The following is a 113022-nucleotide window of genomic DNA, read 5'->3' as shown; positions in this document are numbered from 1 at the left end:
GGTTCGTTGATTTTTTTAATAATTTATTTATATTTTCATTTTCTTTGGAGCTTTATATATAACGAGACTCTAACTTAAGTACTCAATGAAAAAATAAATTAGTCTTTATTAACTATATGGAGACCTAATTAATAACTGACAACAATTAAGTTTTTTTAAAGAAATTAGTCTTTCCATTAAGTTGGATAGGTTCAACGTCTAAAGTCCTACATTATCTTTAATGTTATGATGCTTATTTTTTTTTGCTTAACCTAGCTCTCAGTATCTTTTATAGGTTATTGAAACTTTTGGACAATTTAAGAAAGTGCAGAAATTTCAGGGGCTTAGTCCTGAATTTGCCCATTTTCTATTATTAATGAAAAATAAACCCAATTTTCTCAATTTGGTTAGAAAAAAAATCCCCAAAATGTATCCAAACCCTAAAATATTTTTCTCCACCCAATCGAAGCTTCGTCGGCCCCAAGCCACGTCGTCCGACCACCATTTGGCCTTCTCTTTACCCGTTCGAACCGTCGGCGACCGGTGAGTTTAGCCCTAGCACCCCGCAGCGTAAATCGGCGTCAACCGGCGCCAATCAAGGCCGTAAAGCTCGTCGAATATCCCTGGTCGCCGCCGCTTCTTTTCCCGATTCTGGCCAATCTATCCATCAACTCGCCTCACCGCCTACGCCATTCAACTCAGCACCTCCGCGCGCTCTAAACCCGATCAGTGGGTCGAAGCATTGCCTCCATTTTCTCCGACCACCGACGTGGGTAAGCATTTCGAATATTTTCTTCTATTTCTGATATATATTTGGTTGATTTTTGGATGTTGCTGGATTGAGTTTGAAAAGTGCTTGAGCAAGGCGAAATCAACCGCCCGAAACTGGCTCCGTCGCTGCCGCGCGTGCCCTCACGCACCGCCGAGTGCGCGTGGTAGGGGTGTGCAAATCTGGGTACCCGGAACATCCAGGTCAGTGATTTCTCAGCCCGTGCTCAGATGTTTCGGGTACCCGGATTTTGCGGGTACTCGTATATCGAGTACCCAAATACCCGTTTTTTTAAAAGTTCTAAAAAATAATTATTTACTTTAATTTAATATATAATATTATTTTATATAAAAAAATCTCATATATTGAAATGTTCTAAAATAATAGTTGTTTACTTTAATTTAATATATAATAGTTGTTTACTTAATTTTAGGGACTCTTTTTTATATATAAAAAATATTATATTATTATATATACCTGAATACCCAATGTTACTTTAAAATATTCTAAAAAATAGTTGTTTATTTTAATTTAATATATAATATTATTAATAATTAAATATATAATAATAATAAATAGTAAATTCAAGTTTCAAATTCGAAGTTTTGAAAATGCAAATTATATAATATTTCAACATCTTACTTTTCTAATGTTAAGAGCCTTTTGGACTTCATCATTGGTATCCACAAATGTAGTATGCATAAGTCTGCAGACATGAATATTTAGTGCAGAAAAAACTGGAAAAAAAATAAGCTAACCGGCTACTCGTAAAAATCAATTTTTGTGACTCAGGTTCGACCCAAAAAGTGTCGGGTCGGGTAAATTTTTAAAGAAAATTACCCGGTTTTTTTATTCGGGCCGACGGGTCGGGTAAACCGGGTCGGGTAATTTTGTAAACCCCTAGCACGTGGGCTTGTTTTGGGTGCAAGGGAAACCTCCAGAACCGGGTCAATCTGACCCACCTGCCGACCCGTCTTTTCTGACCCAACCGCCTAGTCCAATCACCGAGTCAACTCGGTCTGAGTCAACCCGTCTGAGTCAACTCATCCGCGTTAACATGTTGACTTTGACCTGTTGAATTTAACCGTTGACCAAAAAGTATGGTTGTTCCGAAAAAAGTGTTATTTTATGTTTTTCGACGTCCTAAGTCCGAATCTGAAATCTGATTTGCCAAATTTACACCCGGTAAGTCATTTTCGATATTTTATCTTCAGAATTCAATATGATTTCTAAATTGAGTTCAGTTTCTAATGTAAATTCGATTGTTTTGTATCCGAGGAAATATTTGACATTAAATTCAAGTTCGAGGGCAATCTAATGGAGTTTAAATGGTCGCTTAGTATGACACAAAAATCGAGGTAATACTCTACTACCTTTTGTATGTTTTCCGAAGTTCATGGATTTATGGTAAATGCTTGATTGAAAATGATTGGTCCATTATATGTATATAATTATCATCGGACTCAAGCATAAATTGAAATAAAGACATAACACGGTATAAGACTCAGATGACTCGATAAAAAGAAATTTGAAAACCAATCGAAAATAATTATAAGTTTAGTGATCCAACAATAAATGAATCGATTTCAAGATCCGTAAATTTTGATAAATATCTTTAAAGGTTAAAGATCAAGATTATTTAGATAAGAAATTAACCTCTAGTGAGCAAATAAGCAAAGTACTCTGAACTTTAATGGAATTGGAATACTTCCAAGCCTAAGTTACCTGAAGTAATGTCACTTACGGAATTGAAAGAAAATGACTAAAATACCCTTAAAGAGTAAAAAACTATATGTACGACTATGATAATGAGGATGACCTGAGAGCTCATGTATTGATTCACTTGAACCTTATAATCATTGATATATAAATTCCTAATCTATATTTGATTTATAAAAATGCTCTAAAGTGTAAAATGACCAAAATGCCCCTAAAGTGTAAAATTACTTAAAGTATTTTCAATACCTAGAATGTCTAATGCCCTCAAGCTCCGAAAAGAATAAATCAACCTCGAATATTAAATGATCTAAAAGTAACCTCAATGACTTAAGATTAAGTGGGTGACTTGGATAAGTATGGAAACATTGATGAGCTTACATTGACTTCATTACCCCTCTTTTCACCATTTCTCCCACTGAACTCTTCCACTATCTTCTTTTCCTTTGTTTTTGCTGTGATGGGTTCGGTATGCCAATTTGATTGTTTTGGAACGTGTTCCTTAACGATTTGGCACGCAAACGAATTTCGAATTAGAACGAATAAATCCAAACGAGGTTTGTGAGTGGGAGACGAATTAGATAACATTGGTTTGAACCCAAAATCTTTTAAAGAAATAATTCTCTCTTTCGTTATTAAGAATTCCCAATATCCATTATTTGCCCCTTAAGTTCGCTTCTTAAAGTATACGTTTGCCCTATTTTTTAGGTAAGCTAAAATAGTGTTGTTAGCAAGAAAAATAGGAGTGCTTAAAATATCATAATATATTCACTATCGGTATCCAAAAACACGACACGAAATAACACATATCAGTCTAAGGTAGCAAACAACATATAAAATATGGAAATTAGAGCTTTTGTAATTTAAAACCAATGGTTTGCTTGAGAGCGTGCGTAATGATCCGAGTTTGGAATAATAATAATGATATTCGTGAAACCGACGTCCACGGCCTGAATCTAAAGTTCAACATTTCACATAAAAGATTCCCCTACACTTTGTCAATTCCAGGATAACAATGTTTTTCTTTTATTCGGCGTTTTCGTTTAAAAATAATAACAATGTTTCTTGTTTGCTTAAGAATGCACATATTAATCCGGGTCGTACATCTGGTTGTGGTAGGTGAATTTTTTTGCGGAAATTTTCTGCGTACACAAATACTGAAACTCGAAACTTATTTAAACGATATCAAGTTACTTACCACTTAGATCAACCTGTGGGCGTGAAATGAAATTTTGGTATTGTTGAAACCCCATCCGGGTAAAATGCTTCATTACGAATGCACGCTCGAAAATTGTGGACACGTCGTTTTCTTTTTACTTTTGCATTTCATTAGCAAAGCATATGAATTATTGGTCGCGAACTTCGGTATATTTCTTTATTACTTTCAAGTCCATTCATAAAAGAATGGCCGCCAAAATTTGGTATTCAACATTAGCCAACAAAAATGGTTTTATATTAGAAATCCACCAGACCACTGAAGCTAGATTAGTGTTTTTTTATCGAATATAATATATATAAGATAAAAGCTGTTACTTTGACACGTTGTCATTAAAAATGATTTTATAAATAATATTAGATGATATCAGTAGAAAAATAATTTTATAAAAAATTAATCATTAAAAAATAAAATATGATAAATTTATTAGAAGTAGATTGGCTAGTTTATAAAATAAATATGTAAAATAGTGTAATATGCTAGCCAACTAATTGGAAACAATTTTTTTAAAAGATTTCAATTTCATGTGATGAATATTCGTATCATGTTTATGCATTTTATTCTATTATAATTATTTTTAAAATAAGATAATTATTATACAAGAAAGTTACAAAAAAATAATATAACATTTTTATAAGAAAAATAAGAAATTTAGGAGAATAATAAAGACTACAACTATGATTATTTAAGTCACATCAATATTTCATCTTATATTTAATGATTGATAAATTTTTTATAATAATATTTTAATTAAGCGATAGATTTATGATTTTTTTAAAAAATAATTGAATAATTATTATACTTTGAATAATTGGAGTAAACTAAGAAAACTAAAGTAGTAAAAGATACCCACTGCCTTGGTAAAATTTGCCTACGTACGGCGACTCGGCTATAAGATAACCCTGAGTAAGCCTAAAACCCTTTTAAGTTCACTTTGTAATAACTTTCATTTAAAAAATAAAATATGTCATTTCTTATTGAATTATTATCTCTCATATTTTACTTATCGTATTTTTTATTTTTTTAATTTATTAACTAAACTTTCAAATAATTAATATTTGTATCATTTTGAATTATTTTATTATTATTTATGTATGACATGGCTTTTTCTTAATTTAATATAATATAATTGAAAATATAAAATAAAAACAAAAGGTAGTTGGACGTCACCGTCGACCGTTGTAGATGGTGGTCGTTCGGTCTCAAATTTCATAGGTTAGTTTGTCTCGACTCATTGAGTCCAAATTTGGTGGTTGTTTCACAAAAAAAAAATATCCCAAAACCCATGAATCTCGATTGAAACGTTTCTACTTCCTCACTTTCGATCTCTAATTCGTGGACTTCATAACAAGTTTCGAAAAATTTGAGGGAGAATTCAAACTTATGGTGTCAAGACCAGTAACCCATGAAATTTAGGACAAAACGACCACCATCTACGACGATCGACGGTGGTGGTGTCCGACCACTTTCTGTTTTTATTTTATATATTTTTAATTATTTTATATTAAATAATAAAAAAATATCACATCATATAGAAATAATAATAAAATAATTCAGAATGATAAAAACATGAACAATTTGAAAGTTTAGTGAATAAATTTAAAAAATCAAAAGTATGATGAGTAAAATAGGAGAGATAGTATAATTTAGTGATGAATAGTGTAATTTACCCTATCAAATTATACTTGAATTAGGTTGAGTAACCATAGTTAAAATAATAGTTTTGAACCATAATATTTGGACGAGTTATGATTTACAAATTTAAAAATTAGAATCACTTAAAATATATTAAATTTTAATTATTTTATAGTATAAAAATATTTTTTATACAGAAAAGTAGTTCAATAACTTAAAAAAATACTATATACAAATTATTAATTAATTTTTATTTAATTGAAAATTTTGTTTTTAAATAAATTTATAAAAATGATTTAAAAATGTTTCAAATAATATTTAAAATTCATAAAATAAATTTAATATAAAGCAAAAATGCAGAATTTAATATAAAAAGTTAAAAATTAAAATTATTCAAATTAAAAATCAATAAATTAAATAATAAAATCAAATCAAATCAAATCGTATATATTTCTAAATTGAATATCATAGTGGGTCTCCAAGTACCAACATTCATCCAACAAATCCATCCCATAAAATCACTAAGAACAATATTATATAATAGTTAAAGGAATCAAAATCCACTCAACATTATTTTATTGATTTGATTGTTTCATCTTTATTCTATTATATTCTTTTAAATCACGAATTTTAGATTGATTAAAAATACTCTATTTTTTCCCCAAAATTTTATTTTCTTTTTTCCTCTACATGGTTAAGATTATATTTATTTTTTTTAAAAGAAAAACATTCTCTTGGTTTGTACTTTCCTTCTTTTGAATTCCGTAGAGAAACAAAACAGTGACATTGAGCCTCGTTGTCTTCCACTAAGGAAAGTCAGCACCACTAAATTTAATCGCACGCTAATTTGTGGATAAAGATGTGATTTCACTTGAAAAATAATTAAAAAAATTATGGTAGAATAAAAAATAAATTTATTCAACATCAACAAGTGTAATTATCGACAAAATTCTTACAACTCGAAAGCAAAAAGAAAAACAAAAGTTTTGTTTGTTACATAAATTTTAGAGCATTAAGCCATCCCCACCCTATTGTGTCTACCATTACCAAACTTTGCCTAATTGTATTTGTATGTTTGAGTTCAATTAATGAAATAAATATGCACAAAGTAGGGTCACATTGAAACTAGTTCCCATCAAATCATGTCCCATATGAAATAAATTAATGTCGACACAAAGTTAAACCCATCTAATACAAAATTAACTAAATTTGGCAAGAAAAGACTCAGGCACGATATAGATAAAAAAAACTATTTATAAATTAGATTAGTTAGGGTTAAGTTTAGATAAAATAATTTGTTTGTACAGAGTTTTCTTTACTCTTATTCTTCATTAATTTTTAGTTATATAATATAAATCATTAATATTTTTACTTTAAAATTAATATATATTTATTGATATTAAAATTGATTCTTAAAATATTTATTATAATCATAATTATTTTTATAGTTAATTTTATAAATTATAATTCATTTTAATATAAATTATTATTTTTATAAATAATTTTAAAATATTCTATAATTAATATATTATTATTATTTAAATTCATATTATAATTGATGTTATAAATGTATTTTATTAGATTTAAAATTAATGTTATAATTAATATATTTTTAAATAACAAATTAACTTAAATATTGTTTATGTGAAAAATATATCGAGATTTTAGTTCACTCAATTACTGAATAAGTGATGTTTAAATTTTGAATATTATAAGATCTATTATTCGATCGAGTGGCCAATGATACTCATATTGTTTCACTTTGTATGGATTTGAACCTCGGTATTTATCTTAAAAAAAATAATACTTCTCTATTTAATAAAAAGAATAAACATTATACATTACCCTTCATATTTTAAATATTTTTCATTAATAAGATGATGATCACTGGAGACAAAAATTTAAATTATGGCGTCATATTTTAAATATTTTTCATTAATAAGATGATGATTACTGTTTTTTCATTAATAAGATGATGATCACTGGAAACAAAAATTTAAATTATGGCATCATATTTTAAATACTTTTCATTAATAAGATGATGATTACTGAATAATTATGGCGACATAAATTACGGAGACAAAAATAAATATATTTTTACTCTAAAATAAAACATCGATTATCAAAATACTTCAAAAAAGAGAATAAAAATCAAAATAATAATTTTAATAAATATTAAAGCTAATTTTTATATTATACCTATTTTAAAGTGGTGATAAGATGATGATCAGATCATCTTATTGAAAGATATTATTTCATTAAAAAATAATTTTTTATTAATATGGAATAAAAACAATGTAGTATTTGTTTAAAAATAACTCATATCCATTTGATATTGCACGCTTAAACGTTTAAACATTTGTAGTGCACAAACTCGAAACCTCAATAAATAATAACAATTTTTTACAGATTGGTTTATGTAATAATTTTAAAAATAATTTTATAATTTTTTTTTACTTCGACGATGAAAAAAAATAATCCGAACTTACGATGTCGTAATAATAAAACTATAAATCATCGGGATTTCAGTATTCAGTTTCAGACTTGCAGCAATGATCATTTTTGCTGTCAAAAGAATATAAGAAATTCTTCTACATTTTCAGGCAAAGAAAGCAAGAGGTAATTTTGCGCAATGGGGTTTCTAAATCTTTTCATCGTCGCACTAATGCCCGTTCTCAAAGTAATATTGATCACCGGAGTTGGCTTGTTCATTGCTTTGGATCGCATAAAGCTGCTGGGCCCCGACCCAAACCGCCATTTGAACGATGTAGATTCATATTAATCAATCATTTTTGTTTCTTTATTTCTCAAATTTCTTCACTAATTAACCATTAACGTTTCTTTTAATCGTTTATAGCTTGTGTTCTATGTCTTAAGCCCTGCACTTGCAGCCACCAGCTTAGCTGAAACCGTCACTTTCCGAAGTTTCATCACACTGTTAGTTCCTCTCCATTCCATCACCTTGTTTTAATATTCCATTGGCTTAAGGAATTCATATTTTGTGGATGATTTGGCTTCGCCAGGTGGTTCATGCCATTGAATCTTCTGCTGGCATTCGTTTTCGGTTCATTACTTGCTTGGTTTCTCATCAAAATTACTAAAACTCCTAAACACCTTCAAGGCATTGTAATTGGCTGCTGTTCTGCAGGTATTTTTGTTAAACATCACAGTATGTGTGAATTCAGATATTTGCTGATATTCAATTCGTTTTATTTGGATATTTAAGTTTACCATTAGTTTTCAACAGGAAATGTTGGGAATTTGCCTCTGATTATGATTCCAGCAGTCTGTGAGGAGTCAAATAGTCCTTTTGGAGATCCAGCTGTTTGTTCTATGCATGCTAGGCCATATGCTTCACTATCTTTGGCTGTATATATCGTTCTTATTATTTTCCAATATTACCTTCTTCTTTGTTTTAGGGTAAATTACATCAGATACCACTAAATTTTACCTGTTAACATGTTTATACCACTAAACTTTTAATTTTATCAATTATAATACTAGACCTTAATTTTACATTCAATTATGTCACTAACATGGCTAACGGTTGTTGATGTGGCATGTCACAACAAAACAACGTCGTTTTTACTGTAACTGTTTCAATGCCTAAAATGATATTATTTTAGGCACTAAACTTTAGGGTGCATATCAGTGGCGTGACGTAATTGAATTTACAACTAGAATTTAATGCTATAATTGATAAAATTAAAAGTTTAGTAGTCTAAATGAGTCAGTAGTATCGGGTGTAGTTTACATTATTTGTATCATACGAGGGTTCCATTGTAATTGTGGTTTGAATGATCTTTACATAGATTGGCGCAATTTATATATGGTCGTATGTGTACGGTGTCATGCGATTGTATATAAATTCAAATATCGAAAATGGCTCCAATTCTGAAACACTTCCGAAGAGTTCCACTGAATTAGTTGTTGTTCCTTCAAGCAATGGTCACAATAATCCCACTAGTTTCGATGGAACAATTGCAAAGGTTTATTTCTTTCTTTTCTCATTTCCGTCGAAATTTCAAGCTTTAGTTGTGATTTCAGTCCTAATGTAGATGTCAGCTTCGAAGGGAATAATGCAACGGATGAAGATCATATCGGGAAAAGTTGACCTGAAGAAAGTGTTTGCACCAACAGCAATTGCAGCGGTATGATGAGACGAAACCTCTCCATTCGTATATTCGTATCATGTTCATATATTTCTTTTACGTACCGTAATCGTCTGAACAGATTGTCGGGTTTATAATCGGGATAGCGTCTCCGATCCGAAAACTATTGATCGGAAATAAAGCTCCACTTCGTGTAATTGACAGCTCTGCATATATATTGGGGTATGAATGCTTCGTTATGCATCATATACATATTGATTTCATTAAAAAAAAAACAAATAAATATGATGTTAAATGCAGGGAGGCAACAGTTCCATGCATGACCTTGATAATGGGGGCAAACCTTTTGAAAGGTTGGTGTCTTGTCTTTAGTTTTTAAACAAGAGAACATTCAATCTCTGTATATAGGGATCGATCCGGGCTGACAGGACGGTCTCTCTCCTGAAAATTTCAAATTCTCATATAATTCAGATATTTTCGTCTCCCTAATATAAAACCTTGTGTCTGTCCCTGTTTGTATATCGTTGTTTCTGTAGGTCTCAAGGGATCTGATGTGAGTCGGACTGTGATCATAGGGATAATAGGGGTGAGGAACATATTGTTGCCATTGATGGGGATCGGTGTTGTTAAAGCAGCTCTCCAGTTGGGGTTGGTGGCATCAGATAATAAGTTATATCAGTTCGTTCTTATGCTTCAGTTTGCTGTTCCACCTGCGATGGCCATAGGTAATATCTGTAACACCCAGGGATGGACTGAGAGGCTGGTAGGGGTGATCCGTCCCTGAAAATTTTAAGTTCTCGTATAATTTAATTTTTTTCTTGTATTTCCTATTTATAATCTGTTATTGTTTCTTAAAATTTTATAAGTTCACTCATGAGATAAATTTCTGTGTATTTCGCTACCGTAATACCAACAAATGAATATATGGTTGTTAATTGTTTGTACTAATTTGATACTGTTGGCAGGTACCATGACCCAATTTTTCCAGCTTGGCCAATGTGAAACTTCAGTGATAATGATGTGGACTTATGTTGTAGCAGCATTCACCCTCACACTTTGGTCTACCTTGTTCATGTGGATTCTGGCTTAATTATTTGATGCCCAAATACCCAAAAAGAAAAAGTTAACTTCCCTGAACGGGGTAGAATATTTCTAGTTGTGTTTGCCAAGGTTTTCATAGATAGGATACTGGAAATTGAATTTTAACCAAGTTTACTGTGGTTAATTTGAGAGTTTATTATCAATGACTAGTTATGCTTATTAGGAAGTGATCATATAACACTATCTGTTAATGTGGATATACTCAAATTTTATAAATTTCTTTGTAGAGTCAAAAGGGTCAAAGTATAAATGGCTATAAAAAGACAAGGGACAAAGTCTAAATAAATTAAAATCGGAGGTTCAAATAAGTAAATATCTCCATGTATTTTTCAAAACAAACAAAATTTTGGGGCAACCACCCCTAAGCCATAACATAGCTCCATTGCAAAATTACATTGTTGAATTCATTAAAACTGCTTCACTGCTTATATTAGGACACACTGCCTATGTAAAGCAGCAATTTCCAAAGCAAAATCAAACTAGAAGCCACATGAAAACCGTTGACCAAATGGTGATGGAGAATGCAGCTACCGCATAAGTCCATAGCATAATCACGGAACTTTCACTTTGGCCAACCTGAAATAGTTGTGTCATCGTGCCTGCCAATGCCATTACATTAAACCCAGATTTTGCAGAGTTTTATCAAGGTTTTTGAGTAAGTGATTAACGTTGCATACCTACTGCCATGGCAGGAGGAAGGGCGTATTGAAGCATAAGAACAAACTGGAACAAGGGGTCCGATCCAACGACGCCGAAATGCTGTGCAGCTCTAACAACACCGACGCCGAACAGAGGCATCAATATGTTCCTCACTGCTATTATTCCCACAATGATTGAAGGACTCATATCTGATCCTTTTAAGCCTGCAATTCAAGGTTTCTAATATTGAATCAGAATTTGTTTAATTCTGATATTTATAATCAAAGCTGGGATTCACCTTTTAGAAGATTTGCTCCCACTAGCAAGGTCATGCATGCAACTGTTGGTTCCCTGCAAGCACAAGGATTAGTAAAGTTCAAAATATGAGAAGTAGGAAAAGAATGTCTAAGAGGACACACATACCCAATCAAATTTATAGAACACTCGATAACACGAAGAGGAGCATCGGCACCGATTAGTAGTTGTCGGATCGGAGAGACTGTCCCAACAATAAATCCAACAATCTGAGCGCCAAAAAAGGTGCAAATGAGGGGCGATTCTCAGAGATCAGTAAAGACTAATGAGCAATATTTACAGATTCTATATATAGAATGCAAGAATTTTGGCATACCCCTGCAATTGCTGATGGTGCAAGCACTTCCTTCAGGTTAATCTTCTTCATGATCCTATTTATGCATTGAAATCCCTTCTTTAAAACTGAAATCTGATAAGAAAACAATAATACTAGTATCACATTGCAGTCGTTATTTTAATAGTCGAATGATTCACAAGATGAAATCAAAGAAATAAATGAGATCATGAAACCTCTTTTTGTGTTCCAAAGTTGTGGAGAGGGAGTTCTTGTATCGAATATTCATCTGAAGCAAGACGATCCTTTGAAATTAGTAAAGCTTCTCGACAACTTTCCAAAACTGCTTCCGACGTCTCCTCGGAAGTCTGGATGGTGATGGTCAAGCTATCTTCTTTGCAGATATTAGCGTATGAACGCATGATGCCATACGCATAGGACCATATGAAAATGGCTCCTACAGCCAAAGACAGTGAAGCATAAGCACCAGCATTTGCAGAGCAAGTGGATGAATCTCCAAATGGATTATTTGGTTCCTCACAAACCGCTGGAACTAAAATGAGAGGCAAGTTCCCCAAATTTCCTGCCAAAAAAAAATCAAGAAACCGTAAAATAATAATCCTAACATCATATTGCCAGCAAATACAAGAAAATGAAGGAGAATTTACCAGCAGAACAACAGCCGATGACCATGCCTTGAAGGTGTCTAGGAGTTTTAGTGATTTTGATGAGAATCCAAGCAAGTGCTGAGCCAATAATGAATGTTATCAAAATATTCACCGGCATGAACCACCTACCAAAGGATTGAATCATGAAATAGAGTGAATCATTCAAGCAGTTGCTCAAATCCAACTTTCTTAGACAATTTGTAAATAATGAACCAAATTATATAACTCCGGGTTTAAATTACGTAGGGGAAACTTACAGTGTTAGAAAGCTGTCAAAAGTGATGGTTCCAGCCAAGTTGATAGCCACAAGTGAAGGGCCAAACACATAGAATACAAGCTGTTTAGATTAAAGAAAAAGAGAGATTAAGCAGTAAATAACAATCTGGAAAATTGTCGATCTATGCAGGAAGATGGATTGTTTATCGATTTTTTAATTTTTTTTTACCTACAATATGCTTGTATCCTATACTCACAAATCGAAGAAAGATAACATTCACTTACTTTATTCAAATGATTTTTGGCGTCTGGCCCTAAGAGATTAACATGATCCAAGGCAAGAAACAAGCCAACCCCTGTAACCAAAAGTACTTTGGTAACTGGAATCAGTGCAACAATGAGCAGATCAATCAGTCCCATTGCCAAAACTTCTGCGCTCCGAGTTCTTTAACTTGATATATAATACTTTTCAATAAAAAACGTAAATTTCCTGCAGAAAATCTATGAAATACTTCGAAAATAAAAGAAAAGAATCTCAGGACTGTGATGAACACAAGGAAAGATGAAGATTTGATGAGTGATTTAAATATACAGCAAGAACGTGACGATGGGAATTAATGTTTGATTGTTTATTAATTGATGTTTATCATAATAGTATTAGATAGAGTATTTGTTTAATCTTATACGACGGATCGAATATTAGAGGTTTAAAAAAAATAATAACACGTAATTTAAATTTATTTAAGAGAAATTACACCCAATTAGACTTATAGAACTGCAGATCTCACCTAACTGGATTTAGATGTAATTAATTAATAATAACTTTTATTGGCTCAGCACTAATAAATTATTTTAAATACAACATTGAAGAGCACCCATGTGTGAGCACGCTTCTAAAATACATAAATTTTTTAAATTATTTAAAAAATAAATTTTTATGTAATATATATACATATATATACTAAAAATTACTAAAAAATCCAAAAATATAAACATAAATGATTGGGAAGTTGTCGGACAAAGTTACCATCTGTCCATCGTTGTTTTGGGAGCGAAAACTGTTTATAACTCCTGTGGTGAAAATTATTCACTTTTCAACTAATCTATTTTTAGATTAAATCTACTAAATTTTAAATTAACACATATGATTAATTTATAAACTTATATACCAATAAAATACCTAAAACAACTTCTAAAAGACAAAATATGAATGAATCCAACAATGAAAAAGAAGGCTGCAAACAAAGACTATCGTTTTGATGGACATGAAGGTGCATGATGGAGAGACATAATGGAGAAACTGGGCTCTCACATAAATGGGTTGATTTGGTGATGAATTTTATTGGGCTTAGTGGTTAACAGCCTAATAGTTGTTGGGTTAAAAGAGAATTATCCCACTTTCAGAGCAATTCAAAATTCTCTAGACCCTCGGCCTTTTGCCTAGTATCTTCAAGAAGCTTTAAACCTTTGGCAAAACTCCAACTTTTACCGCTATATGTAGGTGACGTTTCAGCTCCAATAAGCCTTGTTCTCTGTGTTTCAAGCGGAAAACAAAAATGGCCAAAAACCTTGAGATCCAGATCGAAGAAAAGAAGCCAAAATTCCCTAAGAACTTGTTGCTATTCCTACCCAAACTTCCCTTCAACAGAAAACGTAGCGTTGAAGTTGTGATCCAAAACAAACACAATGAAAAACAGTTGAGTGATGACGACAACACAATTAGCAAAACTAATAAGGCAGCCGATGTTGTGAAGTTCTCGGAGCCTCGTCCGGCTGTTCCACCGCCTTTGACGCTTCAGGCCGACGACTCTGGAACCACTTCCAACAAAATAATTCTCTGGCAGGTCAGACTACGCCTTATTCTGCATTTCCCCCTTTTTTTTATATAATTTAGAGTGTGAATGAGTTGGAATTTAAATTACGAGCGTATGCATGCCTGATGCCTTCGTATTTATTAGGATACTATAAGTTATTCTTATTGATATGTAACCCGCAAACTTTTAGAAATTTCATAATTCTAACTCATTGAGTAACTTTAGTGATAAAAGATACCTCATTGATAAAATGAGTGTTATTTTCTTTAGAGATTTCGAGTTAGAACAATTAAGTATATATATGTTGTTAATGTTTAATAAAATTATAAACTTATACTATTTTGTAACCAGTTAAACTATTTAAAAAAGTTTTATTAGTCGTGAAATATTAGATGATTAATTAATTTTTTAAGTTAAAATTATTAATTAATTTTTATGATTCTATTGAGTTTAATTCAAATAATATTTTTTTAACATATAGGATTGAATAGGTTATTAAGTTAAATGTGCAATATCGTCTCAAGATTAGCACTTAATTTTGAATTATAATATAAGTTTTATGTCTAAAATTTATAAAATTTAATATTCAAAATTTTACCACTTAATCAATACCGAAACAACACTTCAATAAGCATGTTTGATAGAACCGAAAAAACTTAAGGATGAAAATCTATCTAAATAGGGGAATTAAAAAAGAGCACGTGACCTCTCTCATCTCTCCGCCGATACAGTAATAAATGGAGACCTGGGTGTATGGACCCGGAGGCGGAAACAAGTCCAAGGTAAGCAATGGCGGAAGCAAATAACAAAGAAATCCAGAGCAAAGCTGAAAATCCTTTAGGACCCAGAAATTTTTTCTCAATGTTTCCCAAAGTGGACCTAAAATTCCCTCTCTTTTACCAACCATCGAAAAAACCTGAAGTTTCGGTTAAAAAAGAGGAGGAAATTGAAATCCTGAAACCATCGTCTTTATTTCTTGGAAACCGCCGGAAAATTCCTGGGCCGTTGGAATTCGAGGCGGAGGAGTGCCTTGGGAGAACTTCTAATCCTATAGTTCTCTGGCAGGTATACTTTTTTTTTTCTTGTTTTTGGGTGTTTTAGGTAACTAAATATGTAGTTAAAAAAAGCAAATTTTGGCCGGTTTAGTAAAATTCCACCTTTTTGTTCAGAATAAATCGAATTCGATTAGCATATTTTATTTTTTATTACGAGTTTATGTTTGATGCCCTGTTGCATAATTCTTCTATGAATAGCCAGTAAGCCAGACTTTTCCTTTTCATTATAATTTTAGTTATATTTGGAAAGGGTTGTTTCAAAGAGTGTGGTAGAGATTATTTTCCAATCTCTGTGGGAAGTAGAAAGAGCATGTATCTGTGCTTGTCTTTTATTCAGGGTTGTGAAGAGCACAAAACGCACTAGTAAAATTCTGCTGTTAGTTCCCATTAAATTGTTTGAACAAAATATTCAAAGCTATGGCTTAAATTGTTAGAACAAGGCTTATTTAAAGACAAAATTCTTCTGGGTTTGTTTTGATAGAACCATTGATTTGTGTAGGGTATAACAACAGTAAATCAATAGAAGTGGGCTGAAAAAACAAGAATAAAGAATTTTGAACTCTGGAGAACGTAGGGTTATAAAAACCTCTAGTTCTCTCTACTAATTCAAAGAAAAACAGTAAACTTATGTTTTCTAGTGTTCCAACTTCTTTCTTACTCATTTGTTCTGCCCTGATTCGATTGCTGTTGTTTTCCCCTAAACCACATGAACCATTGGTAGCCTAGCTTTTCTGTTGAAATTATCATTAGGCTAAGATATGATTAATGTTATTGGTAAGCTAGATTTTTTTCCTCACATGCCTCTTAGATTGATCTACAGCTGTGTAAAGTCAGTAGTTGCAGTATTCCGGTTATAGCTGACAAATTATTTTATATTTTCATTTTTTATAATATATGAAGTCAATGGAAGATGTTTCAACATTTCATGACTATTAAATACCTGGAAGAATAGCTAATGATATAATGAAGGCAAACTTGTTGAAATTAATATGTTTGTAAAAGGCAAAGTAAATATATATGGGAGATTACTAAGCTACCAACTTATCTTTTATATTCTCTTCCAAAGAAATGGATTATTCTACCAGCGAACATTGTTGTTAATACATGCAACTAGGAACTTATATGCAAACAAGTTCTCTTTAACTTCATTAGTATTTTTACTTTTTTTTTTCTCAATATACTGTAAAATAAAAATCTCAATTTCTCTACACATTGTATAGACTGAGAGCATAAGGAAAACATGCATGTTAGCCAACAAAATCATTTTTACTGGTTTTGTAGTGTAAAATGGACTGCTGTTCTTCCGTTCAGTTTTTATTATCGTAATTATATGTTTTAAGCTTATATATATATATATATTGACATGCATGAAAAAGATACACATATACACCTTACTTAGGTTAGTGCTTTTTCTACACCTTGTGCTTTAGATCCTATAAGGGTTCTAGCATCTAGAGTGTGCCTCATTCCCTTGACTGCATGACTTATGAGAAGTTTCGATGATGATTTGGGTGCCTAGGTATTTTATTTTCCTTAGCATGAAGATGTGACATCTAAGAAGCTGTATATGATATTCAACATTTAGGTGGTGTTTGTTTTTGAAGAGGTAAAATGTCTGCAGTCTGCGGACCACATCTGCAGGCATCTGCAGCAGAAGAGGTGGACCAAAAGTCTGCAGTCTGCAAGAAAAAGACTGTTTGTTTTTTAACGTCTGCAAACTGCTAAAATAAACTGAAATATAAATAAACTGATTTTTTAAACTTAAAAGAGTTTTGTAATACTGATATTTAAATAATTTTAGTTTTACAATACTAAAATTTAAATAATTTATACAACTACAATAATAATTTTTTTAAAAAAACAAACACTACCTTATTAATTCTATTATAAGTCTCACATAATCACATGTATTATTAGTTTTATAAGTTTTATAGAATAAAATTTATAAATGATCATTAAATTATATGATTTTTTTAAATATGTAATTTTGTAATACTTTTAATTTTTTTAAATATATTCATAATTTTTTTATAATTATATGATATTTTTAGAAAATATTTTTTAATTTATCAAATTATTTTATGATTATTTTTTATTTAATTGTGATTATATTTTAAAATTTTAAAAACATAATTTATAATTTTTTATATTTTAAAATCTTAATTATCAAACAATGAAATCATTTTTTATTAAGCAATGTGGTTTAAATACTTACATTTTGTATAAAAAGTTTAAATATAATTTAAAAATAACAAATCTAAAAAATATTATATTTAAACTTAAATCAAAATAATTAAAATAAATATAAAATTTTAATAATATATAAAATAATTTATATGATATAAAATTAAATATCTATAATATAATATTAAAAAATTAATATTTAATTTATTTAAAAAATTAATATTAAAATTAATATCTATAATATAATATTAAAATATTAATATTTAATTTATTTAAAAAATTAATATTAAAATTAAAATCAAATATAATATAAAATTAAATAAAACCTCTTTGAAGAGGTTAGAAGACGTCTGAAGACATAAGACCACGTCTGCGCCGCGCAGACCACGCGCAGACGTTAGAAGGGCTTCTGTCTTCTAAAAAACAAACGGTCTGCGAAGCCCAATGTCTGCGCGTGGTCTGCGCGACGCAGACATAAGAGCTTTGCAGACCTTACACAGTAAAAACAAACACCACCTTAGTTTTTTTATATTGGGAGCTAGGATCCAATTCCTAGGGATTCTAACGATTTCTTCGCTATTATAACACTTGCCTCGTTCATTTTCATTGTCAATTTGGGATGAGTGAATGAAAATTATTTTACCTACCTCCAAAATTCCTGTGCCATGGATGATTCTCTATATTCATTTTTTCTATATTGTTGGTTTCTATGTTACTCGTATTTAGGTGGTTTTGGAATAAGGAATGCAGTAAATATGGGTATATTTAATTTTTTAATGTTTTCCATGTATTTAAAGGATTCTCGGAGTGTCATATACCCATACAAATGTCCTGAAATTCGTCTAATATAGTGTGTGATAGGAGTGGCAAACAATAGTTTTTTGAGAAAAATGAAGAGTTGGAATAGGTTAGTTTTACTACTTAGGTTGCAGTTTTTCCCTTTTACCATAATTTTATAGGTTTGCATATCGATATTTGATCTTCCTTTTCCATTTAGCAATCTTGGTTTTATCTTGAGGTACAGATTTTACTTTTGAAATTGATTTTTAATCCTATATATACATATATAAAAGGAAGATCAAAAAGATCAAAAATGAAGAGACTGCAAGTTACTTAGATTTTGTCCATTCGGGTTTAGGCAAAACCCCTATGGATCCCAGGGACCATAGCCCTCCATGCCTTCTGACATTGGATTCAGTGATGCCGTGGATGGTGTATATTGAGCTTGAATAAATTGCTTCGTCTTTCATTCCCAGCACCATTTTACTTCATTGTGTGTAAATCAGTTGATTTTGTCAGGTATATGCCATTGGTGGTATCTTCTTGGTGAAATGGATATGGGCAAGATGGAAAGAACGGAAGGAGATGGGATCCAAGAAGGAATCACCCAATGAAGACGAACAGCCTCCTGCCGTCGATGACTCTCAGTATGTATGATTCTCGAATTTTGTTTTATGGTGCAGTTTACATTCCCAACTTTAGGAGGTATAGTAAAACCAAGACCGTATCGTAGATTGTGTAGCTAATGCTTGTTTGCTGCTTTGTTGAACTTCTTTATCATCACAAATACAATTTCATGTTTTTCTATCTTTGGTAGGGAAAAAAAATAGAAGATTTGAGTGTTGAGTTGCAAAATAATATTTGTTCGACTTCAAATGAATGCAACCATTTTTGCATGGAAGCCGTGTGAGATTGTTTTATCCATTTTCGTCGGATGTTGGATTTATACACGTTTTATTGCTTTCTTGTTTTTTTTAATCCACTCTATGGATTCAATATTATAAAAGTTTTAGAAGGTATAATGACAAATTTACTCTTCGATATGCTGTTATTGTAGTAAAAAGTTGGACATGGAAAAAGGGATAAAAGCTTGTTATCATATCGTCTTAAAATTATGAATAAATTATATCAATAATCACTAAAGTTTCAATAAGTTCATTTTAATCATTAAATCACTGAAGTTTGAATCATTAAATTTCCAGACATGAATCACAAAATGTTAAATTAACACTGTGACATGTTAATAAAATTGTGTAATATTACATTTAACTTTTGAATTATAAGTGAAACTTCAATTTAGTACTTTAATACCTCTCTCCTGTTCTTCGTGATTCCCATAGTTTGTTTAGTTCGCGTAATGGAACCAGCCAGCAAAAATGGATTGGAACAGGTTAGAGCTGTGCTTCATCGAGGATTACGTTTATGAACAAGTCAACGCTCCCAAATGGGTTGATTACTTGGGCTTTGGAATGATAAATTTATAAAATCCTTTAACTTTATATTATTAAATGACATTTTATATTTAATTATAAAACCATTTAATAAATTATAATTTTATACATTGTAAATAGACGAGATTACAACTCATTTTACAAAACTTTAAGATTAAACTTATATGTTATTATCAACGTTTAGAATCTAAACTATAAATTTTTCATTCTTTTTAAAATTTTATTTAACGATTAGTTTATGTTTTATTTTAGTATTTTGCGGTTAAAAAGTTAACAAATATTTATACTTGATATTTTCTATGGGTAATTTATATCATTAACCACTCAACTATCTTCTCACTTCTATTTTGGTTATTGAAATTTATATTTTTAAACTCCAATCACTTAACGTTCAAATTACTCCCATTTTAATCATTCTAACTTATTTTATTAATACATGAGGGGTTTGTGATTTAGAGTTTATGATATAATTTTAAATTTATTTTATTATTTTAATTATATATTAATAAAATAATAATAATAAATGTCACATCACAAAAAATATTAATAAGATAAATTAGAGTGATTAGAACATGAACAATTTGAAAGTTGAGTAATTAAATTAAATTTTTTTAACTTTTATTGACCAAAAATAAGAGAGAATATAATTACATGATGAATGATTAATTTACTTATAAAAATATTACATACAGGTTTTTATGTTTTCAACGATAATGTACCAAAATAAATAAAATTGTATTTAGTATTTTTATATTTCTGGGTCCAGAGGAGACCAAATGACTTGAATTTTTTGAAATAGGGTCATAAGTCGTTCTCGATCCATGAACTGGGTTTTTCGCTTTTCAGAAAATCTATTCGACTTTTGAGACCCACATCCTGTGAATCTGTCAAGCAACGTGTATTTGATCAGACCATGAAATTCCGATACGCCATGGTTTGTTCATCGAACCAGAACCGTAGCATGGAGGCCCACTGTCTCCTCAAGAAGCAGGGTTTCGACGTCTCCTCCTACGGGACAGGGGCTCACGTTAAGCTCCCTGGACCCTCTCTCAGAGAACCCAACGTCTACGAGTTCGGCACCCCTTACAAACACATGTTCGAAGACCTCCGCCGCAAAGATCCTGACCTGTAACTAACTCTTCTCTTCTTCTTCTCACTTTCACTCTCGCGATTTCAGTGAAAATTGAAAATCCAGAGTGTTTTTTCCCTTCCCTTTCCAGGTATAAGCGGAATGGGATATTGCCGATGCTTAAAAGAAACTTGAGTGTGAAACTAGCGCCCCAACGTTGGCAAGACAATGCAGCTGATGGTTATTTTGACATCGTTTTTACTTTCGAAGAGAAGGTTTTCGACATGGTTCTTGAAGGTTCTGCTGCTCCTTTTCAATTATAAATATGTATATATGGTTATACTAATTGCTCTAGGAATTTTATGGGATTAAGTGAACTTTATGCTTTTTCTAACTCATAGTAGTTTTTTGTTGCTGAGATTATCGATTATGTGAGGATATTTATGTAAGGATGAAATACTAATATGTTTTCTATGTAATATAGTAATTAGTTAGAATCATGATCTTAATTGATGGAAAAGAACGATAATTTTAATCTGAAATCCTAACTCTTTTACAATGCTAATTGTATTTTCCAATTATTTTTCGCTTTTGGTCCATTTGCTCTCTTTGCTGTCATACTTGTTTTGTTTTGTTTTGTGTCTTTCTACTTCTCTATTCAGTTCTTATTCTCATCACCGATGCTCTTTGATGTTGATTGTAGTCACATCAAGTATGAACCATACATATCAATTATAATACCGGATTGAAAGGTTTTGCTTGCTACCATAACCATGCCTCAGAAAATTTTCAATCTATGTTTTGTAGGATTTCTCTCTCTTTAGGTGTCTGTGGCTGTTTTACAATTCTAAGAGTTGCCTCAAGAATCACATAATGAATTGGAAGTCATGATATCATTTCTTCATCTAATTTTCAATGTCATTGGTTATAGAAATTCATGATTTTGTCTGACCGGCCCAATTGTCATTCAAGAACCAAGGTGCACGGTATGTTGCATGATTAAAATGATTTTAGGAAAGTTACATGGTGAAACAGATTAGGACATAGAAAGTCTACTCTCCTTAGGAAATTAACCAGTGTCAACTTAGGTCGTGCTTTCAGTGCTGCCATTCTAGAGAGGATTTGCCAAGTGGTCAAGGTGTGTGTCTGGAGACTTAATATTGCCGGAGACTTTTTTTTTTCTGTTTTTTACAAGTTTTGGAGGAGAATACATTCTGGAGGTTCGGGATAAGTTGTTGGCTGTTGGAGTGAAACTATTTCCAATGGACCTTTCCTCAAAACATTTCTCCCCCTTTTATTTTATACCTTAGTATGGCCATTATTTTCATAAGCTTATTGAGCTTGTTCATTTTTTCTGACCTTTAGGGCATTTGAATCTTCTCCGATGTTTAGTAAATATAAATTTAATTTTACCTGTCGACTGAAAGTCATCAAAGATAATGTTGGAAGCCATGAATTGGAGATGATTCTGCTTTCCTCCAATAAGTTCTTGACTTTTGATTTCTTGTCAAACTAATCTGCATTTGATAATGCATCTGTATTTACATGTAGTTCAAATAGTTACTTAAGTTACAATCAGCCCTAGAATCTTTCTATCCAATGAGAATTTTCTTTTCCTTTCCTTTTGCCCCTTAATACTTTTATTTATTATCATCTTGATGTGTTGATAATGGCAGATCTGCACAACCGGGATCAAGTTCTCTTGAAAAGTGTGTTGGTGATCAATTTAGAGGTTAAAGATAATCATGAGGAAGCTGCTGTTGGAGCCCGTCTTGCTTTAGATCTTTGTGAACAGGTGCATGTCAACAATTGTTATGTTTTTTATATTCTGTTACGTTTGGTATTTCATCAATAGGCTGTTACATTTGATACTACCCTTTTTCATGTGATTTCCATCCTTAGATCGAAGCTGTTGAGTCGTGGGAGGACTCGGTTGATGATATTATGATTTCTTTCGAGAACAAACACCATAGGAAGCTGATGTATAGCATCTCTTTCTACTGAAGGTATCCCTTACACTTGAATAATAAGTACCTTCTTTCCCGACTGTTAATTTGACACTTACTAAGATTTTGTTGCCGTTAACCAGTTCCTCATTGTGCATCCCACCATTTTATTTTGATCTTTTTGTGTAGGATTAGTTTGAGAGCATGATCATGAAAGAATCGGGATCACAATCTATATATATGGTGCTCATACCGAATCCTATAGAGAACGAGCCTTGTAACCTCATCGGCAAGCCGTCTTCAAGCAAGCAGGATGAATCATTATTACTTTGTAACTTCCCTCTTCATGAATGGTACTTGATCGTTTCTTTTAATGGATATTGGCCATGTTTGCTGTCTCCATTACAATCCAATATTTGGCTCAATTTTATATGGCAATCCCTCCAACGCAACTATACCATATCTATGTATTAATCTGGCTGTCTCTACCTATAGGAAACTTGAACTTTTAGAGACAGATCATTCCTTGAAGAAAGGCCATCTAAAATCAATTCAAAGATGTACATGTACATTTGCTAACCAGTCAAGAGAACCACTCCAGTGCTCGTCATGGTCCCACTGTATCTTCATATTTGCATATCAATCTGGTTCACGAGGGGGGGGGGGGGAGGAACCCCAAAGGTTATGTCCAAGTTTTACCACTGATAGCTTTGAAATATTACAAGAAGCTCATAGCTCAAATCAACCCTGAAGATGGGAATCCAATTCAACATGCATATACCCAAAGTGTTTATGATCCAAATTGTTAAATGACAACAATAGAGTTATTCTCCTATAGCATTTACCACGATATTCAGTTAATATTCTCGATTAATAACAAAATATTGAAATAAAGTAGTTATTTTGATATTTTTTAAAAAATATCTTTTGGCAAACAAAGACATGACGTAATCAACATTTTGAAACAAATATGAAAGAGTAATCAATAATGAAAGTCTATCTCAAAAGAGAATAGTAAATTTTGTCAAGTTCTAATTATGCGCTGAGAGATGGTGCCTATGCTTATATATTATTTGGATTTGATTTGAAAAAAAATTAGTTTATATTTAAATATCATAATTAAAATTAGAATGAATGAAAAGAAAATTGTGTATAATTTAAAAACTGAGGTCGTGATTTGAGAAGTGAATAAAACCAGGGGCATTGAATCTTGAGAAAACATTGCCTGGATTTATACAAACAGTAACTCAACTGGATTACGTTGCTTTGGTGATTAGTTTAGGGTTAAAAACCAGGGACATTAAATCTTGAGAATGAGATGGTTTAGACAAATTTGACCAGAATTGTGATGTGATGGGAGTCGTGTTTGGTTGGTTTAGAGATTTTAAAATGATGCTTTATCAGCTTGGAAAACCTGTCTTTTACTTCATGTAATGCTGTTTCAATGACTTTTTGTTTCTCCCTCGTTAATATATTGTTTACACATTATAACTCAGGTTTCATCAACACACTTTGCAAAGGTTAAAATTTTGGTAGTAATCTTTTCAAGTTTCCCATACATGACATGATAATTCTCAATTCAAATCTTATCTTAATTAAATATATTTATATTCTAATAAATATCTATTATTTAAGGAAGAACATCACCCTCCGTATTGGGAAAGATTGTAAACAAAAGTATTGAACAAGCGAGGTGTTTACTTCATTGAATTACACACACTTATATACATTGATGCATCTCACATTCCTCATAACTGCAGCTTAATAGACTCTAACAATCTAGCTTAGCTGCTTAACAAATTAACTGACTCTAACACCACAGCCACTAGTATACACCCACGTGTCTCTAATTATAACAGTCTAACATTCCCCCTACTTGTTCCAGTTTTTTTGTTTGTTCTTACAAACAAGTACAACACATATTCTGTTGCGAAACTCTTCAAAGGCGGTTCTGGTCAGAGGTTTGGTGAAACCATCAGCAATCTGATGTGCAGTTGGAACATAGTTAACCTGAATCTGCTTGGCAGCTACCTTCTCCTGAACAAAGTGCACGTCCAAGTCTATGTGTTTTGACTGAGCGTGATAAACCGAATTGGCACTCATTGCCATTGCACCAGTGTTATCACACCAAACTACTGGTTCTTGTAGTTGCTGTAACCCTATATCAGCAAGTTCACCCACGTTATTCAGCAGCAATGTCAACTACACATTTTTACTCAGCTTCCATCGTTGATCTGGAGACTGATTTCTGCTTCTTGGAGCTCCATGCAACAAGACATCGACCAACAAATACTCCATAGCCAGAGATAGATCTCCTATCATCAACACTAGCTCCCTTAACAAACGTTGAAATTGTCAACCCTGCATCAATCGACTGAAACAACAGTCCATAGTCCACAGTTCCAGCCAAATACCTTAATATTCTCTTAACTGCAAGCATATGCGTTTCTCGTGGAGCATGCATATACTGTGCCACCTTCCCAACACTGTAAGCTAAGTCTGGTCGCGTGTGACACACATATAACAGAGAACCAACGATACTTCTATATTTACTAGGGTTCATAAATAATTCACCCTCGTCCCCCGAAAGCTTAGAAGACATTACCATTGGTGTCGTGCACGCAACAACTCCTTTCATTCCAGACTTCTCAAGCAATTCCAGTACAAACTTCCTCTGACTTAATATAACTGAGCCATGTGCCCTATACACTTCAATTCCAAAAAAGAAACTAAGTAAGCCAATATCCTGTAACGAGAACCTGTTTCTGAGTTGCTGAACCATCTCTTGAATTGCCCTTGATGACCGCCCAGTGATGACAATGTCATCAACATATACCAACAGAAATAACTCTCCATCATCCCTTTTGCTAATGAACAATGAGGGATCAGCTCGTGAGGCTGCAAAGCCAATCTGAACTAGACTATCTCGAAGTTTTGTGTGCCAATTTCGTGGGGCTTGCCTAAGACCATAGAGAGCCTTTTTAAGTTTGCAGACAAAAGGAGTTCCATCCATATCATTTTGCTCGAATCCTGGTGGTTGCTACATGAAGACATCTTCATCAAGATCCCCATTAAGGAACGCATTATTGATGTCTACATGTCTCAATTCTCAACCGTTAGCCACAGCTAAAGCCAACACAACATTAAAGGAAGAAAACCTTACAACTGGGCTAAAAGTGTCAGTAAAATCATGCCCAAAACTTGTGAGAAACCTTTTGCGACCAATCGTGCCTTATATCGTTGTATAGAACCGTCAGGATTGCATTTGATTTTAAACAACCACTTGCAGCCAACTGGAGCACGACCTGCTGTCAACTTAACCAACACCCATGTGTTGTTCTTCTAAAGAGCATCATACTCAGCTTGAAATGTTCTCTCCAACTAGCAGTCTGTAATGCTTCATGAATCGTAGAGGGCACTTCATTCTCAAAATAATTGGTGTAGGATTTAGGTTTAAACACTCCACACTTGCTACGTGTTAGCATGGGATGATGATTTTGTAGCAATGTGTTACTCTGCATCCGACTACGTGCTGCTGTGTCTGCCCCTCCACCTGATTCAACACGATCATCTACACTAGCCATGCTCAGAGGCATAGTTGAGTTTACATCATCATTCACAGTGGTATCTTTGGTTTCTTGTGTTGTGACTTCCTCAGCCATATGCGGTGCATCTTCATGCTGAAAAGGAACATCCAACTGAGTTTCACCCGTAGCTTCATTATCATGAACACAATCAACTACCTCGTCTGGAGTAACACTGCAAGGCCAACTTCTCACATCAGCAACAATAGGGATGTCCCAAAACTGTACTCCTGAACAATGATGTTTTGAACGTACCACTACTTTATCTACAAAGGGAAAACCCATTTTGTTAAATACGACATGGCGTGATATATACACCCTACCATCACTCGCAAGGCACTGATATCCTTTGTGCTGAGGACTGAAGCCAAGGTAAGTGCATGGTTGTAATCGAAAATCTAACTTGTGATTTTGAAAGGGCCTCAGATGTGGAAATCATTGACACCTGAAAACTTTCAACGAATCATACTCTGGTTTCTTTTGAAACAACTTTTCAAATGGTGTCATTCCATTAAGAATTATTGTAGGCAGTCGATTAATAAGGTGAACTGCAGTTACTACTGCATATGACCAGTATCGAATAGGCAGGGATCCTTGAGCCAGAAGAACGAGCCCAAGTTCAGCTATATGCCGATGTTTACGTTCCACAACACCATTCTGTTCAGATGTGTGTGGACAGGATAACCGATGAGTGATCCCTGATTTTGCTAGAATCATCGAGAGCGAGCGAAACTCACCACCCCAGTCTGATTGGATTACCTTGATTGTTAGCCCAAACTGATTTTCTACAAGCTTATGAAACAGCTGGAAAGTTGTACAAGCTTGTGCTTTACTTTTGAGGAGATAAACCCATGTGTAACGTGTGCGTGCATCAACAAATGAGATGTAATAATGGAAGCCATTAGATGCAACATGGGGAGGTCCCCACAGATCAGAGAACACAAGTTCAAATGGAGTAGTATACTGCCACTTCGAGGAAGAAAATGGCATTTTATGGCTTTTTCCCATAAAGTAAGCCAACACGTTTTATTAACATTCAAATCAAGTTTTGCATTAATTTCTTTAGCTATTTTATTCATATCATAGCTGGATGGATGCCCTAATCGATGATGCCACAGTTCAGATTATGACATGCTAGCAGACACGAGATGAGCTACAACATTATGTCTCTCTACACGCTTACAGCCAAACGAAAAGATGTACATCACTTCCTTCTCTTCACCTTGCAGGAGAGTTTCCTTAGTAGCCTCATCACGAACATAACACTTTTCAACATGAAATTCAAGGAAGACATCATTGTCCCTAGTAGGGGTGTAAACGAGCCGAGTCGAGCTTGAGTATTGCTGAGCTCGACTCGACTCGAAAACTCTGAAATGGAGCTCGACTCGACTCGACTCGAAAACTCACGGGCTTAAAATTTTCAAGCTCGACTCGAAATCCTGAACTGAAGCTCATGAGCAGCTCGAAAAGGCTCGAAATGAAAAAAAAATTCTTAAACTTAACTCGATTGAAGCCTCAAACTCGAACATAAACCTTAAATACATAAAATCTTACTGTATTTTTTTTAAAAAGAAATCAAACATAAATATTAATATTATTGTTGAAAACATTTTGATGTTTCAATATAACAAATTAAGTTAAATGAATTTTAAGATTTTACAAATGATTTTCTAACTATATTCGATTCAATTAATCGAATATCAAGCTATTACTTCAAGTCTTTCAAGATCAATTTTAAACCTTACTAAATGTGTAAATTTGTGTTTTATACTTAAACTATTTTTAAACAAATTTTCACAAAGTATTTTGAACCAAAATCAAGCCTAAAATCAAATTTTCAAAGTGATGCACCGATGCACCAATCCATGCATCGATGCACCATGAATTAAATTTAACATCGAATGCATTTCATGAATCGATGCACTAGCCATGCATCGATGCACTCTGGCTATTTTGAAACATCGAATGCACTTGATGCATCGATGCACTCTTAGTGCACCGATGCACTAAGGATCTAACGGTTAAAATATTTGAATTTTACACTGATGCACCATGGGTATGCATCGATGCACTGACGCTCCCAACTGCTTTAATTAATTGTTTTCACACTTAAACGACTCTATTGACTCCACTAAGCATCCCCAACGTTCAGAATCATTTGAAGGTGTATTTAAACAAGCTTAGAAGCCTTTGATCAATAACAAGAAACATCAAGCAACTAGAATCAAGAGAGAATTAAAGAGAAAGCATCAAACCTCAAGTTTGAGCATTTCAAGCCTATTTTTCATTCAATATTCATTTTTCTTTCAAGAACACTTATTGTGCTCAATTTTATTTATTCTTGAGTGTTCTTTCTTTGTTCTAGAATTGTGCAAACATATTTGCCTTATGAGGTTTTTCTTGTAAGTTTGCAAATTTGTAATATTCTCTTTGAGAAAATAGTGTTATCAAGAATTGGGATATATTCTTGAGGGAGTTGTAAGGTTATCTCTTTGGCCTCAAAAGAAAGAACAAATTAGTGAATTTGTTGGAAAATCCTTAGTGTGGATAGCTAAGGTAGTGGACGTAGACTTTGGTTGATAAAGTCGAACCATTGTAAATCGCTGTGCAATTACTTTCAAATTTCTGCAAAAGCTTCCACCAAAATTTTTATTACTAATTCACCCCCCTCTTGGTCGATTCCATCGATCGATTAACTCAACAATTGGTATCAAAGCCTCACTCATTTGAAGGTTTAATCGTATCTTGAGTCGATTCGGGAAGAGTTACATCGATTATCAAGTCATCAATGGCCCCCGCTTCAAATTTCAACTCCAGTCTCGATTCGATGCCCGTCAACAAGCCTCCTTTCTTCAATGGAACAAACTATGCCTATTGGAAAAATAGGATGATGTATTTCATTCAAGCAAGTGACATGGGAGCATGGAATACCGTAGAAGAAGGATACATCAAGCCTCTTACTCATCCGAGATTGTGGAGTGAAGGAGAGACAAGAATGTTCCAACTCAACTCCAAAGCTATCCATATCATATTTTGTACTCTTGGACCAGATGAATATGGAAGAGTTTCATCTTGTACAGCCGCCAAAGAAATATGGGACAAACTTCAAGTCACTCATGAAGGTACCGATGATATAAAGAAATCCAAAATTAGTATTCTAACGCATAGCTATGAAAATTTCAGGATGAAACCAAATGAAGATATCAAAGCTATGACGGATAAATTTTCAACGATTGTCAATGGTCTCAAATCATATGGAGAGATCATTTCAAATGAAAAACTTGTAAGGAAGTTAGTCTACTCTCTTCCAAAATTCGTGGCAATCAAAGAAAACGATAATCATCGAGTCACCAAATGATGCTTGAAGATGAAGTGGACCTCGATAAAATTGACGAGACACCAAATGAGAAGGAGAAGAAGAAAAACATTGGAGTTGCTCTCAAATCCACAAAAGATGAGAGTGATTCGAATGACGATGACGATGACGAGGAAATGACATTATTTTCCAAACGATTCAGAAAGTTGATGATGCCCAACCGAGGTAGAAAATTCAAACGCAATGAAGGCTTCAAAACTGAATCGAAGGAGAAATACCCGATCATTTGCTATGAATGCAAAAAGCCGAGGTATGTCAAATATGATTGCCCACAATTGAAGAAAAATGGTCAATCCAAAAAGAAGCACAAGGCTCATGTAGCTACATGGAGCGATGAAGAAGGTTATGATGAAGAGGAACAAGAAATTACAAACTTGTGCTTAATGGTTATCGGGGAAGATTTTAAGGTAACCTCTAACTCATTTGATTCCGATGAATTATCTTATGATGAGTTATTAGAGGATTATAATGATTTGGCTTCGGATTATAAGACTCTATTTTCAAAATACAAAAATGATATTTCAAAATTGAAAAACGAAAATAGTCTTTTATCCAAGACCAACAATGAGCTTGAAAGTAAGATAAAAGAATTACAAATCAAAATTATTGATTTTGAAAAGAAAAATATTGATTTGCATAATTTACTTTCAAAAGTTCATGATGATCATCAAAAGAAGATTGATGATCTTAAAACTTCTTTTAATAAGGTTGGTACAAAATTTTTTGAAAAAAAGTGAGAATTCAAAATCCAACTTTGTTAAGAAAAGTTTTAGAAACTACAATCATAGAAGTCCTCAAAGAACTTCAAATGGTAAAATCCTTATAAGTATATGGGTTCCTAAAGAACTCATTAATACTAAAGATAAAAATGTCCTTCATAAATGGATACCTAAGGGGACAAGGATTTTAGAAACTAATGAATATGGACCCAAAAGAATTTGGGTACCAAAAATTAGAAATTAATCTATGTTTGTAGGAAAAAGAGCATTGCTACAAGGCACGGGAAACAAATCCAAATTCATGGTACCTTGATAGTGGATGCTCGAGACATATGACCAGAGACAAAAGCCAGTTCATAGAGCTTAACGCCAAAAATGGAGGAGAAGTGACTTTTGGTGATAATTCAAAAGGTCACATTGAAGGTATTGGTATTATAGGTAATACCTCTTCCATACAAATTGAAAATGTGTTATATGTGAATGGATTAAAGCATAATCTATTGAGTATTAGTTAATTATGCGATAAGGGATTCAATGTCATGCTTGAAATTAATGGTTGTAAAGTCATTGACATTGCATCTAATCGGGTTATGCTTATTGGTCATAGAATAGGAAACATATACATGGTGCACTTAGATTCTATTAATATGACTAATTTGTGCCTAGTTCCTAAGGATGAGCATGATAGTTGGTTATGGCATAGGTGACTAGGACATGCTAGCATGAGTGTTTTGCAATGGCTAATTCAAGGAGACTTAGTAAGAGCGTTTCCTAAGCTTAAATTTGATAATAATAAAATCTGTGATGCTTGTGCTAAAGGAAAACAAAAGTGAATTTCTTTTAAATCCATTAATGATGTGTCAACTAGTAGAGTATTACAATTGATCCATATAGATCTTTTTGAGCAAACTAGGACTACTAGCTTGGGTGGAAAACAATATGCATTTGTCTTGGTAGATGATCATTCTAGATATACTTGGGTTCTATTCTTAAGTACTAAAGATGAAGTATTGGAAAATTTCATCACATTTTCAAAAGTGATCCAAAACGAAAAAGGTTACTCTATCACTAGTGTTAGAAGTGATCATGACACTGAATTTGAAAATCTTGGATTTAATGAGTTCTGTAATTCTAATGGTATTAGCCATAATTTTTCAGCACCTAGAACCCCTCAACAAAATGGAGTTGTTGAGAGGAAAAATCGAACTTTAGAAGAAATGGCTAGAACCATGCTTTGTGAAAATAATTTTCCAAAATATTTTTGGGCGGAAGCCACAAACACCGCTTGTTATGTTGTAAATCGAGTAATAATTAGGCCAATTTTAAAGAAAACTCCATATGAAATTTTCAAAAATAAAAAGCCTAATATTAGCTATTTTCATCCTTTTGGATGTAAATGTTTTGTTTTAAACAACGATAAAGAAAACCTTGGCAAATTTGATGCTAAAAGTGATGAAGGAATTTTTCTAGGTTATTCCTTAAATTCTAAAGCTTATCGAGTATTTAATAAAAGAACTTTAGTTGTAGAAGAGTCTATACATGTTGTTTTCGATGATAATCTCCTTCCGAGGAAGGATTCCTGTGTTAATGATGATGTAGGTATTATAAATACAAATGACGTTAGACATGATGTTGGAGAATCATCATCAAAGGAAGAAACGAAAGATGAGGAAACTCATGATCCTCTCGAGAATCCAACCATTGAAGAAAGGGAAGTATCTTATCCAAGAGAGTACAACTATGTCAAGGATGGTGAGATTATAGGTGATCCATCCAAAGGGGTAACAACTCGATCTTCTCTTAGAAATATTTGTAATTATGTTGCATTTATTTCATGTATAGAGCCTAAGAATATTAAAGAAGCGTTAAATGATGAACATTGGATTATGGCTATGCAAGAAGAATTAAATCAATTTAAGAGAAGTAAAGTATGGACATTAGTTGAAAGGCCTAGTAATAAATCTACTATAGGTACTAGATGGGTATTTAGGAATAAGCTTGATGAAAGTGGTAATATAGTGAGAAACAAGGCTAGACTTGTTGCTCAAGGGTATACTCAAGAAGAGGGCATAGACTATGATGAAACATACGCTCCCGTAGCTAGGATGGAAGCAATTAGAATGCTATTAGCATTTTCATGTTTTCATGAATTTAAATTATATCAAATGGATGTTAAAGTACATTTTTAAATGGTTTTATAAAAGAAGAAGTGTATGTGGAACAACCTCCAGGAAGAATCGAAATTTCCGGATCATGTTCTTAAATTGACAAAAGCACTTTATGGTTTAAAACAAGCTCCTAGAGCTTGTTATGAAAGATTGTAAAATTTTTTAATTGAAAAAGGTTTTTCAAAAGGAATGGTTGACACTATATTTTTTTAAAGCATAAAGGTAAAGATTTATTAGTAGTTCAAATTTATGTTGATGATATAATATTTGGTTCTACTAATGATGTTTTTTTTGCCAAGAATTTTCTAAGCTAATGCAAAGTGAATTTGAGATGAGCATGATGAGGGAGCTCTCATTTTTCTTGGGACTCCAAATCAAGCAAAGAAAAGATGGCATCTTCATCAATCAAGGTAAATACGTCAAAGATATGCTCAAGAAGTTTGGGCTGGAAAATGGGAAACCTTATGACACTCCAATGAGCTCATCAACAAAGCTTGACTTAGATGAAGAAGGTAAATGTATTGATGTTAAATTATATAGGTCAATGATTGGTTCTTTACTCTATCTTACTGCAAGTAGACTGGACATTATGTTTAGTGTTTGCTTATGTGCTAGATTTCAATCATGTCCTAAAGAATCATATTTACTAGCTGTTAAGAGGATCTTTAGATACCTTAAGGACACTCCTAGTATAGGACTTTGGTATCCTAGAGACTCTAGCTTTAGCTTGCATGCCTTCTCAGATGCGGATTATGGAGGATGCAAATTAGATAGGAAAATCACCTCTGGTACTTGCCAATTCCTTAGAAATATGCTAATTTCATGGTTTTCAAAGAAACAAAATTGTGTTGTATTATCTACCACTGAAGCGAAATACATTTCAACCGGTAGTTGTTGTGCACAAGTTTTATGGATGAAACAACAATTGTTTGATTATGGAATTGAAGTAGGTACTATTCCTATCAAGTGTGACAATACTAGTGCTATTTGTCTCACTAAAAATCTCATCCAACACTCTAGAACTAAACATATTGAAATTAGACATCACTTCATTAGAGACCATATCGCTAAGAAAGATGTAGTTCTAGAATTTGTTGATACTTTGCACCAATTAGCGGATATTTTTACAAAGCCTTTAGACAAGGAAAGATTTTGGACACTTAGGAGAGAATTAGGTTTAACCAACCTATTTTCACTTAGTGTTTAAAATAATTTTAGCACTTTTAAAAATAAATGAAAAATGCTTATAATAATAATTTTTGATTGCATTCTATGCTATTAGTTAGGGGGAGTTTATGTTATTTGGTGAAAATTAATTTTATGTTCAAATATTGTTTAAAGATTAATTTGATTGATTGAACATGATTAATTTTCAATATATGAGTTGCCAATACCACTAGAGCTAATTAATTTAGCATTTTGAGTGTTTAAAATGGATTTATGACAATTTTGTGCTTAATGCATCGATACACTTAACAGTGCACCAATGCATCCCTTTGAATGTACATCGATACATCAGCTGATGCACCGATGCACGCCCTTGAATGTGCATCGATGCACAAGAGCCATGCATCGATGCATCCGTTGGGTTTTGGGGTTTCAAAGGCTTATTTTTCTTATTTATCTCAAACCCTAAAAAACTATTCTCTCTAGTCGTTCGTCTCTCTCACTCTAAAAATCTCCATTCTTGCTCAAAATCAACGATTTTTCGTCGGAATCTTCAAGATTTTCAACTTTCGAACCTGCTTATATCATTAAATCGTGCAAAACAACTCCTCACCCCTCTCAATTGGATTTTTGAACTTTTATTTCATATATATTTTGGTTTGTTTCAATATATGCATCATTTACTTTTTTAGTTGAAATATGACCAATTTACCATTTCACATTTGATTTGAATATTGATTATGAACACTGCTGGCTAACCTCTCTTTTGATCTTTGATCTTAGTAGCTTAAGCTATATTCAATTAAAATGTTTAATCAATTGGCTATGTTTTTCAAAGCCTTCAGTTTTTGAGACTTTTTGATTTAACAAAAAGGGGAGAAGTGTTAAGTGTTAAAAATGTTTTTAAAAAGGGGAGAAGTGTTATAGTAAGGGGGAGTAATTTCAAAATTGATTTCAAAACTTATTTTCAAAGAAAATATTAAAATTACTCAAGAGTTTTGTTATATCAAAAAGGGGGAGATTGTTGAAAATATTTTGATGTTTCGATATAACAAATTAAGTTAAATGAATTTTACAAATGATTTTCTAAGTATATTCGATTCAATTAATCGAATATCAAGCTATTACTCCAAGTCTTTCAAGATTAATTTTAAACCTTACGAAATGTGTAAATTTGTGTTTTATACTTAAATTATTTTTAAACAAATTTTCACAAAGTATTTTGAACAAAAATCAAGCCTAAAATAAAATTTTCAAAGTGATGCACCGATGCACCAATCCATGCATCGATGCACCATGAATTAAATTGAACATCGAATGCATTTCATGCATCGATGCACATACCATGCACCGATGCACTGAGGATTTTATGAAAACATCGAATGCATTTGATGCATAGATGCACCAGCCATGCATCGATGCACTCTGGCTATTTTGAAACATCGAATGCACTTGATGCATCGATGCACTCTTAGTGCACCGATGCACTAAGGATCCAACGGTCAAAATATTTGAATTTTACACTGATGCACCGATGCACCATGGGTATTGTAGACACTCATTTTTGTCCATCTTTTTTATTATATATATATATATATATATATTATATAGTTTGAAATCATTTTGAAAACTATATAATATATGATTTTCTAAAAAAGAAAACATCTTAAAAATATATAATATATGGTTTTTGAAAATATTTTTTGAAAACATATATATTATATAATTTTTGAATTGTTTTTTGAAACCATATATATTATATAGTTTTTAAAACCATTTTGAAAACTTATATAATATATAATTTTAAAATCGTTTTAAAATTTATATAATATATAGTTAAAAAAACATTTTTGAAACATATAAATATAGTTTTAAAACGTTTTTGAAAACTATAACATATAGTTTGAAAACGTTTTTTAAATTTATATAATATATGATTTTGAAAATATCTTTGAAATATATATTATATAAAGTTTAAAAACATTTTTTTATCATATAGTATTTTTTTTATTATTTGTTTTTGTTTTTATTATTTATTTTATCGTTTTTTTGGGTGGTTGTACAGGTCCAAGAATCCAGTCCAGTGCATAGGTCAAGTAGTTGGGCCTGAACCAGCCCAAGACCCTTAGGGTTTCCCACATGTCTCACAGCACTGCGCCGCATGGGAAACCAACACGGCCAGTCATGCCAAACGGCCAGAAGTGTCCGGCCGAGATCCCCGGGACTGAACCATCCCGGGGTACTCGGCAACAACCCACCACGATCCCGCTCATCTCGGAACCTGAACGGCCAACACTAGGGCTATAAGAAGCCCCCGGTTAGGCCATGCAAAGGAGAGGAGGATCAACAGAAAATCGAGCGAAACCAGGCAACACAGCTAAACACAACCAAATCTAGACAAAACGATCACAAACTCATACCATCAACCATCATCACAAAACCATAGTACATCGAGGCACAACGGTACACGAACAAATAAAGATCAACCATAGTACCAACAAAACAACATCAACACAGCCAGAAAAACACACGGCCACACCAAAACAATACACCGAGAGAGTAAATCGAGAGACAGCGAAACACCAAAACACCCTCAACCGAGAACAAAGATCACCACAAAACCACAGCAGAACACATAAAAAAGAGAGAGGATTTTTGGGTTGAAAAAAACGAGAGAAAGGAAGACTGAACCATTATCATCGATGTTGAACGCTATATCATCTCACCGATCACGGAATCACGAAAGCTAAAGAGGTAGTCAGTTTTTACTTTCGTATTTTATTTGGGGTGGATATTGGTGAGCTTTTGAAGAGAAATGGAGAGAAGAGAGGAGGAAAACGACACAAGGCATAGGGGTCTGAATAAAATTAGATTTTATGTTATTGAACCTTTAGTTGGGCGGAGAGGACAAATCAAATGGTTCAGTTTACTATTTCGAGGACATAAATGTTGGAATTAGTAGGGTAGCCCAATTGATTCTATGATTTTATCATTTAAAGTTGAACTGTGTACCCAAAATATCTTGTCCATTGATGGTTCCAAATATTTTGAATAAAATAATATGGTTCCCATAGACAAAATATAGTTGTTTCACGTGATGGCCTCTCTGGAATCTTGTAGCATTTGCTTTCATGTTTTTTTCTTTTCTTAATCATATATTTTTCTATTATGTTTCTTTTGTTTGTTTATTTTATTTTCATTTTTTAATCTAATTAGCTTTTTATTCTTTTCTATTATTTTTTTTGTGGTTTGTTTTCATTTATTTTTTCATATTTTTACTAATCATTTTTATATTTTCTTTATTATTTATTTATGTCTTAATACTAGTAATTTTTTCGTTTTGACTTCGGTTATGTTTAATCTTGCCATTGGCGTTTCTTTTTAATCTAATACACCTTTCTTGTTTATGTTTTTAATTATTTTGTGTTACCAGTAGGTGTGATTTGTTCTTATTTTATTTACTTTTATTTCATACTCTGTTAATTTCTATTTTCGGCATGTACCCATTTTTTTCTGTTCTATTTAAAACATTATAATTTAGCCTTTTGTTTTTTTTTATTCAATTAAGTTTGTTTACCTAACATTTTTTAAAGAAGTCACAACTGATCAAAAGGTAAGCAATTTGAGTCGAATTTTTAAATTTTAATTTAAAATTTAAAATTTCGCAATTAAAGACAATCGATAAATTAATTGGTACCGAAAGGGCGGTTCAAGGGTGCTAATCCTTCCTTGACCGTAATCGACTCCCAAACCCGACATGTTTTTGGTACAACGCAGATCAGGTAAAATGGTGTCCGACCCACCTAAATTCATTTTAAAATGGTCGGTGGCGACTCTAACCCAATTCATTCAAGTCGAAGCCCAATTTCGGGGCCCAACCGAAAGACGGTTGCGACAGCTTGGCGACTCCACTGGGGATCGGTAAGTGAGTCAGGTCAGAATTAATTTCCGGTTGTCTTTTTATGCGAAAATTGTAAATTTAAATTTTAATTTATTTATTCGATTCCAATTATTTACCTTTGATTATTTTTCAAATAAATAGTTGTACTAACATTTTTTCAATGATTTCAGATTTTTGAAAAGTTTCTATCTCAGGCTCTGTACCCGAGCTCCGAACCCTTTTAAGTAGAGGCGAAAGCGACGCCTTCGTGTGAATTTATTCACCGTATGGGCCTAGCAAGTAACCTTCGGGATTCATATACCTTATGCCTTCGTGTGAATTCATTCTCCGTATGGGCATAAGGGAATGTTTCCTCTCGAGTTTAACTTAGTCCACACAAGCTTATAATGGGCTTAGGACTAAGGGTCTGGCAAGCCCAAGGGGGCACCGACAAGGGGAACTCGAGTACCTTTTTAGAACCTAAACTGGGAGAGTATAGGGAATTAGAGCCCACCCCAAAACCTCATTTCAGACCCTAGGCTGCTTTGATTTTATTTCCTGCTTTACTTTCTGTTCAAAGCATGCGAATTAGACAAATATGCGGTTAAGATTTGTTTGAAATTAGCATGCGGGATAGATATCATGTCCGGGTAGGAAGTAAAGCATGTGGGGTAGATATCATGTGGGGTAGATATCATGTGGGGTAGGATTTTTTGTTTTTTTTTATTATTTTGATTTACCTCACTAACTCTTTTTATTTTTGTTCTCTTTTATTTTGTTTTCATCATTTGCATCATTTAAACGAGGCATTGATTCACCAAAAAAGTGCTTGTTAAATATGAATAATCTGCATTAATGGACAAAGGGGTTGTAATACAATAGATGAAAATGCAGAGGACAGTCTAAGAGGCGACTATGTGTCACCTTCAATCCAGAGGACGTGGTGCCCGCAATTGAAGAGTATATCATCATACTGCATTATAAAGGACTCAATGAACCGGGTCTAAATTAAGCACAATGAAAGTCCATCTTTGAAGAACTGACTGGCAGAAGTTGCAGGGGCAAGATGAAGACCACTGATCTTAGGATTCACTTCAAAGACGACAATGGCAAAACGATAGTTGGAATTGGAGACCATTGCTGACGAATTCAAACAAATGACTTCACGTAGTTTCTATCAATTGGGGGCTCCAATAACGTATTCGTTGGGAACATTTCAAATTCCAGAGATGCAGTCATTCGAGACTTCTTAGGCCAGTACAAAAAAGCAACTCGACATTTGTACAGTTCACCCGAAGAAGCTAGAGCGGTTCGACAGGTTATTCAATCGGTGACAGACGAAAGACTAGTCGACATATCAGAAGCTGTCAATTTTTTTTTGTCTCTTAAAAGATAAAACATTTTTGTCCCAATAAGGATTATTTTTAATAACAGATACATTTTTGGATTAATGCCTCGATCATTTCATGCATCATGCATTCTTGCATATTTCGCATAGTTTTCCTTTTTTCACTGCATTCACATGAACTAATAAGATATTTTCATAACGGAAGGGTACAAACACTGGACATACCTCCACAAGCTTCGAGCACGTGTCATCCTCATTCAAACCGAAAAGAAGATGGAAGCCAGAATTACTCAGATCGAAGAGAACATGTTGAAGCTCCAGAGAGAGTTAGAAGAAAAGATAAATCAGAATAGCCAGAGTACCCTAGATGCAATCACAAAAGGCCAAGAGTCCTTGATCGATCAGATCGTTGCCAAGTTAGTTGGCTTATGTCAGACAAGTGTGCCTGGGGCAGACTCATCGGAAGGGGTAACCATGCCACCTACCCCGCAAGTGGTTGTCTCACCCAGAACCTTACCAGGACTTCAAGATAATTCGGATGGTTATCGCATTTCGAAAATTAAAGAAGAGGTCAAAACAACGAGGGTAGAAATTACCATTAACCCAGGAGGTAGAACGGGTGGAAAGCCTCCCCTGAAGAAGAAAGAAAGAGAGATCATCAACATTTCAAAGTTGTTTCCAGTCGTACCCTTTTGTAGGCAAAAACCAAGGAAGGAAAAAGAGCATTTTGATCCTATTCCCATGACATACAAGGAGCTCTACCAACAACTGTTTGACGCACATGTGGTGTCACCCTATCCCGAGACACCTCTAAAGCCCCCATACCCCAGGTGGTATGACAAAAATGTGCATTGTGAATATCATGGCAGTGTTCCGGGGCATGCTATTGAAAATTGCCTCCCCTTTAAGAGGGTTATCCAAAGGATGCGCAACAGGGGTTGGATTCATTTTAATAATTCAGAATCACTCCACGTTGCACAGAACCCCCAACCAAATCATGAAGAGAATAAGGAAAGTGCAGTTACCGAGAAAAAAGGTAAAAAGGCCAAAACCAGAGTTTCCGAAGTGAAGATACCTCTTGCTTGGGTATGGAGGCAAATGATAAATGAGGGGTTTCTTGCACCACATCTTGGCACATCAGATTCCAAAAGTGACAGTTATTGTTGTTATCACAATGAAGATGGACATGATGTACAAGAATGTACAGAATTTAGAGCCTTGGTCCAACTAATGATGGACAAGAAAGAGCTGGAATTTTACGATGAAAGCAATGACACTCCTAAAGCAGAAAGAGTCATGGCAAGTGGGGCATCCTGATGAGGCCTTATTCAATTTTGAGACATGTTGTTTGAATTTGTTTTTGATTTTTTTCCCTCATGTTTAGGACTTGTTTTTGAACTTTCTTTGGATATTTGAATAAATTTATGCTACTTTAAAGATTGTAAGCAATGAATCACATTTGCAAACTCGCGATTCTTTGAATATCATCTGAATTAAGAAACTCTGTAAATGGTTCAAAGTTACAGATCTTTGACGAAGTAACATGATTTAAAAACAAGGACTTTGACCTTACCCAGAATATACTCTCAAACACCATACCCTACTCTTGCAATTAACCAATATAACCTTTTCCTTTCATAAGGTGCGGACAACATGGGGCATCGTTTGCATATGACGATTACTATACTTTTTATTTAAGACGTTCAAGTGATGATAATGATCTTCACAGATGGAATAGTCGAGTAAGTGAATCTAGTTTAGGTCAGTTGCTTGAAAATTGAACTCTAAAGATGAAATTTTTGACTTTCAACAAATACCTAGGCTATAACAGGTTCTTCTTGACAATCTTAAGAAATTAAATCTGTAAAGCTGAGCTATTCCACTAAGGCAATTGGTTCTAGAGGAAACTCGAAAGCCCTGGCTTTATGAATAGATTGCATTCAAACCATGACATTGCTCGGACACTTGGCAATTCGGTGTCTGCTCTACTGCTTTTGTCCGGTCCAAGACTTCGTGATGAGATGAACCCTTCAGTTAACTTGATAAAACTGATTATAATGTTAACTTGTCCCTCTAAAGCAATTGGTTAAACGCCCTGGCTTTATGGATTCAGCTAGCCAGACAATGGTAAACTAAACCAAATTTATCTAAGCAAGAACTTTTCGGTAATGATGGACTAAGGGAGTTAAGGAACACCTGTTATAGTCAACTACACACGAGCACTCAAGAATTTCATTTTTAGACCGATATTTTTTGCACTGCCTTCGTTAGAGGAGCTTGCAAAGCTTGAACAAATGGAAGATTTCAGAGGACCGAAATAAAAGGTCTAGTAATTGATTATGTTAATTGCATCATTTTGTCCGCGCCTAATTGAAATGCCAAAGCATGGTTCGATATTTAAAAAAATGACATCTTTGGTTACCAAAACCTTATAAATGAGGCCAACCTAAAGCCAACCCATCCATTTGAACATTTGTCAAAGAGCTGTAACTCTGAAAGCGTTAAAAGAGCTATTGATTCCTTTGATATTCTTTGAACTCACATTTATAATATTGATTCAATTGCGAATAATATTTTAAAACATTTTTATCATTTTCCCTCCTAAAACAAGAAAAAGGAGAAAAACATTTTCAAACAGAACAATCTCAGATGTGAAATGTCTGTAAAGCCCAAGCTCGAGAAGCAAATGGGGCACGATCGATTCCAAGAACCAGATTAGCAGACAAAGCACGAAATTCCATCCAAGAAATTGCACATAATTTATTCATGTTGCATGCATCTTAGACATACTTAGGTGCATCATATTCATCATTTTAGCATACATAATTTTGCAGCTTTCAGAGTCAAGCTTCGACTTCAGGATGAAGGCTACTCGACTTGCAAGCACCTTTAAAGAACGATGGTGTAACTCAGCAGCAAGAAGCTACACCTCAACTGACTTTACATATCTACAGATCTCAGAACCAATTTCAGATGGGTTCGAGAACCAATTCAGATCAAATTCAGTTCAACTCAACTCAACAATGAGTAACATGTTTCCAGTTTATGTCTTCAAGCCAGATTTCAATTCCACAACGGAAGATATTTGGTTGTCAGAATTCATCAACGGGCTTTCCCATAAAATGGGAGTCATCCAAAGATGGTCTTACTTGGTTCTCGCTCAGAGGAACCACCTGAAGAATCATGACCGGCTTCAACCCGTTAAGGGAAGCCATTTTTTTAAACAAATCATTTGCAGCATAACTTAAGTCGAGAAGGGTTATATGCCAACCAAATACCTTCGAGTTCGACTACACTCAGCTCCAAGGCATATCATTTTCAGCACAACTTAAGTCTAGAAGGGTTGTCTGCCAACAAAAGACCTTCGAGTTCGACTACGCTCAGCTCCAAGGCACATCATTTGCAGCATAGCTTAAGTCGAGAAGGGCTATCTACCAAAGACCCCCGAGTTCGATTACACTCAGCTTCGAGGGCACATCATTTACAGTATAACTCAAGGCTAGAAGAGTTATCTGTGACCAAAAGACCTTTGAGTTCGGCTACGCTCAGCTCAACGGCACATCATTTGCAGCACAACTTAAGTCTACAAGGGTTGTCTGCCAACAAAAGACCTTTGAGTTCGACTACGCTCAGCTCAACGGCACATCATTTGCAGTATAGCTTAAGTCGAGAAGGGCTATCTGCCAAAGACCCCCGAGTTCGATTACACTCAGCTTCGAGGGCACATCATTTACAGCATAACTCAAGGCTAGAAGGGTTATCTGTGACCAAAAGATCTTCGAGTTCGACTACGCTCAGCTCAAAGGCATATCATTTGCAGCACAACTTGAATCTAGAAGGGTTGTCTGCCAACCAAAGACCTTTGAGTTCGACTACGCTCAGTTCAACGGCACATCATTTGCAGTATAGCTTAAGTCGAGAAGGGCTATCTGCCAAAGACCCCCGAGTTCAATTACACTCAGCTTCGAGGGCATATCATTTACAACATAACTCAAGGCTAGAAGGGTTATCTGTGACCAAAAGACCTTCGAGTTCGACTACGCTCAGCTCTGAGGCACATCATTTGCAGTATAGCTTAAGTCGAGAAGGGTTATCTGCCAAAGACCCTCGAGTTCAATTACTCTCAGCTTGGAGGGCACATCATTCACAATATAACTCAAGGCTAGAAGGGCTATTTGTCAATAAAATTACCGAGTTCGATTCCGTTCAGCTCGATGACACATCATTCACTACTGTCCGGTTGTATTCGAGGCTTTCAAGTCGAGAATAAGACTCGGGTTAGCCGTGCCTTAGTGACAAGAAACCGCTTTCCGACAGTATAGCTTAAGTCGATAAAAGCTATCTGTCAACGAATACCTTTCGAGTTCGATTTCATTCAGCTCGAAATCAACCACTGGGTAGAGTCCAGGTACTATTTTCCATTCGAGTTTTAACCAAGGTCTTTAAACTAGGAAGAAGACCGAGGTTGACTGCAATTTGGCAACGAGAAGCTACATTCTGATTCCGAACTACGACTTCAATTCTATATCATTTCAAGATAGATTGGACTTCACAACGGAGGAGCCATCTGCAACCTAATTCGACAGGGAGTTATTCTTCAACTCCACCGAACGAAAATTTGTGTCTTTTTATCTTTGTCCTATTTTTCGTTCCACGAAAAAGGACAAAGAGGGGCAGTTGTAGACACTCATTTTTGTCCATCTTTTTTATTATATATATATATATATATATATATTATATAGTTTGAAATCATTTTGAAAACTATATAATATATGATTTTCTAAAAAAGAAAACATCTTAAAAATATATAATATATGGTTTTTGAAAATATTTTTTGAAAACATATATATTATATAATTTTTGAATTGTTTTTTGAAACCATATATATTATATAGTTTTTAAAACCATTTTGAAAACTTATATAATATATAATTTTAAAATCGTTTTAAAATTTATATAATATATAGTTAAAAAAACATTTTTGAAACATATAATATAGTTTTAAAACGTTTTTGAAAACTATAACATATAGTTTGAAAACGTTTTTTAAATTTATATAATATATGATTTTGAAAATATCTTTGAAATATATATTATATAAAGTTTAAAAACATTTTTTTATCATATAGTATTTTTTTATTATTTGTTTTTGTTTTTATTATTTATTTTATCGTTTTTTGGGTGTTTGTACAGGTCCAAGAATCCAGTCCAGTGCACAGGTCAAGTAGTTGGGCCTGAACCAGCCCAAGACCCTTAGGGTTTCCCACATGTCTCACAGCACTGCGTCGCATGGGAAACCAACACGGCCAGTCATGCCAAACGGCCAGAAGTGTCCGGCCGAGATCCCCGGGACTGAACCATCCCGGGGTACTCGGCAACAACCCACCACGATCCCGCTCATCTCGGAACCTGAACGGCCAACACTAGGGCTATAAGAAGCCCCCGGTTAGGCCATGCAAAGGAGAGGAGGATCAACAAAAAACCGAGCGAAACCAGGCAACACAGCTAAACACAACCAAATCTAGACAAAACGATCACAAACTCATACCATCAACCATCATCACAAAACCATAGTACATCGAGGCACAACGGTACACGAACAAATAAAGATCAACCATAGTACCAACAAAACAACATCAACACAGCCAGAAAAACACACGGCCACACCAAAACAATACATCGAGAGAGTAAATCGAGAGACAGCGAAACACCAAAACACCCTCAACCGAGAACAAAGATCACCACAAAACCACAGCAGAACACATAAAAAAGAGAGAGGATTTTTGGGTTGAAAAAAACGAGAGAAAGGAAGACCGAACCATTATCATCGATGTTGAACGCTATATCATCTCACCGATCACGGAATCACGAAAGCTAAAGAGGTAGTCAGTTTTTACTTTCGTATTTTATTTGGGGTGGATATTGGTGAGCTTTTGAAGAGAAATGGAGAGAAGAGAGGAGGAAAACGACACAAGGCATAGGGGTCTGAATAAAATTAGATTTTATGTTATTGAACCTTTAGTTGGGCGGAGAGGACAAATCAAATGGTTCAGTTTACTATTTCGAGGACATAAATGTTGGAATTAGTAGGGTAGCCCAATTGATTCTCTGATTTTATCATTTAAAGTTGAACTGTGTACCCAAAATATCTTGTCCATTGATGGTTCCAAATATTTTGAATAAAATAATATGGTTCCCATAGACAAAATATAGTTGTTTCACGTGATGGCCTCTCTGGAATCTTGTAGCATTTGCTTTCATGTTTTTTTTCTTTTCTTAATCATATATTTTTCTATTATGTTTCTTTTGTTTGTTTATTTATTTTCATTTTTTAATCTAATTATCTTTTTATTCTTTTCTATTATTTTTTTTTGTGGTTTGTTTTCATTTATTTTTCATATTTTTACTAATCATTTTTATATTTTCTTTATTATTTATTTATGTCTTAATACTAGTAATTTTTTCGTTTTGACTTCGGTTATGTTTAATCTTGCCATTGGCGTTTCTTTTTAATCTAATACACCTTTCTTGTTTATGTTTTTAATTATTTTGTGTTACCAGTAGGTGTGATTTGTTCTTATTTTATTTACTTTTATTTCATACTCTGTTAATTTCTATTTTCGGCAAGTACCCATTTTTTTCTGTTCTATTTAAAACATTATAATTTAGCCTTTTGTTTTTTTTATTCAATTAAGTTTGTTTACCTAACATTTTTTAAAGAAGTCACAACTGATCAAAAGGTAAGCAATTTGAGTTGAATTTTTAAATTTTAATTTAAAATTTAAAATTTCTCAATTAAAGACAATCGATAAATTAATTGGTACCGAAAGGGCGGTTCAAGGGTGCTAATCCTTCCTTGACCGTAATCGACTCCCGAACCCGACATGTTTTTCGTACAACGCAGATAAGGTAAAATGGTGTCCGACCCACCTAAATTCATTTTAAAATGGTCGGTGGCGACTCTAACCCAATTCATTCAAGTCGAAGCCCAATTTCGGGGCCCAACCGAAAGACGGTTGCGACAGGTATGCATTGATGCACTGACGCTCCCAACTGCTTTAATTGATTGTTTTCACACTTAAACGACTCTATTGACTCCACTAAGCATCTCCAATGTTCAGAATCATTTGAAGGTGTATTTAAACAAGCTTAGAAGCCTTTGATCAATAACAAAAAAATCAAGCAACTAGAATCAAGAGAGAATCAAAGAGAAAGCATCAAACCTCAAGTTTGAGCATTTCAAGCCTATTTTTCATTCAATATTCATTTTTCTTTCAAGAATACTTATTGTGCTCAATTGTATTTATTCTTGAGTGTTATTTCTTTGTTCTAGAATTGTGCAAACATATTTGCCTTGTGAGGTTTTTCTTGTAAGTTTGCAAATTTGTAATCTTCTCTTTGAGAAAATAGTGTTCTCAAGAATTGGGGTATATTCTTGAGGGAGTTGTAAGGTTATCTCTTTGGCCTCAAAAGAAAGAACAAATTAGTGAATTTGTTGGAAAATCCTTAGTTTAGATAGCTAAGGTAGTGGACATAGACTTTGGTTGATAAAGTCGAACCACTGTAAATCGCTATGCAATTACTTTCAATTTTCTACAAAAGCTTCCACCAAAATTTTTATTACCAATTCACCCTCCTCTTGGCCGATTTCATCGATCGATTAACTCAACAAATATTATTAATTTATTTTTTTTAAATAAAATCTTAATATATTATATTTTCGAGCTGCTCACGAGCTTCTCGAGTCGAATATCGAGTAGCTCATTTTAGCTCGTTAAGAACTCAAGTCGAGCTCGAGTTGAGTCCATTCGATCCGAGTATTTATCGAGCCTTGATCGAGTCGATCTCGAATAGCTCGTGATCTGTCTCGTCTCATTTACAGCCTTAGACCCTAGCAAGCTTCGAGACCGAAAGCAAATTCTTGGTTATCCGAGGCACGTGTAATAATTCATTTAACAACAAATTTCTTGAAGAAAAAAGAGCAATAACAGTATTACCGATGTTATGTATATTAAGGGAAACTCCATTTCCTATAGTGAGCTTACATGGACCTCTAAACTCATCCAAATTTGAAACATTTGATGCATCAGGTGTAATGTGATGTGTTGCACCTGAGTCTACAACCCAGTGATCAATAGCTTTGGAGATCACATTAGCATGTGCTTGACCAGTCCCTTTACAATACTCACAGTTTATATTAAGGGTTTCTGACACTGAATAATGTGCATTAGCATGATGGCCTTTGTCAGATCGTGAATCAGATGTAACATACATGTATTCCTCATCGAAACAATGCCAATAACAGTCAACTAGGTGACCAAGTTTCCCACATAGTTGACATTGAATCTTAGATCTTCCCCGACCTCGACTCCCAGGTCTGTGCATTGAAGACGATCAAGTAACCTTGGACTCGCGTCGATCACCTTTAACAGAATTATAATCTTCCTGATGCTGAGCTAGATTGACACTCATGGGAAGCAAGTCTAACTGCTCATCAAAGCCAGCTAACTACGCTTCAGCATCTAAAAGAACTGTATAAGGACTGTCCAACGAGATTGTCTCCTTCATTGTAGTAATGACAGCCATAAATGGTTGGTACTCTCTGGGTAACCCTTTCAAGACACTGGCAACATGACCAACATGTGAAATCGCACTGCCACACGAGGTAAGTGCATCATAGACCTTTTTAACTCTGGTAAGATAAGTACGCATGCTGTCATTACCTTTCTTGAGTGACTGTAGTTTACAAGCTTATCGCAGCCATTGTAGACCTATTGGCAAAGAGCTGTTGCACCGTAACCCATACTGCAGCAGTCGATTCAGCACCAACAAACTGGGGAAGAAGATGGGAGCTGATGGTGGAAAGAAGTCACGACGTAAGCGCACTATCTTACGCCACAAAATCCTCAAAAGCATCATTAACGCTCACTTCACCATTGTCATCAGTAATCGTCTCATATGGTGACTTCAGAGCACTGATCAACAGTCGTTCTAGATGATGGCTACGGACAATCAACATGATTTGTTGCTTCCAAAGCAGGAAGTTCTTCTCATCGAGAAAAACGTTGACTTTCTTATGCGAGAAGCCTTTGGACGACTCCTGTAACATCCCCATAACCGAGTTAGTGATTAAATTGTGAAATTTTAAAAGTTAATGATCAAAGTAGATAAATTGAAAGTTGAAGGAATTGATTGAAATATTTTGTATAGAATCAATTAGCAAAGCAAGGGGAACTAAAGGGGCAAATGAGTCTTTTGACAAGGAAAAATAATTAAATGATAGTTGAGGATATTTAAATCCACGTGGAAAGCTAATGAGAGAAACAAGGTTCTGGATATTTCTTTCTTCTTCATTCTTCTTCTCTGCCGTGAAACCAAGCTAAAGGTGAGTTTTCTTGTGATCAAATTCTTAATGAATTTAAGGTTGCTTATTGATCCTTAGTTGATAACTAAGCTTAAGGAAAGCTTAGATTATCTTAAAACCATAAGATGAGGAGAATATGAAGAATCAAAGAAATGAGGTAGAAAAGTGAAATCTTGGATTAGAGCTCATAATAAGAATTAAAAGTGAGTTTTGACTTGTCATAAAGTTAACTAAGAAGTAGGAGGTGTTAGAATTCAAATTAGAAGATGTTGGAATTTGGGTTAGATTCTTAAATTCTATATGGAGAATTGGATTTCTAAGTTTTAGAATTATGGAATGGATAACAATGAGTTTAAGTAAGAGTATGCAAGTTAGGTATATAAAAAGAAGGGAAATATAAAGTGTTAAGTAGACTAAGAAGAGAATTTCGTGCTAAAATGGCATTTAGAGCAATGTGCATCGATGCACATTCATTGTGCACCGATGCATCAATGATAAATCCCAAAAATTTGTGCTAGGTGTATCAATGCACTTCAAGTGCATCGATGTATTAATTTAAAAGAAAACATTGAATGATATCCATGTATCGATGCACAGGTAGTGCATCGATGCACCCCCTTAAATACAAACATCGAATGACATTTGTGTACCGATGCACAGGTAGTGCATCTATGCACACATTAAGGAGTGCATCGATACACTGTAGAGTGGATCGATGCATACCCTTATTTAGAGATGAAAATGGCTTTTCTTTTAGCCTTAGAAATGATAGTTTAGAATATACTAATTAGTATACTGATAAGTATCAATGAATTACTATGTAGATATCGAGCCTAAACGAGTTCTGGAACAATCAACAAGTAAGGTCGATTGAGGAAAAAGTAAGGAAATATAGGTGAATGCATATGCATAGCATGAATATAGTATTATATTATGTTCTAGACTTGTGATAAGTCTAGATTCAATATTTGATACATGATCACATTTCATATTATGATACTTGACATGAATACATATTATATGAATTATGTGATAAAGGTATGGAAAATGAAATGTTTATGTGATAAAGGTATGGAAATGATATGTCTATGCGATATAAATTATGTGAATTGTAAAAGCCCATGTTCTGTAGATGAGAACTGTAGGTATAGTTGGCATGCCAAGGGTAAAGGGTCTACGTGGTCCTTCGGGATATATATATATATATATTATTTGGAACATTTGTGGGTCTTTTGAGACACATAATTGATCCTTGGTATATATATATGATTCTTAAGGAGTTTATATGTGGTTCTTCGGGACAAATTCTACGTGGTCCTTCGGGACAAATTTCTACGCGGCATTTCGGTGCAAAACTCTACGCGGCACTTTGGTGCAATTTATACAAGCTGTGGTGACAGCATAGTGCACAACCTCACAATACTCACATACCTTAGGTTCTCCGTATGGTAGCATGGGCCTATAACTTATTAATACAAATTCATGAATGCTAATGTAATATGCTTACGGGTAAGGATCATGGTGATATAACTACATTGATTAAGTACACGATTTCATTTCATTTTATATCATTATGACATTTTCATTACAGTTCCTTGCTAATATTATTATTATTATTATTAAATTGCCTCACTAAGTCAATGACTTAGCATGTAAGTGTTTCACGCGTAGGATCCGAGAAGTAGAAGAGACAAGATAAGCAGCTGACAGCATTACTCCTGCACTATCAGATCAGAAGCAACTTAATCAGTAGGTCATTTTGTTATGTAAATGGATGTTGGCATGTATCTAAAGGGTTAAGTTGTGCATGCTCTGAGTATTTTAGTAAATGTGTATTAATATATATATATTATCGTATTTTCTTAATATAAGTCCAAATGTCATTATTTTGTAATAAAGGTGTTTTAAAAAGATAATGTGACATCTCATACTCATATTCGGGTACGGGTTGGGGTGTTACTTTTAATGGTATCAGAGCTATGGTTTAGCCGATTCTAGGCATAAATCAGAGTCTATAGAGTCTTTAAATTTGATACATGCCAACAAATAGTGAGAACTTCTGATCTGGTATAGTATGAGTATACTATTTTGCTAATAGAACAATGTGTTTATTTTATTAGATGTCCGGACATAGTAGCTCCCGAAGTGAAGCGGGAGAAGATAGGCCTGCTGAAAATAGTAATTCAACCTCCTGTTCCACCAACTCAAAGAATGAATGTAGCAAAAGAGTTGAGAGATTTAGGAGCTCCCGAATTTAAGGGAGAAGCCGAGAAAGGTCCGGTTGCGGCGGATCTCTGGTTAAATGATTTGAAAATCATGTTGGATGGTCTTCACTGCTCTGAAGTGGAGAAGTTAGATGGAGTTGTCTCGTTATTGAGGGGTCAAGCGAGGATATGGTGGACGAACGTCACCATGAGAATGTCCAGTGGCCAATTGACTTGGTCCTTGTTCTTGGAGGAATTTAAAAACAAGTATATTGAAGATCAATTTATTCGACAGATGAAGCAGGAGTTTATGAACTTGAAGCAGATGAACCGTTCTGTATATGAATATGAATGCGAGTTTAACAAGATGAGTCGGTTCGCAGTCGAGCTTGTGCCTACTGAAAAAGTTGCTTGTGAATATTTTATGGAGGGCTTACGCACTAGATTGAAATAAATGCTGATAGTATTAAATTTGTCCTCGTTCCAGGAGGTGATTAATCGTGAAAAAGCTCTTGAGAGGCCTCAGAATGAGAGATTCGGGGATTTCAGAGTTCAGACATCAAAGAGGACGGGTGTTTCTTCCAACTCAACACCACCAAAAAGAGGAAGAGACTCAGGATTTTGATCGCAAGCTAGATCTGAATCAGTTGCATCCTCAGCTAGAGGAGCAAGTCAAGTGAGGCATAGACAGACACAATCAGTGGGATCTGGTGCTGGGAGATCCACTCAGAGTCAAGCGAGATAGTGTTAGTATTGTGGGAAGAATCATTTTGGGTCATGTCGGATGGTTTCTGGAGCTTATTTTCATTGTGGAGATGCTGGACATTTTATTCGGGATTGCCTGTTATTGGTTGGTGAGCCTGCTTCATCTGAGAGAGTTGGCTCTGCCTCACAGAGATGATGAGGAAGAGGTAGAGGAAGAAACCAGTCTGAATCCTCTGCTCAACCTGGAGTTCGGTCAACCACACGAGTGTACAATTTAAAGACAACTGAAGACCGTGATGATCCAGATATTATAGCAGGTACTTTTCAGCTGTATGATAAATTAGTATTGGTACTGATTGATCCGTGTTCTAATTTTTCTTACATTACAAGTAAGTTAGTAAAGGAATTGAGGATTCCCTTAGAAGTTACGAGTAATGAGATAATAGTAACTAATCGTTTAGGCCATAGTGCTCGTGTGAACAAAGTCTGTAAGGGATGTCCCATAAGGATTCAGGGAATTGAATTCCCTGCTAATCTGATAGAATTACCTTTTGATGAATTCGAAGTAATTTTGGGAATGGATTGGTTGTTCCGTTACTATGGAGATGTTAATTGCAGATCGAAAAAGGTAACCCTGAAGAGTCTAGGAGGAACAGAGATAAGTGTGAGTAGTGAAAGGTTTAATCCTTTAGCAAATGTAATATCAGTTATGTCAGCTAAGAAGCTGTTGCTACAAGGATGTCAAGGATTTCTTGCAAATGTGATAGATTCAAGAGCTAAAGAGAAAGGGCTTGAGGAGATTCCAATAGTTCAACAATTCCATGATGTTTTTCCTACTAAGTTGCCAGGATTACCTCCAGATAGAGAGGTAGATAGAGAGGTAGAATTCCAAATTGAAGTAATGTCAGGAACCGCTCTAATTGCAATGGCACCTTATCGGATGGTTCCGAAAGAATTGCAAGAGTTAAAGAATCAATTGCAAGAGCTGTTAGAGAAGGAATTTATACGACCACGTGTGTCGCCTTGGGGAGGTCCGGTGTTATTTGTTAAGAAGAAAGATGGGTCAATGCGTCCCTGTATTGATTATTGACAGCTTAATAAGGTGACAATTAAAAATAAGTATCCCCTCTCGCGCATTGATGATTTGTTTGATCAGTTAAAAGGAGCTTCGGTATTTTCGAAGATCGATCTACGTTCGGGTTATCACCAATTGAATATTTAGGAGAAATATATTCTGAAGACGGCTTTCAGAACGAGATATGGTCATTATGAATTCATCGTAATGCCATTCGGAGTAACGAATGCACCTGCTACTTTCATGGATCTCATGAACATGATTTTTCAGCCCTATTTGGACCAGTTTGTTGTTGTCTTTATTGATGACATACTGGTTTACTCGAAGTCCATTGAAGAACATAGCGCACATTTGCAAATAGTTTTGCAAATTCTTCAAGATAAGATGCTTTATGCCAAACTGTCCAAATGTGAATTCTGGCTAAATGAAGTAATTTTCTTGGGGCATGTGATCTCTGTTGAGGGGATTCGGGTGGACCCTCAAAAGATAAAAGCTATAATGGACTGGGAAGTTCCAAAGAATGTATCTGAAGTTCAGAGTTTCCTTGGACTTGTCGGTTATTATCGAAGATTCGTTAAGAATTTTTTGATGATAGTGTTGCCCTTGACGAAGTTGATGAGAAAGAATGTACAGTTTGCTTGGACTCCTGAATGTCAAGATAGCTTTGAAGCTTTAAAGAAAATTTTTACAGAAGCTCCTGTATTGGTTCAACCAGAATCTGGCAAGAATTTTGTAGTATTCAGTGACGCATCTCATAATGGTTTGGGTTGTGTATTAATACAAGAAGGGAATATGGTATCGTATGCATCGAGACAGTTGAAACCACATGAAAAGAATTACCCTACCCATGATTTAGAAATGGTTGTCGTGGTGTTCGCTCTCAAGATTTGGCGTCATTATCTTTATGGAGAGCGTTGTTAGGTATATACGGATCATAAGAGTTTGAAGTATCTGATGACTCAAAAAGAGCTGAATTTGAGGCAATGTAGATGGGTAGAGTTCTTAAAAGATTATGACGTGATAATTGACTATCATCCTGGAAAGGCTAACGTGGTAGCAAATGCTTTGAGTAAAAAGACGTTTGCAGCCTTACGAGCTATGTATGCAAGATTATCTTTAACTGGAGATGGTGGTCTATGTGCAGAGTTAAAACTTAAACCAGCATGGTTGGAACAAATAGGAGAATTTCAAATTAAAGATGAAATGTGTTTGAAAAGAATTGAATAAGTAAAGAGCAAAGAGATTAAAGACTTTGAGGTTAAGTCAGATGGAAATTTGTATTATAAAGGAAGAATTGTAATACCCGACAATGAAGATTTGAAGAAAGAAATATTAGCAGAGGCTCATTGCAGTCCATTAACGATGCACCCAGGTGGAACCAAGATGTATATGGATTTGAAGGATCGATTTTGGTGGGCAGGGATGAAACGAAGCATCACCGAATTTGTGTCTAAGTGTTTGATATGTCAACAAGTCAAAGCTGAGCATCAAGTTCCGTTAGGATTATTGCAACCGCTTTACATTCCTCAATGAAAATGGGAAAATGTGACGATTGATTTTGTTTCGGGGCTACCCTTGACTCCGAACAAAAGAGAATCAATCTGGGTAATTATTGATCAATTGACTAAGTCAGCGCATTTCCTTCCGGTTAGAACAGATTTCTCTATGGAAAAGTACACGGAACTGTATATTAGAGAAATTATTAGATTGCATGGAGTGTCTGTTTCCATAGTCTCTGATCGAGACCCTCGATTCACTTCGAGATTATGGAAATCCTTGCATGGAGCGTAGGGAACTCATTTAAACTTTAGAACGGCTTTTCATCCTCAGACTGATGGGCAATCAGAGAGAACTATTCAGATCTTGGAAGATATGTTGAGAGCATGCGTAATGGAATTCAAAGGATCATGGGAAAAGTATTTACCATTGGCAGAGTTCGCTTATAACAATAGTTATCAGTCCAGTATAAAGATGGCCCCGTATGAGGCATTATATGGAAGGAAATGTCGTACTCAATTAAATTGGTATGAACTTAAAGATCAAAATGTTCTTGGTCCGGATTTAATTCAGGATGTAGAAAAGAAAGTTTGAGAAATTCATCATAACCTTAAAGTGGCCTCTGATCGAAAAAAGTCCTATTCTGATCTAAAAAGAAAAGAGATTGAGTTCGAGGTTGGAGATAAAGTTTTCCTTAAAGTATCTCCCTGAAAGAAAGTATTACGTTTTGGTCGGAAAGGAAAGTTAAGTCCTAGATTCATTGGGCCATTTAAAGTTGTTAAGAGGATAGGACCCGTGGCATATCAGTTATCCTTGCCACCAGAAATAGAGAAGATCCATAACGTCTTCCATGTGTCCATGTTACGAAGATATAGGTCTGATCCCTCTCACATCGTTGCACCAGAACAAGTAGAAGTCCAATCAGATCTGACATATGAAGAAGAACCAGTGAGAATATTGGCTTTTGAAGTCAAACAGTTAAGGAATAAGACGGTTCCGTTGGTCAAGGTTCTTTGGAGAAATCACAAGGTAGAAGAAGCCACGTGGGAACGTGAAGAAGATATGCGACTTCAATATCCCCATCTGTTCGTACAATAAAAATTTGGGGACGAATTTTCTTAAGGGAAGGAGATTTGTAACATCCCCCATACCGGGTTAGTGATTAAATTGTGAAATTTTAAAAGTTAATGATCAAAGTAGATAAATTGAAAGTTGAAGAAATTGATTGAAATATTTTGTGTATGATCAATTAGCAAAGCAAGGGGAACTAAAGGGGCAAATGAGTCTTTTGATAAGGAAAAATAATTAAATGATAGTTGAGGATATTTAAATCCACGTGAAAAGCTAATGAGAGAAACAAGGTTCTGGATATTTCTTTCTTTTTCATTCTTCTTCTCTACCGTGAAGCCAAGCTAAAGGTGAGTTTTCTTGTGATCAAATTCTTAATGAATTTAAGGTTGTTTATTGATCCTTAGTTAATAACTAAGCTTAAGGAAAGCTTAGATTATCTGAAAACCATAAGATAAGGAGAATATGAAGAATCAAAGAAATGAGGTAGAAAAGTGAAATATTGGATTAGAGCTCATAATAAGAATTAAAAGTGAGTTTTGACTTGTCATAAAACTAACTAAGAAGTAGGAGGTGTTAGAATTCAAATTAGAACATGTTGGAATTTGGGTTAGATTCTTAAATTCTATATGGAGAATTGGATTTCTAAGTTTTAGAAGTATGGAATGGATAACAATGAGTTTAAGTAAGAGTATGCAAGTTAGGTATATAAAAAGAAGGGAAATATAAAGTGTTAAGTAGACTAAGAAGAGAATTTCGTGCTAAAATGGCATTTCTAAGCAATGTGCGTTGATGCACATTCATTGTGCACCGATGCATCAATGATAAATCCCGAAAATTTGTGCTAGGTGTATCGATGCACATGAAGTGCATCAATGCATTAATTTAAAAGAAAACATTGAATGCTATCCGTGTATCGATGCTAGGGGTGTAAACGAGCCGAGTCAAGCTCGAGTATTGCTGAGCTCGACTCGACTCGAAAACTCGCGAGGTTAAAATTTTCAAGCTCGACTCGAACTCGGAATCCTAAACTGAAGCTTGTGAGCAGCTCGAAAAGGCTCGAAATGCAAAAAAAATTATTAAACTTAACTCGATTGAAGCCTCAAACTCAAACTCGAACATGAACCTTAAATACAAAAAATCTTACTGTATTTTTTTAATAAAAAAATCAATACATAAATATTAATATTATTAATAATTTATTTCTAAAAAAATAAAATCTTAATATATTATATTTTTGAGTTGCTCACAAGCTTTTCGAGTCGAATATCGAGTAGCTCGTTTCGGCTCGTTAAGAACTCGAGTCGAGCTCGAGCTCGAGTCGAGTCCATTCGATCCGAGTATTTATCGAGCTTTGATCGAGTCAATCTCGAGTAGCTCGCGATCTGTCTCGTCTCATTTACAGCCCTAATCGATGCACAGGTAGTGCATCGATGCACCCCCCTTAAATACAAACATCGAATGATATTTGTGTACCGATGCACAGGTAGTGCATCTATGCACACATTAAGGAGTACATCGATGCACTGTATAGTGCATCGATGCATACCCTTATTTAGAGATGAAAATGGCTTTTCTTTTAGCCTAAGAAAGGATAGTTTAGAATATACTAATTAGTATACTGATAAGTATCAATGAATTACTATGTAGATATCGAGCCTAAACGAGTTCTGAAACAATCGACAAGTAAAGTCGATCGAGGAAAAAGCAAGGAAATATAGGTGAGTGCATATGCATAGCATGAATATAGTATTATATTTTGTTCTAGACTTGTGATACGTCTAGATTCAATATTTGATACATGATCACATTTCATATTATGATACTTGACATGAATACATATTATATGAATTATATGATAAAGGTATGAAAAATGAAATGTTTATGTGATAAAGGTATGTAAATGATATGTCTATGCGATATAAATTATGTGAATTGTAAAAGCCCATGTTCTGTAGATGAGAACTGTAGGTATAGTTGGCATGCCAATGGTAGAGGGTCTACGTGGTCCTTCGGGATATATATATTCTTTGGAACATTTGTGAGGTCTTTTGAGACACATAATTGATCCTTGGTATATGTATATGATTCTTAAGGAGTTTATATGTGGTCATTCGAGACAAATTCTACGCGGTCCTTCGGGACAAATTTCTACGCGGCACTTCGGTGCAATTTATACGAGCTGTGGTGACAACATAGTGCACAACCTCACAATACTCACATACCTTAGGTTCTCTGTATGTTAGCATGGGCCAATAACTTATTAATACAAATTCATGAATGTTAATGTAATATGCTTACGGATAAGGATCATGGTGATATAACTACATTGATTAAGTACACGATTTCATTTCATTTCATATCATTATGACATTTTCATTACAGTTCTTTGCTATTATTATTATTATTATTATTATTAAATTGCCTCACTAAGTCGATGACTTAGCGTGTGAGTGTTTCACGCGTAGGATCCGAGAAATAGAAGAGACAGGATAAGCAGCTGACAGCATTACTCCTGCACTATCAGATCAGAAGCAACTTAATCAGTAGGTCATTTTGTTATGTAAATGGATGTTGGCATGTATCTACAGGATTAAGTTATGTATGCTCTGAGTATTTTGGTAAATGTGTATTAATATATGTATATTATCGTATTTTCTTAATATAAGTCCAAATGTCGTTATTTTGTAATAAAGGTGTTTTAAAAAGATAATGTGAAATCTCGGACTCGTATTCGGGTACGGGTTGAGGGTGTTACAACTCCATTTCCAGGTGAGAACGAGCATCAACAGCGGAGGTTTAACAAGAAATCCCAAGATCTTCTGCGAAAGATACCATATTGGGAAAGATTGTAAAAACAGTATTGAACAAGCGAGGTGTTTACTTCATTAAATTACACACGCTTATATGCACCGGTGCAACTCACATTCCTCATAACTGCAACTTAAAAGAATCTAACAATCTAGCTTAGCTGCTTAACAAACTAATTGACTCTAACACCTCAGCCACTAGTATACACACACGTGTCTCTAAATATAACAGTCTAACACTCCGAAACAGTGAGGCAATTCCAAGGGATTGACACATCTGTCCCGCCCATTAGGAAGGAGGTATGATTGGTCATTATGAGTTATGACCACTTCTTTCGCCCCACATGAAGTGCCCATTCAACCAATCTTACCATATAAAACAATATTATAAGCACTTTCCATGTAGCTACAATTCCCCTTTCATTCTTTTTATTCAACACAAATAAATACACCATTCTCAATTAACATTATTAACAAAATCCTCTCAATAATTAATTTAAATATAATATATAATACATATATACTTAATTATCTTTAAATCATATATGATTGACAATTAATCATTTTTAATGTTTGATCTCAATTCTCTTCCTGTGCGGTAGAAAACAAATGTTGAGCTTTTATTTATTTTTCAAAAAAGTTAGCTATTTGATACATCGATAATGCATTTATATGTTTAACATTAGTAAAACAAATGTTGTAATCTCATTGAAAATAAAGTTATTTTTTATTTTAAGAAAATTATTTATCGAGATTATATTACTTAAGACGTGTGAATATATTCAAATTATCATATTAAATATAAACACTAATACCAATCCCAACAATCATTTCCCCGACGTCTCAAAGTTAATATAAATTGAACGAGGCAAAAGATACTTAATTTGCCCACTGCCATGTACTTTACTTGGTTAATTTACAAATGATGATTGGTTTAACAATCATTTAAGAATAATAAAGAGAAAACATACTTAGCAAACTAATGAAACATAATCGTGCCAAAAAATCAACAGCACCATGAATCTGAACTTCAAATTTTCTCTCCACGCTTAATTATTTTTTTTACTAATTAATTATTTTTCATGCAACTGAGAACTTAATAAATTATTCTTTCCTCATTAAGGGATGTTTGGATCAAGGAATGTGAGATTCTCATGGGAATAGAATCCACATTCCCATGTTTGGTTGGCCGGGAATCTCATTCCCGGTAATATTTTATTACCAATAGTAGATTTTTTTAGGTATATTACCGGGAATGTCATTACCTCCATTTCCTTAGGTATTGTTGGATTACCGGTGTTTTAGACTAAAATGCCCTTATTTTTTTTTCAAAAATATCATTCTTCTGTCATTGAATAATAAAAATTATACGAAGGTTAAAATACAAATTTATCCTTAAAATATTTTAGATTTACAAAAAAAAATTATAATTAAAATTTTATATGAAGTTCAGGGGTTAAAATAAAATTTTACCCTTTCATTAAACCTTTTTATATTTTCAATTTTGTAAAAAATATATATATAAATTTTATGAATTTAATTTTTTTAAAATATATATATAAATATTTTCCAACTTGTTAAAAAAATAAAATATGGTCAAATATACATTCTAATAATATTTTATTCCTTTAACCAAACACGGTAATATTACATTCTTGCTAAACCAACCAAACACAAAATATAACAATCTTAGTAATCCTATTCCCTGATAATATTACATTCCGTGAACCAAACGCACACTAAAATGATCGAAAGTGATGTCTAAACTCTCTTGGGTTAGCTAAATTAACCTAAATGTGGAAGTTGGCATTAAATTTATATCTAAAAATGAAGTTGTAAATAAAAAGCTGCAGGATTTGCACTTACTTTGCTTGTTTAAGATCCTCAGTCACTTTCCTTTTGACCAATTATTCTTTATAATATTTATATACATTGGCCTTGTTCTTCCAGCACCAAGCTCTTAATTACTGTCTCCCTTCTTTAAACAAGAGAGAGAGAGAATTGTATAGGAAGATTAGAAACTGGGTGTGCAGCTGCAATGGAGTGCTTTTGATCTACTTACTGACACAAAGTTTCCAGCTTGCTGTTTCTACAACATTGCCTATTCGTAACTCACAAGCAAAAACCAAATAATCACTCACACCCCAAAACCAAACCAAAGATTCGTGTTCTTTTCGCAAAGGCCAAGCTAAACCAAACCTCATATATTAACCCTAGTTTCTCAGACAGCCTCCTCATCTGTCTGATCGGTACTCCAGTAGAGCTGAAGAAAATATACATCGTGATGGAGATTACAGGTCAGTTTGGGTTGATCTGGGAGCAAACGAGGGCGCCATTGATGGTTCCAGTGTTGAAAGTCATGGTGGTTGTGTGTTTGGCAATGTCTTTAATGCTTTTTATTGAAAGGGTTTATATGGGAATTGTGATAGCTTTTGTCAAGTTGCTTTGGAGAAAGCCTGAGAAAATGTATAAATGGGAGCCGATGAAGGACGATGTTGAGCTTGGCAATTCGGGTTATCCCATGGTTTTAGTTCAAATCCCAATGTATAATGAAAAAGAGGTCCGTTATCCGTTTATAATATACTTTGCTTGATTTATATATATATATATGTATGCATGTATGTATTGAAATTTGCTTATGTTTAGTGTTATGTTGGATATATAGGTGTATCAGTTGTCGATCGGAGCTGCATGTGGGCTTTCATGGCCCGCTGATCGGATCATAATTCAAGTGCTTGATGATTCAACTGATCCTGCCATTAAGGTGATCTCATTAAACCATCTAATGGTGTACTTTTTACGTAGATTTTTGAGTTGCAGTGGTGAATATATTCTAATGTATCGTGTTGCAGGCTCTGGTGCAACTCGAATGCCAAAGATGGGCGAGCAAAGGCGTGAATGTAAAGTATGAGATAAGGGACAACAGGAATGGATACAAAGCAGGTGCTCTAAAAGAAGGGATGAAACATAACTATGTTAAACAATGTGATTACGTGGCCATTTTCGATGCCGATTTCCAGCCCGAGCCAGACTTCCTAAACCGATCCATCCCATTTCTGGTTAACAACCCTGACCTTGGGCTAGTTCAAGCTCGTTGGAAATTCGGTAACCTTCACTAAAACCTCCCTCTGGTTAAGTGGTTATGCTTCTTTTGATCTAGTCATGGCTTGAAGCATATTTGTGTGTGTGTGTTGCAGTGAACTCGGATGAATGCCTAATGACAAGGATGCAAGAGATGTCATTGGATTACCATTTCATAGTGGAGCAAGAAGTGGGATCTTCCACCTATGCTTTCTTTGGTTTCAATGGTAATCCCGCAACTTTCACATGAACCTCATACGGCATCTATAGACACCTTTTATGTCCTGTAATAAATATCATACGGTTTATACGGTGGTAGGGACAGCTGGTGTGTGGAGAATTTCAGCAATCAATGAAGCTGGAGGATGGAAAGACAGAACAACAGTTGAAGACATGGATTTGGCTGTCCGAGCTAGTCTCAAAGGCTGGAAATTCGTTTATGTCGGCGACCTCAAGGTGAAAAATGAATTGCCGAGTACTTTCAAAGCCTACCGATTTCAACAGCACAGATGGTCATGTGGCCCTGCAAACCTCTTCAAGAAAATGGTAACAGAGATCATGAGAAATAAGGTATATATGTACATAAAAATCTTGTACATGGCAACATAATATGTACATATTACTGAATGGAATGGTGCATATCATTGCAGAGAGTTTCACTGTGGAAGAAGCTATATGTGATCTACAGTTTCTTCTTTGTCCGAAAGATAGTGGCACACATGGTGACATTTGTGTTCTACTGCGTTGTCTTGCCGGCAACTGTGTTTGTTCCGGAAGTCGAAGTTCCGAAGTGGGGCGCTGTCTATATTCCTTCCATTATCACTCTTCTCAATGCCGTGGGAACTCCAAGATCATTGCATCTAGTATTATTCTGGATTCTGTTCGAGAATGTGATGTCATTACATAGGACAAAGGCAACATTCATCGGTCTGCTGGAGGCTGGAAGAGTGAATGAATGGGTTGTTACTGAGAAATTGGGAGACGCCCTCAAGCCAAAATCAGACGGCAAGGCTCCGAGGAAGGCTCGTATTCGTATCGGAGACAGGTAATGGTTCAGACTTTTGGTTTTTGTTCAAGTGTGGGTGCGAGTGATTAATATGTGGCTGGATATGAATGAACAGAGTCCATTTACTGGAGCTTGGAGTTGGGGCGTACCTATTCTTGTGTGGGTGCTATGATTTGGCCTTGGGGAAGAATGGGTACTTCATATTCCTGTTCCTGCAATCCATTGCTTTCTTTGTGGCAGCTGCTGGTTATGTTGGATCCATTGTCCCTACTTAATGATTTCACCACATCTCCCAACTCTCTGATTCTCCAAATATATGATACTCTTTGAGTTTCTTTTATTGTTTAAAATTGTTAGAATATTACAGAGGGTGCCCATTCTTTGTTTACAAGCCTAGCTAAGTGGTTTCCAACAATAAACTTGAATTGTATTATGTTTCGTACATGTACAACTTACATGTTCAACACAAATTAAAGAAATTACTTAATAATATTGTTAAATGTTTATTTTCTTGGATATATATATTTGATGAGTTCAACAAAAATAGAGACGGCATTTTTTTTCATGCATCTAATGATTGAATTAATAATTTAAAATTAAACAAATAAAGAAATTTACTTTATTATATATAGTATAAAAAATAATATAAAATCTTCAAAATCCAAAGATAAAAGTCCAAAATCAACCGGCCGTTTTAAAGGGGTTTAGCGTCAAAGTAATCAACAAGTGTCCCTACACGGTTAGCACCTCTACCTTCCGAGCTTGCACTTTCCTACACGGTATAATGATATTTTAAAATATATATATTTTAGTTTTATTCTTTTTATCTTTTAAATTTTATTGAATAATTAATAAAAATAACATATTTATAAATTAAATTATTTTATGTATTTTTCATTGATAATATTAACTATATTATTTTTGTAAAATTAAAATGTATAAAAATTATAAATACTAAAAATAAAAAATATTAGAAAGTAGAAAAATTGAAACAATAAAAGAAATTGAGACCAGCTGAACAGGTTCCGAGATTTTCTTCTATTAATTTAGTTTAATAAGAAAATTTAAAAAATGAAATTTTAAAGACATAATTTTTTCTCGAAAATTTGAAAGAAAAAAATATCGTTAGGCCAAAAACAAAATAACAAGAGTTGACTTGGAAGCTTGAGTCGTGGTCTCCTCTGTGGCACTGCCCCAACATTAAAAAAAAAGGCGACCATTCAAGCAAATAGAAGGAAAAATCTAAGGAACCCGACCTACAATATTAAAAAAATTAATATTTTCAGTCTATTTCAATTGTTTTTAATTTTAAATTGTCGCGGAACTTCTCCAAGTAGATCCATTGCTCAGATAACGCAAAAATGGTGATCATTCTCTTTCACTTCTTCTTGATATCCAGTGTTGCAGCAGTTGGTCTTGATTCAGCCTCACCATATACACATGGTTGTCAACCAACGAGCTGCAAGCGCGGCGGTCCCTCCGTCCGTTTCCCCTTCCGATTGAAAGGCCGGCAACCTGACGGCTGTGGCTATTCCGGGTTCAATCTGACGTGCAACAACGACAACCACACGGTGCTGGAGCTTCCCCAATCGGTGAAGTTGTTGGTGAGGCACATAGATTACAAGAATCAAAGGATTCAAGTGTATGCCGAAGACGGTTGCGTTCAGAATCAGCTTCAAAATCTCACGTTATCTTCGTCTTCTTTCAATCTCAGCTCCGACAACGATTATTACCTAACACCGCGAAACAGTACCTTGTTCCAATGCCCGGATGGAGGCCAATCCGACGTTGGCGATTATAATATCATCCGTTGCTTAAGTACTAAGCCTGGGTTCTACGTGAAGTACACATATTCCGATTCAAGCACCGATTTATTACACTGCCGGAGGACTATAGATCTGAGAGAAATTCCGACAGGGTTGTTAAGGGACAGGAGTAACAAATTTTACTTCAATTGGAGTCGACCGGAGTGCGGTTACTGCGAATCACGCCGCCTAGGTTGTCGACGAAATGACACCAACGCCTGGGGCTTTGAATGTTTTGACATCCCCATCAAACATATGGGTAACCCAATTTTCATTCTTCCTATAATTTACCTTACCGTTAAATTTGAATCAGTGGTACTTGCTTCATACTTATCATTTTGGAGAGAAAAGTATTCCCCCAATACATGCTTTTATTGACTTTTGACTCTTTTTTTCCGATTAAAGCTTTCGGGGAACTAAATTTTAAAAGATATCTTAATAAAATATTATCTTTAAAATCAACGAGTCTAAAATATAATCGATTAATATAATAATATTAAAAAAAATTTAATCGGTTGTAATAGGAAAAATTTACCAAATGGCTAACTCTTCATAGTAAATTGAGTAACATTTAGGTTGAAACCGAAAATATTAAGTTCTACATAACAATTTATGTAAATTACATAATTACTTTGGTTGCTAATTTTAATCATAAACATAGTGTGCTGATAAAGTTCTAAATGCCATGTACAGGTCTAAAAGTGAAGCTGATGATTTCAGGTACATTTAGTTTTCCATGTAATGAGAAAATTAATGAAATATGGATGAAACATTAATTCTAATTTCTTACAAGGATGGATCCCTGTTACTTCATTGCAGGTTTAACAATAGGTGGTTGTTTTCTTGTATCGAGTCTTGCCGGATTACTTTGGATGTATCATCTACGTAAAAAAGAGAAGGATGCTCAACGTAAAATCGAACAGTTTTTAGAAGACTACAAGGCTCTTAAACCCTCAAGGTATTCATATGCTGATATCAAGAGGATCACGTTCCAATTCAAGGAAAAACTGGGCCAAGGTGGTTACGGAACTGTGTTCAAAGGAACACTATCCAATGATGTTTCCGTTGCCGTCAAGGTTCTCAACAATTTCAAAGGGAACGGCGAAGAGTTCATCAACGAAGTCGGTTCGATGGGTCGAATCCACCATGTCAACGTGACTCGTCTCGTCGGCTTCTGTGCCGACGGATATAACCGAGCCCTCGTGTACGAGTACTTACCGAACGAGTCACTAGAGAAGTTCATATTCGAAGACAATGGCGAGAATCGTTCGTTCAGCTGGGAAAAGACATACGAGATTGCTTTAGGTATCGCCAAAGGCATCGAGTATTTACACCAAGGTTGTGAGCAAAGAATCCTCCATTTCGACATCAAACCTCACAACATCTTGCTGGATGAGAACTTCAACCCGAAAATCTCCGATTTCGGGTTGGCCAAGCTGTGTTCAAAAGAGCAGAGTGCCGTTTCGATGACAGCGGCAAGAGGAACCATGGGGTACATTGCTCCTGAAGTACTGTCAAGGAACTTCGGGAACGTCTCGTACAAGTCGGATGTTTATAGCTTCGGGATGCTGCTGCTGGAGATGGTGGGAGGACGGAAGAACATCGACGTGAAAGTGGAGAACGTAAGCCAAGTTTACTTCCCGGAATGGGTTTACAATCGGTTAGACAAAGGTGAAGAGTTGGGAATAAGAACAGAGGATGAAGAAAATGACAAGATAGCGAAGAAGCTTACGATTGTGGGACTATGGTGCATCCAATGGTATCCAGTGGATCGTCCTTCCATGAAATCAGTGGTTCAAATGATAGAGGGCGAGGCTGAGATTCTCACAGTTCCACCAAATCCTTTTGCCTCCAAAGATGAAATGAAGCCTAAAATGCCCATTAACAGAGACCTACCCACCATTTCTGAATAAAAAAAAATAACTAACCCTTCTTTTCATATGTAATGGGATAAGGGGGAGATATGATAGTAGGCTGGCCCCAACACCAGATTGAGAGCAGCTTCCGTGAAGACCTCCGAATTATAAAATATCCTCCATGAGACTCGATCCATCCACCACAAGGTTAAGAGCCTTGTGCTCTACCAACTGAGCTGGACAGACATTTTTGAATAACATTATACTAATATGTATTCATGTAATTCCAAGGATGAATATATTCCTTGTAAAACCCAGTTGTATAATGACTGATGGCAAATTATACAGTAAGGATTAAGAAAGTAAATACTTATTGATAAAAGGTTGCAAATAAATTATACCCACTTTAAATTGTATTTGATAAAATATTTGTATATTTTTAAATTTAATTTAATGTTTTTACTGTTGTAGTTATACATATATAATCATTGAAATAAGTTTATATATTTAACTATATTTAAATAATACATATTAATGTTTTATAGTATATGGAATTTGAAAAAATTTATGTATTTATATTTCATATCATTTTCTCCATGTCATATGATGGTTTTACCATGCATATTTACTCACCAATATCTACATAAGACGCCAAAAATCCTTAAGCTAGTTGCTTTATTACCCTCGTAATATAATTGAGCAACTCATTATTACGCATATAATATGGCAACTCATTACCATGCAAATTTTGCCTCAGTATTATGCATGTCCAGACACATTCAAGACCGCAAACTTCTCATGCTTTTCTAGACTCAACGAACACGGATGTCGTCCTCGCTGGCACAGTGAAACACCCCGAGGATGCATCGTACGATGACTTCTTAACTGTTTCATCACTTGACTTCACCTGTCACGGTTCATACAAAAAGCAGGTTGAAATTTACCAAGCAGAAATATAATGTAGAAGCATTCAGTACATAGCAATTTGAGTACCTGTATGGGATGAAGTTGAAGAGTCCTTCCTTGCAGTGTAGGGCTACTAAATGATGCCTCCGTTGGACATGCATTGAAGACCACAACAATGTACGAAAAGCTGTAAAGAGGAAAGAATTTTGAAACTATGATAGATAATATCATTGGTATTATAATTATATGTTTTGTATAGACACAATTGATACGCACATGGGATCTAATTGGGAGAGCCCTGGGACACCTTCGTTACCATCTTCAATGCTAATCACAATGATGCCAGGGACCCATGATGGACCAGTGTTGTGGAACCGTACACGTTCCTGGAAACATAAGCCATGTCATTTCAATAGGATGTAGATAACGATATGTTTCTTCTGTGTAACTTTCTCACAAATGTGCATCTCTTTATCAATGCCATGAAAATCGAAAACGACAAGGATCCCATGCACAAGTTCAGTTTGTTTATCAACAAAGATGCAGGTAACTTAGTTTTGACATAAAACTCTGAGTTTTTTTTTTTTTTTTTGCACAGTTAACAACGAAATAGAATTTGTTGATTCAGTTCTACAAAAATGTCATAGAATCTCAAACTCAGTTTTCTACAAGGCAAGTTTGTAAATGGCTTTACTCACCTGGATAGCATTTTCTGTTCTTAGACGGAAAAGAGGCGAAGAATACCGAATACGTAAGACATTTGTAAAGTTCTCTACAGCTTCAAGAATGTGGCTCCTTTGAGGCTTGAAGGATGGATTTGCCAGTCTTGGCTGTATTCTGGAACAATAAAATCAAAAATCAAAAGTAGAATAATTGTGCATTTACTAGCTATATAGAGATTTTAGCATAAAAAATGACCCCTAAAAGCAAAAAGTAAAAATAAGATGATGCTTACAGTGGCCAGCTATGTTCATTTTTCTCTTTTGGAGGAAGTCCAACTCCCCAGTTGTTAGAATTGTACATGAAGTCTAGTCTGGAAATCATAAGGAGCAAAAGTTGAAGTTAAGGGGAGAAAATCTCCTATTCACTTTTAAAATATCTACTTATCATCACGGGCGTGTTTCGAGTAACAACTTTGTCAGAATATCATCTTGGGAGTCCTTGGATAACAGTTTTATCAGAATGAAAGTCAAGTTTTGAAATGATAAGACAAGTTAAAAGGAAAACTTTTAGAATAATAAATCAGACCTATTGAACCAATCACCAGAATTGTACGAATCACGATCTAGTGATTTTGAGCGAAGCATTTCGTCCCCAGCATGGAAAAATGGTATTCCCTACAAATATAAGAACAAAATGAACAGAAATGTACAGCATGATATCAAATTGTCAGCAAATGCAGCAAATTATAATACACTCCCCCCTCAAGTTGGTTCGTCGATAAGTTATTCAAAGGCAAGGCAGTTAGGTGCATCAATATCAGTCCGACTGGGAAAATAATTTGAATCATTTTGAACAGGACTCGAGTTGGGGGTACATTTCTTGTTACAACTTATCTTAAGCTCCCACCATATATTATGAACATTAATCAATGTGGATATGTGAAATTCGATCATTTGCAAGGGGGAAACCTGCGTCAATGCAATTACACTTGTTGCAAAATGATTCATCCTACACCTATCTTCCACCGATATTTCCACTGGAGTCTGCAAAAAGGCAAAGTTATTAGTCAATCGTAGTAAAATAAAACATTATCTCCTTTTTTTTTTTGGAGAAATGTGATAGAACATTATACAAAGTATGATCATGAGCATACCTTCAAACTGATAATGTCAAAGAGGGTTTCATTGTCATGAGCAGAAACATAATTGACCTGGAAAATGATTACGGATATAAACTTTATGGATTGCAAAAACATTATACTCTCATGAAAGAACGTTTACCTTTTATCTGATACATTATTAGGAAATGCTCACAACTGATATTTAAAATTTGAAAGACAGTGGAAAAACAATCAAGAAGGCGTTATCCAAACAATAAATCCCAGTTTTAGAAAAAAAAACCATCATCAAGTTGGCCATTACAAGAATCTGATCAACAGAAAACTTTTGATCTCTATCCGGGTCCCAAGTCCCCCATCAATCAACTAGTGTACCTCCACTCCTTAACCGTAGAAAATCTCACAATAGGTTATATCCATACTGCACGAAACCTCAGCTAGCAAATTATAGATTTAATGTATAATCCAATTGATGGTCCTCACATTGTTTCTTTCTGCAGTCAACTATCCTACCCATGGATCTGAGGCATGCATATATAGAACAACAATGTTTGATCACTTAAAACTTTACAGCATGTTCCTAAAAGCCAAATCCATTCAAAGAACCTTTACCCAGAACCCCTTTTGGGTTTCCTTTTCTTAGGATCACTTTGCAAGCAGGGATCTGCTAACCACTGTAGTTTCCAATTCTCTTGTCCCTTGGGGACATTAGTTTACTGTCATAGAGAAGGAAGGAGCAGAGGGCTCTAAGTTAAGAATGACTAACAGTACACAGCTGAAGAACATTTAACATCAGAAAGTAAAATGCAAACGTTCTAACCAAAGACAGGTACGTGAATCTGAGCGAGGTACAAGTGCTGCCAGAAAGTGTAAGACACGTACCGTTTCTGTGGGGCATAAAGCATAACCAACAGGTGTCCCACCAAAAGAAAGAACTTCAGATCCTTTCCTCTAAGAGAAAACATCAAGTTACAAATCAGGAGAATAGCATCTCATGGAAACAACATTAATAGATAAGGGGTAAAAAAGATAGAGGCTTTTGAAAATTAAAATCAAAGGAAAATAAATGATAAACACACAAAAAGTCTGGCTTATGGAAATATTATGTCCAACACGAAAGCAAATCTATTGCACACTTGTGAAGGTAGATGAAGTGGTACAGAGAATGAAGCAATGTATAATATAAAAAAGCTTGCTTGCAGTAGTCGGACTTGTATCTATGGCATACTTGTGAAGGTAGATTGAGTAACAAGTTTATACTTATACACTGCGTTACTTAGACTGGTTGTGAGTGTCAGATGTGGTTATATTTAGGATTTTCCAAGTTTTTCCATGTAATTGAAGAGTCCTTGGAGGGTCATATCTTAATACCCATGTCCAAGAATGCATCGGAAATAGGTACTTCAAGAAAATCAAAGCCAAAATAACATAGCTTAAGCATGGCCATGGATATACATATAATGCATTTAATGCCTCTAACCTGAAAAGCTAACTTAACAAGTTTCTACTAATGCATCATTTAAGCTGTGTCAACAAATGTGGAACAGCTTGGTCAGAAAAATCACAGCAAAATAAATCCCATCATAAGTAAAAGAAAACAAAATTGGAGCAATATTCTTTGTGAGTCACCAAAAGCAATTTTCACAATGCATCATTCCAACAAGATTAATCTATATACCTCTTTTCCTTCAAAATCAGTAAGCACAAAATCCCTCAAATTTGCAGCCATACCAACCTAACCACATTAAACTAATTTGATTAGCTGTAAGGCAAACATAATCCAGTTTGCAGCGAAGGGATATTGTAGCACAATAGAAAAAGCATGCAGAACCTATATAATTGCATTATACACAAACACATGACTGAATGTTAGAAATCTTAATACTCCAAGCTACACATGATAAGAGGAAGCTAAATGATTAAAAACAATTATGCAACTATGTTAATTTGATTGTAAAGGGAATCTGCCAACTTTATCTACAGATGGAAACAACTGAACCTATGTTAATCAGACTGGGGTGTCTGTCCAACACGAGTATGTTCAATTTTTTTAAAAATGTTTTTCCCATGTCCTCATATCCATATCAAGATATGCATCGGACAAAGGTGTTGGACATGTGTACTTCATTTAAAATGAAGAGCAGTCCCAACCACAGTCAAGTGGATATATGCACTGCAAGGTAAACTAGCATTTAAGCAGGTCATTAGCTATAAAAGTTCATAAAAATGTAAGTAATAGAACATACTTCAAAATACACTAAAAATCCCAACTCATTCTGCTAACCAGTTAAATCTTCATAAAGAGTCCACCAATTTAAAATTATTGGTATTGTCTACCACAAAATCTAAGACTCCGAAATAACATCACCAAGGCAGTTTATAAAGAGTATGCCGTAAATAAGGTATTTAGTTTAAACCATAGATTAAACATTATCAAATGTGCAGAACAAGACAATTAACCTGGATGTGGTCTTTCGCTGAAGCAAGCATCGCTTTTTCATCATCCTTTGTACCATGATCATGACCATTAGGCTGCAAAAGAATAAAAACAAGGTAATATATTTTGCCAAAAAAAAGATCAGCAAGTTTTCCAACTACAATATAGCAAAGCCTAATAAACTGAAGCAAAGTCTGCAAAGCCTAATATTTATAAAATCATTTTCCATTAAAAAAAATGCAAGTGAGAAGCTAATAATAACAGTTTCCATCATTATGAATTGTTGCAGAATATGCATGTAAAAATAACTTCTTTTAGAAGCATATAATGGAAAAATCCAAGAATGTAACTGGTGATCCTTGTTATATCTCATATCAGTTATTTTGGATTTATAGAGGCCTTTTAGCTTTCCACCAAAAGCTGATCAGTTTTGGGGCCCAATGTCTTAATTTTGTAGTGCAACTGGCAATAAAAATAAATTCTCAAATTAGTTAATTTTCCAATAGGAAGGCGGGTACACTAAGTTAACAAGAAAATAAAGAAGTCTAAGTCCTCTTTACAGGTCTAAAATTTTCATTACCTCCAACAACAGGCCTGTCACGAATCCCTGCTGAAGAGGATGACCAAAAGGAGACCCACCAAGCATTGCATCCCGAATCCGATCGTTAAAACTGAATGATGTTGGCAATGCATAAAAACCAAACAAAGCTTAATAAAACAAATTCAGGTCCATATGGCAAAGATGATTATATTTCTGGATTTGACATAAATGATAGAAAAACTTAAGTTATGAGCATTTGTGGGGAAATGGCGGCAAAAGAACACAGCAGGAGTTCAGGATGAAGCATAAAAAGGACCTTATTTTCTTCTAAATTTGCCCTTGGTACTTATTCCAAAACCATAGAACTGATATTTAGAAGAAATAAAATAAATATTACAGATATTCCATATGTTATAGTGGACTCTTCTTCTATTGCAAGTGTCAGCTGTGAAGGTAACAGATGTGTCAGCAATAGCACTTATTTGGACCAAATTAGAAGTTCAATGGTATGGAAACTGAAACATAATGGCTATTCACCTTGCAATGTTTTGATGAATACAAACTATATCTTCTTTCTCAACATCTAAAACGTGCTTAATTTGTTATATGCAAAATTAATTTTTCATTACCATAATGAACATCAATATTATTACAAGAAGAAATAAAAAATTTATAACATACCTTCAAGACAAATTTCCTTTAAAACTCAGTGCATCATACTGTACATAGAATATATCAATCTCTTATGACAGTTAGAAGTACCTTCCTATTCCAGTCCCGCCAATATTAAATTGAGAAGCATTAATCCCACGCCCATTTTTTGCCACTTCACCAAAGTCCCATCCTTCACCATATCTGTAAGAAGAAAATTTCCAGCAAACATAGACCAAGCATTGCTGTTGGATAAAAAAACTCCAATTTTTTTAAATTGCATGATTCATAGAGAAACTACATAGAAAATCCTTATGATTTTGAGCACTTCCCAGTGGAAAAATTTTAAGTGCTCATGTGAGGAAATAAAACACAATTCTAAATGTTGCAATTCAAACCTTCAATCCTTTAAATTAATTTTCTTTTAATTTTCTCTTTGTGAAACACCTTGGTTCACTCTTTCTCTCCCCCATCCCTAGTTTCTCTTCTTAGCATTCTTCTTTGCTCCACTAAGGATGGCAGCAATTGAGAAATAAGGAGTGCAGGGATGGTTATAAACAATACAAAAATGATGTTATGGAAAGAGAAAAGACTAAGATGACGGGGAAAACAAGATAAAAATCAATAGAAAAGAACAAAGAAGCAACTCAAAAAGATGTATTGTCAGTTACCATTAAAGTTGGGTGGAAATTTTGAGCTGTACAATCCATTTTAAAAAAGGGTCTCCAACGTTTTAAATATCTAGCCAAAAATGCCTTTCCAATAAAGTAACACAAGCAGTAAAAGGAGTCACCGCCGAAGAAAATCATTTCATGAAAACTCACAGGTAAATTCTTGAACCATCAACCCCATCCCTTTCCTTTGTTAGGCTACAAAGCGCATCTTTTGCTTTCACCTATGCAGAGATCAGATGAATTTTGTCTGAGTTGCTGGCTGAATACAGGAGAAATAAAGTAATCTAATAAAGGTCAAGTATAAAATCCTCAACTCAACCATTATTTCTCATTCACAAACTTATCCACACATCCATTGATCATTATTTGAAACCAGTGTACATTGACTACAAATTAGCGCTTATATCATCAACTAACATGAAAAACTTTGTTGTAATTTTTAATATACAGAACATAAACATTTCAACATCCAACGGAGCTACATATACAATGCAGCTCCATCCATGGATGTGTTAAGAGTATATGCAGCGTATCACCTTCATGCAATTAAAACTTGAATGGAAAGCCTTCTCTATTTCTCTCTAGATCTTTGATAGGTAAATCCATAGAGTCGATATAAGCTACATACCATCGTACGTTTCATGATGTGACCCATCAAATCAAAACGAAACCCATCAACCTGACAAGTCCGTCAACAAACATCCACGATGGATAAAATTCAGTAATAATCCATAAAAATAAAATCTAATTTAACATAAAAACATATTATATGATATTAGCATAACTATAGAAAAGTATGTCACAAAGTTTGCTAAATATAGGAGGAATAAACATTCTAATTACCCAATAAAGGCAAGAAATAATAAAAAAAATAACCTTGTAATTTATTGCCCAGCTCAAAAGATCATCAATAATAAGGCGCTCAACCATATAATGCTCACTAGCAGTATTGTTGACACATGTACTGTTCTCAATAAACCCATCTGTGTTTCTTCTCAGATAGTAACCTGGTACAATCTATAAGAAACTTTCTGTCACAACAAAAGGATAACAAATATTCTACCCAAAGAGTATAAGCGCCTTTGACATCAATAAAGGACCTTATCAAGAACAGAATCCTTATCAAAAGGACCATTTGCATGCAAGTGATTATAGACAACATCCAGCACTACGCGAAGGCCAATATGCGCGAGTCCCTGCAATCAAAAAGTGAAGTCATTTGAGTGGCTAAAGATGAATTTCTTTAAATAAGAGCAAAAACATCGATGGTTCCATCATGGTAGCTTTACACCCTCAATGGCCCCAACATGGCAAGGAGAAAAAGAAAACATTCGAACCTGAATCATCTTTCTAAACTCAATTATACGGCATGGACCATTTGGGTTGCTTGCATAGCTTCCCTTAGGGACACCCCAGAGAACAGGATTGTAGCTTCATAAGGAAATATATGAAGCATTAAAGCATACATAAGATATAAAATATAACAATTTTTATCCAAATTTTATTCACATGCCCACCCCCAGTTATACGCATCATCATCCTTGATTGCAGTAATTTGCGCTTGCTGTTCTGCTGAATCTGGTGGTAGCTTCTCCAGAATCATAGAATCTACAACAGAGTTGATGTTGAACAAATAAGTCACCAACAACACTTAGGAAAGAAAAAGCGAAGCACATGTGTTTGTGTGTGTGTGTATTCAACAATCAAATAGAAATATTAGCAACCAACTTAACAAAAGGAATCTTTAGAAAAGTAATGTTACATTAGACAAGTCATATTTAATTGTTATATAATGTCATCATATTTTGGACATAGAGTGGTGTTAAAGTCATATGTATGTATGTCCAGAATATCATAATGATAATTGATAAACCCCTACATTTTTTGTTCTTTTCTAAAGTCATGATTATGCATGGTAAGATAAAAAAAGGAGAAGGCCAAATCAACAAATACAGATGGAGAATAGACCAAAGAGTTCTTTTCTTTAAACAAATAAATAAGTGTTAAAATCTAACCATTAAAATTAACTAGATCATGATAAAAAAATAATATGATTCATCATTGATGCACAAAAGCCTCCTTTTGGACAAACAAGGGGAAGAACAATGGGGTCAAGGGAAAAGAACGGCAAACAGGGGTAATTGTTGCTTGTTGCTTGTTGCTTTACATACAACATCACAAGGCATTAAACTTGGAAACTCTCTTACCCACATACTTCCAATTCTTCCTCTCATCATCGACGGCAGCAAATTGGAAGGTCGGCAGCAAATGAACATGAGTAATACCAGCTTCCGATAATTTTTTCAAATGAAGAATGCCTGCTGAGTCCTTCAAATTGCATGAACTAAATGCTAAGTAAAAAATAATCATATAATCTTTAATCCAAAGAAAAGATAAAGCATTTTCTTAGGTACACATGAAACTTTTACGCACAGGCCCCAAGTTTTATTGTATTTTGCAATCTATGCTCCAACAAGTAACTACAGAAATGGATCACACAAGTGCGGTGTGGAATTCTAGATAAAACATTATCTAGTGTAACAAAATAATGGATTGCTTATAAACCATGAAATTTTATGAATACTATTCCCTGTACAAAATGTTATTGTTTGTAACCCTCAGACTCAAACTTTATTAAATTTTACATTTCCTTTCTATTTTTCAACTTTAAAAAATTAGAAACAAATATGGTTCTGATATTTTCACTACAGGCACAAAATCAAAAAATTTCCAAAATGTCGTTCAAAAGTCAAACAAGAATTGATACTGGGACAGAGGGAGTAGAAAAGTAGTACTTCTAGTTCTCTATGGCACAGATGCATTTGTACGGGAAGTCATGTTAGAATGGAAAATGCTTTCCTTTTTCAAATCAACCAATGATTCAACTAAAGATAACAACACTAATTCTGGACTCGGCATTTTTTGAGTTGCAACAGGAACTATAAACATTTTAGATATATAGTATAGAGTGTCAGAGAACTCTTTGCATTCATTGGAGAACAATTTCCTTAGCAAATAAGGATCACAAGAACACAACTACCTGCAAAGCGAAAGCCATATAACCACCACGAAAGTCACGAGAAACAGTTTCATCATTGGCACTGCAATAGCAACAGACACTTTGTTGAACACTGTACAAAGGCCGAAAGAAAACGAGAAAAAGAATGACATAACCTAATTTACCACTTAAATATAAAATGTTTGAGCATTTTAAGCAGTACAAACTTTTTGCATTATTATGATGGCCCTTAAAAGGGAGTAGATGAGCAGACTAGGGTTCAAATTCTCCTTCTCTCTACCTCCCCAATCCAAGTCCCCAGTCAAGTCCTCTTCAATTGAACCACATAATAAAAGATATATAAAAGTAATAACTTGAGCCACAACTCCAAGAGAGCTGTAGATAGGGCAGGCTTCACATTTTAAGTTCAGGGGCTGGTGAGTGAAGAGACTCTCCCTTATTGAATAATTCTACAAACTATTTGAACACCCCCCAAGAGAGGATCTTACGGATACTACATGCTAGCCAATTAAAATTATGCACAATGTGAACTAGATTAAGTTGTACAAACAGTAAAGTCTGTGTCTACCTGAAATCCCGTATGTGTAATTCATATAAACTTATGTCGGAGAAGGAAGGTATATCACGCTTCATGTCTGCCAATTCATTCCATCCTTCAGGTTTTATATCATCAGCATCAAGATCAACAAACAAAGTTCGCCTTCCATCAGCTGAAAGCCTGCTTCAACAATGAAACAAAAGAAGCATTACATGAAATGAACACAATGTTTGCTTCAAACAATAAAACAATATCCAGGTTGGAGCACACCTTATAACTATAAACATGAATCACCAAAATTATTCCAGAAAATTGTTGGCTAATTAAGAGAACCATCATACCCTCTTGCATGAGGATCATTTGCATAACATTTTTCAATATGCAACGTGCTAGGATGATAAACTGATACTTCATATACATAGTAACAGCCTTCCCAACTTTTTGGTCCTTTAGTACTCCAAACACCATTAGTTTCCTCCAGTGGGATAATTTCCAGGGGACTCCCAACCACTGGATCCTTATAGATGTGAGCATCAACTGCCTAGTTTCATTCAAAATAAGCAAAAAGAGAAATTATGCATGTTATTAGTTATGTAAATGAGAATGATTCTAAAGATCATAAACAATATTTCTTCAATTTTCCGTAGTATAGTACTTGAGCAGTGGGAGCCCAGAGGTATAGAGACACTGCTTCTGCCGAATAAAGAGCACCAAGAGGACCATCATATGAGAACAATTCATCCAGGATACCAGGTAATTGCAAACCAGTCACATTACTGCATTTTCCACGTGCTGTATAGAAGAAGGAAAAGAGATGTAAGTTATAGGCACCAAACTACAAACATTAACTGGCCAAAAGATTTTAGAAGCACTACTTTCATTCAGAGAGAAAATTTGATAAGAAATGTGCTTACACAATAGGTGAAAGTGACTTCATCACACAAGTTAATAATCATGCAACCATAGAATTTATAAAATATAAGAGCTATTTCAGAAAGACCTCCCCTCTCACCCCCCAAATTAGAATGTCTGTAGATTGGTCAAAGCATTAAAAGCCTAGAAAGTTAAATTTATAGGCTCGAATAAACAAATTTAGAACTGAATTGGCAAGAACGGATTGTTAGCAAGAGGTATTTCATTAGAAAATGGCAAAGAAAAAACTAAGGATACTTCAAAACGTATTATCCTAAAATGAGATCATTGTATTACCTTTGCAAATTATTAACACATAAATAGAAGAGAATCGAAAGGAAAAGAAAATAACAATACACAGTCAATATGCTTACAGTTGAATTCAGTAACCGCTAATTGGCATTTAACGAGATTTTTGGCATCCAGAGTGGGAGGCAATTTAAAAGCTCTATAATCTCGAATATGAGGAAACTTCTCAATTACCTGACAAGATCAAGGATGATATTTATTTCAAAATCACTGAAAACTTATTAAGTCTTCACTACATGACTACATCATAGTGAATAAGAACAATTTGTAGCCAAACCACTGAAACAGACCATCTACAAGCAGCACTAGTAGCGATAGAACTCCAATATTTCATTATACAGAAAATGGGAAAGAAGAAATGAGTTACATTTGGAGGTAACCCACTGCTGTCCTCCTCAAGCTTAATTTCCAAATCATGGCCTAGGATGACAAAGATAATATCAAAGACAGAAATGGGTCTTTTGACTGACAGCAAAATCAAGATGTTTATAGAAAAATAAGATCATCATCAATGAAAGGTATTTTTTTCAGCACAACCCAGACCTTGAATTCCATTATCTGTAACAGACAAAGCAGCAACTTTACTTGCATACAAGTAGCAAGAACCTTCTCCAACATCAACATTCCAGGCGATTACAGTTTTTGTAACCCAATATGCCCTCGAAAACAACAAACTGTCCTGCAATTGATCACCATTTCAAGCAAATAATTACTTCAATAAATAGCATACATTTCATTTTAAAATTTTCAAGTTTTCTAGCAACCACATGTTTTCGTAGTGCTTTTCTAAACATACATTATTAACAAATCACACCTTTATTTTCATCCTCCAAATTAAAATGAATCAATAACTGACTTTTTTTTTTTGACTAAATTTAATTCTTAAAGGAACCCATTTCACTAAACGTGATAAAAAAAACACTCAAACTATCATCAAAACATGTACATAATATCTGCCCAAGGAAAAGGGTATCCAAAGAACAGAAAATCGAACTTAAAAATGAAAATGCCAGCTGAAGATATATAGAAAACACAAAGACATAAAAAAAGATGAAATGGAAGAAGAACCTGAGACAAAGAGGAGAGTTGAAGGGGCATGGAAGAGGAAGAGCAATGAAGGGGTTGTCTGGGAAAGGAAGGGAAAGAAGAAGAGAAGAGAGGAAGGAGAAGAGGGCTTGGTTTGAGATGGAGACGACGTCGTAAAGGAGTTAGAGGACAAAGACGTGGCTTGAAGAGTGGCGATGGCGATGGTGATGATTGGAGAACTGAAAAAGGAACACGAAGTGCATCAGCCATTTGGCTTATCTTCTTAAGCTAAATGTCTAAATTGAATGATGATTGATTGATGAATGCTCAGAGAAAATGAGATTGAAAGCTGATATTTTTTTTAACAGTTACGCCTTATAGGCAATGTCTGGGATTAAATTTATGAATTTCAAACTAACTAAATTTAGATAAAAATTAAATATCTGGATCTTTAATTTTAATGAAATTTGTTATACTTCTGGATATGAGATCTGTCTGAACGGGCCTAAATCAATGTTAAAGTAATAATAGTTCAAAATTGACTTAATAGCATCTGAAGCTCTAATATTTTTTCAATATATATATATATATATATATATATATATATATAATTTTAATTTTTTTACTCGTTGTAGACCTAAAATTGATAAAAAAAAAATTGACCTTTTGACCAACAGAATCAAATATTGACCGTTACGATATTAACGTGGTGATTCTCGATGGCTAATGACATAATAAATATGTTAAATTAAATTTTTTGATCGGTTTCAAGGACCAAATTAGATTTTTTAAAGTTCAATGACTTGTTTATTTAAAAAATAAAAATTATTTAAAATTGGAATATAAAAATATTCAAAGATTCAACAAATTAAATATAAAAATATTAAAAAGTAAAAATTAAATTACTAAAAACACTACTTAAAATTGAAAAGTATAGCAGTATCTCATAAACAATAAAATTATAAATTGTTAAAAAAAACTTAAAATATTAAAAACCATATATTATGTATAATGTATACAAGTAACTTCAAATTTAATTATATTTATGTTACCCCTCAGACCAATGCGGATAACCCGATCCGATCTGGAGTGTCACATTAGGGCCACCGGAGCGACCTACTGTAAAAATAGCGGAAAATTTAAAAAAAATTCTTAAAATTTGTAAACTCATAAAATCATTTATGAGTACAAAATAAAAGTTATCAATATTCGAAATAAAACAGATTTTCAAACTTATATATAAAACAAAATACAATTACATGCCCCCTAATCACATGTACCGTACTCTGCAAACAGCACCGGAAGAACTCCCTTACTGAAGTCGATAGCTGCACTGGTACAATTCTTTTAGCCTGAAAAGATGAGTAACAGAATGAGTTTTGGAAAGCTCAGTAATACAGAACTACCAGATGATGCTGATGAACGTGCAAATACAAATAAATATATATTTCCTTATTGTTTCCGAACATTTAAAGATTTTTATGCTGAGCAGAGATCATACTGATATTTCAAGTGGTAACGGACAATGAGCTTTCAGTTCAGAGAAATATTTCGGATGACTGAGTTCAGGAGATCAGAATAGGTTATCTAGTGTGTTCCCAAAAACCATGTAACTTTTCAGATCTTTTTTAAAAACATATATATATATACCCCCATCCCAACACAACATAATGTGTAGGTTCCCCAGAACCATACACCCAACCCACACAACTTGTAAGGCCCTGAGCACAAAGCCGATGAACCTGCGGAAATACTTCCTTCAACAATACCCCCCAATTAAAACATTTTTCCGTCATTAAACGGAGATATCAGAAATCAAAACAGAATTCAGAACAGATATCATAACAGAATCCATATCAGAAATTAGAATAGAATTCAGGTCATGTATCATAACATAATTCAAGTCAAAAATCAGATAAAATATTTATATGATTAGGGAACACACCAGAGTTTACAGATGTTATTCATAGATACTGGATAATCTTATCGGGTAGAGAGACACTAATCTTCAGTTTACCGATAGAATGTCGGAAGTTAGAATCACTATTTGAAAAGTTCATTAACTGACAGAATCATCAGTTATTCAGGATATGATTTATCGGGATCATCTTATTCGGACACTTTTCTGAAGCTCTACGAAATCTGAATGTCTTCAGAATCTTTACAATATATGACGATTAATCCGATTATCAAACAACTCCAGATGAATAACTCCCATAACCAATACTTTATCAACTTGTCAATTCATTAACCTTCCAGGGTATTTACTCTTTAATACCAAATATTCTTATCCACAAATCATCTTCTGAGTCGTCACTGAATAGATCTTAAGGAGACAAACAAATATTCTAATGGTCTTTATTTCATTTCCATGTTTCAACTATACCAGGAAATGCTGACGTACTTGATTTGTGGTTCATAATCCATAGGGATGATACATCATATAAGTTCATCTGATTAGTTCATTTAGTAGTCAAGTCCTTTACAGTTACTTCAGGGTTTTTCATAGTAATTCAGACTTCTGAATTTTAGATACATATTGCACTTCCGTTCAATTCAATTTGGTAGTTGTAGTTGATTTGTCTAATGAATATCCACTTCTTAATATTGAATGCGATCTAGAGTTTAGCTGAGCTAAATACTTCCAAAATTATCATCAAGCCACACTTGAGAAGACGAACACGCATTCAAGCAATATCTATATCGTCCATGTACTGACATATCATTACGATTGATCAACTCACTTAAGTTGTGTTCCATAACTTGTAAAGGTAGTCCAACACCTATGCTTATTTGGATAACTTAATTAATCCAATACATTTACTTATTCTAGGTCATAAGGGTATTTTGGTCATTTTGATGCTCAGTCTTATTCCATTCATTTCAGAGCTCGAGGATATCCAATTATTCCTGAGCTTGGTGATATTATTGGGTTATTTCCATTATAGAGGTAGTTTGGTCATTTTATAGATCTACAGTATTTCAATTTTTTCCCTCCATCCGGTCTTATTATTTAATTCCAATTTATCATCTATTTCAGTCCCTTCGAACAATTATGATAAAAGAGCACCTTCCAATAAATTGTTCTTCAGGTATTTACTCATAACTCGGATATTTTCGGGTCAAGTGCCTTCTCAGATTTTACAAACGGAATATCATAAATTTTTTTGTACAAAGACAAGATCTTAACAACTAATTCCGTAATTTATCGAGTTAAGTACGAATCCTCAAAATATTTTCTCATTCAGGGTCAACTCGGACTATTTGTACCTCTCAAGGCATTTTCATAATTTCTTAACCAGATAACTTCGGTATTAACTCTTAATGAACATACTTATAATTTAGAGATCCTATGGTTAATTGTTTCCTCGATCATTCTCTGATCTTGAAATGATTCCTTAACAGACTTCTAGTATCTTGCATAAACCCTCTTGGGGTTAAAAACCGGTTATCCAGAATTTTCAAGTAAAACTAATATTTCTTATGCACATCAATAGTTTTATCAGATCAATATGTCTTTTCAGATTTATTAATCCACTTCCAGGGACAATTCTTGTCATTTTCCAACATAAGGGTAATTTCGTAATTTTACCTATTCGAAATATTCTCACAATGTATCATCTAAGTACCTTTAATGAGATAAATTATAATCTACATATACATGGTTGATTCATTTATTACTTAATTCCAGAACTTGTAATTTAATTCTAAGTGTCCTCTAATTTCTTATAATAGTCATCTGAGCCATATTCAGTTACCTACTCCCTACCGCATTCGTATCGAGTGTAGAACTTCATTACTTACACATATGAGACCAAACATTTTCATTCATGCATTTATCAATACCAACATGTTCTATAAAGCATAAAGAGGTAGTAATGTATTACCTCGATTTTCGTACCATATTGCTCGACCATTTAAATTAAATTTGAACACCCTCGATCTTGAAATCAACTTCCAATAATTCCTCATATACATATTAACAAAAATTTTATCAAAAACGGAGCATAACTCCGAAAAACAGATCGAATCGGGTGATTAATCAGTGAAAAATAGCTTATCGGGTTTGAATTTGGCGAAACGGACCTCAAAATCGAAACATCAACAAAACCCAAAATATTATTCTTAAATTCCAGCTCACCAATTTGATTTCTAGCTTCTAATCTTTTTCTAACGAACACGTATAATTTATCGTACAAATATGACTTCCAATAATTTTCCTTGCCATAAAAAATAACTTATTAGAATCTAATTAATAATTTGGAAACCCAATTTGCATAACTAAAAACTTGAAGAGCTAGTAATATTTAATTACTAACATCATGGACTAAATTGATCTTGTAAAAACTATTATGTCATAACTATAACCACTTGGAAAATAAGAGACAAGGTAAAGATCTCACCAAACTTGGATTACATACCTTGTGGTTTACCCCCTTTTGCATGTTATCTATAATTTCCCACAACCACGTGAATTCTTTAATTGCTCTCTTTTCATTTTTCCAAAGCCATATGCACTAGGCCATTCCTTCATTTTCACGCAATTTTCACAAATTCTTTTTTTTTTTATTCTACACTCTTCATATTTCAAGCAATGATGTTGATCAAAAGCTGATATGGTTTAACGATATGGCTCAATACGTTTAGCTTGATATTCTTTAGGTTTCGTCGATCTACGGAGTTGAAGATCCGCAGGGGAGTCTTACTGAGCATGTTGAGTTGGGTGGAGCTTCAATCCTCCACATGAAATCCAAAGCTTCTTGCATGGCTTGGTTAGTTCCTCTCGATATTTCACCACATGTCACAATTAGCGTCCATCAATTGATTCAGCTCCGAGTCTTTCGAAGTGTCTCATGATATCACTAAAGATCGTTGCCTCGCTTCAAACTTCTATCTTGCAGCAGCTAATCAAGGCACTACTTCAGTCGAAGCTCTACACTTTTGAAAATCCATGTAAGCTTCCAAGAGGCTAGAGTACTGAAGATGAGCAATTATTCTGGCTTTGGTAGCTTTTGTCTTATTCGAGGTTTTGCTCCCTTCTTAACGGTTATGAACCGCTTGGTGCCCTCTAAACAAAAGGGTAGTGAAATTGTTTTGACCACGTTGAGAGGTGATTATTAGAGAAAATGAGTTGTCTTTGGCTGTTGATGAACAGATAGAGATATGTTTATCACAAATTTTCACTCTGAGTTCGTAGGTTCAGAGAATGTTTTTATTATAATGGATTATTACACACTCTTCATATCTTTCATAATTGAGGAGTGGTTGGCTTGGTGCCTACATATAATAATGGCATTAACAGGTGGTCATATTAATTGCTACGGCCAATATACATGTGATCTTAATAATTATAATAATTGGGGTGTTACAAGAGGACCGAATGCAACAGCCCTACCACCATTGTTTCGCTAATGTGGAGATAAAGAAACGTTGGATATAGACTTCCCTAATTGGTTCTTTTGGGGATGATAAAGCTTTCATTTTTATTAATTTACAACGCGCCACCATTGTTTATCTCTTTGAAACTTTTGTTGGCATCTGCATGTATGGTATAATACACACCTGTCAGCTCTAAATATAAACCAAATGCCAAATGTAATTAATGGCCTGCCCATGCAGTTCTGGTTTACTTGCTGCTAGAGGGTCCCTTGTTCACTGACAAGTGGTCTATCATTTTTCTTCATGTGATAGCACTATGATACCAAATTATATTCTTTATGTGTCTCCTTCAGGGCTGAGATAAATATAAAACAATGGCACAACATACTGAAAGATATTAAAAAGGGAAATAATAATATCAAATGGATAGATAGGGAACCATGTGTGTTACAATTTATATAGTTGAATTAATAAAGCTAGTATACTTTTAATTTCATATATATATTAATCATCATTCAAGATGTCATACACTTTAATATCAACCATGTTTATTCATACAATCATATCATCAACACTTACATAAAAGTATATTTACTGAATAAGTTGAGACTTATGAATTTTACATTTAAATATATTTAAAAAACATTGCATGTTATTCACATGAATACACACATCTAATCATATTTCAGACAATTTTTAAGGTCGTTTTATATATTACCTTATTATATGATATGCAAGAGTTTGCGGATAATACTTAGAATGATTCGAAATATGATCAGATGTGTTAAAAATAAATTATGATGTTTCCTAATTATATTTAGATACAAAATTTGTAAGTCTCGACTCATTTAGGAATAATAATTTGTTAAGTATTGATTGGATGACTATATAGTAATGAAATCATGTTCAAGATACATACATATATGATATGAAAATGATATCATAATTATTATAATATATTAAAATGAAATTCAAATAAAAATATTTTATCTTTAAGACATATATTTAAGAAAATATAATGTGATATCGATATCATATAATTTAAATATTTAAAATTATTATATACATAAAATATAGAAAAATTCTACAATGCTCGTCGAGCGTGGATGAGCACCATTAACCATGAGTAACATTAAATTAATATATAAAACATTAAATTATTAAGTACTAGATGTATAATTGTAAATTAGTTAAAAATCTAAATGTAGTTTAATTAAAATACAATATTAATAAAACATTAGTTTTTAGGGTAAACTATACCATTGACCACCAAATTATTTATCCATTTTACTTTAACCACCGATTTTTTAATTTTGATAATCATATCACCTAACTATTTAAATATTTTCAATCAAGCCACCTGCCGTTAAATATTAATGGAGGAAATGACGTGGTAGTTAATTACACATTTAGTCTTCATTACTTACACATTTAGTCTTCATTACTTACACATTCTATTAATTTGGTCGTAACTTTTATTTAATTCAATAATTTTAATCATCAATCAGATGGTGACACGTGTCATTATGTGATTGGGTTTTTTTTTTCTTAATATTTTTATTTAATTTAATAAAATTTTCATCCAATCAAATGTTGTCACGTGTCACCAATTGAATGAATAGAAAATAAATTGAATCAATAACCGTTGCTAATGAGGTTTAAACCCAAGACGTGAGGAGGGGAAGCAAAAGCCCTAACCACTGGGATGCACCATTCAAATAACAAACTTATCACGACATAATATATATAGTTAATGTAAATAAAAAAGGGAAAATGACCTAATAATAACTTCGATAGCATGATATATATATATATACAAATATTATAACATATTAATATGTGAATGTATTTTATTTATATTTTAAATCATTTTAATGAAAAAAATAAAAATAAAAATAATTTTAATTTTAATTTTAATATATTATTATAATTAAAATATAACGAAGAACTTCGTTGGCTTGAAGTTTCTTGATAGTTGAAGGCTTATCGTAATAAGCATTTTAATTTATGCATTGACTTGTTTATATCCCGATTAAAGTAAACATCCAATCACACAGTGACACATTTCATCATCGGATTAAAGATTAAATTTATTGAATTAAATAAAAGTTAGGATCAAATTAATAGAATGTGTAAGTAATGAATACTAGATGTATAATTATATAAATTTTATTAACTGTCACGTCATCTCCACCATTGATATTTAATTGCATGTAGCTTGATTGTCAAGATTTAAATAATTAGGTGATCCGATTGATAAAATAAAAAAAATCAGTGGTTAAATAAAAGGGGTAAATAGTTAGGTAGTTAATGATATAGTTTACCCTAAAAACTAATGTTTTATAAATATTGTATTTTAATTAAATTACATTTATGTTTTTAACTAATTTATAATTATATGTTTAGTACTTTGTAATTTAACATTTTATAAATTAATTTAATAGTATTCATCATTAACTATGCTCATCCATACTCATCGAACGTGGAAGCATCATCAAAAACCTTAATGTATGACATCACCAACAATTATAAAGTAGAATAAATTATCATATAAAAATATGTACTAAAGAGTAGAGAGAGAAATGGTTGCTCAACATGAATAATATTTAAATCATAACACGAATCAAGCGATTACGATGGTAAAAGAAATATTATTATTTTTTAAAATTTCGAGTTTAAACATTAAGAATGTCAGAAGTGTGAGCATTCAATGTCAAATAGTTAAAAATTATATTTAAACAAATATTATATTATACTACCTCTGATTAATAAGGAAAAAAATCATACTATGTTATTAAATTCTTGTAAGGGGGTTTTGGTACTTCTTACCCTCTGCGTTTGAATTAGCTTCTTTATTGTGTAAAAGTGTCATATTTGTTCCGTGTACAATCTTTTTTAGTAATATTAAGTTATTTTTTTGCTATCATAGCCGGTGACGGATGTTAAGGATTTCTTAAAATTATAACTTATTTATTTTGAAATTTAAATTTTTATATACTAATTTTTATTTTATTGATTATGTTTGTTCTAAAATTTTATTTATATTCATTTGATACAAATTTTTTTTAATAAATATTTATGATTCTGCCACTTGATCATAACTTTCACTTTATATGTTAAATATTATCTGTAATATTCTAAGCCCTTATTTTCTTTTATTCCTTCCATTACATTAAAATCGTTTTGTGATATAATATTTTGAATTTAAATTATAATTATTTTAAACATTTCAAAAAATTAAATTTTATGAATATATATAAGTTATCTGATTGAAGGTTTTTAATTTTTTTTAATTTTTAATAATAAAAAAATTAATGACGAAAGTTAAAATTAAAAAGATGATTATAAAAATTTAATAAAAAAATGATCGATTTTAGTGGGATATAAAAAAAACTATGAAAAAATATAAAATTTAAATGAAACACATAAATAATTAAAGTAGTTGGAAAAATCGTATAATAACATTTAACAAATATAGATTTTTTACTAATAAAATAATAAAAAAAATATTGTTGAATAACCAAGCCCGTAAACATCTTCATCAAGTAATGATGGTACATTTTGATAAGTTGGAAAGTATGTGGGACTCGTTCAACAAGGGAAACCCAACCATCTTTTCCACTTTGCTTACCAAGTAATCATACTATATTCCAATAGTATATATATATTAAATCATCCACCATGTATACTTAAACATATTTAAGGTATAATATCCTATCCCCTCCATGGAATTACTTTTGCTTCTTGTGGAGATCATTGCCACGGTGGTGTTGCTCGGACTTGCCGCCACGTTGAATCGCCTATTTGATGTTATTGTTTTGACGCTCAATAGGACTCGTTCCCAGCTCTGAATTCAACCTATCGGCGAGAATGCTCCGCCGTCGTCGTGGCTCAGAAACTTTCAGCCCCAAAACAACACAACATTCAAAGGAAAACGGGTGAGAAATTAATTCATCATCATTAGTAGTTTTTTCGTAGTGTCGGCTCTATTAGCCGTCGTAATATTCATGTCTGCAACCACGATATGATATCCGGATTTACTTTTTTATTCTTTTTTGGGTTAGGTTCAACCCATATGTTTTCACCGAGGGGAATACAGATTTTGCAGAGGAAGCATCCGGATACGGCCGAAAATAGGTACAGCATGAGAGGACAGATTGTGATATAGGATGATGTTATCCATGGAGTCTGTAAATTAATGTGAATAGCGTTGAACAAATTTCTGGGAAGATGAAGAAAGGTTGCTCAGCTGTCTTTTTCTTCATGCAGGCTGTTCAATTACTCTTAAAAGCTGGTCAGTTGGTCTGCATTTTGTAGTACACCCGGACAAGTAAATATGTGGTGTTTACATTTACATTATAACGGAAAATTCTACCGTACGATATTTTTAATATATATTTTAAAAAATTATATTATCAGTTTTTTTATTATTTAAATATTAAAATTGATAAAAAATTATTTAAAATATTATTATTTTTATATAAAATATCAATATTTTTTAATATTTTTGGTAAAATATCAAACAATAATAAAATCGGTAAAAAAATAAAACCGGTAAAGTGTCCAATAATAATAAAACCGGTAGAAATAATAATATTTCCGATAATTTTTTATCAGAATTATTATTTAAATAATAACAAAACCAATAACATTTTTTTAACCGTATATTAAAACTACATCATTTCTCCATTACAACTACATTTTTAACTTTTAATTAAGGGGGCAAAAGCCACGAACTTGTTTTTGGGTATAAAGGTAAATTAATTTTTAAAAGATTTAAATATAATTAAAGATAAACTACGTTATATATCATTTTAGGCATTGAATTTTAGGAGTGTATCGATTTTGTTACTAAATTTTTAAATGGTTTCATTTTTGACACTACACTTTTTCTGCCGCCACTAGCATCCAATCGACACCCTTCATCTATCATCTTTGGTGGCAAAATCGGTACCAAATTTTAGGGTTTTAGAGGCTTTCTTAGATTTGTAGGATTTTGTGTGTTTGTTTGAAAATTCAAACAGTGAGAAGCATTATTTTGAGAAGACGGATAATTTACATTAAAGCTAGCCTACTCCAATGATCATTGAAAGATATCAGAGTTGTAACATCCGCAATAACGAGTTAGTGACTAAATAGAAATGTTTCAGAATTTGATGACTAAAGTAGAAGAATGAAATAATTCAATGATTATTGGAATATATAATGAAGGTTATTTAGTAATTATTAAAGGAAATTAAGGGTATTATGGTCTTTTCCTTTAAAAGATATTTTCCCCCTTTTTTAAGAGTGAAAACGTGGGAAGAAAGCTATCTGGAAGCTTTCTTCTTCTTGCTTTCTCTTCTTCACGTGGGGCTTAGCTACAATAGGTAAGTTTAATTTCAGTTGGTTAATTCTTGAGTTTTAAGCTTAATTTTGATTCTTTGGGTATTGAATAAGCTTAAGGAAAGCTTATATGGGATTTAAACAATAAGATAAATGAATTAAGAAGGAATTTGTAATATGAGTTTTAAGATGAAATTTTGATATGGTATGGTTGTTGAAGTTTTATGGATGAATTTGACTTGTCATCAATCTAATTAAGAAGTATGAAGTGTTAGAATTGGATTTAGAACACATTGAAAATTTAGTGTGATTCTTGAATGCCATGTAAATGATGGAAATTTGGGTTTAAAGAAGTGATTATGGAATATAAATGAGTTTAAATATGTGTATAGAAGTTAGGAATATTAAAGGAAGTAAAATATGAAGGTTTAAGCTGAAATGAAGTGAATTTCGAGCTCAAAATATGATTTCTGGGCAAGGGGAATCGACACCCATTCAAGGGGAACCGATACCCCTTCAAGCGAATAAAATTTCCAGAATGTCATGGGGGAACCGATACCCCCCACAGGAGGGAACCGATTCCCCCTAAAGGAAAATTGTAAATATTGGTTTAATAAGTTCGTTTAAGTTGCTAGTATCCAACTACAAGGTGTATGTATCTAATGATTGCCTCAAAATGTACATTTATGTAGATTCTACGCATAAAGCAATTCCGGAACATTTGGCAAGTAAGATCGATCAAGGGAAAGATAAGAGATTGGAATTGACTAGTGAGGCCAAGGTGAGTGCATACTAGTGATATGTAGTGTTTAATGGAAATAAGACTTGCGATGAGTCTATTTCCTAGAGTAATATGCATGAAGTCATGGACATGATTATGTGTGGTTATAATTTATATGTGATTATCTGTATTACATTGATTGTATGTATGCATGACTAAAGATAATGACATGCTTTGTATATGCTATATGATTTATGTAAGACTTTATTATGTAATAATGGAAGAACATGGAATAAGTTATATGATATGGTATAAGTGATTATACGAGAAATGTTAGGAGACTCTAAGAGAATAGTATGAATTCGAGGGCATAAATAAGGATACATAAGTTATATAGGGAAGATTGATAAATTAAAGGAAACTATGGTTTATGTATTATAGTGAAAAGCTACAAAGTTTTATTAAAGAGTATTGTGGAAGTCATGAGAAATTGAACTAAATAAATAGATGGTTTATGTGAGTGGAAAAGGAAAATGATATAAAATAAATGGAAATTATTTATAAGATAACATGAGACTAATTGAACATGTAATATAAACTTTATAAAGGAGTACTTGGGTAAAATCATTATATGATACAATTATAGAGTATTACTATACAAATCATATTAAAATATGATATATGAGAATATGAGTAAGTTTATAGGATATTGATAGGACATATAAGAATATTTAAATGTATGATGATATGAAAAAGGGAATACAAAGAAATGGAGCATCAGGTAGATAATATGATATCAGTTATTATATATCTATATGATATATGCCATCAGATAATATGAAAGGACTCTGAAAATTGATATAAGCTATGAGAAAGTGTTATAGGTGTTTCTTGTATTATATGAAGCATATATGATCATATGTGAACAAGATATGATATGTATGTTTATATGAATATCTGAGAAATGATCTAAGCTATATGATATGTTATATGACCATGGATCTATGTAACTACGCGAGAAAGTATATAAGCTATGTGACATGTAAATGTGGCTCATATGAAAATGTTCTATGAGTAATTGAACTATGTGTTATGTGAAATGATAAGTATAAAAGAAAATGCCCATGTTATGTGTCTTGAGAGCTAGGGGTATAGTTGGCATGCCAAGAGTCGAGGGTTTACCTATGTTCTACGGAACATATGGATAGTTTTACCTATGTCTTTCGAGACATATGGACAGTATACCTATGTTCTAAGGAACATATGGACAGTTTACCTAGGTTCTTCGGGACCTATGGACAGTTACCGAGGATCTTTATGACCTCTGGATAGTTACCGAGGATCTTTATGACCTCTAGATAGGTCATTCGGGACATTTATATGAGCTGTGATGACAGCATAGTGGTGCACAACCTCAATAGACTCACATATCTACAGTTCTCACAGGTGTACATGGGCTAATCAAGAGATATAAACAAAATATATGTTAGTGATATGATAAATGTATTACAAATGATATGATGTTGTGTGTGTATAGTGTTTGATTGAAAAGGTTAAGCATAAAAGTATGTGATTACATGATAAACTGCTAATGATGATTTATGTGTATGTATGTATTTATTGTTAATTAATCTGATATAATTTTACATGATATGAGGAAGTCATGTAATTTGGTATAGCATGATAGAACAGAACATGCATATATTGATATATGTTATAAAGTGCATTATAAGTTTTTATGCCTCACTAAGTCTTCGACTTAGCGTGTGATTGTTTCACACGTAGGTTTCGAGAAGAGTAAAGAGTAATACGGAGCAAGACATGTCAGTTCTCCTTACCAAATGTCAGATCAGAAAATATATGTACTGGTTATAGAGTGTAGATGGCATGTAGTCTAAAGATATAAATTGTATGAACTCTGATATATTTTGTAAACGTTTTGAATAAGTTAAGTGTTATCAAATTTTTTAAATTACTCACTATTTTATACGAATAAATGTTTGAAAAGTCAATGTGACACTTCGGACTCGTATCCGGGTCGGATACGGGTTAGGGGTGTTACAAGAGTATTAATAAGTTGAACTTTTAAATAGATTTTCGTCATTTTTGAGTGAGTTTCGTGAAAAATCGATCCTAAAAAAAGAAAGAAGAGTAAAATGTGAACATTTTGATATTGATCTTACCATGAAAGATGATCGGTGATGAGCATTGATTAACTGCCGACGATGATTGAAAATTGCAACACAAAAAAATGTTTAAAAGTCCAGTAGCAAAATCGATGCTCCCTAAAGTTTAGTGTCTAAAACAATATTGTCATGAGCAACAATAATCGTCGTCAAAACGATGTTATTTTGTCCCTCGCGTCACAATAGTATAAAGATCTGTCCACGTCTCACTGCCTTTAAAATTTAAAGATCTAGTAGCATAATTGAAACAAAAATTAAAGTTTAGTTATTATACTTAATAAAATTAAAAGTTTAATGATATAATCGATAGAACGCTTAAAATTCAGTAGTATATATTTTAATTTACTCTAAATTTTAAATTGAAAAATATTTAAATTTATATTTAATTACTGTTAATGGTGTCAACCGGTTTTAGACGACGAGACAAAATAATATCTCATGCAACTACCCGTTAAAACATGGCATTCATTAAACTTCGAGGACATTTATCCATTGAAGGGGATGCTTATCTTGGAACCAGGGCTCTTCCAACTTTGCTGAATTCAACGGTGAACGCGGTTGAGGAGATTAAATTTAATTTTCTTCGAAGAAATTATTACATGTATGTTTCAAGTTCTAAGTTTTGATGTTAACATTGTAATAAAAACAGGGCGTTCTTGGATTAATCAAGCTTTTTCCTTCCAAGAAAAGGGTGGTCAGTATACTTCGTGATGTCAGTGGAATAGTGAAACCATCAAGGAATGTGTTGACAGACGAACTTAAGATTTTATGCTGGGACGAAAAGAGGGATAAAGCTCAATTAATTCGAATTTTCTTCACAAATTAACTTATTTTCTTTCTTTTACACAGAATGACACTGCTTTTAGGACCACCAAGGGTCCGGAAAAACTACATTGTTGGAGGCACTCGCAGGGAAAATCGACACTGATCTAAGGGTATATTATCAAATTTATGGTGTTTAGTTTGATTTTAAAAGCACCATAACACTGTTGTTTGGTTTAGTTTTACTGATGAAATGGCGTTCAAACTTGGAACAGGTATCAGGAAAAATAACATACTGCGGCCATGAATTTGAAGAATTCATCCCTCAAAGAACAAGTGCTTATATAAGTCAACATGATCTTCACCATGGTGAGATGACCGTAAGGGAAACACTAGATTTCTCAGGGCGGTGCTTGGGAGTTGGGACCCGATATGAACTCTTGGCCGAGTTATCAAGGCGAGAAAAACAGGCTGGCATTAAACCAGATCCTGAGATTGATGCTTTCATGAAAGCTACTGCTATGGCTGGCCAAAACACTAGTCTGGTTACTGATTATGTGCTCAAGGTTTGTCCACTTTTTTACTGCTTTCTAGTCTATTAGTCTCCGTTGTGTATGTTTCTCGGACTCGAGTATGAGTGTCAGACACGATTACTTCGAACAAATGAAGAGTCCGAGGCTCCGAGCAACAACGAAGTTTTAAAATTTTAAGTTTTTCAACTATGATGTGATGATAGATTCTTGGACTGGATATCTGTTCTGATATTATGGTGGGTGATGACATGAGAAGGGGCATATCTGGTGGACAAAAGAAACGTGTAACTACAGGTAATCTCAATATTCGAGTTTCATCATGTGTAAATATTTGAAAACCATTTGCATAAGAACGGCCTAAAATAATATTGTTAAAATGCAGGAGAAATGTTGGTTGGACCCGCCAAAAGCTCTTTTCATGGATGAGATTTCAACCGGCTTGGATTAGTTCCACAACTTTTCAGATTGTAAGGTTTATGAAGCAGATGGTTCGTATCATGGATGTAACCATGGTGATCTCTCTGTTGCAACCTGCACCGGAAACCTATGACCTTTTTGACGATATTATATTGCTTTCCGAGGGTAAGATAGTCTATCAAGGATCACGAGAACATGTTCTCGAGTTCTTTGAAAGTGTGGGGTTCAAATGCCCTGAAAGGAAAGGAATTGAGGATTTCTTACAAGAAGTGACTTCCAGGAAAGACCAGCAGCAGTACTGGTGTAGAGAAAATGAACCTTACCGATACGTATCGGTACCGAAATTCGTGGAGCATTTCAACTCTTTCCATGTCGGTCAAAAGCTCGACGATGAGCTTAGGATACCTTATGATAAATCGAGAACTCATCAAGCTGCATTGGTGAAACAAAAGTATGGGATCTCAAACTGGGAACTTTTCAAGGCTTGTTTTGCCAGGGAATGGCTACTGATGAAGCGCAACTCATTCGTATATATATTCAAGACCACACAGATTACCATTATGTCTGTCATTGCTTTCACATTGTTCTTCAGGACCAAAATGGAAGCTGGTCATATATTAAATGGAACTAAATTTTATGGTGCACTCTTCTTTAGTCTCATTAATGTCATGTTCAATGGGATGGCAGAGCTTGCACTCACCATATTTAGGCTTCCAGTTTTCTTCAAACAAAGGGATTTCCTATTCTATCTGGCATGGGCCTTCGCCTTGCCGATTTGGGTCCTTAGGATCCCCCTCTCTTTGCTAGAGTCCGGGATATGGATCAACCTCACATATTACACCATTGGTTTTGCCCCATCTGCTAGCAGGTATGGAAATGCACTGTATTCAGTTACATAAAATTGTAGTTACCATTTTTTCCACCTGTGAGCTATGTCAGTCTAATTCTATTCATTTGCACATCGAAGGTTTTTTCGACAGTTCTTGGCGTTCTTCGGCATTCACCAAATGGCCCTCTCTCTCTTTTGATTCATCGCTGCAGTTGGTAGAACACAGGTTGTGGCAAACACACTCGGTACATTTACCCTGCTGGCGGTTTTTGTACTAGGTGGATTTGTTGTTGCCAAAGGTTAGCACACTTGCAAATTTAAAGCATTTGTTTATGGTTCCATGAATGGTGATGAAAGATATAGATACTAGGGTTTCGATTGTCATTATCGATGTTATTAATCTCGTAGCAACTTCTTCTATTCTCCTTTTGCAGATGACATTAAGCCATGGATGGTATGGGGATACTACATCTCTCCGATGCCGTACGGACAAAATGCCATCGTCATTACTGAATTTCTTGACAAAAAATGGAGTGCTGTAAGATCTCCTAACAACATGCAAACAAAAAGGTCTATGTTATTGCATAACTGTTACTGTTTATCTTTATATTTTCCTTTACATTACCATTGCAGCCATTTAACAACAGCACAGTAGGGAAGATTCTTCTCAAATCCCGCAGCATGTATACAGAAGAGTTTTGGTATTGGATTTGTGTTTTAGCACTGCTCGGATTTTCTCTGCTTTTTAATCTGTGTTTCATAGCCACATTGACCTATTTGAACCGTAAGCTACTAAAAACTCATGCTGATATCCATTAGCAAAGTGTGGTTCCAGTTTTAAAAGTAATTTTGGAAACCAATTGCAGCTCTGGGGGATTCCAAAGCTGTTACTCTGGAAGAAGAAGACGAGAGCAAGAATCAGCCATCCTCCGATCGACAGTCCTTAGAAATGTGTTCACCATCAACCAATATGGCAGTGAAGAATAACCTTGACAACTCGGTTCCTAGTGCTGCAAACCAAGCAGCTTCAAAGAGAGGAATGGTGTTACCTTTCCAACCCTTGTCACTTGCATTCGACCATGTGAATTACTATGTTGATATGCCTGCTGTGAGTCCCTTATCGTAATTTTTGCCTTTTACTAAAAGACAACGATTAGTAATATAAATTACTATGAGACGTAAGTGGTGCGTTTAGGCCTGGTGTGCTAACAGCGTTAGTTGGGGTTAGTGGAGCAGGAAAGACTACCTTGATGGATGTTCTAGCAGGAAGAAAAACCGGTGGCTATATCGAAGGAAGTATCAGCATTTCTGGTTACCCGAAGAGCCAACAAAAGTTTGCTCGGGTTACCGGTTACTGTGAACAAAACGATATCCATTCTCCGCATGTTACCGTCTACGAATTTCTCGTGTACTCTGCTTGGCTTCGTCTTGCAAAGGATGTTTATACAGAAACAAGGAAGGCACGTTCTTCTTTTAAACCAGATGTTTATTGCTTTATGTTATATACTCTGCATAGCTGCAACTTAAAGCTAAAGAAATATACGTAAGTGCTGTATTCATTTGGTGCAACAGATGTTTGTTGAATAAGTAATGGAGTTGGTAGAGCTAAATCCTCTCAAGAACTCTCTCGTTGGCCTTCCCGGAGTCGATGGTCTCTCGACTGAACAAAGGAAAAGGCTTACAATAGCTGTAGAATTAGTTGCTAATCCATCAATCATCTTCATGGATGAGCCGACATCAGGACTTGATGCTAGAGCGGCTGCTATTGTCATGCGTACGGTGAGAAATACAGTGGACACAGGAAGAACTGTTGTCTGTACAATTCATCAACCTAGCATAGACATTTTCGAAGCCTTTGATGAAGTATTCTTAAATTTTCAGCATCGGAAAATCATTAGCTCCTATTGCATTTGCTCAATAGATTCCCCATTTTATTTCAGCTATTCCTGATGAAAACAGGTGGACAAGTCATTTATGCTGGACCACTTGGGCGCCATTCTCACAAACTTATCGAATACTTCGAAGTAAGAATCAATTCTCTCACACTGCATACTTGGAGATTAAAATTACAGTCACGGACAAGTTCCGGATCACGTCGAGTTGCATACATTTTAACAATAGTATTAGAACTCTTTGAGGCTTCAATTGCAGCTTATGTATAAAATCTTCCGGTAGGCTGTCCTAGGGGTGCCCAAGATCAAAGAAGGTTACAACCCTGCAACATGGATGCTGGACATTAGTTCCACTGCTGTCGAGGCTCAACTCGATGTCAATTATCGTGAGATTTATGCCAAATCTGAACTTTATAGGTAAGTAAAACAGAAACTACTATAACATTAACTCTTGCTTTCCTTGGCTCTATTCCCCCCCCCCCTCCATTTTTATCTCTACCGGATCTGAAATGTAGTTGTAAATGTACCAGGAAAAATGAGGAACTTATCAAAGATTTAAGCACCCCAGTCCCTGGAACTAAGGACCTTCACTTCCCAACTACATACTCTCAAGACTTCTTTACTCAATGCAAAGCCTGTTTCTGGAAGCAGCACAACTCGTATTGGAGGAATCCACAATACAATGCCATTCAATTCTTCATGACATTTTTCGTCGGTCTCATAATCGGAATGATTTTTTGGGACAAAGGAGATAAGATTTAAGTCCAAAAATTCAGCATTGAAATAAAGTACAATTCGGCATTGAAAAACTGCTTTTCTCATTTGTCTTTGAACAGACACAAGGAGCAAGATCTAATGAACCTGTTGGGAGCTATATATGTACTCAGCTGTCCTGTTCCTAGGAGCCACCAATACTTCAGCTGTGCAATCTATCGTGGCAATTGAAAAGAACGGTCTTCTATCGAGAACGAGCTGCCGGAATGTATTCACCGTTGCCTTATGCATTTGCTCAGGTAAAAGAAGCCGAAACCTTTCGATATAAATATAATCCAACGGAGAAAGTCCAGACATTGGTGTACAGTCTACTGCTTTACTCAATGATCGGATTCCAGATGAACGTCGGGAAGTTGTTCTTGTTCTACTACTTCATATTGATGTGCTTCACACTCTACGGGATGATGCTTGTAGCTCTAACGCCTAACCATCAATTTGCTGCCATTGTCACGTCCTTTTTTCTAAGCTTTTGGAATCTCTTCTCCGGTTTCCTCATCCCTAGAACGGTACGTTCCAAAACACAAAAGCATTCAATCCGTTGCATCATACATTACTAGAAAAAGAAATGAAAATGAAGTGTATGATTGGAACATTTGCAGGAAATCCCAATATGGTGGAGGTGGTACTACTGGGCTTCTCCAGTGGCATGGACAATCAATGGCCTTGTGACATCCCAAGTGGGCGATAAACCCGATCCCATCGAGATAACCGGAGGATTCGAAACGACGGTGAAGGCTTACCTCGAGACACACTTGGGGTTCAAGTATGATTTCCTTCCGGCCATCGTTGCTTCTTTTCTTATTTGTCTTTGCGTATGGAATCAAGTTCCTTAATTTCCAAAGGAGATGAGGAAAATGCACACAACATTCTTTTTGTATGCATGAATAATTGTCTCATTATAACTTGTGATTCTTTTATATATTACCCACGTTGTAATATGTTGTTCTTTGATACCCATTTCAAATTTAATTTAAATCTTTAATTTTTCTTCCACATGTGGAATGCTTTAATATTTCTTTGATACCCACGTTGTAGAGGACATGAAGTCATGGATATAATAATAAACGCAGAATTTTACGATAGAGTTACTCTCCCTTGATCCATCCATTTTCCGATACTCTTCTATCCATCCATGCATGGATGATGATATGGGAATTTTTCCAATTTTATATTTATCTCGCTATCTCAAATTAAATAATCCAAAATGCGAAACTCAATGAAAATGGAATAAATAAGTAAATAATCCATTTATGAGTGGGAACATGCAAAAACATCCACTAGCAATATATTAAAGATGAGATTAATGATGGTTTATGTTTATCGACTCTAATAAACATGTTTGTGCTTCTTTGAATTATTATCTTTGTTTATTTAACCTTTTCCATTCATCGTTATCAACAAAGCAGTGGACTTGTAAGATTATAGGAACCTAGACTTTTATATATTTAAAAGAGTATATATAGAGGGACAAATTCAGTTATATCTAATATAAAATGTTTAGTTTTATATTTTTTTAAGAACATTCAATAAGAGAAATTAAAAGCTCAGATTAACAGTAGGAAATAAAAAGATATTCACTAAAGATGAAAAAACAATGAATTAATCTCAACTTTTGATTTTTTTTTAATCCAGTGATCTTAAAGTATGTAAAACTAAAAAATTTAAACAACTGAATTTAATAAATAAAAATAAAGGAATGAATCAAGATCACAACGCAGTTAAACATAGAAAGAAAAATGGAGATAACAATTACCAAAAAATTCGTACAAAAATAAAAATATTAAACCTAAAAATACACATCAATATAATTTAATAAGCATGGATAATGATCAAAATGATACATCAATTTTGATTAAATGTATAATATGATACATAACTTTTATTGTAGTGTAATTATTCACATAAATTTTTTATTTTAATTTATTTGTATATCTTCTAAAAAGATAAATATATCCAATAAATTTAATATGGATAGTTATAATAAATCGTTTTTATAAAATGTAAACTTAAAACATATGACATCCACCAACAATGTCAATAATTTATAAAAATCGAATCGAATAAAAATTTTATGTATACAATTACACAAATTAAAAATAATATATTTGTTTATACATTTAACTAAAATTTTTCATTTATATTTTAATATTGATCCGTTGAAAGAGCGCTTACATTTAAAATAAATAAAAAAACATATAGATCCGTATGAGTGTGTCTACTTGACTTTCTTCAAATTGAGAATCAAAATATTTCAAGTGATAATTCAATGGAGAAAATTAATTACTATAATAATTTAGGACAAAAAAGCTTATTAATTCAATTTGACTTTCTCAAATATATTGTCAATTAAATAAACAGACTATTAATTTCAAAAAATCAACATGAGATCAAAATATTATAACTAATTAAACCAGACGATTTTTTTTCTTGTATAAAATTCCAATGATTTGATGATTTTTATTAATTCAATCTAAATAAATTAAGAATTAATATCAAATCTATTAACATTGTAAAATGTTTGCATGTCATTCGTGAATTATTACTATAAAAAATAAATTTATATGATTTCTAATAACTAATATATTATCATCTAAATTATTAATAAAGCATAAAATTATACACCATTATTATATTATTTTTAATAATCTGACGTGATTACAATATAATATATATTTATGATTTTCTTAACATATTAATAGCATACATATATCCTACAGACGTAGCTACTCGAACTCATTAAAATTTTAAAAATGAATAAAGTAAACCAATGAAATGCTTGCCCTAGTGCAGCAATGTATTATGAGATCATGGAACCACAAACAAGCACACACTTCCAAAATTTTAATGATATTCCATAAAATTTCATTGAAGTATACTCTCCCATAGGGTGTAATCCCCTATATCCCCTCCCTTCCATTCTTAACCCTTCAAATCTGATTCCAAATTTGTAGGTGAACCTTCCATGTACCTTTTTAACATTAATTAAATTCCATGTATGTGCTCTTTGGACAAGACGACACATGTTCGCTTCCACTTTCTTCATTCGCCGTCATTGCCAACGATGGATTGATAACACACCCAATCACTTTTTATCTGCTTTATTACTTTTCCATATCCAATAATTATAATTAATTGTTAATTAGATTTGTAGCTTATTTGTAAGAAATATTATTTTATAAAAATATAGTTAAAGTTTGTTTGAGGTTAAACTCTAATAAGCTTACTAAACCAAATACATGTTGTTAGGGCAATTGTTTTTTAATGTAGTGCTGAATTGATTTCTTAAGTCAACTGTTATAACAAGTATTAAACCCTAAATGGTAAACTTTTTAATGGGAATATTAACGCTAATTGTTGATTAAATAGAAACCTAACCACCGTGACTGTTTGGCATCACCTTCTTGTGGTTTTCATATAATGATTATTAGCCAAATCAGTTTGGTAAAATGGCAGGACATAGCCTCGCACACCATCATTTTATTTTCCCAACTTGCCTACAACTTTACAAACAAGTTGGAGATATTTCATAAATATCTCATCTACAAAATATCATTTTCCTTAATGTGACATTACCTTACATTTTTAACTGCGGGTATAAAAAATAAATATAAATTAAACGTTTAGTATGATTTTGAAATAAAATAAAGTTTAGGTACCAAAATGAATAAAAATAATAATTTAAGTACTAAACTTATAGTTTATTCAAAAAAGTAAAACCATGCAAAATTGAGATTAATTTTCAATTTATTTTAAGTGGGATTCCCTTGAAATATCTACTCATAGATATTTTCTAAATTACAATATGATGAATGTACTATTCAAATGCGATCATCATTCATCATATCCTATCATGTTGTGTTCTTTTTTCAATCTTATATTGTATAGAAGGTTAAATTCTATTATTAGTACTTGTATTATGTATATATTGTATATATAGTTCCTATATTATATATTAATTATAATTTTAGTTATTGTTGTTCAATTTGATAGTATTAAGTCGTGTAATTTACTTATATTACTCTTGTATTATTTGAGTTATCATTGAAATTTTAAAATTAAAAGAATAATGGATTAATTACAATTTATACATAATACAAATACTAACCATTGATTTGACATATATAATAATTATCCTAACATTAATATAAATATTAAAATATTAACTTCACAATTTGACTTTCAAAGGAGCTAGTTTTTCATTATTCAACTGTTGGATTTTATTCTTTGAAAAATTACAGTAACCGGTTACTTTTGTGTAACAACTCTAAAAGTTCATAAGGATATACTCATATTATTTATTTGCATGCAGTAATTATATAATTACCGCATATGTTAAATTTTTTAATAATACGTGAAGATTACAAGATAGTACATACTTAAAAAAAAGTTTAATTACTGTGATCACTCAATAAATTCATTTTTATTTGTATAATATATTTTAAAATTCATTTAAAATGCATACTATAATATTGTGTGTGCCTGTACTTTATAAACAGCTTACAGTTTCTCAAACAAGTTTAAATATTTTAAACTATTACTTAATACAATATATTAAATATTCTCATACGAGGTAAGAAACAATACTTTTAAATTTAATTTGAGATTGCTTTTAAATTTTAAATATGTATAGTATTTTTACTTTTAAAATTGTAATAATTACATCATTTTAATGTTTTATTATAACAATTTTTTTATTATCTAATGAATATGATTTTAAAATAGATCATTATAATTTGTCAAAAATAATATATATATTAAGATTATAAAGCAACAAACTTTTGCATTGTGAAGATATACAATCTTTATAAAAAAATATCACTAGATTATGACGTAGACGAAAGAGAACACCTAATATTAAAATATATTTATAATTTTAAGCATTGGTTCTTATACATTTAATTTCTTAAATAATAATAATAATATTATTATTATTTTATTCAAAATTATAAAAAGCATAAAAATGAAAATATCTTTATAATTGTATTTATTACCAATTTAAAATATATTTTCAATATATTTTCGACTAAATTAAAAATATGTTTGGCTTATAACATCAATTTAGACCGAATTTAATATTAAGATAAACAATAACAATAAAAGTAAATGCATATTTTAAATGAAGATTAATTAATTAAATTGATTAAACTAATCCAAGTAGGTGAAGTGACGTCCTGTCTGCGTTTTGCATTTATGGATATAATTAGACCGAAGTGTGTAGATCGTTATTGTAATAGAGTCAACAATGCGAACTAGTGTCGTGCTATACAAGGCATTTAAACAAACAAGCACAATTAATAATTGCATTAATATAATTTAATAATTGCATTAATATAATTTAATAATAAGTTAATATAAGTTAATAATAAGCTAATATAATTTAATAAAAAATCTATAACCCTCGTCGAGCGTAGATGAGTACGATTAACGATGAGTATCATTAAATTAATTTATAAAATATCAAATTATAAAGTATTAAACCTATAATTATAAATTAATTAAAAATCTAAATGTAATTTAATTAAAATATAATATTTAACATTAGTTTTTATGGTAAACTATATCATTGACCACCTAACTATTTACTCCTTTTACTTTAACCATCAATTTTTCAATTTTATCAATCGGGTCACCTAACTATTTAAATCTTGTCAATCAAGTCACCCGTCGTTAAATATTAACGGAGGAGATGGTGTGGAAGTTAATAAAATTTATATAACTACACATTTAGTCGTCATTACTTATATATTCTATTAATTTGGTCTTAACTTTTAATTAATTCAATAAATTTAATCATCAATCAGATGGTGACATGTGTCACTATGTGATTGAATTTTTTTCTTAATATTTTTATTTAACTTAATAAATTTTTCATCTAATCAAATGGTGCCACGTGTCACCAATTGAATGAATAGAAAATAAATTGGATTAATAGCAGCTACTAATGGGGTTTGATCCTAAAACGTGAGAAAATAAAGCAAACACCCCAACCAATGGACTACACCACTCAAATGAAAAACTTATCACGACATAATATATAGTTTATGGCAATAAAAAAAGGGAAAATGACCTAATAATAATTCCAACATGAAATAATTGAATAATACAATAAGATATATATACACAAATATTATAATCGATTAATATATGAATGTATTTTATTTATATTGTAAATCATTTTAATGTATTATAGTTGAAATATAACGAAGAGCTTCGTTGACTTAGAATTTTTCTGATAGTTGAGGGCTTATCGTATTAAGCATTTTAACTTATGCATTGGCTTATTTATATCGCGATTAGAGTAAGAATTTTATATTTTATTATTTATTCATTGTATATTTGAAGAAAATTTTAGGAGAAACTTGATTTTATTGAATTAGTCTATTTTAATACATACTTGCTAAATAAGATTATAATCCGATCGACATTATAATATTTTAAAATATAAGATATAGTACATTTCAGTTCAATAAAATTATAATAATGAAGACAATTTATTAATTTAAATTATGTAAAATGATAAATTTCAATTATAACACATTAAATTCACTTTTATTTTAATTTTTACATTAAATGTGATTTAAAATATAAATAAAACATATTCATTTATTAATCAATTATAATATTTGTTTATATATATATATATATTTAATACTATTCATTTATTTCATGTTTAAGTCCTTATAAGATTATTTATTACCATGAACTATATTATAAATTATATACATTATGTTTTGTATATTAGATAAATTTAGTGGTCCATCTTAGTGGTTAAAGCATTTAGTTTTGGCTTGCTCCTAGGTTCAAACCTCACTAGCAGCGATTAAATAAAAGTTAGGACCAAATTAATAGAATATGTAAGTAATGAGGATTAAATGTGTAATTATAAAAAATTATTATATATCATGTCATCTCTTCCATTAATATTTATCGACAAATGGCTTAATTGACAAGATTTAAATAGTTAGGTGACCGATTGAGAAAATTGAAAAATTGATGGTTAAAGTAAAAAGGGTAAATAGTTAGGTAGTCAATGATATAATTTACTCTAATAACTAATGTTTTTATAAATATTGTATTTTAATTAAATTATATTTAGATTTTTAACTAATTTATAACTATACGTTTAGTACTTTATAATTTAACGTTTTATAAATTAATTTAATGGTGCTCATCATTAACGGTGCTCATATGTGCTAGTCGAGCGTGGCATCATCATCCAATTTAATGTTTATTACTTAGTTAAAGAGTGAAAATGAAGGAAAGTAAATTGTTTAAAAAATTGGGCACAATATATAAATGGTCCACGACTATAGGATACTCTTTATTGAGTCTCCTGACTATTAAAAGTTATAAAATGGTCCATCGACTACAAGACATTGCTTTGTTGAGTCACTCGACTATTAAAAGTTACAAAATGATCATCTGACTATTTTATTATGCTTCAAAGTCATCATTTTTCATTAAAAAAATTAATGATTGTCTAAGTTGAACGTTAACATACTGATTGAGATATGATAGTCGTTTGAGATAATTAGATCATATTTTATCATATCGTAGTCACCAGGTTAACATATAATTTAGACAGTCGTCAAATTTTAACGAAAAAAACGAGTTTGGAACATAATGAATAGTCGGGTGATAATTTTGTAACTTTTAATTGTGAATAGACTCAACAAAACAATATCATATAGTCAGGAGATCATTTTGTAATTTTTAATAGTCGAGACTCAATAAAATAGTATCCTATAGTTGAGGGACCATTGTGTACTTTACCCTAAAAAATTCAAACACAACATTAATAAATAACGCATAATTTATAAAATGATTTAAAAAATAAAATTATTTAAATAAATTAATTTATTATAAAATAATATAAACTATCACATAAAAAATATTATTATGTCAGCAATAAAATAGATGTAAATTATCATGTTAATATTATGAAAAATTAACAATTTAATTAATATTCCGTTAAAATATATAAACTTCATAGCAAATAGATTAAAATTTAATTTAATTAAAAATAAAATAAAAATATAAAATTTAGAAGTTAAATTTATTATTATTATTATTATTATTATATAAGTAAACTCTTATATCATCAATCCAAAGTCCAACCATATTGTAACATGTTTTACTCTTCAAAATAATTGTCTAAATGTATGAACTAAACTGATTCAGTAATTAAGGAACAATTATTATTATGGTAAAGTATAGTAATGGTCACTAAACTTTTATAATGATTTTGTTTAAGTCCCCCAACTTTTAAAACTTGCAATACAGTCCTTCAACATTTAGTCCATTTGCAATATGGTCCCCCACCAGTTACGTCAGAGATCATATTGCAAACGAACTAAATGTTGAGGGACCATATTGCAAACATGCTAAATGTTGAGGGACCATATTTGCAAACAGACTAAATGTTGGGGGATTATATTGCAAGTTTTAAAAAGTTTGGGGACCTAACTGAAAGATTTAGAAAAGTTCATTGACCATTAATATCCTTTACCCATAATTAAATTCAAGGAAAAAGCTTGACACGCATGTATCGAACTTAAAGAAAAAGTATTGGAATATTAAAAATACATGGGATTCGAACAAAAGATTATCTATAAAATTATATATATTTTTTAATAATTTAAGATAATTATAAAATAATAATTATTTGTATTTGTTTAAACATTAATAATTAATCATTTAAATTAATTATTTTTAAAGAAAATAACACTTGCTTTGATCATTGAGGTTATTTCATTGGTTCAATTTGTATAAATTGTATGCATTTTTAAATTGAGAATACAAACTAATGTGTACATGTACTATGTTTTTGTGAAATTTTTAATTATAATTATATTGAAAATATTATTTGGTTTTATTCAATTTAATAATTATATTTTAAATAAAGAATAATTTAAGTATTATTTGATAAATTAAAAAATAAAAAATAAATACTAAATTTTTAATGGGTTGAATTTCTCAAGGTTTCATGAATAAATTCTTAATTTTAATAATTTTTAAGTTGAAATAACATTAGATTAATCTATTATCAAGTTCAATAAAAAATTATTAATTGATAGATTAAGTGTTTCAATAAAGTATAATCTTTTTGGGTCGTTCACATAAAAGTCAATCTTTAAAAATAATTAATTAAAAATCAATATTTCTAAATTTATTTAAATAAGAGTTCAATCTTTTAAAATAATGAAAGAAAGATGTAATATTTTCAAATATATTCAAATAAAGAGTAATTAAATTTTGGAGATAAATAATTAAAGTAATAAAAATAGCATTCATATGATAACAAATAAGTATTAATCTATATAAAAAATAATATAATATCATCGAATCTATATATTCATGTATTATAAATAATCAGTGTAGATAAACTAGTAATCTAAAATAAACCATCGAAATTAATAAAATAACTTATGGTTGACATGCAAATGAAAGCTTTAAATGGTGAAATTAATAAAATTACCTAAAAAATAAGGGTAAAGTATAGTAATGGTCACTAAACTTTTCTAAAACTTTCATTTAGGTCCCCAAACTTTTAAAACTTGCAATACAAGCCCCCCAACATTTAGTCCGTTTGCAATATGGTCTCCCAACAGTTACGCCAGGGACCATATTGCAACCAGACTAAATGTTGAGGGACCATATTGCAAACGGACTAAATGTTGGGGGATTATATTGCAAGTTTTAAAAGTTGGGGGACCTAAATGAAAGATTTAGAAAAGTTCAGTGACCATTACTATACTTTACCCTTATTATTACATGAATTGTCCAAATATTTTAACGATAAAACTTAAAGCAAATTACATACTAACCCAAAAAAAAAATAATAAATAAAACAATGTTGTAGAATGAGCAACAGACTAGTCGGACGAGTTTTCAGCTTTCCTTCCTTTGAGTCCAAGATTTGACTTTAAAAAAGGATTCAAATCTACACTGATCTCTCCTGCAAATCTCACTCATTGTTCCCAACGAAACTATTGCCTTTTCTTATATATATATTTTTCTAATAAATTCCCTCTCTGTTTCCAACAATGGAACAGTCAGCATCAAACCTCAAACTCTTTCACTTCTAGTGGTTTCACTTGGTCACTCCAACTAAAGCCCTTCAATTTCATATCATGCTCGTGTAAATCGAAAATGGGTTGTCTTGTTATTGCTTCAGTTTGTTTCTGCTGATTGGAATGAGCTTGAGAAGTTGATTTTCTTTTCTGTCTTACGTTTGTTTTCGTAGAACAAATATATAATTAGAAAAATGATATCGGGAGGGATGAATTTGGTGATGACAATTATAGGTTTCACAGCGAGTATTATGTTCATAGTTTTTATTTGTACACGTCTGATTTGTGCTCGGATTCAGCTCAGAGCTTCTCGGAGATCCCTCGCAGTTTCTTCAAGATCTGATCTTAGTGTGGTGAGTTTTTTCCCCTTTTTAAGGAAGGTTTTTGTGGGGGGTCTTAATTCTTAAAATTTCCAAACCTGGGTTGTGTTCTGTTTTTCTTTAATATATATGTATAATATTTCTGCTCAATTTCAATTTTTTTCCATAATAATAGTTTTTTAACATTTGGAATCCGATTGTCTGTGGTTATTCAACATTAGCAATGAAAGGATGAGTTTTGAGGGTACTGGAGATTAGATTGAAGGGTTTTTTCCCCTAATGTTTAGGAATTTTGAATTTTTCCCCTTTTGTGCATTTCTTATGAGGAAGTTTGAATTTCTGTATGAATTATAGTTGATCTTTTTAACTTCTGCATTTCAACTTCTAAAATGGTTTCCACAGAAATTTTGTTTATTGTTTTTTTGTGCGGTTCAGAAGTTTTTCTTAAATTTCTTAGAAGTGATGTAATGATTTTGGAGGATTTTTGGCTTTTAGGGTTCAATGCCTTTGTTGATATGTGAACTAATAGGTAGATGAGAAAAGGAAAAAGAAAAAGGAGAAAATGTTTGTCATTTTAGGTAGATAAGTGGCATCAGTACACTATGTTATTCAGACTTGGGTGAGAGTCTCGGATCGGTATGTGTCCCACAGATATGTTCAATATTCCCAAAATTAACATGTGTTTAGAGTGTTCTTGGAAAATATGTGTTGGACATAGATATTCCTAGAAAAAAGTTGAAGAATTTGAGCAACATAGTCAGACATTTTGCTGAAACCAACCAGACAAAATTGAAAATCAGAAAGTAATAGAAGTAAACCCGACTCATTTTCATGTTTATTCACTTTTCAGTTGTCTCATTCTTTCTTTATGGAGTGATCCTCATTCATTATTGATATTGAATTTCGTATATGCAGCTCGAACGGGGTACACACGGTCTTGAGCCTGTTGTTGTTGCAAATTTCCCGACGAAGAATTTCTGTGAGGAGTGCTTCTCAGCTAACAAAGATGCTCAGTACGTGCTCGGAACCTTGCTTTGTTTAGGAAATTACTGCACGTTTCTTTACTATATAATTTTTACATTATATCATGAAGATAATTTTTCTTCTTTTTTTTTCCCATGAAAAAGTGCTAGATGCCTAGGATTTGCAGGTTAGTTATTACTTTTTGGTGTATTCATTTTTCTTTTCATAGTGAAGATGTTGGTATTAAACATTATCATTCCTTTGGATTTTCGAGCTTAAAATAGTATTGAGATGAATGCCTAATAAAGTGGTTTGGCAAATTGAAAGGTTTTACTTTAAGGTCATGAAGCATCATCAAGTCACAAATGTGATAGACAATGGACGGTTGTTCAGATATTGATGCTATTTCTGTTAGGGCAAATTAAGCATTTCTTCTTGTGTTTGTCCGTAAATGTCTTTATATGGGAATTAGTCAGTTGTTTTGGCTTTAATAGTTTTCCCCCCACTAAGTTGGACCATTTATTCTGCAAATAATAGAGTAAAATAACAATGAGGGAAGAGGCGGAGCTTATGTTGCTCTGACTCTTCATTTTTCCTTGGAGTGCCCATGTTCAACAGCTTTTTCCAACATATTCAGATATGGGTGTGATCGGAAGATGACCCTCTATATATATCCTCCCAATACATGGAAAACTTAGAAAAATTTTAAACATACCTGTGTCAGAAACATACATTCGATAATCATACCGGCGTGCAAGTAGCATAGGACAGCAACCAATGAGATATAAAGAATAGAAGGCAAAGCTTAAGTGGAGAGGATGAATAGATGAGACAATTGAAATCTTTGGTAGATTCCACCTTGATTGTATGTATACGAAATCACAAATAGTATGAATATCGGGGAAATTATCAATGTTTACCACATGGATGCTATAGTGATGACATGTTATGGTGAAACTCATTGTGCGATGAAGAAAATGGATGTAATTTCGAATGGCCTGATGTTGACCTATGAAGCTTAAACTCGGTGCTTGTCTTTTTTCTTCCCTCTAGTTGTGTCTTTTTAATATTTACTGGTCTAATTGTACATTTTACCAAGAAGCTTATTGATGCTGCTAGGTGTCTTAGCATCAATAGAACTTATTTCTTTTAACCATTGCTTAACTTTTTCCCTCCAAAAGTCATTATTGGTTCTAATGTGGACTTACGGCAGCTTTCTGTATCAGTAATGGTGAGTGCATAAATTCCAGTGCGGACATAAAACAGCAACATTTTTGTTTTTGGTTTTGCCTCTGCTGTGTGGTTTAATCCTTCCTGCATAAATTTCTTAGGATCACTTGTAAGCCTTCCAAACTGATATTCTGCATCTCGTATGCTGTACACTTGATGCACAAGAGGCAGGGAAATAGGGACAAACAGAGATCGGGGATATGAGGGAGAGGGAAAGAAATTTAGGGTGAAAGAGAGGAAATTCAGGGAAAATAAGAAGAAGAGAGATTGAACCAATGGGAGAAATATTTACTCGCAAAAATATAAATATTTAACTCCTAATGCTCCATGACCAAAAACTATTTGGGAAACAGATATTTCTAGTGGGAAAACATAGATACTTTTCTTTATAGCTGTCCCTTTTTGTTTACTGTTTCCATCTCTCACCTATGCTAACTATGTTACTCTTGACCCCGGTGGAAGTATCAGATATAGGCATTTGCTGATAGGAAATGTTTAATTTTTTAAAGTTTTCTATGTATTTTGAGGTTTCTTGGAGAACCGAATCCCCATTCTCATGTCTAGATATGCTACAGACACTAGTTTGGGGAATATATACTTAAAGAAAAATGAACAGTCGGAGCCACAAAGTGTTCTAGTGCTAGATTTCTGAAGTTAGCTAAAGTTCTCTGTGCTTGAAATTTCCTTTTTTTTTCTCGTTTTCTTCTTCTTGCCATGTTTGGAATATGTAGGCATGAGCTATGGCCAGTCATATTTGATTCATGAGCTAGCTTCTGATGCCAAGGTGCATTTGGGTCCCAATAAAGGAAGATTAAAACACAATAATTTGAGGCCTTCCAATTTTGCATAACATTTTGTTGGGGGGGGGGGGGGGGTTATTTTTAAAATTTTGCATTTTTTGCACTGACAGTGCTTATGCGAAGTGTTATTCTTATTCTCCATCTCACATGCCTAGATATTGACTGCCTTTCTGTTTTTACTTTTTGTGCTATAAACATGCCATATTTTCAATTATGATTTGATCCTTCTAGCATTTTAGTTATCATATTATTTAAGCTTGTTACACGGTGTCTTAGAATTCAGGGAGTGACCTCTCATCTATCCATATTATTTAAGCTTTTTGATGATAGAGATGCTATAGGATTGTATATGTTCTTAGTTCTTCTTAGTAGAATATCCACATTGGTGATCGAATCCGAACCCTATTTATATCCGCATCTGGTTTTCAAGTCATAATGTTAATTATAGTCCGTTGCAAATAGAAGCTAATGGAATCCGGTCTGGTTTTCTTTTTTTTCTCCTCAAGTTATTTTGGTGTTTATAGTTGCTTTTTCGCGATCTTCGGTTTCTTAGGATTTGGGAAGTAGTGTTCGAGCTAATCCATTTTACATAAACTATTGGTTGAGAGAGATACTTAAGATTTTATAGACGAGTGAAAGCTATATTATTCGGACTTAGGTGGGGGTGAGTGTCGGATAAAAGGGATGTTGTCCGGAAATGCTTTGAGCACAAGTTTTGGACTACGATATTTGTAGAAGAATAGGGGTGTTCATTCGCTTAAAACGGTGGCTGACCGAATCGAATTATCATTAACCAAATTAATCAAACTTTTTTTTAATCGTTAACCGAACCGAACTTTTTTTGAAAACATTAATCGAACCTAATAAATTTCGGTTAATTCGGTTAATTTTCTAATTAACCGAATTTTTTTATATTTTTCTAATTTATATAAAAATTGAATATTTTTTAATTTAAAAAAACAGTTTACAATTAATTTAAATAATATATAATTATAAAATAAAAATTTTATATGAAATTTTTAATTAATTAATATTGATTTAGGTTTAAAATTTATTGGATCTTAAATTATTAATTGTGTTTTAAATGGTTTGGGCTGAGCCCATATGTTATATATAATATATTTAATATTTAAAATTTAATTATGTTAATTAATTGATTTCGAACCAAATTAATCGTTAACCGAATTTTAAAAAAATTATTAACCGTTCTCCGACCAAACTCATTCGGTGGCCAACCGAATTAACCGAACTAATTCGGTTCGGTTGGTTAATACTTTAAAACCTAAAAATGAACACACCTATAGAAGAATGCAGTCTGAGGCTCGGAGCAATATAAAGCAAAATTCTGAAGTACAATCGAGGGACTAGGAATCATTTTGCGTCATGATTCTTCTGATAATGTAACTGATGATTCTACGTGACAGAATATTGTTCTTTAGTAATGCAATTTGAAGTGTTCTTGCATTCCAGGATTCTTATTTATTTCATCATAGTTTGTGTTTAGAGCTTTTCATGTATTTTCGTCAGTTGGATTGCCTATAGCATCTTAATCCGTATGCGACTAATAAAAATGTTGAATTGGCAGGTGCACAGTTTGCCTTTCAGAATACAGTTGGGAAGACACCTTGCGAATCCTCCCCTACTGCGGGCACTCCTTCCATGTAACATGCATCGATATATGGCTACAACAGCATTCCACATGCCCTGTTTGCCGAGTATCACTACGCGAATTTCCCGATAAGAAACGGTCGATGCAACCATTGTTCAGTTCTGCCATTCGATCGCATTTCGCCAGAGAGTCTTTCGACACACACGCTTACAACTGTTTGTTGAGGGGGCAGGGTTTTCCATTGAGAACCCACAACAACCCTGCAATGGAACCGATTCAAGGGAACTCTTATGTAAGCGTGGGGAGAAATGGAAACCCAGAAACAGGGGAAAACATGTCCCGTACGATTGAAGATGATGAAAACGCCATTAAAGAGTCGATAAAGAAGCTTGTGGAATGCCCTTCAAACCCTTGAATTATCCTTGTTAGTTGATTGTAAAGGTCTCCTGGTTGTGAAGTGGATTAGTTTCCTTTGTTATTTTTTTGGTGTATTCTTGTAAATATGTTTGGCTCTGGTTTTGGCAGTTTTGTCGACTCAGTTGCGAAACTAGCATTAAATCTAAGTTATTTTTACTACATGACCAATTTAATTTTGATTGGATGAAACTGAAAAGTTTTAAAATTTTAAAAATAACAATTAAGTTATCTGCAAACAATTAGAAATGACTTTCATCACTCAATTCACCCCCTTCAATTCACCCATCAATTCTACTTCTTTTACTATTCCATCAATTTTCTCCCACTTCTTCCATAAGGCTCTCAAT

At 33.3% G+C, this 113022-nt stretch overlaps 8 protein-coding genes and 1 pseudogene across 11 annotated transcripts; 7 read left to right on the top strand and 2 right to left on the bottom strand.

Moving 5' to 3' along the window:
• The first annotated feature begins 7868 nt into the window (after positions 1-7868).
• LOC120219127 (protein PIN-LIKES 3-like) lies at positions 7869-10744 on the top strand. Its single transcript, XM_039215992.1, has 10 exons — positions 7869-8082; positions 8173-8252; positions 8339-8463; positions 8563-8684; positions 9128-9304; positions 9374-9466; positions 9549-9649; positions 9728-9780; positions 9964-10152; positions 10393-10744. Exons 1-10 carry the CDS (start codon positions 7948-7950, stop codon positions 10515-10517), a joined length of 1200 nt encoding a protein of 399 aa, XP_039071923.1. The 5' UTR covers positions 7869-7947; the 3' UTR covers positions 10518-10744.
• A 258-nt stretch (positions 10745-11002) lies between these two features.
• Positions 11003-13150, bottom strand: LOC120219179 (protein PIN-LIKES 3-like). Its single transcript, XM_039216040.1, has 9 exons — positions 12926-13150; positions 12682-12761; positions 12425-12549; positions 11993-12339; positions 11799-11891; positions 11591-11691; positions 11466-11518; positions 11206-11391; positions 11003-11127 (listed from the first exon to the last, which is right to left on the bottom strand). The coding sequence occupies exons 1-9, from the start codon at positions 13058-13060 to the stop codon at positions 11003-11005; spliced, it is 1245 nt and encodes a 414-aa protein (XP_039071971.1). The 5' UTR covers positions 13061-13150.
• A 969-nt stretch (positions 13151-14119) lies between these two features.
• On the top strand, positions 14120-19280 carry LOC120219126. Of its 2 annotated transcripts, none has more exons than XM_039215990.1 (2): positions 14120-14484; positions 18993-19280. In XM_039215990.1, exons 1-2 carry the CDS (start codon positions 14197-14199, stop codon positions 19128-19130), a joined length of 426 nt encoding a protein of 141 aa, XP_039071921.1. In that variant the 5' UTR covers positions 14120-14196; the 3' UTR covers positions 19131-19280. The 2 variants fall into 2 exon arrangements, with proteins under 2 accessions (XP_039071921.1, XP_039071922.1); XM_039215991.1 differs by lacking the exon at positions 14120-14484 and adding an exon at positions 15183-15519.
• Positions 19281-20808: 1528 nt separating this feature from the next.
• On the top strand, positions 20809-45133 carry LOC120219125 (RNA polymerase II subunit A C-terminal domain phosphatase SSU72). Of its 3 annotated transcripts, XM_039215988.1 has the most exons (7): positions 20809-21052; positions 21145-21290; positions 22670-22788; positions 22896-22999; positions 42177-42186; positions 42436-42439; positions 45123-45133. In XM_039215988.1, the coding sequence occupies exons 1-4, from the start codon at positions 20838-20840 to the stop codon at positions 22995-22997; spliced, it is 582 nt and encodes a 193-aa protein (XP_039071919.1). In that variant the 5' UTR covers positions 20809-20837; the 3' UTR covers positions 22998-22999; positions 42177-42186; positions 42436-42439; positions 45123-45133. The 3 variants fall into 3 exon arrangements, with proteins under 3 accessions (XP_039071919.1, XP_039071918.1, XP_039071920.1); XM_039215987.1 differs by lacking the exons at positions 42177-42186; positions 42436-42439; positions 45123-45133 and adding exons at positions 23948-23953; positions 27469-27480; XM_039215989.1 differs by lacking the exons at positions 42177-42186; positions 42436-42439; positions 45123-45133 and adding an exon at positions 23129-23228.
• Positions 45134-60188: 15055 nt separating this feature from the next.
• LOC120219124 (glucomannan 4-beta-mannosyltransferase 9-like) lies at positions 60189-62291 on the top strand. The gene is made up of 7 exons (XM_039215985.1): positions 60189-60464; positions 60570-60668; positions 60757-61009; positions 61102-61212; positions 61305-61555; positions 61636-62030; positions 62107-62291. Exons 1-7 carry the CDS (start codon positions 60189-60191, stop codon positions 62264-62266), a joined length of 1545 nt encoding a protein of 514 aa, XP_039071916.1. The 3' UTR covers positions 62267-62291.
• Positions 62292-63303: 1012 nt separating this feature from the next.
• Positions 63304-65847, top strand: LOC120219123 (rust resistance kinase Lr10-like). Its single transcript, XM_039215984.1, has 3 exons — positions 63304-64055; positions 64490-64516; positions 64616-65847. Exons 1-3 carry the CDS (start codon positions 63353-63355, stop codon positions 65707-65709), a joined length of 1824 nt encoding a protein of 607 aa, XP_039071915.1. The 5' UTR covers positions 63304-63352; the 3' UTR covers positions 65710-65847.
• Positions 65848-66338: 491 nt separating this feature from the next.
• LOC120219122 (pullulanase 1, chloroplastic) lies at positions 66339-78809 on the bottom strand. Its single transcript, XM_039215983.1, has 28 exons — positions 78488-78809; positions 77963-78098; positions 77787-77839; positions 77485-77593; positions 76854-76990; positions 76540-76739; positions 76229-76378; positions 75682-75742; positions 74849-74969; positions 74159-74249; positions 73979-74072; positions 73742-73837; positions 73518-73658; positions 73270-73320; positions 72792-72862; positions 72079-72171; positions 71356-71446; positions 70799-70870; positions 70017-70073; positions 69221-69289; positions 68375-68431; positions 68190-68264; positions 67807-67895; positions 67514-67591; positions 67257-67395; positions 66835-66944; positions 66646-66745; positions 66339-66559 (listed from the first exon to the last, which is right to left on the bottom strand). Exons 1-28 carry the CDS (start codon positions 78713-78715, stop codon positions 66449-66451), a joined length of 2880 nt encoding a protein of 959 aa, XP_039071914.1. The 5' UTR covers positions 78716-78809; the 3' UTR covers positions 66339-66448.
• A 13705-nt stretch (positions 78810-92514) lies between these two features.
• LOC120219178 lies at positions 92515-98141 on the top strand (annotated as a pseudogene).
• An 8986-nt stretch (positions 98142-107127) lies between these two features.
• On the top strand, positions 107128-112759 carry LOC120219120 (RING-H2 finger protein ATL39-like). The gene is made up of 3 exons (XM_039215982.1): positions 107128-107689; positions 108572-108669; positions 112235-112759. Exons 1-3 carry the CDS (start codon positions 107531-107533, stop codon positions 112671-112673), a joined length of 696 nt encoding a protein of 231 aa, XP_039071913.1. The 5' UTR covers positions 107128-107530; the 3' UTR covers positions 112674-112759.
• Positions 112760-113022: the final 263 nt, after the last annotated feature.

This window comes from Hibiscus syriacus, unplaced genomic scaffold, assembly GCF_006381635.1.
Source record: "Hibiscus syriacus cultivar Baekdansim isolate YM2019G1 unplaced genomic scaffold, ASM638163v2 tig00110204_pilon, whole genome shotgun sequence".
NCBI lineage: Eukaryota > Viridiplantae > Streptophyta > Magnoliopsida > Malvales > Malvaceae > Hibiscus > Hibiscus syriacus.
This window is presented reverse-complemented; position numbering and strand designations above follow the sequence as displayed.

Bases quoted from the DNA above. Each gene is read 5' to 3' on its own strand.
- LOC120219127 (XM_039215992.1), top strand. From the start codon at position 7,948: ATGGGGTTTCTAAATCTTTTCATCGTCGCACTAATGCCCGTTCTCAAA. The intron at 9,305-9,373 runs GTTTATTTCTTT...GTCCTAATGTAG, and splicing joins TCGATGGAACAATTGCAAAG to ATGTCAGCTTCGAAGGGAAT. The intron at 9,781-9,963 runs GTTGGTGTCTTG...TTGTTTCTGTAG, and splicing joins GGGGGCAAACCTTTTGAAAG to GTCTCAAGGGATCTGATGTG.
- LOC120219179 (XM_039216040.1), bottom strand. From the start codon at position 13,060: ATGGGACTGATTGATCTGCTCATTGTTGCACTGATTCCAGTTACCAAA. The intron at 12,340-12,424 runs GTAAATTCTCCT...TTTTTTTGGCAG, and splicing joins CATCGGCTGTTGTTCTGCTG to GAAATTTGGGGAACTTGCCT. The intron at 11,392-11,465 runs GTGAATCCCAGC...CTTGAATTGCAG, and splicing joins GGGAGCAAATCTTCTAAAAG to GCTTAAAAGGATCAGATATG.
- LOC120219126 (XM_039215990.1), top strand. From the start codon at position 14,197: ATGGCCAAAAACCTTGAGATCCAGATCGAAGAAAAGAAGCCAAAATTC. The intron at 14,485-18,992 runs GTCAGACTACGC...TGATTTTGTCAG, and splicing joins ACAAAATAATTCTCTGGCAG to GTATATGCCATTGGTGGTAT.
- LOC120219125 (XM_039215988.1), top strand. From the start codon at position 20,838: ATGAAATTCCGATACGCCATGGTTTGTTCATCGAACCAGAACCGTAGC. The intron at 21,291-22,669 runs GTTCTGCTGCTC...TGATAATGGCAG, and splicing joins TTTCGACATGGTTCTTGAAG to ATCTGCACAACCGGGATCAA. The intron at 22,789-22,895 runs GTGCATGTCAAC...TTCCATCCTTAG, and splicing joins CTTTAGATCTTTGTGAACAG to ATCGAAGCTGTTGAGTCGTG.
- LOC120219124 (XM_039215985.1), top strand. From the start codon at position 60,189: ATGGAGATTACAGGTCAGTTTGGGTTGATCTGGGAGCAAACGAGGGCG. The intron at 60,669-60,756 runs GTGATCTCATTA...ATCGTGTTGCAG, and splicing joins CAACTGATCCTGCCATTAAG to GCTCTGGTGCAACTCGAATG. The intron at 61,010-61,101 runs GTAACCTTCACT...TGTGTGTTGCAG, and splicing joins TCAAGCTCGTTGGAAATTCG to TGAACTCGGATGAATGCCTA.
- LOC120219123 (XM_039215984.1), top strand. From the start codon at position 63,353: ATGGTGATCATTCTCTTTCACTTCTTCTTGATATCCAGTGTTGCAGCA. The intron at 64,056-64,489 runs GTAACCCAATTT...TGCCATGTACAG, and splicing joins CATCCCCATCAAACATATGG to GTCTAAAAGTGAAGCTGATG. The intron at 64,517-64,615 runs GTACATTTAGTT...ACTTCATTGCAG, and splicing joins AGTGAAGCTGATGATTTCAG to GTTTAACAATAGGTGGTTGT.
- LOC120219122 (XM_039215983.1), bottom strand. From the start codon at position 78,715: ATGGCTGATGCACTTCGTGTTCCTTTTTCAGTTCTCCAATCATCACCA. The intron at 75,743-76,228 runs GTAGACACAGAC...TTGCTATTGCAG, and splicing joins TTACACATACGGGATTTCAG to TGCCAATGATGAAACTGTTT. The intron at 72,863-73,269 runs GTATGTAGCTTA...ATCTCTGCATAG, and splicing joins ACATCATGAAACGTACGATG to GTGAAAGCAAAAGATGCGCT.
- LOC120219120 (XM_039215982.1), top strand. From the start codon at position 107,531: ATGATATCGGGAGGGATGAATTTGGTGATGACAATTATAGGTTTCACA. The intron at 107,690-108,571 runs GTGAGTTTTTTC...TCGTATATGCAG, and splicing joins CAAGATCTGATCTTAGTGTG to CTCGAACGGGGTACACACGG. The intron at 108,670-112,234 runs GTACGTGCTCGG...TTGAATTGGCAG, and splicing joins TCAGCTAACAAAGATGCTCA to GTGCACAGTTTGCCTTTCAG.